This window comes from Setaria viridis, chromosome 3 (assembly GCF_005286985.2).
Source record: "Setaria viridis chromosome 3, Setaria_viridis_v4.0, whole genome shotgun sequence".
NCBI lineage: Eukaryota > Viridiplantae > Streptophyta > Magnoliopsida > Poales > Poaceae > Setaria > Setaria viridis.
In genome coordinates, this window is record NC_048265.2 from 3,946,267 (window position 1) to 4,060,342 (window position 114,076).

At 46.8% G+C, this 114,076-nt stretch overlaps 14 protein-coding genes, 2 long non-coding RNA genes and 1 pseudogene across 19 annotated transcripts; 7 read left to right on the top strand and 10 right to left on the bottom strand.

The window, feature by feature from the left end:
- The first annotated feature begins 3,522 nt into the window (after positions 1-3,522).
- LOC117847483 (uncharacterized) lies at positions 3,523-5,060 on the top strand. The gene is made up of 2 exons (XR_011897719.1): positions 3,523-4,241; positions 4,337-5,060. It is a non-coding gene; the product is annotated as an uncharacterized lncRNA (long non-coding RNA).
- Positions 5,061-11,995: 6,935 nt separating this feature from the next.
- On the bottom strand, positions 11,996-16,126 carry LOC117851017 (G-type lectin S-receptor-like serine/threonine-protein kinase At2g19130). 2 transcript variants are annotated; one of them, XM_034732919.2, is made up of 2 exons: positions 15,722-16,126; positions 11,996-14,443 (listed from the first exon to the last, which is right to left on the bottom strand). In XM_034732919.2, exons 1-2 carry the CDS (start codon positions 15,915-15,917, stop codon positions 13,398-13,400), a joined length of 1,242 nt encoding a protein of 413 aa, XP_034588810.1. In that variant the 5' UTR covers positions 15,918-16,126; the 3' UTR covers positions 11,996-13,397. The 2 variants fall into 2 exon arrangements, with proteins under 2 accessions (XP_034588810.1, XP_072148657.1); XM_072292556.1 differs by having other exon boundaries at positions 11,996-15,615; positions 15,722-15,860.
- Positions 16,127-17,170: 1,044 nt separating this feature from the next.
- Positions 17,171-21,558, bottom strand: LOC117850060 (uncharacterized). The gene is made up of 6 exons (XM_034731839.2): positions 21,038-21,558; positions 20,846-20,934; positions 20,450-20,542; positions 18,554-20,338; positions 17,974-18,160; positions 17,171-17,885 (listed from the first exon to the last, which is right to left on the bottom strand). Exons 1-6 carry the CDS (start codon positions 21,129-21,131, stop codon positions 17,272-17,274), a joined length of 2,862 nt encoding a protein of 953 aa, XP_034587730.1. The 5' UTR covers positions 21,132-21,558; the 3' UTR covers positions 17,171-17,271.
- Positions 21,559-26,896: 5,338 nt separating this feature from the next.
- Positions 26,897-30,379, top strand: LOC117850548 (probable glutathione S-transferase DHAR1, cytosolic). Its single transcript, XM_034732402.2, has 6 exons — positions 26,897-27,081; positions 27,214-27,304; positions 28,252-28,398; positions 29,376-29,493; positions 29,753-29,893; positions 29,986-30,379. The coding sequence occupies exons 1-6, from the start codon at positions 27,024-27,026 to the stop codon at positions 30,070-30,072; spliced, it is 642 nt and encodes a 213-aa protein (XP_034588293.1). The 5' UTR covers positions 26,897-27,023; the 3' UTR covers positions 30,073-30,379.
- A 934-nt stretch (positions 30,380-31,313) lies between these two features.
- Positions 31,314-34,040, top strand: LOC117850777 (glutelin type-D 1). Its single transcript, XM_034732643.2, has 3 exons — positions 31,314-31,736; positions 32,782-33,511; positions 33,630-34,040. Exons 1-3 carry the CDS (start codon positions 31,541-31,543, stop codon positions 33,778-33,780), a joined length of 1,077 nt encoding a protein of 358 aa, XP_034588534.1. The 5' UTR covers positions 31,314-31,540; the 3' UTR covers positions 33,781-34,040.
- A 1,044-nt stretch (positions 34,041-35,084) lies between these two features.
- LOC117850468 (beta-hexosaminidase 1) lies at positions 35,085-40,398 on the top strand. Its single transcript, XM_034732291.2, has 15 exons — positions 35,085-35,487; positions 35,579-35,665; positions 36,346-36,381; positions 36,502-36,613; positions 36,709-36,779; positions 36,860-36,990; positions 37,131-37,147; positions 37,339-37,387; positions 37,792-37,892; positions 38,633-38,692; positions 39,156-39,189; positions 39,321-39,419; positions 39,517-39,576; positions 39,699-39,949; positions 40,031-40,398. The coding sequence occupies exons 1-15, from the start codon at positions 35,146-35,148 to the stop codon at positions 40,204-40,206; spliced, it is 1,626 nt and encodes a 541-aa protein (XP_034588182.1). The 5' UTR covers positions 35,085-35,145; the 3' UTR covers positions 40,207-40,398.
- Positions 40,399-42,425: 2,027 nt separating this feature from the next.
- On the top strand, positions 42,426-47,098 carry LOC117850467 (protein-tyrosine-phosphatase MKP1). Of its 2 annotated transcripts, XM_034732290.2 has the most exons (4): positions 42,426-42,611; positions 42,696-44,267; positions 44,376-44,955; positions 46,568-47,098. In XM_034732290.2, the coding sequence occupies exons 2-4, from the start codon at positions 42,727-42,729 to the stop codon at positions 46,619-46,621; spliced, it is 2,175 nt and encodes a 724-aa protein (XP_034588181.1). In that variant the 5' UTR covers positions 42,426-42,611; positions 42,696-42,726; the 3' UTR covers positions 46,622-47,098. The 2 variants fall into 2 exon arrangements, with proteins under 2 accessions (XP_034588181.1, XP_034588180.1); XM_034732289.2 differs by having other exon boundaries at positions 42,696-44,955.
- Positions 47,099-51,129: 4,031 nt separating this feature from the next.
- LOC140222092 (uncharacterized) lies at positions 51,130-51,986 on the top strand. The gene is made up of 2 exons (XR_011897661.1): positions 51,130-51,552; positions 51,726-51,986. It is a non-coding gene; the product is annotated as an uncharacterized lncRNA (long non-coding RNA).
- A 3,421-nt stretch (positions 51,987-55,407) lies between these two features.
- On the bottom strand, positions 55,408-60,182 carry LOC117850995 (UDP-galactose/UDP-glucose transporter 5). Of its 2 annotated transcripts, none has more exons than XM_034732889.2 (11): positions 59,596-60,182; positions 58,512-58,625; positions 58,343-58,435; positions 58,190-58,255; positions 57,895-57,993; positions 57,410-57,489; positions 56,805-56,917; positions 56,574-56,662; positions 56,151-56,237; positions 55,987-56,055; positions 55,408-55,895 (listed from the first exon to the last, which is right to left on the bottom strand). In XM_034732889.2, exons 1-11 carry the CDS (start codon positions 59,749-59,751, stop codon positions 55,782-55,784), a joined length of 1,080 nt encoding a protein of 359 aa, XP_034588780.1. In that variant the 5' UTR covers positions 59,752-60,182; the 3' UTR covers positions 55,408-55,781. The 2 variants fall into 2 exon arrangements, with proteins under 2 accessions (XP_034588780.1, XP_034588781.1); XM_034732890.2 differs by lacking the exon at positions 59,596-60,182 and adding an exon at positions 58,856-58,874.
- A 2,140-nt stretch (positions 60,183-62,322) lies between these two features.
- Positions 62,323-67,168, bottom strand: LOC117848000 (uncharacterized). The gene is made up of 2 exons (XM_034729306.2): positions 62,825-67,168; positions 62,323-62,706 (listed from the first exon to the last, which is right to left on the bottom strand). The coding sequence occupies exons 1-2, from the start codon at positions 63,485-63,487 to the stop codon at positions 62,632-62,634; spliced, it is 738 nt and encodes a 245-aa protein (XP_034585197.1). The 5' UTR covers positions 63,488-67,168; the 3' UTR covers positions 62,323-62,631.
- Positions 67,169-67,321: 153 nt separating this feature from the next.
- On the bottom strand, positions 67,322-72,139 carry LOC117847999 (uncharacterized). Its single transcript, XM_034729305.2, has one exon. It carries the CDS (start codon positions 68,345-68,347, stop codon positions 67,595-67,597), a length of 753 nt encoding a protein of 250 aa, XP_034585196.1. The 5' UTR covers positions 68,348-72,139; the 3' UTR covers positions 67,322-67,594.
- A 1,795-nt stretch (positions 72,140-73,934) lies between these two features.
- Positions 73,935-74,874, top strand: LOC117848258 (uncharacterized). The gene is made up of 2 exons (XM_034729595.2): positions 73,935-74,696; positions 74,800-74,874. Exons 1-2 carry the CDS (start codon positions 74,040-74,042, stop codon positions 74,872-74,874), a joined length of 732 nt encoding a protein of 243 aa, XP_034585486.1. The 5' UTR covers positions 73,935-74,039.
- Positions 74,875-76,647: 1,773 nt separating this feature from the next.
- On the bottom strand, positions 76,648-78,386 carry LOC117848184 (uncharacterized). The gene is made up of 3 exons (XM_034729514.2): positions 77,392-78,386; positions 76,997-77,297; positions 76,648-76,697 (listed from the first exon to the last, which is right to left on the bottom strand). Exons 1-3 carry the CDS (start codon positions 78,208-78,210, stop codon positions 76,648-76,650), a joined length of 1,170 nt encoding a protein of 389 aa, XP_034585405.2. The 5' UTR covers positions 78,211-78,386.
- Positions 78,387-81,848: 3,462 nt separating this feature from the next.
- Positions 81,849-84,545, bottom strand: LOC117847174 (uncharacterized). The gene is made up of 2 exons (XM_034728337.2): positions 84,049-84,545; positions 81,849-83,090 (listed from the first exon to the last, which is right to left on the bottom strand). Exons 1-2 carry the CDS (start codon positions 84,154-84,156, stop codon positions 82,326-82,328), a joined length of 873 nt encoding a protein of 290 aa, XP_034584228.1. The 5' UTR covers positions 84,157-84,545; the 3' UTR covers positions 81,849-82,325.
- Positions 84,546-99,495: 14,950 nt separating this feature from the next.
- LOC117849629 (uncharacterized) lies at positions 99,496-101,061 on the bottom strand (annotated as a pseudogene).
- Positions 101,062-102,275: 1,214 nt separating this feature from the next.
- Positions 102,276-106,402, bottom strand: LOC117849628 (mitogen-activated protein kinase kinase 1). The gene is made up of 8 exons (XM_034731246.2): positions 106,082-106,402; positions 105,751-105,838; positions 105,111-105,248; positions 104,132-104,356; positions 103,856-104,038; positions 103,529-103,749; positions 102,705-102,750; positions 102,276-102,594 (listed from the first exon to the last, which is right to left on the bottom strand). The coding sequence occupies exons 1-8, from the start codon at positions 106,153-106,155 to the stop codon at positions 102,502-102,504; spliced, it is 1,068 nt and encodes a 355-aa protein (XP_034587137.1). The 5' UTR covers positions 106,156-106,402; the 3' UTR covers positions 102,276-102,501.
- Positions 106,403-108,860: 2,458 nt separating this feature from the next.
- LOC117849698 (uncharacterized) lies at positions 108,861-110,675 on the bottom strand. The gene is made up of 2 exons (XM_034731341.2): positions 110,160-110,675; positions 108,861-109,975 (listed from the first exon to the last, which is right to left on the bottom strand). Exons 1-2 carry the CDS (start codon positions 110,368-110,370, stop codon positions 109,308-109,310), a joined length of 879 nt encoding a protein of 292 aa, XP_034587232.1. The 5' UTR covers positions 110,371-110,675; the 3' UTR covers positions 108,861-109,307.
- Between the last annotated feature and the right edge of the window lie 3,401 nt (positions 110,676-114,076).

Sequence of the window (114,076 nt, forward strand, 5' to 3'; positions counted from 1 at the left end):
ATAGCATGCTTCTTGACAAACCCGAAAGCTACCTTTATAACTACCCTGTTACGGCGTAGCGTTTGATAGCCCCTAAGTAGGTCGATCCACATCTAGAATACATGCGACAATCTCAGGTCTAAGGACAAAGCATATATGTTGTTTAAAGAAAGAACTACTTCTCGTGTTGGGTCAGTCCTAGCACATGTCTCCACATGTGTCCACATTATTAGTTCAACATCTCCATGTCCATGACTTGTGAAACATAGTCATCAACTAATACATGTGCTAGTCTAATATTCATGTGTGTCCTCACATGAACTCCGACTAGGGACAACTTTAGAATAACCATACAAGTAAAGAGTTTCACATACAATTCACATAATTGCAAATCAATTCAAGTAGCCTTTAATGGATATTCAATGAACACAATATACAAATCATGGATACAAATGGAATATCATCATCTCTATGATTGCCTTTAGGGCATACCTCCAACACCGCCACCCTCACCGGCGAAGGCGAGAGCCGCATTGCCGCCCTAGCACCAACCACAGAACTACCTTAACTTCCAGGTCCCTCGTCCTTCCATCTAACTACATTCCAAATCCTCAACCTTATCTTATGAAATCCCCAAATCGTGTTGGAGAGAGGGTGGATATTGAGGGAAAAAGTAACTTGAGTCTTTCTTGCTGTTTATTCTTGAAACCGGGTGGCAGGTGTGGTCCGTGTGCTGTTCAGCTGGCACGGATAGGCAGGTGAGAACACCAAACATGGCGTAACATGCTCATAGTAATAACACCGAAGTCAAAGCCCTCAGAGTTCCATAAACGAAACCCGAGGTTAGCTGACTTCGACCGAAGAAGGCGGAAAGCATACGGATGTTTGCTCGGCCCCGACGAAGCTTACGATTGGGGAAGGAAGTAACCAAGGCAGCTCTGGGACCACCTTACTGTGGAACAATTTTGTAATAAGAGTCTTCAGGAGGGTTAGAAATGTAATCCCATTATGAAAGCGACATTTTGAGTAGGGATCAAGTTACTGTCCAGTACGGAATATACTCGGGATGTAGTTGTTGAGTGTGGGTATAATAGGAATGCGGAAATATAACTTTATGGTCCTATAAAGGGAGGTGAACCGTCCCCCTTGAAACGGTCACTATTCATTAATAGGATAGCTACTGTTGCACTTGCTTGAGCTGTAATTGCCTTCGTATATATACTGTTACACCCTAACTGTCATTTGGTCGAGCCCCAACACATGGCCGGAGAGAGAGTGAGGGAGGGAGAGTTTGGGCTAACTGTTGATGGCAGAGAGCTAGGAGTATATTTGCATAGCCGTGCGTGCTGATGCTGTGCTGTTGGGAGGAGGAAGAGGGGCCTATGTGGCTTTGTGTTTACTGTTTAGAGAAAAAAGTCTCAGCTGAACAGTACGCTTGACAGTTTGACACGGCAAGGAAGGATGTGACTGAAAGCTCCATGGACGCAACGCAACGAATAGCGCGTGCATGAACGTCCAGCTGATCATCAACCTGTCAAATTAACCATGACCGTTGATCACGGCAGCGTCCGTCGCTTGCGGGTCAAATAGTTCATTAAGACCGTGTTGATGATGACAGCAACGGTGACTGGTGTGCCGTCGTAATCGACAGTGCTCGGTTTTGGCAGCTCGTTGCTTCGGGTCCAGGGAGTCGCGCATGGCGTGAAGAACCCGGTGACCGGGTCGTCGATCAAGTAGGATGGTGATGTCGCGTCGGGGCGTAGGCCGGAAAGGACGACAGAGGCCGCCTGTCGGCACTCGGCAGCAGCCAGCTCGTTCGGCACCGCGTTAAGCCGCTGCGGCTTCTTTTTCCGGCTGCGGCTTATCAGCGGAAGCCGTTCGGATGGCTTCCGCTGCTAGTCACGAGCGGAATCCGTTCGTATGTAGGTAACGCCGCACCGACGCCCCGACGCGCCAATGCCTCCCTCATCTCGCCCCCTCCGTCACTTGCTCCCCACCGAGCCTCGCTCAGATCCGCCGCCGCGGCTCCCTCCGCTCCCCGCTCCGTCCACGCCCGGTCTGCGCCACCGGTGGGCCCTCGGCGCCCGCGCTCCGTCGCGGTCGCCCGCCGCTCCCTCGCTGCCGCGCGCTCCCTCAGTGCCTCGCGCTCGCTCCGCCGCTCCCTCGCTGCCTCGCGCCCCCTCCATCCCTCCGTCCGGATCCGCCGCCGGCCGTCCCTCCGGATCCGCCGCCGCGGCTCCGAGCCGGCGCACGCGCTGCCACCGCCGGTGGGCCGTCCGGATCCGCCGCCGCCCGTCCCTCCGGATCCGCCGCCGCGGCTCCGAGCCGGCCCACGCGCTGCCGCCGCCGGTGGGCCGTCGGGTGGACGGACCCTCTCCCGCGCCGTCGCCCCCTGCATCACCTCCGCTCACAGGTATGGATGCTACCGCATCCCCTGAGCCCCTAGTGAATGAATGAAATCTGTTACACATTTCACTACATACATGATCTGGTCAAGTACATACCTTATTGCGTATTGTTGCCCATTGTGATAAAAGGAAGGCCTCAACTAGGATTGAGGTTATTTCATGGGTTGTTCCTTACATCTAGCGTATCTGCAAGTGAAACATCAGTTTATAGCTTGAATGGTTTGATTTAATTTATCCCCTGGTTTGTGAGGCATATACTTTGTGTGACATACTAGATTACTTCATAGTTTGCTGACATAAGTATATATGCAGTATGAATTGACAATGTCTTCGACACTTAGTTCAAGTAGACATTAGTTACTTGTTAGCTCCAGGAATGTCAGGTAAACAAAAAAGGTCCTCATAAGTTACACTTCCTGATTTTTACAAGTATGTGAGAGGCAGACTGAAGCTGTAGGTCATTATGGAGATTGGAGTGGACATTTTTTTTGTGACAATTGTATGAAATCAAAGGGGCAGCCATCTAAATGATGGATGAAATGTGGATAAATTTGATAGCTAACCTGAATTACCTTCAACCAAGAAGTGTCAATATGTGTTTATTTCAGTTCAGGGCTAAAGTCCGTTGTTCTGATGCCTTCCTCCATGAAGTGTTAGGTTCTGTCCTTTATCCAGAATTACTGATTCTAGTTTTCACTAGATTTACCTCTGCTAGATTTCTCTTTGTCTCCTGAATTTATTGCTATGCCATATCTTTATGCATCCTAGATGTGCAAGGCACATTTAATCAGTACAAATACGTCTTCCACATGCATTTTTCATAGGTGCACATTCAAATGCTAATTGTAGACCCAGCATTTGGTCCAATCCCATTGCTTCTTTTGACTCAGTCTACACAGCTGGTTCGTTTTAGACTTTTGGTGTCTCCATTTTTTTTCTTCAACTGCAGGTCGGTAGCCACCTTATTGTGATGATTTTGTGCCTTATTTTTTAAATTTTCTAGATCTGCTTCATCAAAGAATCTTTGCTTACCTTTTGATTTAATCAAATCATCATCATTGAACCTTGAAGACGGCTACACTTACCCTATAACAAATACAGCCTAGACTTATAACTGCTTGTGTTCTGAAATATATTATCATGACTTGAGCATATTCCAATATTCCATACTTTAAGATTGCTAATCTGTAACAATTATTTCAAGTTTCCCTTTGGCAGTAGAGCATATTCTGTCCTACATGTTTAGCTTGTACTTAGACCCATATATGTGTAATCTGCCCTTCTGATTTTTTTTAACCTTTCAGGCTTGAGGAGGAAGGGTGCAAGGACCACAAATCTGAGGCACATTCAAAGGTGCCCACACTGGCATCGTCATCGACTGGGTCCTGCTCTCCTCCTCCCGTGTGCCCGTACAATTTTCGTCACAAACGCCACAAAGCACCTGCTAAGGCAAGTAACAAATTCTTCATTTTCCATTGCTTAGTTGTGTACGTAGGTCGTAGTTGTCCATAGATCGGTGCCATATAATTGCAGCTACTGTGTGGTCAGATGAGTAACCGTGCCAGCTGGGATGAGCCCACGACAAAAATTTTGCTGGAGATGTGCATTGAACAAAAGAACCAGCTAAACTGGAGCGACAGATGCCTCACTAAGTTGGGATGGAGGAATGTCCACTCCAGGTTCAGGGCAGCAACTGGATTGCAACTGGGAGTGAAGCAGCTGCAGAACAAGCTCAACAACTTGAGGAGGCAATTCTTCGGCTGGCGGGCATTGGAAACCTCGACTGGTTTAGGGCGCGACACACAAACTGGTGGGGTGTCGGCTGATGCCACGTATTGGGAGCAGGACCAACAGGTAGGGACTTTCCGTCGTCCCTAACTTACTGATCGTCATACTTGTAATTTATTACATTTCCAATGCTGATATTTTACTTTTATGGGACTTTGCAGGACACCCAGGCGAGGTCACAGCCGCATTCTGTGAAGCCTCCACCTTTGCTGGACCTGCTGTTCGAGTTGTTTGGCCACGAACCACAAGACAGGGGCACATTGCTTTCGGCCGGAGGGAATCGGGAGGGCACACCTAGCATGGGGGGCACACCTAGCATGGGGACTGAGGGCAATTTCGTGGACTTGGAGGACGAGCAGGCCCCTGCTACTAGTGCTCGTTTCAGTGCTCGTGCCAAGTCAAAAAGGCCAGTCCGAGAATACTCAGTGGACAGTCCCACCAAAAAAAGAAGTGACAACTTGGAGCAGTACATTAGGGACCTATCTGATAGTGTGGCCAAACGGAGCCTGCTACGTGCGCCGAGTGCCCATGAACAAACAAATCGTTGTCTTCAGATCCTAAAAGAAGATGGTATAGAGCAGGGGTCGGAGCTTCACAACCAGGTCATGTATTGTTGTGGGCAGAGTTCGGATTGTCGGTCCACGTTCTTAGGGTTAGACACAAAAGATGCCCGATTGAGTTGGATCAATTTCTACTGGAACATGATGCAGAAGAAGTGATGGTGGCCTGGTTCTTTCTTAGCTTAGTTGCACTTGTGTTGTGTTGAACATTGAATGTAGCTCCTGTAATTTGTAGATGAGGTTGAACCTTTCTATGTGCGCTGACTTGAACATTTTTTAAGTTAATAATCGTTGAACCTTTCTCTGGTATGTTAGTGGTTGTTTATGTTCTGGTGTATCTGAATGTCCACCAATTCTATTAGTTAGTTGCATCTGTTCAGTTGCACGTATAAGTTATGTTGCTAAGTTACTTTGAAGTTAAGTTACGTTCAATTTTTTGTGCAAACTAGTTCTACCTGCTCTCGGTATACATAACGTTGTTCACCTTGTCTTATAAGCTGTGTTTTCATTTTGGACAGGTATTTCAAGTATGAGTGCTCCAGAGGAACACAACAGTGACACCGGCAGCGACAGCAGCTCCGTGTTTGATATGAGATGTTTAGGAGGAGCTGCAGCCGCATATGAGGAGCTTCGCAGCATAAATCGTGCTAGACGGAACCGACCTGTCGACTTGCCAGTTGAGCTGCCACGCCTGACGGGTCGGCAGTGGGTGGAGCTGAACCTCCGGGACAGGAGGCGGTGCTACGACAATTTTCGTATGTATCCCGACACGTTCCTTCACTTGCACGACGTGTTGGTTAGCAACCATGGGTTGACAACGTCGCAAGGGGTAGAATCCGTTGAGGCGTTAGCTATGTTTGTGTGGGCATGTGCGACACAGCAAGCGTGCCGGCAGATTAGAGAAAGGTTTGACCGGAGTCTGGACACGGTGAGTAGGAAGATGGCGCATGTGGCGAATGTAATGTATTCGTTTGCCCAGCAAGTCATCGCTCCAAAGGATAGAGCGTACTCGACGGTCAATCACAAGCTGACCCAATATGCACCGTTCTTTGATGGGTGCATAGGTGCGCTTGACGGTACGCACATTCCAGTAATTGTCGGCCGTGAGTCCCGTTTGGATTTCCTAAACAGAAAAGGATTCACAAGCTTCAACGTGCTAGCCATATGCGATATGGACATGCGTTTCACGTACGTAGGAGCTGGCATGGCAGGCTCATGTCACGACATGGCGGTATTGCGTGACTGTATGTCGGCACGGACGTACCCACATCCACCTGCAGGTATGTGACTTATAAGAGTGGCACATGTAGATTAATCAAGAAAATGTGGTGCACTAATGTTGATTTGTTGTGATTACCTGCAGGCCGCTATTATTTGGTCGACTCGGGGTACGCCGTTCGCGAAGGGTATCTGGGCCCGTATAGAAATACCAGGTATCACCTCGAGAAGTTTAGCAGAAGGGAGGCCGACACATTGGAGGAGAAATTTAATTTTCACCATTCCAGTCTTCGGAATGTGGTGGAACGCGCCTTCGGTGTCCTGAAATCGAGGTGGCACATTCTGCGGGAAGTGCCACTATATTCGAGAGAACGACAAACCAAGATTGTTATTGCTTGCTTTGCACTGCATAATTATTTGTTGGACGTTGGAAATGACAGTTCTGCAGGATCGTCCAGGGCGCGAGAACCGGACTATGCGGTGTCCGAATGGGTGGCAGCTAATGCTACACCTGATATGGGCAGTGTCCGAGATTGGATTGCTGCGGGCATCTCGTTGATGTAGACGCGGGATGTATGTGTGTAAATCATGTTGTAATTTGTATGTACGAATTTGTAATATGTTGTGTGTACGTTCGTAAGCTCGAGTGTGTTTGTTATGTTTGGCGCGCACCATTTAGATACTGTAGTTGCATTAACCGCTACAAAATTTATTTTCGAACGTAGTAGCGTATCAGTACGGAAACCACTTTGGAAATTGGTAAGGATAAGTCGTTACCGCTCTCTCGCTCGTTTCGGTACAGGAACAATTTAATTTCTGTTTTTTAACAACCTTATATTTTACAAGTATGCACAATTCTATTATTATTTGTAGTCCCACACATTTTAATTGTTTCATTTTGTAAAATAGAGTACGCAAATTCGGTTTGCTTCATTGGTTTCCTGCATAAATTTGAGTTGCAACCGGACTAAATTTAACCTTGCAACTAATGTGGCCCAAACGGCCTATTAGCACGCACACCCGGCGGGCCAAACGGCCGTTACTACCAGGCTTAGCGGCGGCGGCAGCAGCAGCTGCAGCGCTACAGCAGCAGCTGCAGCGCTACAGCACCGGCTGCGGCAGCCAGCAGCCGCAGCAGCGGCTTAACGCGCTGCCGAACGCGCTGAGCATCTCCGAAGGCTACAAAGTTTCCAACACTGCTGATCGATGCAGACACGCACGCACACTCGCTCTGTTTTCGGGATAGCTGCTCCTTTGCGCAGTGCGATCGGCACTACAGAGACAGACTTCTCAACGCGGCCACTCCCGTCACATCTCTGTAAAACTCTCTATGGTCGGATACAACACTAGAGCTTCCTTTATCAGACAAAAAATATATGGTCGGATACAATTCAATACAAATACAATCCGATGGTCTGAAATTTTCTGGGCAAGCGGCGGTCGCTGTGCCGTTCTTTTTCAGCGGCTGGCGCACACCGGCCGGCGAGAGGTCTCGGCGGATATGTGCGGCGGCGAGGTGACTCGCCAAGAACATGTGCCGGGCAATTCTAGTCTCCGTCGAGTCAGCTTTGAGCAAGCTGGATGACCTCGACTACTCAGGCAGCGCCTGCACCAGTTTTTCCAATGAAGATTCCAACTGCCTTCATAGCTCGGTCCATCCACGCACGGAAGTCAAGCACGGGACGAGGCCTCCATCCCAATCCCAAGCAATGAAATACGCTGCTGATGTGCAGCCTCCCTCAATATAACCATCGCATTAATTTGGTCCAGCCACTGCCAAACAAAGGTGGGCATGGAAGTTTGGAACACAGTTGTAAAGTACAGTAATAATCAGTTCACCACGCCTACGTACGAGTGTAGTTCAGAGTTTACCATGCTCACCTTTAGATGAATGGTGACCATCACCTCACGCCTGAATCCTCGTCTCCAGCAATCAACTCACAACTGGTCCTTGTCATCGTACTTGAGCCGCTGAAAGATCATTCCATCATGCATGGTCGTCCGGAAGAGTGGTGAGAATGAAGATCGTTAGTCAAAGCTCAGAACTGACCATAGGAAATCACAGTAAAAATAATAATGTCCTCCTGAGGCGACCGAGAACGTAAAAGGACAATGGCAATGCAGCAAAAAGCCACAAAAATTGCTCAACAACTCCCGTAGAACAAAAAAGCTGAGGCATGTCATCTGGACAAAGGAAGATAGGGCGTGATTGGCTGCTCCGGGCATGGGGAGCCGGGATGGAGGACCGGCCCAGGCTAACGGGAGGCAGGCTGAAACCGTGCACCCAGCTGTGTTCGGTTGTCTTTGTTGTTGGTCCATTATGAGATGGGATCGTGTTTGGTTACATGTATGGATGAGAGTTTTGGGTGTATGTCACATGAGCCCTGCACGCTCACCTGCACCGTGCCATCCTGGCTCGCGAGGGAAGGTCTTTTTTGGGCGGACAGAGGGATGCGGGATGGAAGGGGTGGAGTGAACGAGGGGGTGCGGGCATATGGTGCGGGGAGGGGAACCAATCACGCCCAAGTGTACGAGATGGTGCCGGATGGTCCTCCGGACGCTCCTGTCCCACCTACCAATCACGCCATAGCAAATGGCACCAGCATATTTCTAGTTGAGAGTACTTTCATAATTCCTGATGCACGGCAAACCAACATACTTGAAAAAATATAAAGCATTAGTGATGTGTCCGTGCGAATGTGGTGGGAGAGCTCCACCGTACCGCCTCCAGAGCAGTTTAACTTCTGAACAAGTATGCTTTAGGATCACGCACATATTTCTAGTCCTGACATAATTGAGACCATTCAAAAAGAGAGAGAGACCCATCATATATATAATTTAACAATTGAAAGTCTGCCTTGCTTTATTCCTTCCGATCCACGTTAGAAATTTGAACATTGCTGAAAACTATGAAGCATATGTGACAGTTCCTGTACCCTCAGGAAATGGGCTTAAGGCGATCAGGCATCAAAAGGCATGGCTTAAGGTGATCAGGCACCAAAAGATCAAATGCCCAACAGTTGGAAGCATCCTGGAAACGGCCCACACGACGTTGCGGCCCACCACCCAACCTCCCTTGGTTGACAGTCAAGAGTCATGACTCGCCGGCTCAGCCAACTCGAGGCCAGGGTCCGCAAGGGGCCCACAGCGCCTCACCCACTCCTTGACTCAGCAAGACCTGTGCTGTACGAGAGGCATTAAATGTGGGGCGTGCCCCTCACAACCCCCCCCCCCCCCCGACCACCCCACGCCGGAGACATGACCGGGCGAGGGGAGCTGACCTTTAACCAGGAGGTCTGAGGGTAAGGCTACACCCTTCGAACCGCCTAGGACGGCCTGCAAGACGAGGCCACGCGCGGCCGTACGTGCCCATGCGTCCCGGTATCATCATCACCTTCGCCGGCAAGAAGACCTATTAAGATCAAGGCCATGCCACCGCGCCAAACCCAGTACGGTCCCGTGGGCGAGATGGGACCTAGCGACAGACATCATGGTGAGGAGCGGCCGTAAGCGCATTAAAGACACTAAAGAGGTCGGGGAAAGTCGGGACGAGTGGCACGCCCCGTCCAGGCCACTAATCTAAGGGACATGTATGTTGAACTTGTTCTGTTTTCCTTAATATTGCAATCTAAGGGAGTATTTCTGACACACCCTCCTGTGTGGTCATCAAGCTCCCAATCCTGAGGTGATTTCAGAGAGAAGCTCTTCATACAGTCACAGAATGGGTTTGAATTGCTGTTGCAGACTGTGAAAGGTCCACAGGTAGCATACGCAGTGCAGGGAACAGCAGGTTAGGCATATAATGTTTGCCAAGACTGTCTGGCTTGTGACCAAACATTCATCTTGATCTGACCAGAGATGTCTAGTAAGGCGAATATCAAAGATGGTTCATCCAATAAGGTGTATGTGTAGTACTCCTCTTCATTGTTATCAATATATGCGGGGCTAATCAACCCTTTGGTCTGTGGATTCATGTCTAGTATTGCCTTGAATAGTGGTACAAGTTTAGAGGATAATGAACTTCCTGATGACCAAGACCAATACACTATAGAGGGGTTACGGCTCCTTAGGATCATTGCCCCATTGGTGTCAAGTTCAATACAGTATGAGCCAAGACCCGGATCAATCAGGTTCTTCTTTGAGATGTACTGACGATTCAAACCGGTGACCTTATTCCGGCCAAACTTGGCGTCAGGAAGAAAAACATGTGTTGGGTAGTCAAAGCTCTGCCACAACGGTTTGTGTCTTATTGATAATGTGAGTGGACCAGATTATGGATCCAGTGGCATGGTTTAAGATGACTAGATTGCCATCTCCTGAGATTTTCAGCTGTATTAGCTAGGTTGAGCTTGGGATTGCTGATTGGCTTGTTCCTATTAGCAACCCATACAACGGTATACTGATGATGCCTTTTTTTTTAACTTTCAGTGACAGGAGCGCTGACTTTTCATTTAAGAAGAAGAGAGTTCAAGTTACATCTAGTTTGCAATTACATAAACTGATGATGCCTGAGCTTGGCTGGAAGAAGCCGAGCGCAAACTTCGTTTCTCGAGACAAGCTTGTCACCGACAGCGAGGGCTTGGCCTACCATGAGCAGCGGAGCATGGAGCAGGAGTGTGCAAGGAAGAGAAGATTACAATAAGCCAATATAGTAATATGTTCAGGGTAGGTATGGCCGCATGGTGAAGAGAATTGGAAAAGAGAGGTACTATGACTGACTGACAATGGATGGATGACTGCACGATTATGCGTGGCGTGGTGCCCTGCTCCGATTTTTTGACTTCGGGGAAGAACGAGGAGGAGACATATATTTATGGGGTGTTTAAAATTCTAGTCATATCGAATATTTAGATACTTAGGAGTATTAAACATAGACTAATTACAAAACCAATTGTACAGATGGAGACTAATTTGCGAGACGAATCTATTAAGCCTAATTAGTCCATGATTTGACAATGTGATGCTACAGTAAACATATGCTAATGATGGATTAACTAGGCTTAATAGATTCGTCTCGTGAATGAGCCTCCATCTGTGTAATTAGTTTTATAATTAGCTCATATTTAATCCTCCTAACACTAGTAGAGAATTGGCTTTCGATGCGCCGTCTTTTGTCCCGGTTTAAAGTTGGCCCGGGACAAAAGGTTCACCAACCGGGACTAAAGCTCGGTCACTGGTGGGGGCTCACCAACCGGGACCTTTTATCCCGGTTGCAAAGGCTAGTGGGAAAAAAAGACACTGAGAGGTCTTTTATCCCGGTTTGAAACACCAACCGGGATAAAAGACCCCCCTTTTTATCCCGGTTTATAAAGGGGATCATTTATCCCGGTTGGTGTTTCAAACTGGGATAAAAGAGCCCCCAACGAGGTGACTGAAAGAGGACTAAATCCCTCGAACCCTTTTATCCCGGTTGGTGTTTCCAACCGGGATAAAAGGGTCCCCACGAGTTAATACAAAAGGATAGCATCTCCTATATAGTTAGATGTGGTGTGTAGGTGGGATGGTTTTTTTTTGCAGCGCCTGGGATGGTGACCTATTTTATCCCGGTTGGTAACACCAACCGGGACAAAAGGGGAGGTCTTTTCACCCTACCAACCGGGACTAAAGGCCAATTCTCTACTAGTGTAATTAGCCTCCGAACATTCGATCCAAACACCCCCATAGAAAGAACGTGGTTGATTCAGCTGGCTGATCAGGACAGCACTACCGAAAACCACGTGTTCTACTCGGTAGTGGAAGTGCAACCATGGGCACCCACGCGCTCTCTTTATTCTATACAATGGCTATATTTTCCGGAGAAACCACGGGCTAGTCTCCGGGTTGCAGCCTCTGGTCAGCTTTGGTCGTAGTAGTACTCTAGTGCAGGATACGATCGAGAGAAGAGCATCAATGCATCATAACCAAGACTTTCAATAACGAGCTAGCGGTTGCTGCCGTCCGGATCGCTCGATGCACGGTGCACAGTAGCGGGGGCAGGAATGCAGGATTCGACTGAGCCCGGGGTCCACGGCTCAAACCACACATGACACACCAGGAGCACAATGAGCACAAACACACAATTCATCGAGAAATTCTACAGGATGCAGTTCAGATGGTTTCAGATTGCAGTCAATGCAAATGATTCATGATCCGCTAATTCCAGCGATTTCAGGCCTGTTCGCTTCAGCTTATTCAACCGGCTTATCAGCCACAAAACAGTGTTTTTCTCTCACAACAAATCAGCCGTTGCAGCTTTTCAGCCAGCTTATAAGCTGAAGCGAACAGACCCTTCATCTTTGGATCGGCCTACTTAATTCTCAAGTTAAACAGTGGATGGTTACCTGAGTCTTTGGCCAAAGAACACTGCATGGCTGCAATGCCATGGGAGTGGCCGCAGGCCCGCTGTCTGAACGCTAGCCCCGATGCTCCCTTCTCACTGCACACCGGACCGGACCGCGGGCAACGGAGAGCGCGGAGTGCTCGGCGGACGGCGGCGCGGCCGCACGGGCACTGGTCCTCCGCGCGCGGAGTCAGGAAGGGCAGCACCTAGCGGAGGCAGGAGGGCTAATGCAGAACGCCGGCAGCAGGCAGGAACTGTCGAGCTGAGCGGCGGAGCCGAGGTCCGACTGTCCGAGCAGAGCAGGCCGGACCGCCGGAGAGCGGCGCACTGAGCAGCGCGGCGGCGCCACCGTGGAAAGGGTTCGCGTGGTGTCGTGGCCCGTGGACCTGAAGTGGTCACATGGTAGGCTACTGGGCTTGGGCTGCCTTCTTCTGGGCCGAAAAATGGGGAGGTGCGTGGGTAGTTTGAGCCAGAAGAGCCGGGGCCATGGCCCATTTTTCCTAGGCCCATCTCTGCTCTGCCTCTCTGTGTGTACTCCGGGGATGGGTGTCCTTTGTTTTAGCCCTAATAAAAAAACATTTCCCAAAAAAATACAGGGGTCAATTGACCTTTTTTATTTTGGAAAGATCAGAATGCCTGAAAATGAACTGCAGGTGGGAGAGAGGAGTGTCTATGAGTAGTTGTTGATGGATCTGCAGGTGTGTAGTGTTGTGTGCTTCTCTGCTGTTGGGGGAAGGAATAAGGGATTAAGGGGATTGCAAGTTTATAGAAAAAGGTTGAGCAGAGTTCGCACAAACTGGTTCTTGTCGTCTAACTCGAGCTGCTGATTTTTTTCAAGCAGAAGTCGCCATTGGCTACAGTGTAGCCGAGCCCTGGTAATCAGAGGATCGTCAATAAGAACAGACCAAATAAACAATAGTCCGCTGAGGCGCTGTACAAAGTGCAAACAATAATGCAGAGACAAACAAAGCCACGAAATTTGCTTGGAGGTCTCCAACTCCCATCCCAGACCCATGACTGACAGCTGAAGGAAGGCTGAACGAACTGAACATCTGAAAATAAAGAATGATGTTGTCTACTTTGACACCTGAAAATAAAAATCAACTAGAAAGAATTTATGAACTATTACATTGAAGTCACATCAGAGCGTTCTGTAATAGCTGCAAGTAGTCTTGGCATTGGGGGCATATCAACCTCCTGGAGACCCTCAAGAACCCGGACAACTTCAACCATTGTTGGACGATGAACCTCGTTATCTTGAATGCACCAACATGCAACCTTGCATACCCTTTCAGCCTCTGCTAAATCAAAGTCACCTCGTAACTGTGGGTCCACCAAACTCTGCACATCTCCCTCATGGAGCTTGCTGCTGGCTTGCACTGGGAAATAAACAGCCTGATAACTGTTGCTGGTGTATGCTTCGGATGAGTTCCTTCTTCCTGATATGATTTCCAACAGTACCATACCAAAGCTGTAGACATCAACTTTTGGTGTAATAGCAACTCCGCTGAGCCACTCTGGGGCAAGATACCCTGCGGTGCCTCTAAATGTAGTCAGAACTCGGCTAAAATCCCTTCCTACAATTGCTGCCATCCCAAAGTCTGTAATCTTAGGAAGAAATGATGCATCTAAAAGTATATTTTCTGGCTTAATATCACAATGTATGATGCATTCTCGGCAACTATGATGCAAGTAGGACAGTCCCCTAGCAACTCCTATGGCTATTTGATACCTGGTGCTCCAGCTAAGGATAGTAGAAGCATTGCTCTGAAATAGATGGGCATTAAGAGAACCATTTGACATGTGCTCATACACGAGTAGCCTCTTATCACCTTCACAGCAGAATCCAATAAGTTTGACTAGGTTGATGTGTTGGATCAATCCAATTGAGCTTACCTCGGCCCTGAATTGCTTTTCTCCTTGACGGGCACCATCAAGCCTTTTCACAGCTATAGAAGTCCGGTCACTTAACACTCCCTTAAATACAGAACCAAAACCACCTCCTCCCAGCCTTTGTGAGAAGTGTTTAGTAGCATGGCCTAAATCAGTATATCTGAAGGCTGTAATTCCACCACCACTACCTTGACTTCCAAGTAATGGCACACCACACCACTTGATTTTTTTGCTCCAAAACATTAGCATGAAAATTAGTAATCCGCAACTAGCAATGCCTGCAGCAATAACAATTCTTGATCTTACTTTGTTGTTTTCCCCCAAACTTTGCATACCTCTGGTAGCAAGGCGAAGGTAAAGATCATTATCAGAAAAATTTTCAATGCCATCAGTTTGACTTAGACTGAACAATTCATCATACCAGATAGAGCATCTGCCACTGCTATAGGAATAAGCAGTGCAAGAGCAATTATTAAGACAAGCTTCTTCACATTCACTCTGAGTTGTAACATCTTCTATGTTATGGGGGTAAGAGGGTAATGTAACATGAGCTATGGAGTGGAACATGTCTGTTGAACTTGTCGTGTTTTTGTAACCTGTTGTGCAGTCTAAGTGAGTATTTCTGACGCATCCTGCAGTTGGATCATCGACTTCCCAATCCTGAGGTGACTTTGGAGAGAAGCCCTCCATACAGCCACAAAATGGATGCGAATTGGCGTTGCAGACTGTGAAAGGTCCACAAGCAGCCAATAGATTGCACTGATCAGCAGGTTGGGCATATATGGTTTGCCAAGATTGTTCGGCTTGCGACCAAATATTCAGTTTAATCTGACCAAAGATGTCTATTGAGACGAATGTGGAAGATGATTCATCTGATGAGGTGTACGTGAAGCACTCCTCTTCATTGTTGTTGACATATGCGGGTTTAAGCGAACCTTTATTGGTACGTGGATCTGAGCCTAGCAGCCCGTTGAGTACTAATAAAAGTGTGTATGCAAATTTGCTGGATGACCAAGACCAATACACTACAAAAGGGGGCTTACGACGCTTATGGGACAACATCCCATTGGAGTCTAGTTCAAGGATGTAAGAGCCAAGACCTGGATCAATGAGACTCTTCTTTGATATGAAACGCCGGTTCAAACCGGTGACCTTGTTCCGGCCTAACTTGGCACCAGGAAGCGCGACATCTGTTGGGTAGTCAAAGCTCTGCCACAATGAGGTTCCATTCGATGAGCTTTCTGCTATGAGGACAAGGTTTCCATTGTTCATGAGAACAGCGGCAGTAGTAGTGTTTATGCTAGTTCTTGTTGGCTTATTGACGAAGTGAGTTGTGGACCAAATTATGGACTCTGTGCTGGCATTCTGTAAGGTGGCAATGATAAGATTGCCATCTCTTGAGATTTTGAGCTTTGTTAACTTGATGTCAGCGTCATTGATGGGCTTCTCCCTATTAGCAACCCACACGGTGGTGAAAACTGGGATCTCATTGAACCATATGCCAAGGTACCAGCCAAGGGAGGGTAAGGTGGTGGTGTTGCTGTTGGTGGACTTACTGATGACGGCTGTTGGTGGTGGCTGGAACTGAAAGAAGCCGAGCGCGAACTTGCCATTTCTTGAGATGAGCTTGTCGCCGGAGGCAAGCACCTGGCCTGCCATGAGAGTGTCATCATTTGCCGGTGCGGCAGAACACGGAGGAGTGTGCATGGAAGACAAGAGGAAGCCAAAGAGTAGTATGTAGAGGAGAGCCATCAGGCATGGAGACGGGAATCAACTGGAGATGGAGCAGAGGAGTATCTATGATTGGCTGATGGTGCACATATGTGTGCTGCTGGGAGAAGGAAGAGGAGGCTCTCGTCTATATATAATACGGAGTATATAGGAAAAGGTCGCAGAACACCCATGGTATGAACTCCATCGACGCAACCAGGATTGCATGCATGTCCAGCAGACGGACGGGGAAGACTTCAGAACTTGCCATGCCATTACCACCCCAGCTAACTGTCCTTGCAGGGCCCAAGCAATGCCTGGCACCAGCTGGCACCAGGACTTGCGACGAAGACAAAGACTAACGACGTTTACCTTGCTCCAGTCATGGTCAAGTCAACCACAAGGCGAGGCTGAACGATTGCCCTCATCATCATCTATCAGAGCAATGACAAGTTGTATACGGCCCGGTTTGGAAGACTGGACTAAAGTTTGGTTCATGTCACATCAAATATTTAGGTACTAATTATGCGTATTAAATATAGGTTAATTGCAAAACCAATTGCATGAATGAAAGCTAATTCGCGAGACGAATCTATTAAGCCTAAGCCTAATTAGTTCATGATTTGACCATGTGATACTACAGTAAATATGTGCTAATCATGGATTAATTAGGCTTAATAGATTCGTCTCGTGAATTAACCACGGTTTATGCAATTAGTTTTATAATTAGTTTACATTTAGTCCTACTACTTGGTATCCAAACATTTGATGTGACCCGTACTAAAAATTACTCCATAGATCCAAATACCCTAGGACAGAATTGGCCAAAGGAACAATTGAAACAACATCCTCCTAAAGTGACGAAGAACGCACAAAGGGAACGACAATGCAGCAACAAGCAAATCTGCAAAGATTGATGAAAGGATCCTCCTCGCAGAGAACAAAATCCTGAAGCCACCTGACATCTGCACAAGAGAAGGAAAGTGGGAATCAGATGCTCCCTGAAGCTCTCAGAGTCTCAGCTAGATAGTAAAACTGAAAACCTGGAACCACACACAACCTGTACAGATATCCAGCAAGCAATTGGATATTACAGTAGTCCAGCCAGGTCTCCTGAACCTGGCTTAAAAACCATGGTTTATTCACAAAACTGGCATAAGCTGCACCAGATGCAAAGGAAACAATGCAACTACATGAGATACATTTTAGCCCAGCCCAGAGATGCATTGCTCCCACAGTTCCAAATATTTTTACAAGGCTCCATATTCAAGGCAATCAAATGGTGCGCCCCCCCCCCCCCCCCCCATTACATAGTAAACCATCTCGCAAACTAGTGGTTTGCAGCAGGTTACGCTATTCATTAGGTCAGCAACTCTAACCACTACTACCCTAAACTTCAGTAGCTAACAAGGTAGTTCTCCTGTGACAAGAATTCGACGATAGAACCTTTTATAAGATCATCATGGATCATCCTGGCAATCTTCATTCCAATCACTTCTAGCTCAGAACGATGGTCCAGTGGCAAAGGCTGAACATCCTCCAGTGCAAACTGCTCATAGTTACTTTGCTTCTGCACCAATTGCCAGACACTTTCAGCTAACTGTTCGCGATTAATTTCAGGCCAGCATTTCATCATAATCTTTGAATGCAAACTGTTGTCAGGAGTAGTCATGTCAGCCAAGATAGAGTTCACAAGATCAAACAGAAGTTTCCTGTCTGATTGTGACCACAGGAGCAGCTTGCAATACTTGTTTTCAAGCAATAGAAACACATCTGAGTCCACCTGCCAACCTTCCAGGTAATCTGGTAAGTCACACACACTTGCAAGCATGTCCTGGACATAACATAAATCCCTGTCCTCCTCATTCTTGAATATAGGTAGCTCTTCAGTTGCTTGGTACGTTGCGATGTTTATATTGTTGCACTCACCAGTTGACAGCGTATCAGAATAGTCTCCACAGATGTCATCTTGGCCTTCCATCTTCAGCATCTTCAGTTGTGCTCTGAGTTCTGCATTTTTCAGAAGAGGCAGGGATAATATTCAGTATATTAAACCATATGAAGTGAAGAAAAATTGAATTGGTTTTGATGTACTAACCTTGAATACCAACGTTGATGCTTTTAAATATTCCAGAATAAGAAGTCTCTTCACCAGAACTACGTGGCGATGAAGCACTTGGACTTGAGCATTCACAACTCCCTCCACTTGCAATACTCGCTGATGATTGTGTTGCTCGAGTGTCAACTTGAGCAATGTCAATCTCCACTGATGGGCTTCTTCCCTCCTAGAACCAGATGTTAAATCAGAATGCAATTATTCAGTTTGGAGCTAAATTTTCATATCAGGACAAAAATTACTTGAGATGGTTGCGGAATCATAAATTGTGCAGACAAAATAAATAACCAGTAGAATTTTATCTGGACCAGAAAGTTAAGTTGACTGTCCACCCCTTAACCCACCCAACTCAAGTCTTGCACATTTCTTCCTCCAGAAATGAGACAATGACTCTTAATGTCAACACCAAAAGGCAACTCTAGTTCCTTAAAATATTTTTTGTGTTGTTGATAGGATTACAGTCTACCATATAGCCAACCAATTGTTTATGCATATTGACCAACTAACATTGACAAGTGAAAATGTTAAACTGCTTAACAATAATAATACTGTTGCAACATACCTCCAATGCTATGATATCCTGATTCTGAATCGATAGAACTTCTTTTGTCTCTGAAAACGATGTTGCTAGTGTCTGATATGCCCACCCCATATGACCTTCCAAATTTTTCTTATCATGTTGAACAACAGAATCAGATTTTTGCTGATCCTCAGTTCTGATATCATCATCAGGGTATTTTTCAGTATATATATTGCTTGCCTGAGACAGATCAGAAATGCAGATGCTATGCCTTGCTTTTTCTAAAGTTACATGAATCTCTTTCTCAGGTAGCATATTTTCCTTCCCTTGATGAACAATTGCCCTTCCATTTCTCTGTTTTGCATTTCTGATTGGTGATCTCTTCCTGACAGGTGCATTTTCAGATTCATCAGTGGGTGTATTCAATATATCTTTCAGAATAGGCAACCTACAGGTTGGTGCGGACTGCCTCCTGCTTGATAATTTTGTAGAGGTGGTCAATGAGGCTGGAAGAGACTTGGACCTGGGAAAATTCCTTGACATACCACCCCTTGAATCATCTTCACAGTAAATCCATGTCTTCCATCCATCTTTACTGCTAATACCAAGAGGGCTGGCTGGTACCTCTCTCAAATTAGAGCGACTAAAGTTTGGATCTGATGATCCTTTGTGGGAGGTTTCTTTTGGTGCATCTCCATCAGATAGTCCGAGCATTTCACCTAGTGTTGTTATTCCTTTAGAAATTGAACTTTCTGAACCAGATTGGCAGGCCATTTGCCATCGTTCAGAGAGGTGCTTTCTGGCCTTCCTACTCACTGATGGTCCAGCAGAATGCAGGCTTGAATAAATGGGCATGACCTCATCATGAGAGGTAGAAGCAACTTTTGTCTTCTCAGTGTACGCAGCAAGGCTATATTCCTCCTTGGACTGTCTCCTCATGCTGCCACTTTTAGTTGTTTGTTTCCTAACCTTCTGTGTTGCTATACCCTCTTCTTCCAGAACTTCATTCTTTTGTGGGACAGAATATTGTTTACTATGGCGCGGGGGATTTGAATGCTGTCTACCCCTCCTCTGCTTATATTTTGATGTTTCTTGGCTTGACACAACAGGTGTGAAACTTTTCCTTTGAAGGTTTGGCTTCAGAACTACGATTTGAGAGCGATGGCTTGAACCTTTAATCTTGCCCCCATTTGGTGCCAACGACTCCACTGACGCAACTGAAGTTTCCACAGACAATTCTGTAGCAGCAGTATTACTTGTACTAGGAGAACACTGCAACCCACTGTGACTAAGGATATGTCCTGAGAATCCTGACACTGCAGTTCTATTCTCCTCAAGGATTTCAAGAAAGACATCCTTTTTTGAGTGGAGTATATCAAGTGCTTCACTGAACTCCTTAGAATTCCTATGCCCTTCATCAGTGGCAAGGCGCTTGGCATCCAAGAACTTTTGCCTCACAAATTCCAGATCAGCCTCCAAGTTTCTCAGATACTGCTCCTCATTTCGAGGCTCCAACACCTTATGCATCGCCATGTTCTCCATCTCTGTCACCTCAAAAACATCCTTCACTGCTGGCAGCTCATCAGAACTGACGTTGCATGGCTGATCTCCAGATGAAGCATGGGCCACTTCTTGAACAACTCCAAACAAGTGTCGTTGCAGATTAGCCTGGTTGTCACTCTGACACCGGTCAAGAACTTTTTTGGGGCGAGGCACGGTGTCAAGGCCCATCAGCCTAGCAACGATGCCAGGCGAGCAATGGGTGAACTCCACCTGCTTCGGTGCCTCTTTCTTCGCAGGAACAGTATTTGACTTGTTAGAGAAGCCCTGGAAAAAAAAACAGAGAAGAGATCAGGTGGTAGTTCACTAAGCACTTAAGCAGACATCTTTTAATGTATGTAGAAATACATTTGTGGACAACAGTACTGCATTGTGTACCTCTCTTATGTTGTCTTCGTCTCTTGGCGCATCCATAGGCGGCAACATTGCCTTCTTTGCCCTTTTAAATCCTCGCTTGAATTCAAAAGTGAACTGGTGCAATCATGCAAAAGTTGAAATTACTAGGAATCAGGTACACAATCGTGCCAAAATAATGACTGGCAAGAGAATTGAATCTTGGGTTAAAATATAAAAATCTAATCCAAGCATAATTAATTAATTAATTTTTTGAAACCACGAAGCATGATTAAATAGGTGCATGCGTTTGGAACTTGGAAGGGGCACAATTAAACGTGCAGTAGTACAACAAGAACAGTAGTACGACAAGAGCAGCAGCTGTAATAATCAAAAACCTTGGTGAAAAGTAAAAAAGAAGAGACGGGGAATGCTACTTACCGATGTTTCTTCCATGGAAGACACCACCGGAGCCTCCAACACCAACGGTTCCTTCGATTCGGGGGCGGCGGCGGCAGCAGCCCCGCTTGCTGCGCAACCACAGCGCGGAAAAAAAAAACAAAACCTTTGGTTAGAAATGGAAAATGCGGAAACGGAGGAAGCTCGCTCTGTGCTTGGAACGAAATCACTCACCTCGACGCGACGGGGCGGGCGGGGACGGCGGCCGCTGGCGGGAGTGGGGGCGTCGGGGCTTCGCCGAGGTTCGCGACCCGCCGCCGCGCAGCATCGCTTCCGCCTCCGCCTCGGCCTCCGCTTCCACTCCTCTCTCCTCCTCCAGGCTTTGGAGACCTTTCCTCTCTCCTGACGAATTCAGATTTTGAACTGTGGGGCACTGGGCCCCACAGGGAAGTGCGGTGCCTGCAGGGGGCTATGGGCCTGCGAGGACCACGTCCACCTGCCTGCATCTGGGCCATAGCGTGATACGGGGCATGGTGTCAGTGACGGTGGGAGGGCGGCGAGCGCGCGTGAGGGTGCGTGGGGCACGGGCGCGTGGGTGCTCGAGTTCGAAAAGGTGTGGTGGGGCACGAGGCGCGAAAGCCCAGGAAGGAGAGGGCTCTCCCCTTCTCTCTCCCCCTCACGAACTCGCCGTGAGGAGAAGAGCATCCGAGGAAGGAGAAGGCCACCCCCACTCTGAGGCCATGGATTTTCTGCGGTGCTGTTCGTGGAAAGAGGTTGCCGTGTATCGGTGTATTTATAGGCGTATGGGAGGCACACTCGTGTACAAAATACAATGAGCGAATCTGATATGATCTTGTCATTGATTAGGGAGATATATACATTTCACTCTTTGAACAACATCTTTTATCTCCCTATTTTAGAAATGCATCATTCTATCTCCTACAACTAATAATGTTTATCTACTAGCACACCATGGACTTACATGGGTTATGAATTGAAACTTGGATACTATTTTAGAATTCAAAATCAACAACTCCAAGCCCCAACAAAAGATTTGCTAGATACAAATATTAGTAATGAAAGAGATAGAAAGTTAGATATAGAATACCATTAATTCAAAGAGATAGAAAGTTAGATATGCATGCAATGCATTGATTGACAGAGGTATAGAAAGTTAGATATCCATACCGCACCATTGACTGAAAAGATATAAACTTAGATATGCATTGTGGTAGAAAGATATCTATCCTGTTGATTGAAAAGATATGCATGTCATTGAAAGAGATAGAATATGCAATTTTCCTAAAAGAAAATAATTGAAAGATATTGCAAACTAATGAAGTCAATTAATTGATAGGACCCAATTTGAATTTTCAAACCGGTAACACATCTCGGACTAACTAGCACTCACCAATGCATGAATCTTAAATTTAAACTCAAAATCAACAGTTTTAACGCACATGAATTTGATCTTGAATCATGAACTTTGAACTTGCAACTCCAAGCTTTAGATTTTTTTAACCATGAACTTAAAACCTCATCAACGCTGAATTTCAAGTGTTAAACCTTGGGATATAAAACTTTTTGAACTCGAATCAACTTCAGATCTAATGATTTACCAAAATAGGTGATAGCCCCAAGAAGCATCAACAGACCCTTCACCTCTTTTGCATCCTTGTATCCAGAATCCTGATACGAGACTTTAGACCACCGAAAAACTTTTGACTTAGGGATACAAGAATTGAGATCTCAACTCAAAATAAAAAGATGTAAAAATATGATCGCAAACAAAAGATGATAGATGATCTAAGTATTCACGTGTTGCCTTGAGGTTTTGGGAGAAGGAACTAGCAGAAATTAAGTTGTAAAGCATAGCCTCAACAAATTAAAAGGCCCTCGCCGGAGGTAGACCAAAAAAAAGATATGGGTGGGAAGGCAACAGAGCGTACTTGGTTTGCCGAGGTGGGGAAAATGGACTGAAAGAATGTTGGAGAGGTAAGGGAAAAGAACGAGTGGTGCGCTTTAAAGGAAAAAGAACAAGTATTTTCCCACATACTTGTCACCAAGGCGAAAAAAATTCACTTTTGCAAAATTAGAGCAACTCCAAGAGTATCCTAAAAAATTCTTCCCCAAAACTATGTATTGGGGATTCTTCTAAATTTTTTTTTCCCAAAAACATATTAGTCCACAGCAGATCGCTAATAAATAGCCCCCAATATTTCAAACACAGGCCACGTCATCGTATTGGGCCCATCGGAAGGGACACACGGGCGTGCGGGAATCAGGATTGGGGGAGGAACGCCAACGCTAAAATATACGCGGTGGCAGACTGTTTTTTAGCGTCGCTAAAAAATTGGGGAAGGCTGCTAATCTTACCCCCAATACCTTTTTTAGGAAAAAAGAGAGAAAAAATGAACTCCAACAATCCACCTAAACCTTCCCCAATTTTTTAGCGACGCTAAAAAACAGCCTGCCACCGCGTATATTTTAGCGTTGGCGTTCTAAAAATAATGCTAAGATATAATCGACGGAAACAAGGTAAAAAAGGATATTCTCATGTATTATCTAGCCAAAATCCATTAGCCTAATCTCCCATTCTCCTTTGGGTGTCTCATATGCAACCTCGATTCCTTGGTAGCCTAAAGGCAATCTAAGACCGCCCGTTAACCTAAAATTATCCAATAAAAATATGGCAGTACCAGTGGCCTCCATGCCTAAATTCATATGTATCCCTAATAATATGTTCTCTTGTCATCATCAACAGATATTTGGTAAAGAAAAAATTATGCCGTTTGTCACTCCATAAAATGCATGACTGTTTTTTCATGCACGACTCCTACACATTTCACTAGATTATAAATTGTTGTGCGACTTCCGTATAGGCTCTATTAGTGCTAGACATATGTGTACTATTCTACTAGTTAGTTCTATAGCATGTTGTGTGTTGCCTAATCTGTCCAAATGGTAGAAAAAATAGGTTGCCCTTGGATAATAATTGAAGGGGTTCATCGTTGTAAGCATTGACCCAAAATAAGCATGAAACATTCGCTAGTTAAATTTAATAAATGGAAAATAGGAAAATTCTTCAATTTGACTTGAGAGATCGATATTTATAGGAATAGGTCAGATTTACCTCCAAACTAAAAACAATCAGGAACCTTATACCCCTCATCTAATGTCCAATTTACCTTCTTCACTCATTTATGGAAGCATCACATTTTACCTTCATTGCTCCATTCTTACAACCTTTTGTTTCAATGAGTCACTATACGGTAAATGGAGACGCAAACACCAGAGCCAAGGCCAAGGAAGGTACAGGCCGCTTGTATTGCGGGAGCCAGGCGCGGACAGAACGGCCTGCTTAGCCAAGCCTGGCTCCGCTAGTACGCGGGCTTCGCTCATTTTCGTGGAGCCTAGTTACAAAGAAGAGGTTGCATATCTTGGGCGAGGCTAAGGGCCTGTACTGGCAACCAAAAATATAGGATGGGTGGCTTCGAGAGATGCTATGTGGCTTCCGGAAGTTCATTTACTATGGGTCTGTTTAGGAGCACTTCACTCCAGAAAAACCAGTTCCACTCCACCAGCTCCACACTTTTCTAGCTCCACTTCAACGACTCCAGAAAAATATGGAGCTGCTGCACATGTTTGGTTGGTGGCAGTGCTCCAGCTCAAAAAATATGAGCACTTGTTGTGAATAGCCTATTTTACCCTTTGTGAACGGACCCACATGTCTGTCTCTTCTCTCTCCTCCCCTTCTCTTCCTCCTGTACACGTCAGCATTTGCTTAAGTGGGTTAAGTCCTAGTATGTAGTATTCAGAGATGTTCAGAGAGAAGTAGCAGCAGCAAACGGCCTTGATCATGTTGAGCCACTTCACTTTGGTCTTGAGGATCCCCTCACCCGCTGCCGGAGCCCACAGCGTGAGCTGTTCCGACGATATGCTGCTACGGCTGCGCCAGCGCGTCGAGCGCGGCGCCGACGGACTGCGGCCGCTTGGCCCCATTGCAGAAGAGTTCGCTGCTCAATCTCGAAGTGAGCATGTACGTCGTTTCCTAATCTTTCTCTTTTTTTTTCCAGTTTCTTCGTTTCATTGCTCGTCATTATCGACAAGAATAAACTTGAGAAGTTTCATTGCTCGTTATTATCGATAAGAATAAACTTGAGAAATTCTAAAGTGCCGTCGCAAACTGAAGAAAATCCAGTTCAGAGAAGGATTCTTGACGTTCTTGGAGTTGGGCCACGCGGCACAACGCGGATGCCAATCCTGCCATGCCATAGTAGTACTGTACAATGAGGATGAACATTGGTGACAAGATCTAGCTTCGGCAGGAGGCTATGCAACATGTACCTCCTTGCCAATTAGTACTTGAATCTTTCTCATGTCCCAATAATTGGTGGCTCCTGTAGCCTCACAGTTACAAAGATCACACAACAAATCAGATCGATTAGGAGCAACTTGCTAGGCGATAGATCCTGACTCATCATCATTGCAGGGGGTAGGGGCGGCGCGAACCGGCGCCGACGCAGGGGGGCCAGGGCTGCGCGGACCTGCAGGAGGCGGCGCAATGGCACGCAGGAGGTCGGGGTGGCGCGAGGAGGATGAGTCTGTGAGTCTCAGCAAAATAGAATCGAAGGGGTAAGTTGTGTAACCAGCGGTAATGGTGGGTAAATAATCATCAACTCCATAAGGAGGTCTAAAAAGTGGGTTTATGGAGCATCTTTTGAGGTACTCCACAAAAAACATGGATCTACCCCCGCTCCACGTTTTTCATGGAGCCGAAGTTGCTAGAGCTGGACGCGTTTGGCTGCAATTTTTTTGAAGTAGGTGGAGCGAAGTGATTTTTGCTGGAGTGAAGTGCTCCCAAACAGACTCTATGTGGCACCCGGTGTTGAAGATTTGTTCATAAAATCTTATCTGTTGGATGCAACTAATTTTCCTCCAACCCTAACTCACCCACCCACTTGAGTTCCGCCACCGTTTGCACGTCCCACACCCGCCGCCGCAGCCCACACACGCCGTAGCCGCCGTTGCTGCTCACCCACGCTGCTCCCATCGCGCCCGTCATCGCTTCCCTTGCTCGCCGCAACCGCGGCGGCCACTGCCATCGTGTCTGCCGCTGCCACCATTGCTCTCCCCGTTCGCCGCCCTTGCCGTGTCTGCTGCTACGGCCCATTGGTGCAGGTATGCCACCAACTTCGGAAAAGAAAAGGGAAAGTAATTTTAAAATATTATTCTTTGTGTTGCAAAATGTTAAACATGTTCTCTACATATGTTAAAATAAATTATGAAAAATATTGAAGGTAGTAATTTTGTACAAAATGTTGATGCATGTTTAGAAATGTTGAACCTGTTATTTTTATATATTGATATAATTTTTATAAAATGTTGAATCTGTAATGTCGAAATATTGATTTAAAGTTTTAATTTAAATATAATAAATTTTGAAATCATAAGACTTAACTAGCTTCCACAGCCCGATGACACTGCTTGATATTAGGACAAAAGCACCGGCAGCACAGCACTGAATCATTTGTCTCCTTCACATCGGATACGAGATGCTAAACTTTAACAGAGTCACATCGGATGTTTGGATGCTAATTAGAAGAACTAAACATGATCTAATTATAAAACTAATTGCACAGATGGAGTCTACTTCGCGAGACAAATCTACTAAGACTAATTAATTCATCATTAGCAAATGATTACTGTAGCACCACATTGTCAAATCATGAACTAATTAGGTTTAATAGATTCGTCTCGCGAATTAGACTCCATCTATGCAATTAGTTTTGTAATTAACTATATTTAATACTTTTAATTAGTATCTAAATATTTCATGTGACATGCACAGGTAGAGCGACAAGAAGATCATGTCGCAGTCTCACAGGGAATGTCACACGCGGCCGTAAGCACAGCCATATTAGAAAACATGCCAGCGCCCCGCTCACGCCACCGTCGCCACCTACCTCACCGCACGGCCCGATTCCCGAAGGCTCCAGAACCGGGTCCACGGCGGGGGACCGCTGGTGGCCCCACACGTCAGGGACCCGCTGTGCACATCCCGTCCTTGTTTGTCCCGCGTGATCTCTGCCCTCCTATCCTATAACTGCGCACTGAAACCTCTGCCGGTCTCATCATCATCAGTCATCAGTAGCAAAATCCTCGCCTCGATTCGACTAGACAGAGAGAAATCCGAAGCCGCTCGCCGTCCCCAATCGCCATGGCCGTGGAGGTGTGCGTGAAGGCCGCCGTCGGGGCCCCCGACTCCCTCGGCGACTGTGAGTGCTCCTGCTGTTCTATGTTTCTCATCTGATTCGCACCCTTGCGCTCCCCATTTCCGCGCCCGATTCGACCCAAAACCCTAGCGGTTTCTCTGATCCGTGTTTCGTTTGGTTGGGACTTGCTGGCAGGCCCGTTCTCCCAGAGGGTGCTGCTCACGCTGGAGGAGAAGAAGGTCACCTACGAGATGAAGCTCATCGACCTCAGCAACAAGCCCGAATGGTCAGTCTCATTTCCCTTTCCCGTTTATTTCCAAAATAAATTGTCCTACAGTGTCTGACGATTGATGGTACAGTGCTATGGGACTCAGGCAGTGTCTTGTTTCCTGCTCCAGTTGTTTTGGAGCAGAAATTTCTCTAGTGTCTTGACTCTTGACTACGTTTTCAAAAGTTCAGTGGGTAGACTGGTACTGGATTAAGAACAGTGCGCGACAGGGACAGCCTGTTTGCTGTAGAAATGCTCTTTGATTTAGTGGATTGTTAGTTGGATATGTTAGATTCTTCTTGGCCTTACTAAACTGTTGCCTGGATTGGAAGTGAAATCCTCACTTCTTTGTCTTGGATCGATTTAATCAATTGGATTGGCCAAGGACACGAGGAATATTTTTCTCCTCCTATGTTGGGATTACTTGCGCTTCTTATCTGGGAAAGCTTCTCTAGCTTTCAGGAACTAACTGTAGCCTACTAGAGTTGTCTTGAAATACTTGTGCATATTTCTTTTGGAACTTAAAAGCTTTCAAAGACATAAACCCGATGCCTCTGTTTGACAGTGCACATTCTTGTACTTTGTCTAGTTTTTTTTTGGCATCCATGTACTTTGTCTAGTTGAGTAGCCTTTCCCAGTTAATTGAGTTCTACAATACTTGGATCACATGCAGTTTATGGGGCATTAGAGAAGGCATGAGATTTGGTTTTTCACTGTAAAGCCATCAATTATCAAAATATTGAAATTACCAAAACGAGCTTCTCAATTTGTGCCGACACTTTTGGAATTATCAACTTTTTCATGTGAATTTATAATGACTTTCTAAATTTGAAGATTGAAGAGGATTTAATATTTTGCAGCTTCTAAATTTTTCAGTGGCCCAAGGGTATAATTTAGCCCCTCGTACTCTGGGATCTTGTCTGTCTGTTGTCTTCATATCTAACCTACTGTAATGGCTCTTCCAGGTTTCTGAAGATCAGCCCAGAGGGTAAGGTGCCTGTGTTTAATGGTGGTGATGGCAAATGGATTGCTGACTCTGATGTGATCACTCAAGTCATTGAGGAGAAGTTCCCAACTCCATCTCTGGTCACCCCTCCAGAATATGCATCAGTGTAAGTTGTCTTGCTAATATCCCGTCTTTAAGGCAAATTCTGCATTAAGCTTTTCACATCTCCATCTTCCTATGGAAGTATTTATGACATGTTTTAACACGGGAGATTTTAACTGTTGCTTATGACATTTTAATGTAAAATTCCCTTGTTCCAAATGGGGCCTAAGTTTTACTGTTGCTAAGCTCTGAAGACCCTTATTCTGTGTTTAGTCCTGTAAGGGGTTTTTATTAAAAAGGTTGAGGATTTGATAAAATCTGCATTCATTTCAGAGGGGTCTTTTGTTTAAATAGTTGGCAGTTCACAATGCATGCGCCTGATCACGATTCTAGTAGCATGTTGATTTAGGAACTTCTTGTAATTTTCATGGTCATTGGAGCCTAACATCCTACTAAAGAAAAGAAAGTAATGTATTTGTCAAGGATATTGAGACCCTGTTTGGATCCACCAGCTAAACTTTAGCTGGCTAAATTTAGCTGCTATGGATCCAAATAGGACCCGGCTAAATTTTAGCTGGCTAAAGATTCCCGTAGCTAGTTGAACCCAGCTAAAGTGATAAAAGACCAAACTGCCCCTCCACCTTCCTCGGGAAAAGTATTTAAAGTGGGAGTGAGGGATAGGATAGATAAATACCTTTTCAACTACCATTTAGCTAGAGGATCCAAACACCCCCTAGCTAAAGTTTAGCTAGATAAACTTTAGCTAGCTAAAAGAAAGCTCCTAAACTTTAGCTAGCTAAACGTTAGTTGGGTGGATCCAAACAGGGCCTGAATACTGTCCTGAGCTTATGTGAGAGTAGCTGTGGTAGGATCTATCATGCTCTGATTTGATAGCTTTTGAAATACTAACAACTTGCAAGGTTACTATCTCCTTATCCTAGTTTCTTCTGAAGCATTGTTTTGGGTTCTTGTGTTGCTATACATTTTCAGTTGAGCTTTGGCAGTTGTCTTAATATTGTGTATTTATGGTTCTGGTGACAGAGGATCAAAGATTTTCCCATCTTTTGTCAAGTTCCTGAAGAGCAAGGATGCCAGTGATGGTTCAGAGAAGGCACTTCTTGATGAGCTACAGGCACTAGATGAGCATCTGAAAGCTCATGTAAGTTGCAGAGTTGAACTCTTTAAGTGATTGATATGGCTGTACATCAAGGGAGTAGACATAACACATGCCTTCCATGGTCATTTCAGTCGTACCCACATCCCACTTTTCTCCGCACTTAACCTGTTGGGATATGACACATTGCAATCATTTTGGTTTGATCAAATGCCTTGTTGTGTCGGCCTTGATTAGTCTGACCATCTAATTTGATTGAACCGTACCTTTCCTGACGCCACTATCAACATTCTGATGTTTGCAGGGTCCCTACATCAACGGGGAGAATGTATCAGCTGCTGATCTTAGTCTGGGGCCAAAGCTCTTCCACCTCCAGGTCGCACTGGAGCATTTCAAGGGCTGGAAGATCCCGGAGAACCTGACCAGCGTTCATGCCTACACCCAGGTACGCAAGTGCTCAATTGATTGCACTTCACTATCAGTTCGATAAAACCTGTCCAGAATCCAATAATCGAGATCGCGTTTGTCTTTGTGCAGGCTCTTTTCAGCCGCGAATCTTTTGTGAAGACTAAGCCAACCAAGGAGCACCTGATTGCAGGATGGGCACCCAAGGTGAACGCGTAAGCGCCCATCCCCCCTTGTGCTTTGGTGCTACCTGGTGGACACCATCTGTTTATCTGATCAGTCTCTGTCAGTGGTGTGGCTGGGCGTCTGTAGCTTGAACGCATGATTGAGTTGGAATAATGCAGCACCATCCTTCCGGTACTCTGTCTTGGTCGTTACAGGTGTTTGCCTTTTATATGGACCATCCCTTGCTGGTTTCGTTTGAGACCATGGGCATCTCTTGGTCTTATGCTATGAAAGGGGTTGCATCTACTGTAATGTGAACCTTGTTATCAAATAATGGAGCTGCTTCTATGCTTGTCTGTGATCTGTTGTATAGCTTGCATTGACTCTTATATATTCGTATGCTCTGCTATGCTTAAAGCCTGGAAGCAGCAGGTTATGTTCTCCAATGGCTAAGGGGCATATTTCTAATCTGGAAGCTTTTCTTTTAAGCGCATGTGCTGTTTTCAAATTGGTTGGTGCAAAGTAAGCCGCAATAATGTTAGTCGTGCGCACGATGAGTTGCCTCGTGCATCTTGCGGTATTGTGATGCCGATGTTTACAGATATTCTTCCCCTTTTTTTGGAAATAAAAAAAACTTATCATGGAGCTTGAGAACATATTCCAAACTGTCTAGTCAGCCGGGTTCCTCTTCCTCCAAATCATTCCTCATCAGAAACTCAGAATGGAGGAAAGCTTCCGAAGTAAGAGGATTCAGCTCATCTCTACTTGAAATCGAGCATAATTTTGAGATTTTGGATGGAATGGCTGTCTTGTGACGCAAGGCAGATTGTCTCCGGCGCCAGGATTCGGCACGACACGGCACAAAGCACGCCGAGTTCGTGTGACGCTGCCGTCCCTCGCACCTCAGGATTCTGCACGCACAAAACGCCTGATCCGCGGATACGTACGTGCGCGTCCGAATTCTAACCCTCAAATCTTATCTGAAAAAATCTGATCCAAAATTTAAACACCCTAGTAGTATACCAATACTTATCCACCTACTTTCCAAAATCAAGCCCGTGGGTCTTATCCATCTTATCGGCGATATACGGCAGTTCATCATCTCCCGTCTCGCAAGAAAGAAAAGACTCGGGTCGCTTAAACACTTGCCTCGCCCTATGGCAGCTGGGCCCCGAGCCAGATCACCGCGAGAGGAGCCCAACAAACCCACGCACAGATACGGTGGGCCACCCGGGTCAGCGACCCACGGGACGCCTCGTCGCGTCGCGCCCTCTTCCATCGCCGTAGGGGAAGGGGAAACTAAGGGACGCTCCCGTCTGTTTACCCCCATCCTAATCCTGATCCACCCCGTTAACCTCGGATTAGCGACAGTTAATCGCCATTATCCCTTCCTGCCCCGTCTGGCCGCTATAAATAACCACGCCTCCCCGTCGCCCTCCTCACACCAAAACCCCGATCACAACCTCTTCCCCTCGATCGCCCTTTTTTCCCGAACCTTCTCGAAGCGAAGCTCGTCGGCGCGATGGCGGTGGATCTGACCCCGAGGCAGCCCAGGAAGGCGTACGGCGGCGAGGGCGGCGCCTACTACGAGTGGAGCCCCGCTGACCTGCCCATGCTCGGCGTCGCCTCCATCGGCGCGGCAAAGCTCTCGCTCGCCGCTGGCGGCCTCTCGCTCCCCAGCTACTCCGACTCCGCCAAGGTCGCCTACGTCCTCCAAGGTACGCGCACCACAAGCCCCTCCTCCGCTTTGATCGGTCGCTCGTACTAGAGCAGAGCAGAGCGAATATGGTGGTTGCTGACGTTCGTGGTTGACTTATTCGAATTGGAATTTCGGGTAATCGGGCGTGTTGGGTTAGTAGTCGGTGTTGCCAAAATTTCATTACCAGATCGGGAGTGTGTGATGGAAAAGCAATACTGTTGCATTACTGCAAGAAAGTTTGCAATTATACGATGCGATCCCTTCCTAGTTTTTTTTTTCAGTTCTATAATTTGTCAGTTAGATTCGTGCGTCAGATCTCGATCTCTCCTAATAGATTTTAAAAAAAATTGTATGTCATCTCGTTTGTTACTTGTTAGCACGGGGTTGGAGGTTCTAATTTTATTGCATGGATGTGGGATCCAGAGTAGTAACGTACTACGTTAGAGCTGAACAGAACTGATGCGATCCTGTTTATAACTTCTATTTGATGCGATCAGTTTGTTGCTGTTTTTACTTATCTACCAGATTAGATTCTTGCATCAGATCTCTACTTTGTTTATCAAAATCAATTTGTTCTCTGCACTCTTCTGGCTAGTGGTTACTGGTTTGATTGTGAAGTCTTAGTTTAAGGGGTCGTGATCACGATGTTGCCATCACGAATCTGAGAACTAAAACTTGCACTCATGTGGAATTTCCCAATGACATCACTGGTTCGTCATGGTAATTTGTTGGACACTCATGTGGTTAAATTTCCCAATGTGACATCAGTAGTTCGTTATGGTAATTTGTTGTCTGCTGTCTGCTAGTACAAGCAATTAATGTTCCCTAGCTGTTCTCTGCTTTGAAAATTCTTCGTTGCAGTGGATGAAGTACTCAGGTTGTTCGACGCTCAAGAATTCTTATTTAGGCAGTTCATATCATCCCATACATAGTGTTTTGATCAAGGACTTAAATACTCTTTAATAGACGAAAATAAAAGGATTACCGAGTTCTGCATCATTTCCTAAAATAATGATCTCATTATTAACGTTCATGCTGTGGTTTTTGATTGATACTTCGTGCAGGCAAGGGTACCTGCGGCATTGTGCTGCCTGAGGCGACCAAGGAGAAGGTCGTCGGCGTGAAGGAGGGTGACGCCCTGGCGCTCCCCTTCGGCGTGGTCACCTGGTGGCACAACGCCCCCGACGCCACCACTGAGCTCATCGTCCTCTTCCTCGGTGACACCTCCAAGGGCCACAAGGCCGGGCAATTCACTAACTTCCAGCTGACTGGCGCCAACGGCATCTTCACCGGCTTCTCCACCGAGTTCGTGGGCCGCGCCTGGGACCTCGCCCAGGAGGACGCCGCGAAGCTCGTCTCCAGCCAGCCCGCCTCGGGTATCGTCAAGCTCGGCGCCGGCCAGAAGCTCCCCGCCCCCTCGGCGCAGGACCGCGAGGGCATGGCCCTCAACTGCTTGGAGGCGCCGCTGGACGTGGACATCAAGAACGGCGGCCGCGTGGTGGTGCTCAACACGCAGAACCTGCCGCTTGTGAAGGAGGTCGGGCTAGGCGCCGACCTTGTCCGCATCGACGCCCACTCCATGTGCTCGCCGGGGTTCTCGTGCGACTCGGCGTACCAGGTGACGTACATCGTCCGCGGCAGCGGGCGCGTGCAGGTCGTTGGCACCGACGGCAAGCGCGTCCTGGAGACCCAAGTCGAGGGCGGCTACCTCTTCATCGTGCCCCGCTTCTTCGTCGTCTCCAAGATCGCTGACGCCTCTGGCTTGGAGTGGTTCTCCATCATCACCACCCCCAAGTAAATTCTCTGCACCTGCATTTCGGTTTTGTGTACCTTCCTCTGCTCTGCGCATCACATTGCTTTAATGTCGTGTGAACTCATCAGTCAGCTAATGCAAAGAATCTTTGTGAAACAGCCCGATCTTCAGCCACCTGGCGGGGAAGACATCGGTGTGGAAGGCGATCTCGCCAGAGGTGCTGGAGGCTTCGTTCAACACGACGCCGGGGATGGAGAAGCTGTTCCGGTCCAAGAGGCTGGACTCGGAGATCTTCTTCGCCCCCAACTGAGGAGGACGCCAGCAAGCAGTGCCGCCCCGATCCACCAGCGGTCTCGGTGTCATCTCGTCGACGGTCGTCGTTTAGCTTAGCTCGATTAATAATAAGAGATAGTAGTGGTGGCTAAAGGAGAGTCTGTCGGTGTCGGCTTGCTTCGTCGGTCAGTGTCAGTCAGCAGTCTTTGGCGTCGTCAGGAGGAGAGAGCTTTGAGCGCTCTGCGTCCGGTTGGTGAAACTTGCGAGATGAATACAGTCTCAGGCTTATTTTCTTGAGATGATGGTCGCATTGTCGTTGCTCTCTGTTTTGTCTCTGCTTGAAGTAATCTCGTCACAGGATGTTGTTCGCTTGTTCAGGATGGAAGCATAAAGCTATGGGCTTACTCTTCTGGCCTTTAGCTTGATGCTTTCTTAACGGCATGACCATTTTGGTGGCCCAACGCAGCAAAAATTGATGAAGCCTGTTTGCCTCATTGGCGATTGCTTGTTGGCGGAAGTTTTTGATGGGCCAGCTGCAGTTCCCCTGCCCTGAACCACCGGCAAATGATAAGCTCCTGTCCATATTGTTTTATTGCTTGACTCGGCAGCGGATGAGCTAAATAAAGATTCTCATGTTCCGCATGACGCCACCCTTCACTGTTTTTAAACGAGGAATAATGCCGCTTCATGACGTTGCATTGGAGTAACAAAATCATTAGAGTACCACTAGATAGGTGCAGGCCAACTAACGTGCTAGACTTCAGCCTTCACTCCAAAGTAGAATGCACGAACTCTTGGTTTGTACTGCACGGCCGCCCAGCCAAAATGTAGCTATCGCAGCAGGTTCGTCACGAACTTGCCAGCTTTTCGGCACGCACACCGATCCGATCCCAGAAGAAGTGCAGGCAGCGAAGCGAACCTACGGGTGCAGGCCGGCGGTCACGGGCTCTCGGGCTCTCTCCATCGCTGTGCAGCGACCGCACACACACCAACCAGACGCCAAAAACAGCTTGGCCTGCCATCCCAGATCCGTCTCTGGCGCCGGGCCCCGCCTGGGCTGCTCATCATTGCTGCCGCCACGTGGGAGCCACGCTGCTGTCTGGATGTCGCGAGTGAATTTTCAGTAAGACCCCCCCCCCCCCCCCCCCCCCCCCCCCCCGCGCACGATCTGTGTTCGCATAATGTTCAGGATCTGCACTTTTCCAGTTTTCCTTGAGACAGAACACAGAAGTGTATCGAACGGGACTTCAAAATAACAAACGGATCTTCAGGGGGTCTGTGCGATAAACGCGCAGCTTCTCCCGCCATGTATATCAAGCCCCCGCAATTCTCTCCCCCCCCCCCCCCCAAAAAACCTTCCACCAAATCAGCGATTAAAATCCTAAACCCGCGGTTTCCCGAAATGCCCCCCAACCTCCCCGCTTATCTCCTCCTCGCCCTCCTCCTCGGCGGCACCGCCGCAGCGCGGCGCCACCCGCCGCCGTCGAACGCCACCTCGGCCGGCGAGCCCGTCTACCTCTGGCCGCTGCCCAAGAGCGTTGCGTCCGGGTCCCGGACCCTGACGGTCGACCCGGACCTCGCGCTCGACCCGCAGGGCCCCGGCGGCGCCTCGCCCGCCGTGGCTGAGGCGTTCCAGCGGTACAGGGGCCTCGTCTTCGCGCCGTGGGCGCACGCGGCCCGCTCGGGCGACGGCGGGTACGACGTCACCAAGCTCACCGTCGTCGTCGCCTCCGCCAACGAGACGGTACTTGGTGCTGCCTGCTGCTGAGTGTCACTGGTTTCGTCTGGATCGGTGCACGGGGTGTGAAAATTCTGCACGTTTTTGGTTCATGTAGTTGGCGCTGGGGGTGGACGAGAGCTACACGATCTACGTGGCGGCGGCGGGCAGCGTCAATTCCATCGTGGGAGGAGCAACCATAGAGGTCTGGGCTCTTCCCCCATGATTCTGATGCCTAGCTTCTGGTGAATTCAGTGCAAGTTGTGCTCCCTCGCTCCTTGATCGCCGGTGAATTGCGGAGCTTTTAGAGTGAGCTGTCGAGTAGTTATTAACAGGGAGTTGGAAATTTTTCTGCACACATTAGTGAAGATGTAGTTGTCTGCTACAGCCTACAGGCGTACAGCGAAGTTCTGCAATCTTTACTGGTTTCATACTGTGAAAGTGTGAATGTATAGTTAGTATTGCATCTAAAATATGTGAAACTAATTCACCGTTGCTTGCTGTTTTTACTCCTTCCGGTAGCTGGCAATTTTCTCTGGAATTGTTCTAGCTGTTGAGCTTCTATCAGAATGAACTAAATAATGGTTATTGATTGAAGTTCATAAGCAGTTGAGATAAACACAAACTATTAAGCATCACTGGCTCACTGCTAAATATTTTTAGCAAGTAGTCTTGGATTGTAGTCAAAGCTGTCTTTCTTATCCATATGCACTAGGGCTATGATTAAGTGAACATATGCTGTCATGCTGACATACTTGCATTTGTATTGATCTTTTGTTTTTTTTACCAAGCGTATGCTTGGTTTGCAAAGTTCATTGGCTTTCACTTTTATGCGCTAGGATGTTGTAACTTGTAACCGAAGCAACAATTTATCTGTCCTTGTAGGCAAACACAATATATGGAGCTATCCGTGGACTGGAGGTATGAACTGAGTGTACAAATAACACCTTTTTTGTATGATATTTGAAGAGCTAGTAAAATTTTGGTCTTCCAAGATTTTGGAGCATGTGCATTAACATTTCTTGTTTAATTGATTGGCAGACATTCAGTCAACTTTGTGTTTTCAACTATGATACAAAAAATGTTGAAGTGCGCCATACCCCATGGCATATTCAGGATGAGCCCCGCTTTGCCTTCCGTGGGCTGCTCCTAGGTAAAATTGTAACTTAATGCTTATACTAAAACCAGAAATCACTATTAGTTATCACAAGAGACAAATCTTAAAATGTTCTATCACATGTAGTGCAGACACCTCACGGCATTACCTTCCAGTTGATGTGATTAAGCAAGTGATCGACTCTATGTCATTTGCTAAGCTGGTAATACTTTTGTCTTTTGGATTGTGCTAGTTATCCTTCCAGAATTCTCCATTTACTGAAACCTGAGTTGTGTCCAGTAGAACGTTCTTCATTGGCATATCATCGATGAACAATCTTTTCCGTTGGAGGTGCCATCATATCCAAACCTTTGGAAAGGTTCATACTCCAAATGGGAGCGCTACACCGTGGAAGATGCACATGATATTGTCAAGTATGTTATTTTATCATTTGGCTTTAGCATTTTCTTCACCCTATATCTTTAGTTGTATGTTTTTTCATCTTACTTCTTTTGCTGACTGATGTTAATTGCTTCTTCTGCAATATCTCGTCTCATACTTCACCACGGTAAAGTTATGCTAAGAAAAGAGGTACTTTCAGTCACTTGCCCCTTCAGATTGCACATATAGAACATTAGAATGCATGCATATGCATCTTTCATCCTATTGATTGTATGATCTAACCATTTTAGTTGGGAAACTACATCATAGATTGCTTACGTATATCATGATGGAGTGCTCTAAAAAGATTTGGCGTTTTTACTATTCTTTACTTTTCACAGGCATCAATGTAATGGCAGAAATTGACGTGCCTGGTCATGCAGAATCATGGTGAGTTTGCCTGTAGCATTTCTTATGGTGTTCGGAGAGACAGAGAACCTTCTCCATCTGTTTCAGTGGAGCTTTTTTGTCAGTTGCTTTGTTAAGTACAAGTGCAACCTAGTTACTCCTGTGCGAATGAACAAAATAGGTTTTTTAATGCCACTTGGTGTTACAAGTATTGATTGATCATTGAGTTGGTTGCTCTTGGCCTCTTGGGTGCAGCATATGTCCTATGACACTCTCAACAAGAAATCATCATTACTACCTATTTATTTACATTTCAACTGAAAATAATGCATACCTGTCCACATAATTCTAACTATCTGATTATACATCCAGACGTTTCCATTGGTTATGATATTTTGTCTGTTTTCTGCTCTTAAAAAATTGTACGCAAATTTTCATTTCTGCAGGGGAAATGGATACCCAAAGCTCTGGCCTTCTGCCAATTGTACAGAGCCATTAGATGTCTCTAGCAATTTCACATTTGAAGTAATTTCTGGAATTCTTTCTGGTTAGTTCCTTTCACACTTTTTCTTCAGTCTGGTTAACTATGAGGATGAGGACTTAAATAATAATCAGGAAACACTCATCCCTTTCATATTATTTTCACATCATATGTCATTTTTCTAAGAAAGTGAAAAAGGAAGACATTGAAGTTTGCAATGTGGCATTTGGCTTGCACTTATGTCACTCGGCATATGAGTCTCTTTTCAAAGCTGTACTTCTTCTTTATCTAGAAGTAGTCTTCCACAAATCAATAACCAATATGGACTGACCAACTCAATATTGGTTTTTGTTTTACTGCAATATCCTCTTCCACAACTCATCAAATGGACTTAAATGATTAACCATTTGCATCACATCAAAGAACTATTAATTCAGAAATTCATGGCCTGCCTTCCATACGACCTACTAAAAGACGATACAATGTTATTTCTTAGAATGGACTGAACTCTTGGATTGCTTTAGGAATTAGGAGAATGTGCGGGCAATCATAAGAGCAGATAAATGTGTACAAATATCATCCAGCAACAGTTGGACCATCCTCCTGTACAAAATTTATCCACCAAATATTGACAACTACCATTATAATTTTGCTGCAAACTTTTGTAGATATCTACTTGTTCATTGCTGCATTATAACAAATAGTTGACATCATAATTTTGTTGCAAACTTTTGTAGATATCTACTTGTTCATTACTGCATTATAACAAATAGTTGACATCATTATGGACCTTTTTATCTTCTCAGATATGAGGAAAATCTTTCCATTCGGGCTGTTTCACTTGGGTGGTGATGAAGTATATACAGGTTAGCTGATATTTGCATTTTAACTTCAAATTAAGAGTGTAAGACTCTGTTTTAAAGAAGGTAGTTTTATGTGGTTCTAGTAATGTTTTTTTTTTGCCAAAGTAAGATGCCACACTGTCACTTCTATTTGCTCCGCTTTATCAATTTCAACTACAACTTTATTCTATATTCCAGAAACAACGTTGCACAACTGCTGAACAGATTGATTCATACCACTTTCATAGATTTCTTTTTTCTATTGATAGACAAAATGATGGTCAGTGTGTCCAGTGGCATATTACTTCTAATGTTCAAATGGATCTTGTGTAATTTTTCTCCACGTGTTGTTGAGCAGAATGTTCACTGGTACAGTAACACTATCATGCCCAAATAGTGGTGATATATAAAATACTTTAGTGTTACTGGAGTGCTGTTTTGTTTCTCCTAAAATTTTTCCCAGACTCAATACTAATACCCATGACAGGGTGCTGGAATGCAACACCTCATGTAAGGCAGTGGTATGGATTCTTAACCACAAATTAGATTTTTCATCTATGATTTATCAATCTCTGTTGCTGGTTTGTTCGAGGAAAAAAATCTGTTGCTAGATGTTCCTTTTATTTAATTGTTGAAAACCCCCCAATTCCAGGCTTAATGAGCGCAACATGACCACAAAGGATGCTTACAAATATTTTGTTCTGAAGGCCCAAGAGTTGGCAATTAAGCTAAACTGGATTCCTGTGAATTGGTCTGTTTCTTACATCCTTGCTTTTGGAGGGAGGAGAGAAATAGAGAGATAGAATAGATGAGCTTTGATTTTGACACGTGGCATACTTCCCCTGCAGGGAAGAAACCTTCAATTCATTCAAAGAAAACCTCAATCCTCTAACGGTGGTGCACAACTGGTAAACTAAAAATCAACTTTATGCTACTGAATCTGTTTCTTTCATTTCTTGACAATCATATCTTCCACATCTAAGCTAGTGATCAATCACAGTGCATAAGTTTAACTATTGAAACACTGCAGGCTGGGTCCTGGAGTCTGCCCTAAGGTTGTCGCAAAGGGTTTCAGATGTATAATGAGTAATCAAGGTGTCTGGTACCTTGATCATCTTGATGTTCCCTGGGAAAATGTCTACAGTGGCGAGCCACTCGCAGGGATTAGTGATAAAGACCAGCAAAAGCTAGTACTTGGTGGGGAGGTTTGCATGTGGGGTGAGACAGCAGACACATCGGATGTTCTACAAACAATATGGCCCCGAGCAGCTGCTGCAGCAGGTAAGAAAGACACGAATCAGAATCATTCTTTCCACCTGTTATTTCCACAAGGACTCACTTGTGGGTATTGAACTACTGTAGAGCGCCTGTGGAGTCAATTAGAGGCCATATCCGCCCAAGACGTAGAAACAACCGTCTTGTCACGGCTGCACTATTTCAGATGCCTGCTGAATCACCGTGGAATTGCTGCGGCTCCAGTCACGAACTACTATGCCCGAAGGCCTCCAATCGGTCCAGGTTCATGCTTTGTTCAGTAAACAGGACCTTCAGAGGGAAGATATCCACAAGGTGCTCTGCCTTCATACACCTGCCATACTTTAAACAGAGAACTATATTGTCACGTGCGCTGTATCACATCTGTTCATCATCCACGATAATAATCTAATAATCCACCTTTGTGTATTCCACTTCCAAACTCAAATAAAACTGCATCATTCAAATTTGACCAAGGAGAAGACGGTCATCAGTGTCACAGTAAAATTCAGCTGGCCTTTTAACAGCCTTGTCCCTGAATTCCTCCCACGTGTATGGGAACGGAGATCAGCAACAGGACAATCGGGCAACCTCCTTTGAACTGGTAAGAGAGTAGTGATCTCATTGTGGATATTTCAACTCCTGCCTTGCTTACCCGACTGCATTTGGATTTTTGGGAAGCCATCGCTGTCAGACGCCTTCCTTTCCTGAGTTTGGCCTTGACCTGAAACTTGATGGTCCAAGAGCGCATTGATGGCGCGTGTAATTTACGACCACCTGTTGTGCTTGGTGATCTAGACTGATGAGAATGGGGTTTGGCCCGTTGTTATAGGTCACTTTCCCTCCCATGTCACCTTCGTTGGCCACATATATCAGTTGGCCTTTTGCTCTATCCATTGCCCTGTTTTTCCTGTGGTGAGCAGCTGTGCAGTGCAGGTGAAGGATGGAATACCATACAGCGCTATGCCCTATCCCAAATTCTGCTGAATTCATTAAAAAGATGTGTGAAACTTTGTATCGGAAAGATCGATTGGAACTGAAGACTTGTGGCTGGACAGTGACCGTGAGGCAGACTGGAGAGTGGCCCTTCCAAGTTGCATGTTTACCTGTCTGAATGTGATGTAACGTGTCAGTGAGGTATTTGATACGTATAAATCCGTACATGTTTTTCACTTTTGCCTATGTGAATGCGATGTTGCTCCTCTGGTTTTACGTGCCGACGTGCCGCTGCAGAATTTACCGGTCAATGAAGTAACTTGGGCCAGCGGTTTCTTGGACCCGATGCCACTGTTTTGACGCTGACGCGTACCTGCTATCTACTAAGATGTGAGCCGAAAGAGTATCAATTCTTCGAGTATCTGATTCGTTGCTAAAATTACACGATTGAAGAGAGTTTTTAAGAACTTGAATCCTACTCTCCCCGTTTCAAATTGTAGGTCGTTTTAGTTTTTTAAATTCATATATATTATTATGTATCTAGATATATATTATATCTAATTGCATAGTAAAAATTATACATATAGAAAAGTCAAAACGATATACAATTTGGAATAGAACGTAGAGAGCGGTACTTAAATGGAACGGTTTGATCTTAAATTACTGTACTTTGAGTAGGGCGGTCTGTGTAGCGGCGATAGTAGTAAGACCGGACCCTTATAACCTTTTATGCAAGGCGACAAGAACATCGATGTGAAGTTTAGACCTTGATCGCAAGTATTATAGATAATTAGGCAAGGAGTACCCAACAGCATAACCACATCAACAAAAAATTGCTTCGCACCTAATATTCCCTTGGAATTTTGTAGCAAATGGAATCCCTTTTTAGCAGTAGTAACTTGCGTCATATAGTATCACTATCTTCTTTTTGTTAAACTTTGTCTTCACTTTATTTAAACCTCCATCATTTTACGGTGTAGCGAAACCTACCAACCAAGTGAATGACCAATGCCATTCTTTCTCCAACAACACAAGCTGACATCACAACACACCAATCAATCACAACAAACCAATCAGTTCTCAATGTGTGACCGAGTTTTGTCGTCTTTCTAGTTTATTTTTGGAACACATAATTTTATGAATCCTTAATGGAATTGAACATTTTCACGTGAGAACTCTAGTGGATACATACAAGCTCATAATTCTGCAACCGAATGTGTTTATACCGTAGACAATAACATAGAGCAATCAAATTGCTGCAAATAACCATTACCGGCCGAATAATCCAACAAAAAACCTACAATTTTCTTGCAATGTGTCCGAAGAGCAGGTGCACCTAACATTTTGGGGCGACATGCAGTTTTCCTTCCTGCCTTCCCTCCCTGTGCGCCCCTCAGCCGCTGCTGCGCCTGCCTTCCATGTAAGACCAGTCAACACCACCCCCGTCAAACCCGGGCCCCATCGCGCAGCCACCCGTCCGATCCCTCCCGCACGCATCACGGCGCGCATCCGACGGCCCGGATCGCGCCGGCGCCTCCTGAAAACCCTCACCCACTTGTTGTGCCACTTCCTCCCCTTCCGTTCCCCTTCGCTTCGCTTCCCCTTTCTCTCGAGAGGACGACGGGCCTGGTGGTGCTCCCCGCCTCGCCGCGCCCTTGATCTCCCGATCTGGTCGCCCGCGAGCGCCCCGATTCGCCGCGGACGGCTGCGCCCGACCTAGATTTGAGCACGGGGCTCGTCTTGGGCAGATCAGGTTCGAATTCCCCCCATTTTTTTCGGATTTTTCGGAGCCCGGAGTGGCTTAACCGTCCCGCCCTTTTGGTGCGTTTCCGCGCAGCGTCGCCGGCTGGGGCCTCCGATTCGTGGCCATGGCCACCCCCGACGACGGCCCGGCGGCGGCCGGGGGAGGCCGCAAGTTCTGGCGCTCCGCGTCGTGGTCCGCATCGAGGGCGGCCGCCGAGCCGCCGCAGGATGGGGCTGCGCCGGGGGCCGGCGGACAGGCCCGCCGCGTCCCGCCGCCGCCGCCGCTGACCCCGCGGTCGATGAGCGCCAAGGCCCGGTCCTGCCTCCCGCCGCTGCAGCCGCTCGCCATCACCCGCCGCAGCCTGGACGAGTGGCCCAAGGCTGGCTCCGACGACGTCGGGGAGTGGCCCAACCCCACCACGCCCGGTGCCTCCAAGGTGGACGGGGGCCCGTCCTCCGCCAAGCCCGGGGAGGGCCTCCGGCTGGACCTTTCCTCGCTCCGGATGCAGGGCCGCAAGGACCAGATCGCTTTCTTCGACAAGGAGTGCTCCAAGGTCGCCGAGCATGTCTACCTTGGAGGGGATGCCGTCGCCAAGAATCGCGACATCCTTCGGAAGAACGGGATCACCCACGTACTCAACTGCGTGGGATTCGTCTGCCCGGAGTACTTCAAGTCGGACCTCGTCTACCGCACGCTTTGGCTGCAGGACAGCCCCACGGAGGACATCACCAGCATCTTGTATGACGTGTTTGATTACTTTGAGGATGTGAGGGAGCAGGGCGGGCGCGTGTTCGTGCATTGCTGCCAGGGGGTGTCACGGTCAACATCGCTGGTCATCGCCTACTTGATGTGGAGGGAAGGGCAGAGCTTCGATGATGCCTTCCAGTTTGTGAAGGCTGCTCGTGGGATTGCAAATCCAAATATGGGGTTCGCCTGCCAGCTGCTCCAGTGCCAGAAGCGGGTGCACGCGATTCCGTTGTCCCCAAATTCAGTCCTCAGGATGTACCGTATGGCGCCTCACTCGCAGTATGCCCCTCTGCACCTAGTGCCCAAAATGCTCAATGAACCATCCCCTGCCGCCCTGGACTCTAGAGGTGCGTTCATTGTACATGTTGTGTCTTCGATCTATGTCTGGGTTGGAATGAAGTGTGATCCGGTAATGGAGAAAGATGCAAGAGCTGCAGCCTTTCAGGTTGTGAGGTATGAGAAGGTGCAGGGGCACATCAAGGTTGTGAGAGAAGGTCTGGAGCAGCAGGAATTTTGGGATGCCTTTTCAAGTACGCCGATTAATTCAGATAGTAACTCAAAGGTTAGCAAGGACCAGATTGATTCAGCATCCAAGAGTAACCCAGGAAGCCGGAAGGTGGAGTCTTATGATGCTGATTTTGAGCTCGTTTACAAAGCAATCACTGGGGGTGTAGTTCCAGCATTCTCAACTTCTGGGGCTGGGGATGAGACGCATCTTCCAGCTAGAGAAAGTAGCTGGAGTTTACTGAGGCACAAGTTTATCTCCAGGTCGCTGGCTCGTGTTTATTCAGATTCTGCTCTAATCAGGGATTTTGATCCACGGGTGGACCGTGTACAGCACTTGGCTGCTGAAGCTTCAACCTCACCTCCTTTCCTTTCTCCAAGTTCTTTATCATCGGATTCAAGCGTCAGCTCGAAGTATAGTTCAGACTCACCCTCCCTGTCACCTTCAACTAGCTCACCGCCATCATTTGGTCTCTCGCCTGCTTCGTCTAATCTGCCTCATACTTTGGTGCCATCATCCAGGTCCCCCCTTTCTCAATCATCTAATCAGGAAGCTTCAAAGCCTGGCCTGGAATCAAAACGCTCTCCTTCCAAGACCTCTTCTATAGCAGAAAGAAGAGGAGGCTTCACACTTCTAAAGCTACCATCTTTCCAAAAGGATCTAGTACTGCCACCAAGGGTACCGTCTAGTATTCGCAGGACTGAGGAAGTCTCAGATAAGAGTAGTACAAATGGTGTTAAACAGCTGACTGGCGAGTGTTGCTCAGAAAAATGCACTGGTAATAGTTCGATCTCACATCCGGAGACTAGATTAACTGAGCGTACTGACTGTAACTCAGAAGATTGCAGTAATGCACAACTAGTAGTCTACCAGTGGCCCAGCATGGAAAAGCTAACTACATTTGCGCGCAAGGATCTTGACCCAAAGTCAGTTTTGTTTTTTGTTGCTTCAAATGCCAGCAGAAGAGAAGCAGTTAAGATGGTTTATGTATGGGTAGGAGATGAAAATGAGAGCAGTAAGAGTGATGATACTGTTGATTGGCAAAAGGTTACTGGTGATTTTCTTCATCTAAAAGGCCTCAGCGATGCTCTTCCTGTCAAGGTATTTGCATGCCACAGACCTCTTTTATTTTACACTTTGTTTTGAGCCTTAGTTTAGCTGCCATTTAAGCTGTATAAACATCTTGGAACTCAAAATTTGGAAGATTGCTAATTTCTAGCATAGGGTAATGATTTCTTTTGGTGCTAACAGCACCTAAATAGTTTTAACATTACAATAGAAACTGTAATAGCGAAGTTCAGTGAACTGCAGTGTTATTTGAGGCCCACATGTTATCACTCACCTATCTTGCAATCTTCTCTTAGTTGCCCTTTGCAATTATTGATATTAGTCAACAGCTCAAGGCAGATTGTTAGTTTGTAACATCAATATTCTGTCACCAAGAAAAAAAAGGATTATATATTGTGCTAGGACTGCTAGTGAAGTGTCAAAAGACTGCACATAGGTGTTCATGGCTTGCAGATATATGTTTCTAGGGTGGCTTCAGATTTTCTGAACTTACATATGAAAATCGATACTTGGTTGAATTTCTATGACTGAAGGATGATGATCTAATATCATCTGGATTTTTACCGATGCTGGGAAGCCAAACAGTCTGTATTTTATTTTTCATTTGCTTTCGCACCATGGTAATGGTTTCTCTGTAGGTATCATTTTGATACTATCTAAACACCTTCCAGCAGTTCTTAATGTTCGAATGTAGAATTGTGCGGTTCAATCAGTGAGATTGATAAAAGGTCAAAATCAATTTTGAGACAAAAACATAGTTTATTTTCATGTATGGGTGACAAGATGGGATAGAATGCTAGCCATCTTAGGTAGGAAAACCCATGACATTGACTTCTGTTCCTGATATGTGTAATTTATTGTGCAGACAAGTTTGACCAGATAGGATATATTGTTGAGTATATTGTTATCTTAGATTACTTATCTTTGTTTTTGTAATGTGGCATGCCTATATAGTGAAGGACCAATGACATGTGATGATGATTGATAGACTAGTAAACAGGAATAATTTAGCATCAGGTTGACTTGGTCATAGTTGAGATTACTGGAGTATTAATTAGGCTAGAAAAGTTATGTATCTAGAAAATCCAAAACAAATAGTAATTTGGGACGGAGGGAGTACTAGTTAAGTGAAAAGTAAAGGACCAGAATGAGTTTGGGCCAACCTATTGTGCGTTCCTAGTTGAGATTTATGGTGCTGTAAGAAAAAAAAATCTTTTGTGACATAAAAAAAATACTAGTTTCTATTTGCTTAAGATTCTCCATGAGGAAACATTTCTTTTCTTTACTTTAAATTCTATCTTCCTAATGGAAGTAAATGTTTCCCATGTAATTAATGCCAGTTCAGCAGTTTTGTTTTTGCAACAAGAGGAATTGGCGTGATACCATAAAACAAGGATAATGGACTAGAACAAATACTGCTATTACTTGTTTCTCATTCATGTTCGTCCTGTTTCTAGTGTAGACTGAATGTAAGGTTAGTGTTTGTCTGTTTGCTCACATCAGCGGAATTTCTTCAACTTAATGCTACTCGTGGACCTGTGTAGTGTGTCTGAATTTTCCCATTGGATTTATTATTACTTAGTGCCTTTTAACTTTATTCTGCTTGACAATTTAACCGACTCTTATTGGATTTTTGACAATACAGGTTTTCAAGGAGCATGAAACTGAGAATCTATTGGAAGTACTGAATGTTAGTTAACATTAGGCTGTAGCTATCAGGATATTCTAGTTCCTTAACAAACTCAGCCGCAAATTACAATTGAAAGAAGGCATGCCCTCCAGCATCAGTAGGTACCGATGATTGTCAGCGAGGTATAAGCCACAACCGTTCCCCTGAATGTAATAGGCCACAAACAGATTCCATTTTAGAACTGATGGATCGGCACCTGTGCCTGATGATCTATCCTTTTTCCAAATGGCAGGAGGCTGCCAAGAATGTTGTATCTGTTGTGAATTAACACTCATCGATCGGGTGTTGGCGCAATCTGCCAATTGGATGTATATTATCCGCTCCCCTGTAATGTAAGATCAGATACCGGGAGATGTTATGTCAACAGTTACTTTCACCCCAAACATTCTTGTACATCTTTGAAAGGAACAGATTTGTAATCCTCTTGGCTTATAAGTGGCTCCATTGGTCATAACTTTTGAATTAGGACAAGGTTGTTAGCTGGTAGTCTCGTGTTTCTTGCAAATTACAATGTATTTCTGGCTACTATTGGTAATTTTGCACATTAATCTGCTGTCAGCTAAACCTCATATAACCATTACTGTAAATGATACGCATTGGTGTCTTTGGGAGTCTATTCAAAGCTCTTGTATTTATTTAGCTGTGCTGTTCATGTGAGCAGCACCTGGAGCTGGATCACTAGACATACGTGTACTTACTAATTTTCTTGGATGAGAAGCAGATGTTTTCTTGCAATTTGTTAGCCGGTAATAACATTTGCGAAGTAATTGCCATGCATTGGATTCCAAAGGGTTGAAAAATCAAGATTTTGCCACTGCACGGTGATCATCAAAATAAGTCTCCGAAAAAAGGCTAAATTCTTGAACTCTGCTTTGTTGCGTAGGTGGTGATCTTTAGGAGTGGCTTCTGAGAATTCGCTGGAGAACAAACTAGAAACGAGAAATCAGTTTCGCATCATCTAAGAATTTTCTTAGGGTTACAGGATGTTTGGTAGCACTCCACTAAAAAAATCCACTCCGCTCCACCAACTCCACCATGGAGCAGCTCCACCTTGTGCTTCAGAAAAAATATGGAGCAGCTCTACATGTTTGGGAGGTATAAGAGTAGTAAAGTCTAGTCAGAAGTAGCGGTAGTCAACAGTACTGTCCATAACCAGTGGACACGGACTATAGCTATAGATTTATACACTTTGCAGAGATTGTACAATTGTACCTACACGGATGGAGCCTGAACGGTAGCAATCCATCCAAGCCTCACCTAACGGCTGGAATCCTAGTAAGTGGATAGTACTCTCCTGTTTCCTCGAGTCTGGAACCGTCCTCAACTGCAGGGCACGCCGTGATCTCAAAGCTGTGAAATCTACTCACGTCGGGGTGCAGTCTGATCAAAGTAGGTCAACGTCTCGAACTCCTTACACTGGTCCTCCAATCCGCCTACAGGATGAGCACTATCCACCACTAGTCTCGAATCGAACCCCGCCCATAATAAGGCGAACGATATGTATGTAAATAGATACTATGACTGGTGGTAAATTGACTCGGTCCTTAGGGGCCTAGAGCGAGCACTCAACTCCACAGGTATGTGCTGAAGCACCAGCAACGTACAAGTACGCCACCTGCTCCTCAGTATAAAACAAGATACCCGCCGTAGGCACAGGGGGTGGAGGGAGTCCAGAATGCTCTCCCATGGCAAGGCACTCCTCAGTACCAATTGCGACTCGCTCCCGCTAAACACGTCAAGGAATCACACCCACCCAAAACACACGTGAGAGTGTACAAGAAATCCCATCACCAAAACCATGGCATATGCCCATCCATAACTCAAAAGCATGTATATGGATATAAATAAGGTGGACTAACTAGGGGTCTGTAGCTAACCCACAAGTAGGTAACAAGGAGAACATGATAAACAATAATCAAGGCATGCCTAGAAACATAGGCTATGCAATCAATCATCATCCAAGCATCATAAATAAAGCGCTAGCAACTAAGCATTCATCGGATTTATATGATGGGGAGTGACATGACACCTTGTCCGTTGTCATTGAGGTCCTCTTCGGTGTAGTCGGGGTCTTGAGAGTCTTCCGGGTCGTAGCTTGCGTCTGAATAGAATGAGATACGACGTAATATAAATTTATCAGCAATACATCTAAGCAAAAACTCCAAGAAAGCTAAATAAAAGATCCAAATAACACCAAACTAGCTACAAACTGCATGGGCTCGATTTTACGAATTTAATGCAATTGGTTTCATATTAATCTGAGTTCAAGAGAATTAGTTATGAATTTTTAAAGGTTAAAGGATTTATTAAATTATTTAATTTATTTCAGAAATTCATTAATTAGGGTGATACGTGTCAGCTTCTAGTTGCGTCATGTGGCAGCACGGGAGGGTGCCACGTGTCGGCTGACGTCAGCGTTGACCCGATCAATGGTCAACGTTGTCCCGGTCAATGGTCAATTGGCCCCACTGGTCAGTGGACCCATTAGTCAATTAGTGGGCCCCCACAAGTGGGCCCGACCCTTTGACACGTCAGCGCCACGTGGCAGCCACATGGTCATCCTAGTCTACGTGGCGCACACGTGGCCGCACAGGGTTAGTCCGGCATCCGGTGCGCCGGCCAAGCGTGCGGCACGCGCCGGTTGGCTGCGTGCAAAGCGGTGGCACGCGCGACGTCACGGTGGGAGGCACGGTCACCGCGCCCATGACGTCGTGGCACGTCGCGACATGGCGAGAGCGGTGACGCAGCGAGCAAGGTTGCGGTGCGGGCTGGCGCGCGGCGTGGAGATGCTACGGCAGGGATAGCCTGGGCAAAGGTCGGGCCTTGGCTTGGCACTAGAGGGCGCGCGCAGCTCGGCGTGGCGCGGCTGCGCGTGCGTGGTCACGGGGAAGTCCCTGGCTGCGACACGGCCGGTGCAGCGCGCGGGCACCGGCGTCTCGGTCCATGGCGACAGGCGGCTGTGGCTAGCGGCAGCGGTGGCGGTGCTCCTGCAGAAGAGGTGCGGCTTGAAGGCCGGTCACACAACGGCAACGACAAGCGTCGGAGGCTCGACGGCCGGGCAACGTCTAACGGCGGCAGCACGACTGCCAGATCAGGTGCCAAAAGAGGGAGAGGGTAAACAGCGGTGCTCAGGGCGGGTTGACGGTGAAGGCGTGGCCGGCTCGACGAAGATGGTGGCACTCGCGGTTCTCCTTGGCATGGACGGCGGCGGCTGCAGCTACGACTCCTCCTCCGCGGTGCTCCGACTTTTGGCGGTTCCAGGCGACCTCCTCCTCCTCCCTTTCCCTTCTCCTTCCCTTCTCCTCCTCTTCTCTTCCTTTCTCCACTCCCCTTCTCCCCTCGAACTAGTGGTGGTGGCGGCCTAGGGTAACCACGGATGGATGGATGTGGGAGGTCAAGGGCTCAACCTCCTTTTATAGGCACGGCGAGGCGGCTAGGGCTAGGGTTTCCAGGGGCGCGGTGCCGGCGAGCGGGCGGCCAGGATGCGGCGGCGGCTCGGCGGGGTGGCTATCCGCGGTCTCTAGCGCAGAAGCGAGAGGGGTGCAGGGGCTGGGTCACGGGCGCGCGTGCCCACGGTAGTGCGCGCCAGCATGGATGAGGCCAGCGAGCCCGTCCTATCTGGCGTGCACACGCCGCGTGCGTGACGCGTACGGCCGAAGGAAGAAAATGGGGGCACAGGGCGGCTGACGCCCGGGTCCCGCCTGGTGGTGAGGGAAAGAGAGAGGAGAGGGCTGCGACGGTTTGGCAGCCGATGGTTCAGCTAGGCCGGTCCGGTGGGCTTGGTGCGGGAAGGTTAGGCGGGCCAGGCCGGTTGGTTAGCAGGCCTGCCGTGGCTCGGTTATATTAGTAGTTAGGTTAGTTTTTGGTTTTTTATTTATATATAGTTTAAATTTTGAATCGGATTCAAAATTCAAACACACTCAAATTTGAAAGCCAAATAAATCCAAAAAGAGCCAAAACAAACTAGCACACAAGTTTGAAATTGATTGAGATTTAATTTATTAGGGAAATTTCTAGATGAGAGTAGAATTTGTCTTCCATTTTCAAATGAGCACACAGTTCAAACAAAAAGTTTTGAATTTTTGCAAACTCACTCAATTTAATATTTCCATTTTTTAGAATACTAGCAAATATGCCCGTGCGTTGCAACGGGAGAAAGAAAATTATGGCACAGCGGTAACTCAATAAATATGTACAAAACTCAGATGATAAATTATATTTTATACTCCACATGAATTATTTATAATATATAATTTATGGTCCACATATACCATGTAGGTGTATGTCAGAGTCAACAATATGTAGAGGTATAAGTGGTGACACCAATAGTAGTACATTAGCGATATTGGTTGGTTTACTTTTCTTGCGCTTGTTTTCTTTTGAAATCTGGATTTATATTAAATAAATAAAAGTTTTGAATGACTCATGGACTGCTGGGTATTCCGAGCATTAACGAGACTGAACTTTTTTTTAGACCAAACTTCATACGCATGGGCCATAGGCCGTTCCAAGCAGAAGCGAGTCCCCTATGTCTGTCTATTGCTGCTGCCCCTTCGTCGCACAGCTCACATGCGCTCAGCTCAGCCTTGCTAGTTGCGACACACACCAGCTCAGAGCTCATGCTGGTAGGCCATTCTACCGCGCAGAAGGAACGCGCGGGGCCATGTTGCCAGTCTCAGGGTCCAGAACCAGGCAACCATCTCTCGCATCACTCAGCCTTATCCTCCCAGTCCCAGCGCTCATTCCCTCCGCTGCGTTCATCTCACCCGCCTGCATCTCTCTCTGTGTCCCCTCTGGCTTGTTGAGCTCGAGCGTGCCTCGTCCTTGCGAGGGAGGCCTCCGGCGAACGCACGAGCTTCTTGACCAAAAGCGTAGCAGCGCGCGAGCCTGCCCATGGCAGCGCACGATGGAGAGGATGCTGGCACCGGTTCCATGGGCAGGCATGTTCGCCTTAGCTTCAGATCCGGCTCGGTGTTGTGGTCCTTTTTTTTCTTGATTCCGAAGATTTATGGATTGCTCCGTGGATTCATCTTGTAGATTTGTTCTCTGATTTTTCTTGATTTCCCTTTGAATTCCCATGATTTATGGTTTTTCCCATGACTTTCCGTTGCAGATTGTTGATGTGTGGGTCCAGCATGCTCCGAGCGGCGGCACCCGCGACAAAGGGACGAGGTGGGGGTGACGCGGTAGATTCAGCAGGCGGCACTAGAGCAACTCCGATAGTACTTCAAAACATTCTTCCTTAAAATTATGTATTGAGCAACTCCGAGAGTACTTCAAAAAATTCTTCCCTAAAATTATGTATTGGGAGTTCTTTTAAAAAAAATTTCCCTAAAAACATATCAATCCACAGCAGATCGTTAATAGTCCTCAATATTTTAAAACATGCCATGTCATCGTATTGGACCCATCGGAAGGGACGTACGAGCATGCGGGAATCAGGATTGGGGGAGGAATGCCAACGCTAAAATATACGTGGTGGTAGGCTGTTTTTTTAGCGTTGCTAAAAAATTGGGGAAGGTTTGGGTGGACTGTTGGAGTTCGTTTTTTCTCTTTTTTCCCTTTAAAAAAAGTATTGGGGTAAGATTAGCAGCCTCTTGGAGTTGCTCTTAGCTGAGTTCGAGCAGTGGGTTGGACGGGGCGAGAGCTGACAATGCGCGAGATGGCGAGCTGCACGATATATCTAGCAGTCGATTTTGCATCCACGGATATTCTTCACCTTTAATCTGGATGTTCTCTCTTTTCTTCTTCACCTTCACCTTTGATCTGGATATTTTTCTCTTTTCTTTTTCATCTTCCTTTCGAAGCAGTCTCCTTTTTCTGTTCTGATTGAGTTCCAATCATCAAGGGCACGGCAACTCTTTTTGCAAATAGTCGAGAGCTACAACAACTCTCAGGACTGCGTGTTGATTAAGAAAAATGTGAGGAGAACATTAAGTAGAGATTACCATCCTTTTTATTTTTTTAATCCTTTTTATGAAAGGTTCTCCCAAATACGTCTCTAATACGTCTCTGACGGAACCATTTCAAAATCTGAACCCTTAGCTTGGCGTCATCCACGCTGGCGCTAAGCTTACACGTCTCGACGCTAGCCATCCTAGCACCAAGGTCCCTGCACAGCTGGTGACGTGGATGCCGACATAGCGGGGGCTCGGCGCCATGATGCATGACGCCAAGCCTTGGCGCCGTGGAGCAATTTACCTTACCTCTTCACTTTTCAAACGAAATAAGTATAATTATTCCGAGGAGTATGCAACAAATCACGTTGCGGTTCAACTGGTTAAGACGTGGGCTTCTTATCCCAAAGACCTGAGTTCAAACATCTGTGAATAAATTTCACATACATCATGTCAAGGATTTGAACTCAGGTCTCTAGGATAAGAAACCCATCTCCTAACCAGTTGAACCGCAGCATAGTTTGTTGCACATTCCTCGGAATAATTATACTTGTTTCGTTTAAAACGCGAGGAGGTATGGGGTAAATTGCTCGATGCCTATAGTGCCAAGTTTGGCGCCAAGATGCACGGCGCTAAGCCCCTGCCACGTCGGCATCCGCGTCAACAGCTGCACATGGACCTTGGCACCAGGATGGCTGGCGCCGAGACGTGTAAGCTTAGCACTAGCGTGAATAGCGTCAAGTTAAGGGTCCAGATTTTGAAATGGTTCCGTCGAAGGCGTATTTGTGAGAATCTTTTAAAAAAGGGCCAAAAAATAAAAAAGATGGTAGAGATTACAGCAGCCGCTCAAGCTCGCTTGCCCCCGCTCCCCGAGCTCCGCCGCCACCCCTCCAGCTCCGCCCGGACCTCGATTCGCCGGCCCTCGAGCTCCCCCCTGAAACTCCACCGCCCTCGAGCTCCACCTGGAGCTCTGCCACCACAGCCTGTCGTGCTCCCCCGCCGGTGCCGCGGCCGCCCAGAGCTCTGCCGCCACCGCCCGTCGGGTCCCCCGCCGGTGCTGCGGCCGCCCAGAACTCCAGCACCGGCAGATCCACGCCGCCGCTGCGAGCTGGGGGAGCTGCGCCCCTGCACTCCCTGCGCCATGCCGCCGCTCAAGCCCTGTCGCCCCACGCTCGGACCTTCCTCGCCGGATCTTGCGCAGCCCCCATGCCCGGCCGAATCCAGCCAAGATGAGCTGCGCCACCCCCAAATCGGCGGCTCGAGAGCCTCGCTGCGGTCCAGCACACCGGCCACCGGCTCGATTTCGACCTCCGCCGGTCGAATCGTCACGGGAGAGGCCACTGGCCCCTGCGGGACTCCCATGTACGGATCCAGCTCAACCGTCGATGCTCCTCCGCACGAGTACTGCCGCTTCAAATCGACGGATCCCAAGCTCCGATTCGGTGTCTAGCGAGAGGAGGGGCGGTGGAGGAAGCGGCTCGCGCGTGGACGGAGGCGACGGGCGGAGAGACTTGAGGGAGCGTGCGTGCCGTTGGGCGGAGAGAGATAAAGTAATAAAAGAAAGAAAAGGAAAAGAAAACAATGAGCCAATAACATGTGGGTCCCATCTGTCATACTTTACAAAGTAGGGGCTGAGCAGTTGCTGGAGTTGAGAGCAAAACGAAGGGATCCTGAAAGTTTGAGCAGTACCTACTCAATAAAAATAAAGTAGGACCCGAAGTAGGGATTATTGCTGGACAGATAATAACAATAATAATAACAACAATAATAATGATTATATTCAAAAAAATAATGACTATCGATAAAATTTGTCTAAAAAATATAAACGAATTTGATCAAGTTATCTAGTACAATCTGACAAAGTCATTACATGTACTTGGTAAAAAGATGCAATATAAACTTCAACTGGATATATTCTAAACTTCCCTACGTGCTAGAGAGCTCCTGCGACATGCGAGAGGTGCCCGCCGCGCGGCCGCCCCATCGTCGACGCCTTCTTGGTCCTCCCCCTCCTGCCGCTGCTGCGCTTCACATGCCGTGATCTCCCACGGTCGGCGCGGTCGTAGTGCGACATGTAGTCGTCCTCGTCCTCCTCGCCGTCGGTGACCTCGTCGTCCTCGTCCTCGTCCGCCCCGGCGTCTTCCCACCAACCGCGCACGCCTCCGTTGTTGCTTGGCGCTGCACGTGGAGGAGGAGGAGCGGCGACCGCGGCGCGAACGTGCGCCGGCGCTGCGTCGACCTCCGCCGCCGCGGTCGCCATCTCGGCCATGTCGTGCTCATCGCACGCCGGCGACGCGGCTGCGCTAGGAATTAGCGGCGCCGGCGGCATCTGTTCCTCTTCTTCCTCCCCGTCAACGTCCGGTGACGACGATGAGGAGGAGAAGCTCGTGGCGGCGGCGCCGGCACCGTGGGATGAAGTCGACGGCGCGCTCGTGAACACCATGACGTAGTCGTCCTCGTCCTCGAAGGCAGCAATGGCGTCGTGGTCCTCCCAGTACGAAGCCATGCTGCCGTCAGCTCCGGCGGCGCCTCTGCTATGATCCGTTTCTTTGGTAGACCTCTTGTTGGAAACAAATCGTAGATAGTCCGTTCCGATTTATACGTTAGCGAATCAGATTCTGTTGACAGGGCATTGCCCATCTCTAATCGTTTCCAAATTCAAAGTAGGTAAAGTTATACATAATTTTCTATAATGTTTTAGGAGTGTTTCTCTTCCTGTGGGCTATTTATTTTGCAATCATAATACTATATTTTTTTTGGGGAACGCTGCAAATTTGATAGAATTTTTTCCCCAAAAATCAGTCGACCACAAATTTTTAGAACATTTTATTTCTTTACCTAGGACATTGAATCTCTGGTAAAACTTTTGAACGCTGCAAATTGTAAAGATGACAAATCTGTATAAATAGCATTTTCTCACAAATAAAGATAGATCAATATACACAATGCTTATGCTGCGGGTATAAAATTTTCTACGGGCTAACAATACATTTTGTCATGGAAACTATTGCGATACATGTCAATGGAGAATGGCTGAGCTACAAAATTGGAAGCCCAGCTCACTTAATCCAGGCTGGGCTGCCTGAACAATTTTTCTCTGGATGATGCTAAACTAACACTATAGGACCACCTTCATCTCCTACAGGTCCGGGAGTAGTAACACAACTAGATCTGGAATTTATCTTCCCAGTTAACTTGTCATGACGCCGTTGATCTCGGACACAGACTTCGTTCCGGTACAGCAACAAGTCAATTTTTTCTATGTTATTTTGTCAACTGTTGTTAGGAGGATTCGGGCTAGAACCGCGTGGTGGGCTTGCAACCGCTGGCTTCTGCGGTTTGCTTCTCAAGAAGCTCCTTGTGTACAGAGCTCCAAATACAATCGCCTGGTAATAGAGAATGTTTGTTATTCATGGCTGAAACAGAAACATGTGATAATTTGTAAGATGATGGGTGAGACACAGGTAGGTGACTTACTGCGCCAACCCACTGCATCCAGCTGAGAGGATGCACAAACCAGACACATGACAGCAATATGCTCACCAGCTACAACATAATATGGACAACTATTGTTAGGAAAAAAAATGAATAATAGGAATGCACGAATATCACGCATATGAGACATTGAGACCAATACCTACCTGTCTAGTTGTCATTATAGTAGCAAATGTGAGAGCCCCAAATGTTCGAATGGTGTAGGATATGAAGAACTGACTAGCTGTTGCAACCTGGAACAGTACAGAATGTAAATCCCACAGCAAAAGGGCAAGCAGCCTTAGGTATTCAAACAAAAATAATGTAGCTTAGCTTTGTGGGCTTGGGAGAGGAATTTTTTTTAAAAAAAAAATGACAGTATATTACGTAGATATCCTTTTCCACTGCACTGAAAAATTCGTAATGTCCAGGTACCAAACATATTTATTTCATCTTCATTCATCATGCTAACTCTGCATCTACATTTATCCATCTAAACTCAAGTGGGTTGCTTTACATTCTACACTGGTCGACTTGGAAACAAGGAGCAAGCAACAGAGCAGAATCAAAGATGAAGAGGTAAGTCTTACACTGGATAGGATTACGACGTCAGAGAAGCAATCTGGATGACGAAACATAAAGTCCACAGCTGGAATCAGATGATTCTGGAGAATCAGCCCTGTAAAAAGAAAGTAACAGAGATGTATAACTGCAATCATTGCAACTGTTAACATTTATTTATTGATATAGTGTACCAAACATTGGTAGAATAAATGGATGTACTGCTAATCAAATTCCAGTACAGAACATCAAGGAATTACCACTTAAACTAAGAACACAGGAGCACATTGTCGTGTAGAATATTTGGTTGTGTATTTCCATGTCATACCCTTTGAAGAGTTTATCTTGGAACGTGCTTGTGAAACCATCAAAACTAGACATCCAGAAAACAAGACCATGGGGTCAAATTAGTTAGCAGCCTGAGTGTCAAAGATGACATAAATAAAGGAGCAAACCAGTGAGTTTTATTAGCCACTAATGCTCCGTACAATCTGCATCAGTAGTTCAGTACTCATACCAATAGTAGTACAAGTCATTGTTGGGAATTTTCAAGTATTTTACTAGATATATCAAATCATATGGTAGCAAACTTTTGAAATTAAATTAGGAACCTCTGCCTTCTCTCTGTATTCTTTCTTTTAATGATTTATATACATGTATTAGGTGTGTGTAAGATACAAGGTATTAGCTCTAGCTAAATAATCCATCTGGGAAATAAGAAACAGTTTTCCATGTCGAATGAATCAGAGAGATCGTAAAGATTTGCAAATCTGAGCTCTTAAAAGGATTTCATGAGCTGCATCATGACATTAAATGTTATCTTATTCTCTTCAGCATGGAAACAAGTAGAAGACAGCAATCGTACCCAAGATAACCAAGCATGAGTGAAACACCCCAAATAGTGCTTTCTCTGCCTTTGTTGAATGGACTGACATCCATCGAGGCCTGCATCCATGGAGGCCACAAGGAAAAGGAATCACTTCAAGAAAGAAAAAATACCAATAGCTCAGCTATCTGTGTAATTTGCAAGAACCTTTATGAATATATATGGGTACTGTTCATATATGTGTTGGCTAACAGCCCCGGAAGAAACAAGTTGGCTACCAGCACTATCCGTAAGCCCATGCCAAAATATGTCAACTAATTAATATATTTTGGTCCATCCTACAACTAGTTCAATCCTAGCATTGGTCCTCTGCCTGTTCTACTTGCAATGCAATGCAGCATTGGCAGTAATCAAAATTGCTCTATGATCTCCAATACTTTCTCTGTAGCAGTGGACAATTCATACCAGAATGCTATCATGTGATGCTCAGCAATGAAGAGGTGAGAGTTGGACATGTGAATTACCGGGTATAGAATGAACAATGAGCAACCCAGGGTTACGATGACAGCAAAGAAGTAATCTTTTCCACCATACTTCTTTCTCATTATTATTGTGCCCCAGATCTACCAAGCATTCAAAAAAAAGATAACATTAGAATATATATATACAGACAGGTAGACAGACAATATTATTGCTTCAGTCAACCAACATTACGTAACCGAAACCATTAGAATATGAAAGACATTGATGCTTCTCTAGCAGACTAGAAAATAGTGAGGATGTATGGAAAGATGGTTGGTTATGAGTTGCAGATATTACCATGACAGGTATCATCTTCGCACATTTGGCAAGCGTTTGGACAGGGAAACTGACATACTTGAGGGCCTGAAAAATTATTCTACGTATTTAGTAAATAAGTAACACGAAGCAACACATACGGCAAAAGAAATAAAGTAGAGAAACAGATGTAACCTCATACTGGCAGGTCGTGGTCAGTATATTTGATATGGAGACAACACCATATTTATGTAATGGAGCCACAGGATCCAAGGATTTCTTACTTGCCTGCATGATAACAGAGAATTTAACAGCCTGTAGATTCAGACAAGCTGGATAGATAATCTGTGAGAAGGATTCATACCAGTAACACCATTGCAGACACCATGGATGTGGTAATGCGGTTACAAAAAACAAGAAAAAGTGAGTATCTGAAGAACTCCTTCTCTACTCCATAGGGAATTCTCATGATCTTTTCCTACACAACATTGAGATAAAAACATATTCAGTAAGTCACCATGGCCATGCGCAGTGTAAAGAAGGAATCGCAGAGTGTTTCAAGTTGCTTAGCAACAGACTGATCAATAAGAAAGACGGATGCCTACTGCCTAGTACTTGTACCCCATTGGATCATGTTTGTTAACACACACCAATCACTAATGTAACTAGCGCCAAATTTGGCAGAGGACAACCCAAGGGAGAATTAACCATTAAGCAGCACCGGATTGTTCGTGTGCGCCAGTAGGTGTTGAGCAGCAAACCAGTGTAGAAACTAGAAACAAACCCTTGTTGACAAAAAGGATATGCATTCTTCTCGTTAGTTTGGGAGCAATACCTGGGAAAAGAGAAAGAAACAGTGCAGGAACATTCATTTGTTGATGTAATTCATCTTACACTGTACTACACCCTAGTAAAATTCACAAGGAAGCTGAGCACTAAAAGTCACACTGTACTGAAGAATTGATGGGTGGTCGAAAAACTATTTCGGTGATGAATCAGGGGCTGTGACGGAGGGCAACTAAAAAGCGCAGGGCACCAGCGGGCAGTAAAACCAACAAATCACACGATGCTATTGGCATGGAAGCCGCAGCACGGCGGCCGGGATCAGACAGGACGAGCGTACGGACCCCCTTGGAGTGCCGTGCTGGCGTTTGGTGCGGCAAGCTGCGGCCCAGCATCGACGGTACGCAAGGGGAAGTGGGGAACCGACGCACAAAATCCGACGGAGCGCAAAGCACGCGGAGAAATCCATTCCGGCGGCGGAGAGACGAATGGAGAGAGGGGATGCGACAGATCACAACCCCGACCGATCCCGCCGCGATCGACGACGCGCTTGGGAGGCTAACCTCTCGGTGGGGAAAATTTCTGGCCGGAGTACGCAACAGCCGGAGCGGAGAAATGGGGAGGGGGGGAGAGAGAGGGAGGGGTGCAGAGCACGGGCGCCTCACCTGGAGGACGCCGTAGACGAGGAGCGTGCTCATGATCCCGAGGACGGCGAAGCCGCAGCGGGACGCCCAGCGGCGGCGGTCATCCTTGTCCCTGTCCCTCCCCGCCGCCACGGGCAGCCCTGGCGCCGCCGCCGCCACCCCCGCCGCGTCCGCCATAGATGGCCCCCGCCTCTGCTCCGAACCGAACAAGTGAATCGAAACGGCAACGGCGGGCGATGGCGACGGCGCAGAGCTCGGGGCGGGCTCGGCTGGCGCACGCGCGGCGGAGTGGGCCCCGCGCGGCAGGGACGGGGGAAGATGGAAAAGGGGGGAGCGGCTGGGCTGGCTGGCTCGCCGCCTCCACGGCGGGCGTGGAAAGGCAGGGCGGAGCGCGACAGAGGCGTGCGCCGCGCGTACGGCCGCTTTGCGGGCTCGATCGTACGGCCTCCGGGCTCCCGTCCCTCCCCGTGCAACGGCAGCAACGCCGTGCAGGAGCAGAAGCAGAAAGGCAGGCCTGGGCTTAGATTAAGAGCTAAGCTGGTTGGATGAAATTATCTACTCCATCAGCAACCTAGAAAAAGATGGCATGACAGTAGAGAGATAGAGTGCTCCCTCCGCCATCAATACAAAACATAGCCTTCTGTTTCTGTCTGCCTGTGCACGAGGAATTGCACGGCTTCTAAGACGGGACCCGATGTTGTTCTTCGACAAGCGAAATATCTCGCTATTAAAATTGTAGCTTCTTCTCGAAGCCTCCAAGCTACCTAAAATTTCTAGATGGACACTCTTTCTAAGAAGAAATTCTACCATCAATCGATACATTTACTATTACTAATTGGAGGCTCCTTTTGATGCCTCCAAATAAAACCACCTACATGGACACTCTAGAAAAAAAAGAAATCCTAGAAATTCTTAAAAAAAAGCAAAACATCTGACCATATTATCGTCATAGCTAATGAATCTATTATGTTTTCTAAAAAATTACCCACCTATGCCATTATGAAAATAGACTAAAGTAACCCCTAAATCTATATATAAATTACCCACCTCTACCATTATATAAAATAAACTAAAGTAACCCCTAATCTTCATCAAAATTACCCACTTATGCCATTATAAACAATATTTAAAATAACCCCTAAATTTGCAACCGAATTGCCCGCCACTATTACTTAAAATACTTTAAAAACTTAAAATAACCCCTTAAATTTGTATTTATATTAAAATTAATATGAGGTAACCCTACGTTTGAATCACCTTAATTAAAAATATACATCAATATATGATTCTAAATCGTCTATATCTTGCACTATTGGCATACGATATAATAATTAAGGTCTATACGCATGATGTGTGTCATCATTTATAAAATACAGAGGATTTCTATATTAAAATTGTATATCAAACTTAGGGTTCATTAAACACAAAGTCTCATCCAAGGTTTATGAGAGGTAATTAGGAGAGCTCAAAGAGGGATAGGCCAATTCTATGGCACTAGAATCTTGTATAGGGCAAGAGTTAGGGTCAAGTAGGATCGTGAGCTAGGGAGCGACAATAACTTATACTTTTTTAGAGTTGTGCTTATAAAATATGCGGTCGGCTTCACTAAAATCCTATTCTCTTGTTGTGGTTACTTCAATACCGTCATCTAGGATTTTTTACAAGATTTCTCTATGTTATTCTTGGTACGGTGCAAGTTCATGTCCTACTTGAATTTTGTTGGTTACCTTATTAGCTTTAAAGTTTTGAGTGAGGACACATGCCTCTATTAGCTCATGTATATATCCATCATGTAATCTAGCAGAAAAGCATGTTTATGATGCAGAACAGGTAGAACAACCTATCCATATCCTCTACCCGTCTCTCTTAAAGTCTGTGATCCACAACCCTTCCACAGTAGATGTTGCGTCTGATAGATTAAGGAGGTGTTTGGCACACAAGGGCTAAAATTTAGCCTCTATCACATCGGATGTTTGATACTAATGAGAAGTATTAAATATTGGTTAATTACAAAACTAATTTGCACAACCCCTAGGCTAAATCGTGAGACGAATCTATTAAATCTAATTAGTTCATGATTTGACAATGTGGTGCTACAGTAACCATTCGTTAATGATGGATTAATTAGGCTTAATAGATTCGTCTCGCGATTTAGCCTATGGGTTCCGCTATTAGTTTTGTAATTAGCTCAAATTTAGTCATTCTAATTATCATTCGAACATCCGATGTGACAGGACTAAAGTTTAGTGCGAGTGTCCGAAGTTTCCAAGTGCGAAATGAAAAGATTTTAAATTCCTTTTTAGAGGAGCACGGTGCAGACGTATCGAGCTGGTTGAGCTTCTGTCCAACTACAGCAGCGCATCTAAACTTGCAAGGAATACCAAACGAACTTGAACGATGTCCACTGCAACTGCCCGAGCAAAATAAACACACAGACAGCAGCTTACTTCTTCCGAATGTAAAAGCTCTGAACATTCTTAACAAAGGTTTAAATGAAGTCTCGCAGCTTTTCTGCGTAAGGCTAATCCCAGTGGGAGTTTCATAGAGGTTTCATGCACATTAAATACGGTGACACATCAGCATATGATGATATGGCATGGTAGTTATGAAGTGAGAGAGGGAAGGAGTTTCATCAGGATGAAACTGTTTCCAAGACTATGAAACCTATTGAAACTTGCATTGGGGGCTATAGAGTTTCATTTCATCTAACCATATCCAATCACATGCCTCACAATTAAATGTCACGGGCATCCTATGAAATCGTGAAATGAAACTGTGCACGGACCCTATTTCATTCATAAGAATACACCTCATGGGATAATGTGGCATCCTTAAAAACAGTGCAATGAAACCTACACTGGGACTAGCCTAAAAGGTTTCAATGAAACTGGAGACGCCCACCACCATCCACCGACAGTGACAAGACGAGACAGACAGAGGGCATAGAATTGAAGTACGAATACTGAAACTAAAGAAGACACCACCGACAACAAAACGACCGATCGACACCTCCACCACCACCAAGACGAACGTCACCAATTCAGCATCTCGATCACTTCACTTCTTCCTCGCCAGAAAGACATCGGAGAGCACGGTGTCGGAGCGCAGCGCCGCCTTGAGAAGAGCCAGACCCTGACAAGGACGACGACAGATGGCAACGAGGACCCAACGAAAAAGAATGTCAGCATCAGCAGCACAAGTGATCAAGTAGTGATTAGTTACAGACAGGGAGGCAGTTTACTGCAAGAACCTCGTCCATGCCGACGGTGACGAACTTCTCGGCGAGGTCGACGTCCTTGCCGACGCTGAACCTGTTGATGAGCGTGATGCTGGAGATGGCCGACATGGGCGTCACCTCGAGCCCGTCGGTAACCATGTAGGTCACCACGCCATTCACGTACCCGCCAGAGTCCTCCGCGGCCGACGCTCCCGCCGCGCCGCCGCCGCCGGGCCTCGCCGTTGCAGACGGCAGCACGAACACCATCTCTGTGGCCATCGCCTGCCTGCACTGGGGGCACTGGGCCCCGGCCTCCATCGTCACCGTCACGCAGTGACCTGCGCAGGTGTACATCTTGAACCTGGACAGCGGCGACGCGTCGTCGGTGCCGTCGCCGGTGCCGGCTCCCTGAAGCAGCAGCAGCTCGCGGCCGTCCGGCTGCAGCACCTTGGGCTGGAGCAGGTCCTTCTTGTCGGCGCCGGGCAGCAGGTAGGAGGCGCCCATGTGGTCCACGCTCTGGTATAGGCGCCCGATGCTGCCCTGCATGGTGCCGGCTGAGATGAGCTTCACCACGGCGCCGATCGGGAGGGTGAGGAGGCTGAAGACGAAGTCGACGAACTCCTTGCCTGCCTCAGCGAACAAGACCTTCTTCGTCTTGTTGTCGACGAGAAGCTTCAGCGAGATCTTGGAAGCCATTGCTAGCTGCTCTCGATTTGGCTCTGGTGCTTCTTCTGTTTTGTGGGTGGGTGGTTCGGCGTTGGGATGAGCAGGAGGTGAAGGTCGCCTGTGCTTTTATAGCAGTGAGAAGGTGCTGCTAGTGAAGGAGACAGATGGTCTGGAGCGAATGGAGCGGCCGGAGGGGCTTTGAGTTCTTGGAAGATGAATCGTTTGGGTTGAAAATGTGCAGTCTCCTTGGCTTCTGAGCGAGAAATCAATGCATTATTTGTTGCCAACTGTGTGACAGGCGGCGATGCAACCTTCGATCTTCTCAACACTTCTTTTTTTACGAAGCGGCAGTGCTGAGAACGAAGGTCCAGACTGACAAAATATGTACAAGTTTACAGCAAACCTACAATTTAAAAAAAATGAAAAGCGAAAATCCCCCATCCCTCACCATGGAGGGGTTACCGAGGAATCAGCATTAGGAGCAGTAGCAGGTTTGCTAGGTGCTTCGCCCCGCCATCGTCCACATGGACGCTTCGTCTTTAATAAACTGCGTAACCTGTGGCGTTGTAGATTCTTTATGGTCAAAGATCCTAGCATTGTGCTCCTTCCATATTTCCCAGCACACTAGGATGACGAGGGATTTAAGTCAGCGTCGATCCGTGCACTCCGCAATAGCCAGCGCCGACCACCACTAATCGACTGAGTCCCTCTGTGGCCAATTATCCGGAAGCAAATCGCTTGTGGTTTCCCAATTGGCAATGTCACCCTAGATCCGCTTGGTGAATCGGCAGTCGGTAAAAAGGTGGGCAGCGGGCGGTTTCAGGTGCTCTTTTGCATAAAGGGCAGTTTTTCAGAATTAGCCCATCCACGAGCTTGCAGTCTATTGGATGTCCACACCCTGTTTTGGAGCAGCAGCCATGCAAAGAAATTGCATTTCGGAGGGGCTCATGACTTCCATATAATTGCTCTAAAGTTTGTTGGTGTATCTGATGAATTACACCTGGTAAGTCGAGGTGGTTGTGTATTCTCCACTGTTTGTAAATTTCCACCGGATTATGTCATGTACATCCTGTTGCAGGTTCACGTATCATGTTGCTCTTCATAGCAAAATAAATTTCCACGAAGTGTTGGGCAGATAAGCTTTGATGTCGTAAATTGGTATCTCTTATCCATATATTGTTTACTAATGCTTCTTTTAGTGTTCTTTTCTTCCGTCGGCTGGTCTGAAAAAGGTTTGGTGCCACATCGTATGGTCGTCATCCTTGCATCCAAGCACTAGTCCAAAACTTGGTTTTTCCCCCATGACCAACGTCAATGGATGTTGCTTCCGCAAACAGCAACTTATCCGTGTAGAGCACGGCAAGTCGACATATCCTCGTCTGACCACCCTCGCCATAGCTAACAGAGTCCAAGCGCTCTTGCAAAGCGTCCTAGGTGGAGTATGCCCAGGCCGCCCATATTGGTGGGGCGGGTCGATCTCAGCCAATTGACTTTGCATTTAGCGCCCATAAGCGCTTCCGCTCCGGCTCATAGGAATCTTTTTCCTTTTATCGTCGTTTTGTTTCAGAACGCTCTTCGGCGCCCATAGAGATGTAAGATAGTAGATCACTTGTGATGTAAGCACCGATTTTACTAGAGTAAGACGACCGGCATGATTTATGTTCTTCCCGTTTTATATGGTCATCTTTGCCACCACCTTATCTACTAGAGGTTGGAATTCAACACGTCGCAGCCTGCCGGTGGTTAAGGGAAGGCCCAAATATTTACTAGGGAAGAGGCCACGCTTGGCGGGGAGGGAGCATAGTATCTCATCTAAGTCAAGGCCCACGCATCTTATTGGAACAACTGTGGATTTGTGGAAATTTGTATTCAGACCCGATGTGTTGCCAAACCGTAAGAGCACTTCTATCAAATTGGAGACATCTTCATGTGTTGGGTTGATGAAAATGGCTGTGTCATCAGCATACATTGAAACTCTTAGGTCGTTCGTGCGCCCCAACAGTTTGGAAAGGTAGCCACGGTCAGTCGCTAATTTTAGTAGTTTTTGAAGTGGGTCAATATTGATGACAAAAAGAAGAGGAGATAAGGAATCCCCTTGTCTTAATCCTCTTCCATGTTTGATCGGCCTACTTGGAATGCCATTAAGAAGGACTCCCAAGGATGATGTGTGGAGGAGAGCTGCTATCCAATCACACCAACGTGCAGGGAATCCCAATCTCTGCATAAGTGGTAGCAGGTATTCCCATCTTATAGATTCGAAAGCCTTGGCAATGTCCAGCTTTAGGAACAAGGCCGGCGTCTTATTTCTTAGGAAGCGTCGGATCTTGGTTCTTACCGACATGAAGTTGTCATGATGCTACGCTTTTTGCTGAAGGCGCTCTGATTCTTGGAGATAATAGCATTCATGTGCGGTGCGAGCCGTGTGGCCATTGCTTTTGTCATAATTTTGACGAACGAGTGGATGAGGCTTATTGGGCGAAAGTCACATATGTCGTTAGCTCCTTCCTTCTTCGGGACAAGGATAATGTTAGCAAAGTTCAGCAGGCTTAAGCTCGATGTTTGGAGGAGGTGAAAAGCATTTGCTGCGTTCATGACATCTTGTTTGATAATGTCCCAGCATTCTTTGAAAAAAGCACCAGTGAATCCGTCCAGCCCCGGTACCTTGTCGCTTGGTATTTTTTGAATGGCCCGTTTGATCTCCTCTTCTGTGAAAGTCGAGTCCAGGCCCTCTAGGTTATGCCACTACAGGTTAAGATCCTCCCAGTTGATGTCATTTAGCCGCGGCGGCGGTTGTTTCACGGTATTCATGAGATGATTTTGCCACCGTTACCTTTTCCGTATGTGAAATTGCCCAACCTTGCCCTTTACGTAGCCTTTTTACGAAATTTTTTCTTTGTCATGCATTGACTTTGCGTTGAAAGAAACGTGAATTGGGGTCGCCTAGCTTGATGTTTGTGATACACGAGGCTTGTTTCTTCCTGGCTTTCTCAATCACCAACAGGCCTAGTACCCTCCTTTTCAGCTTTAGTCTGAGGCTTTTCTCTTCATCTGTCAACAACCTTTGCTCTTGGGCTATGTCTAACCGAAGGATGACCTCCAGTGCCATGTGGAGCTGCTATCTGGCGTTGGAGATGAGGTCGCTGCTCCACGTGTGTAGAGAGCGTGAGGTGTTGAGGAGCCTGTGGTAGAGGATGTGGAAGGGCTCGTGATGTTCCATGGGCTCATTTCAGGCGCGTGCAACGATTTGTTTGAATTTGGGAAGTTTTACCTAGAAATTCTCGAATTTGAAAGATCACAGTTTCCGCGATCCATTGCTATTTGAGAGAAGTGGACAGTGATTTGAGTGGGATCGACAGGGCGTGGAGAAGGTGGGACTGAAAAGCTATGTCCCATTCAAAGTCGCAGAAGAACCTGTCAATCTTGACTATTGTAGGTGTTCTTCTCTACACTTGCATCAGGAAGCGCAAAATTAAGGATCATCCAGAACGAAGTTAAATCTCAAATGGAACAAGAAAAAAATGGTTCTCATAGAGTATGATTCTGTCAGAACTCAGAATAAGTACTGAAACCACCATCTGTCCGTCCAACTTTCATTTCCACCTCTTTCAGAACTTGACAGAGTAGCACAACCTGTATCAGCACTCAGCAGCAAAACAATCACTGGAATGGTGATGAATTTTTCAGTTTTCAGCCAGCATTATCTGTCAAAGAGAACTGGTTTACTGTAATTCTGTGTGTCAAATTCAGGAGCTGTGCAAAGTCTGCTGACAACATTCTCTGGCGATGCAAACTTTGCCAGGCACGCGTGAATAAGGCACATTCAGAAGATCTGAACTGAATGCCTCCTCTAATTTTGTTGCTGAATTATTAAAGGTTTATTTATTTATATTATACACTCCAGTGGATGTGGAGTATGTGCAGCACAGCAGTGTCACCTGAACTGGCCTTGGCTTGAGACAGACACGGACAGAGCGTGTCAGCACAAAGCCACAAACTCGAGCTGAGACAGGACACCAGAGCGGCAGAGCAAGACAAAGGTGCAGCAAAACGGACGCATGGACGCAAATATTGGCAGCGAAACTGCAGAGCTAAACAACTCTGAACTGTATCACTGCATGGATCAGCACCTCGTTGCCTTCACTTCTTCCTCGCCAGGAACACGTCGGAGAGCACCGTGTCGGAGCTCAGCGCGGCCCGCAGCAGGCCGAGCCCCTCGTCCATGCCCACGCTGACGTACTTCTCGGCCAGCTCCACGTCGTTGCCGACGCTGAACTTGTTGATGAGCGTGATGCTGGAGATCGCCGACATGGGCGTCACCTCCAGCCCGTCGGTGACCATGTACGTCACCAGGCCCTTCACGTACCCGCCGCTCTCCTCCGACTCCCCCGCCGCGCCGCTGCCGCCCTTGGCGCCGCCGGCGGCAGCCGCCCGCGGCGCGGCGGAGGGGAGCACGAACGCCATCTCCGTCGCCATCGCCTGCTTGCACTGCGGACACGCGGCCTCCCGCTCCATGGTCACCGTCACGCACTGGGCCGCGCACGTGTACAGCTTGAACTTGGGCAGCCGCGGCTTCTCCTCAGCCTCGCCGTCGCCGGCGCCCGGCGGCAGCAGAAGCAGCTCGCGCGCGTCCGGGTGCAGAACCCCGGGCTGGAGCAGCTCCGACTTGTCGGCGCCGGGCTGCAGGTAGGACGCGCCCATGAGATCCACGCTCTGGTACAGCCGCCCGACGCTGCCTTGCATGGTGCCGGCGGAGACGAGCTTCGCGACGGCGCCGATGGGCAGCGTCAGCAGGCTGAACACGAAGTCAACGAATTCCTTGCCGGCCTCGGCGAAGAGAACCCGCTTCGACCTGGTCTCGACCAGCAGCTTCAGCGAGATCTTGGGAGCCATGGGTCGCTGGTTCGAGTGAGTGATCGATCGGATCAGGTGTTTGACGATGCTTGGTTTTTATAGAAGGAGCAGATCGTGGCGAAGATGGAGAGGTTACGTCAGTTTTTGCATGGAAAAACTGAATCGTTCGTGTTGTTAACTGCAGCCGTCTTGACTTCTGAATCCAATGCATTGTGGCGATCTGTGACAGCCAGGGCTGCAACTTTTCGTCCTCACGATGTCTTTTTGTTAGATTTTAGTACGGAGTATGTGCCTTTCAATATTATGGTTATTGTTCGACTTAATGTGAATCGATAAATGATTCATCAGCTTAAATGATCTGTCATCTCAGCAATTAATGTGATAAACCATCGATTAGAAAAGAGACGGTCCGGGCACCCGGTTATCCCATTACAACGCTTGCTGCAGCTGACCACGGAGAACAAATTACTGACCAAGATCGGCCGAAACCGCCACCGAATGCGGACATCCTTATATGCTGATGATGCTGTCCTCTTCGTCCGGCCGGTCAAAGAGGAGATGGCAAGCTCTCAAAGCTACTGGACCTATTTGGCAAAGTAACTGGCTTGAACTCCAATATCCAAAAATCAACGGTTGTGCCAATCAACTGTGACAACCTTGACCTGGATGATATCCTGCAAGACTTCAACGCGCCAAGAGGAAGTTTCCTGATAAAGTACCTGGGCATCCCACTGACAGTACGGCGCCTACGGAATGTCGACTATCGGCCTCTGATTGACAAGGCAGCTTCCAGACTATCAAGCTGGTGGGGTCGAAACTTGACACATGCAGGGCGGCTAACACTAACAAAATCTATGCTCTCCTCGCAGCCGATCTACCTCCTCACCGTACTCAATGCTCCCAAAGAGGTGATTGAAGAGCTCGACCAAATCCGTAAGCGCTTCTTCTGGGCTGGGGATCAGGCTCTGACTGGCGGAAAGTGTAAGGTGAATTGGCCAACGGTTGGCCGACCACTGGAACTAGGCGGATTAGGAATTCTTGATTTCCACCTCTTCGCAAGAGCACTTAGACTGCGTTGGCTATGGCAGGAGAAAGCGGACCCAAACAAAGCTTGGGTAGGCCTTCCCATCACATGATCAGACAAGGATAAGCTGTTGTTTGCTGCTTGCACGACCATTCAACTGGGTGACGGCGCCAGCACATCCTTCTGGCACTCTGCTTGGGCACAAGGAAGACGGCCTAAGGACATTGCACCTAAGATTTTTGCTGCTTCCAGGAAAAAGAATAGGATGCTAAAAGAAGCCATACGACACCACAATTGGGTGAAGGATCTGAATGTGCTTGAGTGCTTAACAGTGGGCCACCTCCAGGAATTTTTGGAGATATGGACTCTTGCTCAAGAAGTTCATTTGCAACAAGACACAGATGATCAGGTAGCATGGAAGCTGTCACCCTCGGGCCTTTATTCGACAGCATCGGCTTACCGTGTTCAATTTATGAGATCCGCATCCTGCAATCTCCGACAACTGATCTGGAAACCGTGGGCGCCGCCGAAGTGTAAATTGTTTGCATGGCTAATAATTCGCAACAGAGTATGGACGGCAGACCGACTGGCTACACGAAACTTGCCAAGAAATTAAGTCTGCCCTCTATGTAGGAGTCAGCCTGAGACAGCCCACCACATCCTCGTTGACTGTCGGTATTCTAGACGGATTTGGTCCATGGTGGCCTCCTTGATCTCCTACAATCAAGTCAACCCGAACCAGTGGGTACACACGTCAACTGTCAAGGAGTGGTGGACACACATGGGCGCCATGCCGGGAGTTCCTCGAAAAGGACTGCGGTCCCTCCTCCTGCTCGTCTGCTGGCAGTTGTGGCTCGAAAGAAACGCTAGAACGTTCCAAAGAACCGAGCGTCATGCCCATGCTCTGCTATCGCAGATTAGGGACGAAGCCTGTACCTGGAAGAGTGCCAGCACGAAACACATGGCAGCCTTACTTGAGGGGGTATAGCCTTATACGGTATACATAGTATAGGCGGGCGCTTTGCTGGCGTCGAGTTTTTCTTTATCCTTGTTTTTAAAATAAACATGTAAATCTCTTCTATATTAATAGAAATGGCACAGTCCGTGCCGTTCGTTCAAAAAAAAATATCACTTTTATCGTTATTGGAAGAGTTGCTTTTGCAGTCTACTAAGGCTAGTCTCAGTGGGGAGTTTCATGAGAGTTTCATGGTATTAAATTCACTTAGGAACTAACTGTCTGTTATAGTGTTCCTTTGATAGGATGACTTTGATAGGCAATGGTTTTTTGTCTGTTCTGTTACAGAACCTCATATTGCATTCAGGCAACTTTCCTTGTGTTTCTAGCTATTTGCAATGACTTGATCATATATTCAATAACTCTCGACTATTTACCTTTGTGAACTAGTAATCTCGGACAAGGACGATGCGGTTCTACCGGCGTTGTTGTTCTGAATCGTCCGTAACCTGAATCTTTGTTCATGTTTTGTTGTCAGAGACATCCAGTGTTGTTAGTTCTTAGCTAATGAGTGTTCAAGTCTCAGTCTCTAGGATAGGATGAAGTTGCATGTCTTTGTTAGTTCAGTATTGTGGATATAATTTATCTATCCCATGAAACTTGGTGGATGTAATCTTCCAATTTTTTTATTTACACGTTGTTATCAGCGCTCTGTGATCTGGCCGGCAGCCTGGCAAGCTATGCTTGCTTGCTTGTTGAACCACCGGCTGCTTGCTAGCTTGTGCTATTAGCAGCTCACGGAGCGTGTTCTGCTGCTAGCTTGTGCCAACGGAAAGCTTACGGATCGTGCTCTTTCATTACTGTTGGTTGGGGATGTTAGCTGCAGGATTGAATCGGATTGGATAAAGGCTGGATTAGGAGGATTGGATAAAGATCGGGCTGATAGTTATTTAGATAGGGCTGAAGCAGGGTTAGGGTCGCATCATGATCCATTATCAGGCTTAACTGAGACTGGTCTAATCCATGATAATGTTGTCTTTCTTCCATTACCATGATCATGATCCATTATCTTGCCTTTCTTCCGTTTCCAAACCTGAATTCCATATGCCATCATAATGTTTCTTTTTGACCAAAGTCAAAACTCTCTACCTATTTTTTAATATTTTTTTAATTTCAGATCCATTTAATTTGCTCCCACGGGGAGTTGAACCCGAGCCTACTAGGTGCTACTCTCACTTCTGGAGAATGGACCTTTCGTCCACTTCATTAGCACCTGGTACTAATGTGAGCATTAGTACCGAGCCTAACGGCTAGTCCCCTAGCCCCGACCCCCTTTAGTACCGGTTGGGGGCACCAACCGTTACTAAAGGGTACACATTAGTACCAGTTGGTTCCCCTACCTAGTACACATTAGTACCCCGTGAAGATCTGGCACAAGGAAGAAGTCCCAAGGTTAAAGGTATAAAGGTGTGAGATGCATGACTACATAGAGGCGTGAGAAGCGTGACTATGTAGGAGAGTTTGACTTGTACACGTTACCAACATGACCTTTATATAGCATATCTTTGAAATGTAGCAGGTGAGGAAGGATATTTTCGGGATGTAAAATGGTTTACGGGTCACTATAAAAAAGAGACCTACTCCATTGTAAAGGGGGATGGTTTTCAAGAGATCGCAAGTGTTTTTCCCATTTCACATGTTGTGCTCGAATCTCTTTGAGACCAACAATATATTTTGTCCAATCTTGGTTTACTATTTCGCCCTCTATTATTGTTGATTTATTACATATATTTTTTTGTTCATTAACCCTTTGATGTATGATATGAGCAATCGACAAGCAACCAGTTTTCGATTCCTTAAGTAATTTCTGTCAGTGTTTCCTTTCATTAAGTTTTATCTAAAAATTATAGTTGTGTATTTTCATCTACTGAGATAAAATCATAATTTTGTCATTTAAGAATTTGTTATATATTTTCAAATAAATTAGCTTCTAGCTGATACACCACCTTATGCTAAATTTGTTAATATCATTTATGTCATCGCTTTCACTTGCATCTTTGAGTTATATAATATCTGTTGGCATTTTCATCCGTATTTGCACTATTCTTCATTTTTTTAAGTTTGCTTTTTAAATTGTTAAATTCTTGTATGCTCTTTATTTTCAGGGTCACCTAGAAACATAATTTTGTATATGGAGCAATGTCGTGTGTGATGTAAATATTGCAAGTTACCAAAAATAAATAGTTCCTAGTGCTCTGTTACTCAGTTGGTGTTTACAATAGCAGAAAGGGAATGTTTAGCAGAAATAACCTGGAGAATACATGAACTAATATATTTCCAAGGGAAAATTCGATTGTTTCACATCATCAAGTTTTCTCATCATCAGACTATCGTTTCATGTTGTTTTCATTCAGAAATTTATTTTTTGTAGTACAATTTTTTGGTTTTTTTTGGTGGCATCCTAGATGAACGCTCATCAGCACGTGTGGTTTTGTTTTGAACAGGAAAAGGTGAGAGAATGGATCTCACAAAAGAAAGCACCTGGATCTCACAGAAGAAAGCACCTGGGTTTTGGGGAAGGGGAAGCAGGGACAAAACTGACCTGGGGAAGCACCTGGAAGCACCTGGATCTCATCGGTACCTTGCTGCTCTCTCCAGATCGCCTCCACCCTCTGCCTCCGCTTGGTTTTCTTGGCCTTCCTCCATCCAGATGTGTTTCTCTTTCTTGGTTGAGGGGTTGTGTGCTGTAACTGGGGTCTTGCATGCCTCTGTAAATTAGGCAGAGGTGCATCGTGTGGGGCAAAACCATCTGTATATTTTTCTTTTTTTTTTGGCGGGCTAAAACTTTCAGTTCCCGCTACCTCTCATCATTGGGCTTCATTTGTTCCTCAAAGGCCCGTTGAAGCTTTTTTCTTCAAAAAACTCCAGCCCAAACAAAAGGGCCCGGAGTTGGAAAAATGTAGCCCAAACAAACTACCGGGTCTAGCTGGAGCAGCGCGCCCGGTTTGTTTCTTAACGGGCGCACCACATAAATACCCGGTAGCCATGGATCTTTTAAAATCAAAGGAAAAAAAGTGATTGAGACGAAAACAAATCTCAAACAATTCTGATGAGTAGACAAAAAAGAACCGCCGCCCATCAACAGCCGCCGGATATAGCATCCACGGCCAAAAGAAGTGATTGAGAGATTGATAAATCTCAAAAGCTCGATGAGTAGACAGACCTGTTAGTGGCACTGAAGGGATCGTTATAATTTTGATGGCGTATAAGGGATAATTATAAGTTTCAGGAATTTACTTTACACTTAGCTGCTCGGACTTTCGAAGAAATTTTATTCTCTCCTTCGGCATTTCATGTTCTTCTAGTGTTTCGTACCAATTTTCAACTTTGGGGAATACTCGTTGGTCGTTGCCTCTGGAAGAAAATAGCGAAGAAGAACTATAACAGCGGCCATCAATGCCAAGCTTCCTAGGGAGGCAGAGCGTTGAGGAGACGGAAAGGTTTGTATACTCCGCTAGCACGGCTGGTTGAGTCGTTGCCCCTTGAGTCCTTGACGGCTTGACGCAGTTTTTTTTTTCCACATTGCGTTGATTTCTCCATCAGAAGCCAAGGAGCCTGCGATTAATCACCAACTCAAACGATTCATCTTCGCTCGACTATAAAACCACACGTACGCGACATCTCCTTCTCGCCATCCAAATCCCGATCCCCAGAACCACTTCCTGGAAACAGCTTTACCGCCAAACCGATCCATGGCTTCCACCAAGATCTCCCTCAAGCTTCTGGTCAACAACAAGACGAAGAAAGTGCTGTTCGCGGAAGCAGGGAAGGAGTTCGTCGACTTCGTCTTCAGCCTCCTGACGCTCCCGATCGGGGCCGTGGCGAAGCTCGTCTCCGCCGGCACCATGCACGGCAGCGTGGGCCGCCTGTACCAGAGCGTGGAGCACATCGGCGCGTCCTACCTGCAGCCCGGCACCGACAGGTCCGACCTCCTCCAGCCCAAGGTGCTGCACCCGGACGCCCGCGAGCTGCTGCTGCTCCAGGGCGGCGGCGGCGCCGACGGCGGCGGCGGCGGCGAACCGGCGCTGGCCAGGTTCAGGCTGTACACGTGCGCCGGGTACTGCGCCACGGCGACCATGGAGGCGAAGGCCACGTGCCCGCAGTGCAAGCTTGTCATGTCCACGGAGGTGGCTTTCGTGCTGCCGTCGTCCGCCGCTGCGGCGGCGGGGTTGTCGTCGTCCTCGGAAGACAGCGGCGGGTACGTCAAGGGGGTGGTCACCTACATGGTGACTGACGGACTGGAGGTGACGCCCATGTCCGCCATCTCCAGCATCACGATGATCAACAAGTTCACCGCCGGCAAGGACGTCGAGCTCGCCGAGAAGTTCGTCACCGTCGGCACGGACGAGGTTCTTGCGTTGGTTACATTGATTATTGATCATTCTTGGTTTTGATCTGCCAATTCTGACATTAAATCGTTTTTTTTCTGTTGTTCCGTGCAACGTCCATCAGGGGCTGGCTCTTCTGAAGGCGGCGCTGCGTTCGGACACGGTGCTCTCCGACGTCTTCCTGGCCAAGAAGAAGTGAGGCTCGGCTGGGCGACGGACCAAGTCGAAGCTGCTTCAGTTTCTCTATGGTGTCGTACATGGGTTACCAAGCTGCTGATCGTTTTGTTACTGCCACCGTATCGTGTTTCTGATTCTGTCTGTGTTACTGCTGCGTGCAGTTTAATATTGGTCACTGTCATGCTCGGATGCATGCAACCTTCACTACTACAGATTCACTACCCTATCACCGCCGGTTTCAGATAACCTGACAGTAAAACTCAAAAAAATTGTGACACAGCACATAACCAGCTTTGTGTTTCAAACTGACGGTGAAAACTATCACCGTCCGATCTTTCCACTATCCGTTGGTAAAAGAGGGGGCCGGATCCGAAATTTTTATCGATCAGCTCATTCTTTTCTCGCGTCCGCTCTCTCCCTCCCCCGACTCCATCATCTCCCTCTGCCGGCCCCCTCCCTCTATCACTCCGCCATCTCTTCCTCCGGCCCTCCCTTCCTCTCTTCCTCCCTCCGGTCCCCCCCCCCCTCTTTGCTCGCTGCCCCTTGGCCTGGCAGAGAGGAGCGGCGGCGGGGAGCCTCAGCAGCACGCGAATCCGCGTCGGGATCCGATGGCGTGTGGGGATCCGGTGGCGGTGGGGACGAGATTCGGCTCTGGAAAGCTTCTCTCGGGCGTCTGGGCGACACGGAGTGGGGGCGGTGGGGGCACCCGGCGGCGGGGAGGTCGGGCGTGGCCGTCCGTGATTTTTAAAAAAATTTTAATAGGCATCACCGCTAATTCTAGTGTACCCCACACCGCCGAATTGGATACGATGGATCTCAAACCGGCGGTGAAGGTCGGTTTGGAGCCGGCGGTGATTCCACTTTCTGTAGTAGTGCTTGTTCTATTATATATGCATGCCATGCTCAGATTTTAATTATGCAAAGCGTACGTGTTCTAATGATCAAGCGTTCTATTATATGGATGCCATGCTCAGAGTTTGTTTCTGCAAAGCGTACGTGTTCTAATGATCTGCTGCCGTAGCACGGCCATACTACTAGCATTTTGTTTTTTGTCAGAAAGATGCACGCTAGATTCACCAAAAAGAGAACTGAAGCAGAATCAATGTTAGGGCATGTTACCTCTGAAAGATAAACCAGCCCCAATGCATTACAAATGACAGAAGTAATCTTATTTTGCTATGAGAAATCGCCATAAAGTCACTGGAAGTATTTTGTAGGAACGATATCATCAATGTAAGGAGCCTAATCCTGTCAGCAGGAGATACATTATGGAAATTTGGTACTAAAAAACCTTTTGTTTTATGAAAACATCAGAACAGGCAAAAGTTATTTATCTAAAGCACAGAAAATATCAGTGCCGTTTCACATTTTTCACAAAGACATTCTCTGTCAGAACTCAGCAAATTTGTATTTTTACAGATCACTTGATAGAGTAACATATCTGCAGCAGAAGAATCAGATTGCAGGGCTGCAATGGAGATGGTACTTTTCGGCCAACATTTTCTGTCAAAATCATGTGGCATATGCTACCTGTGTTCTATGAGTATCTTCAGTAACTAGTTTCAGTAAAGACAAGGGAAACTAACACCACCCTGGTTCCAGGACTCTGAGCAGAACAAATGGACTCCCAAGAGTAGTACCGAGTTCAGGACACCTAGTTGGAGACATGTAAGAGAACTCATCTACTCCTCTACTCTTATTCAGGCACTCCAAGTGAACTGAAAAATCCTTGGGATCACTTCAGTGAGATGTCCAGATGATTTTCTACTGACCTTTTTGTTAGGAGGCCTTGCTGCTATTCTATGGACGGAGCACTCAAATCTGGGTACCGCAAATCATTGTCCGCTGAAAATAAAGGGATAAATCAGAATTTTGTAACGAGGACATTAGCACACATCTTCTGAAACATTTGCATGGTCCATCATGTACTTACAAGAACAATGACATGTAGGTTGTCAAACATTTGAACAGTCTCAGTCAAGTATTCAGACATATGAAAGCATTTGGTAATATGGGCGATGGCGCATGCAACATATGAGAGACATTTGGACTAACAATCTCAATGAAGTACTCGGTAGAAACCAGTGGGGAAAAAAAAGATGGAGAAACCCTGATCTGAGCTAAGCTGAACGATTGAACCTCACCTTGCGTGCCGTGGTTGAGGATGACAATGTCGATGCGGTTGTTTCCGATGGGCAGGTCGACGAGCAGAGGAGTGAGGTGCCCGAAGCGGCCGGCCCGGATGCAGAGGGTGGTGCGGGTGACGTCCCTGCTGGCGCCCAGGCGGCACGCCAGCGTGAGCCGCAGCTGCATCAGGTTGTGGGTGTTGAGCCGCATCGTCCTCCAGGCTCCCTCGTTGACGGCCCCGTTGGTCTCGCCGCGGACGAACCGGATCTGCCGAGCCACCTCGCTCTCCGTCAGCGGACGCCGGCGCGCGTGCGTCAGCTGCTCATCGCATATCCTTGTTAGCAAGGATGGATCACATAATCCTCACTACCGTTTCTTGATGTCCCACTGACAGGATGGATCGCGAAATTACCTGGTAGGTCGGATCAAGGATGCAGGGCCGCGTCATCCTGATGGGGACGTTCTCGATGTCCCACTGCATCATGGTGCTGCCATTGTCCCCGGCGGAGGTGACGGCCCTGCGCCACCGGAGGTATCGGCCGTTGGCGCGGAGGTAGCGGCCCGTGCCGCTCCGCATGACGAAGGTGCTCCGCCTGGGGATCGCCTGCCACAGCATCCCGGGCGGCGGCGGGGTGTGGGCGAGGTCGTCCTGCGTGGTGAGGACGCCGTGGGAGGGGCCCGTCCCGGCCTGCACGCTGGTGGCGAGGAGGTACCGGCCGTAGGCGCCGCGGAGGAGGACGCAGGGCCCGCCGTCGGGCCCCGCCGCGTGGTGGACCGCCCACACCACGTTGTGCACGCCGCGCTGGCCGGAGAGGCAGACGTTGAGACCGTCGACGTCGGCGGCGAGGTACTTGCCGCGCCGCGCGCAGCACCGCAGCCGCACGAAGCGCACCCCGTTGAACACGTCCATGGATCGCTGTCGATCGCGCCCCGATCCGGGAGGCGCGACCGGCACGCGCGCCTGCCCGGGGGCTCTCGCGCTACGCTTCCTCCCTCTCTTGTCTCCTCGCGGCCGCGATCGTGCGGGGGGAGAGGGAGAACCCGTCGGGCTCTTGGGTTCCTCCTCGCCGCGCAGAGTGGGGGACAGGGGGAGGTCGGGTCGGGAGGGTGAGTTCGTTGGGGTGGTTACCCGGGTTGGCGCCACGCGCCGAGGGCGCGAGTATTTGAAGGCCGGGTGGTCGGTCTCGCTGACAAGGTGGGATCGCATAGGAGAACGGGTGCGGGCCCACATCCTGACAGGAGCGAGGCGATAACCGCTCTTCCTCTCCGAAACTCTGACGCTGGTTGCCTGGTCGGTCGCCGTAACCCTACGAGATCGAGGAGGGGGCGGCGAGGGGTGCGACCCGCCGCCGATGCCGCTGGAGCATCTTCCTCGCCTCCACCCGCGCCGCGCGCTCGGCAGGCGGTGGCCGGTGGAGCCGAGGAGCGGGCCCGCACGCGCGGTAAGCTGATGCGAATACTGAATCCGTCTCAACTCTCCATTCCGTGCGCTAGTGCGAATTTGCTTCAGGGCTTGCGATTGCGAGTTGTGAATATTTGTGCTGTGTTACAGTAGGGTATGGGGAAATCAGGTGATTCCTCTGTGCTGTTGAACTGAAAGTCTGAAACTGAATGGACAAGCAAGCCGGGAAACCGGAACAGATCACTGCCTGTCCTTGCCTGCTGTGATGGCTGCTAACTGGTTCTGCCGGAACAGATGGCCAGTGTTTGTCGCACATTGGTATACCACCAGCAGAGTTAACAATCTGCTAGGCTCTAGGCCAAAACACTGAAACCTGTTGCTTGTGCATTGCCAATGATTTTAAATTCCAAGTCATCAGCCATTGGCGGCTTGGTGCCATTTAATTGTAACGGCCGCTGCATCCTTTTGACGTTTTATTACTAGTTTTTTAGTTTACTGTAGCCTACCAAAGGCCAGAGTTGCCTCTGCTTACTGTTGCCGAGACATAACTGAAGATCCTTTAGGTGCGGGTTATGTCTGAGAGAAGGTGTCTCAACGCACAGTTCCTGTTCCCTTTAGTACTTTTATTATAGTCCGTTTACATACAGTATACATGATTGCCAAAAATAAAATTGAGGCATCCCATTATACTCATCAGCTGGTGTTTGCATGCCTCGTTAGAATAGCACATGTGCATTTTACAGATACTCCTGATGGTAGTTTGATTTCTCCAAAACTTATGCTGTGTGATGATGCGAGGCCATGCATTGAATTTCGTGAACTGTTACTCTGTTAGTATTATGCAGACTCGACTAAAATAGGCATTTGAAAATAGCAAAGCCAACATAATTTCCTTTTTTCTGATAGGAATGAACATACTTAACTGTCGCTTACTACAGGCTCATATCCCTTCTGTCACCTCAATGGTTCCAGGTGAGCTTCTTAATCGACTGGAAAACTTAAAGGAGAGCAACTTGATGCCGTTTTCGATAAAAGAACAATCCGATGCATGAGTTAAGATTCACCATGCAATTGTTTTTAGCTGCTGTTTAATTTAGCTGAAACTGAATCTTTTTAAACCACCAGTACTTCGAAGTTACCACAGATAACCGTTTGAACCATTCTTGGCAGCTGAAATCATAACTGTGTTATTAAAGATGAATGCCCTTGGTGAAATTTGAATATTCCGTTTACTTGTTTACATCTTCCCACTTATAAATTGCTCACTCTGCATCGCTTGGCTAAGTAAACATGGAGCCTCAATGTTTATATTCTGACATGGATACTGTTGAACTGTCAGTATATGGGCATTGGCGCTGTATATACACAAACACACATTTTTGTCAGCAAATACCATGATATTCAGATTTAAGGATGCGGAAGTACTTATGATGCTGTATTACTATCTGTTGTAGCTTTGCTGTCACCACCACAACTGAAGCAAATGTTCTTAAGTCCGTGCATGTTTGGAAAGGGAAAAAAAGGCACCTTCAATACTGAACAGGAAGGAAACACTTTGCCTCTTTGTATGGACCAATTCTTCATCAATTTTCTACTTGCCCTCCAAAATTACCAACACCGCCAGCAAATATGTACCTTTTATGGAATGCACATAGAAATCGGATGTGACATTTTTGTCAGCAATAGTTCTTTTTGAACGGACGGCAAGAGGCTTTGCCGAATTTTTATTAGAAAGAAGCGAAAACAAAAAGATTAGAGTACAACTGGAAAACAACTGAAAAAACCGGCCCCCTGAACAAACATAACCACTACTAGGAAAACAGTGAAAGAAAGGTAAGAAACAACTAGCCCCCGGGGTAGTAAAACAACGAGAAAAACAAACAGAAACGCTAGGTGTCTTGTTGAGGGTCCAGGGTGTTGCCCTGAGTTGCCTATTGATATTGTCCAGCTTCCTCTTTAATTAGGTATGCCACATCCTCAGAGGATTTGCTCTATTGATTGAATGTTCTTCTATTTTGTTCTTTCCATATATTCCACCACTCCATCGAAGTAGGATCTGTTTTGCCTTTCAATATATCTTCTACTTTGCTTCCACCACTTGTAAATCGTTGAAATCCACTGCGCTGACGGCAAGTGGTGTAGACCGAACCGTGTAGCCAGGCGGCTCCAAACTGCGATAGTGTAAGCGCAATCTTTACATAGGTGTGTCGGTGTCTCTTACATACTACATTATTTTGATTGTGTGAATATGCGCTTGCACTTGTTAATGCTGCTGGTATGAAAAAAATCCTGAAAGGGTGAAAACCAACTGATTTTAATCAAAGTTTTCTGCCTAGCAACTATCATCCCAAAATTCGCAAGCTTGGCTGCTTAGCCGTTCACATACTTGCAAGCAACGGCTTTATCTTTACACACTACTCTGTCTCTACCCACAGGGAGCAGCATGCTCTTGCTGATGTTGCTTTGGCATGATTGTTCTTCAGTTGCTGCAGGCATGCAGATCATTACATAGGAGACTGTTTTAAAGGTTACTGCAGAAAGTATGATTTAGTGGTGACATGATAACTTGTAAGTAGATTCCTTTTATGTTCATATTGCTTTTCGTATGAAAAGGCTCATGATCTATGTACTCACACAAGCGAATTAAGTTCGCCTCAAATGAAATGGAATATGCTTTTCTCATTTCATGTTTCAGGGAAGAAGAAAAATTCCGGAACTTGCTGTATGCTACTTGTTTGCAGTGCACTTCCAGGTACTTTGTGAAGAGCTATTGCTTCTCTGCATGTTGTATTGTAAACTCTGAAGATATCAGCATTCTGTTATGGACTGCTGTCAATTTGGTTGAAACTGTCATTCTATACTCCCTAAAAGTTTACTTGCATCTGGTAATGATGAGTAGGAAGCAAGAACCCCCTTCTCTATCTGCTCATGTGAGACCTAGCAAGCTAATCAACCAAAATTAAGAACTAATAGGGCAGTTAGGAGAGGGAGTTCTGCAAAAAAGAATTGGCATAGTCAAGAAGTGTGGGTTCCTTGGAGGGTGTTCTTAGTGTTGAAAAGGTGGTGTTGGGATGTGCAATGCATTTAGCCGCTCAACGCGTCCTAAGTTCGGCGCCGGTTCGTCACCCATGTTCTGCCCAATTACATATAAATAAATCAAAGAGACGAGAACAAGTTTCGTGTCTCGAGGACAAACATTAGCAAAGGATAAACACTTGTTTCCTCTGCTTAGAATATTCTTTTGTTAGTGGACGGAATACCCCAACCAAACTTTGTCACCTACTGTGACATACTGACATTGCTAGTCTGAAACTCTGAATACATGCTGATGAACGAGGCATAAGTTTTTTCATCTAGTCTTTGCTGTGAAGATGCTATTGTTGTCCAGTTTTTCACCTAGACTATGCTTGTTTATCTCAAACATTGAACAGTTAAAAGTCGTATCTGAAAATTCTGACACCAAAAGATAATGTAGCATATATATTGATTTGCGGAGAACATATCAAGAACAAGCTCTCCACTGAAGGATAGATAAATTGTGACTCCAAGCCAAGCCATGGGCTGTGACATGGAATTAGTTGAACCAAGATCCTCACCACAAAGCAAGAAATGTTGGTTCTGATACTCCATGTCAAGCTATTAACATAACAGCCTCACTCTAAGACACTCGCATGCCCAAAAATTGAAGAGAAACCCAAAAAAAAAAGCAGCGGAAGGAAGAACTGTGAAGCCCTGCTATTCACACTATCATAAGCACCTGACTATACTTCTAGTAAGTTACTTCTATGACTCATAACACTACTATGCAGTTAGCATCTAAGGCACCATTGCTAGTTGAAACGTTTCACTCATCAATCAATGGAGAATGGTGAATCGCCTGTAGCTGACAAGTGGTCCCACCCGTCGGCGACCAGGCGTACAACCGCCGCGCAGCTGGGTTGCTGTCAATGCAGCCTCTGCCGCTTGGCAATGAACCCCGTCGAGCAGTTGGCGGCGGCCATGGGCGTCAGCGGCAGCATGGGCATCGCCGTCATCGGCCGCTTCATGCAGGTGTTGGAGCCGGCGTAGCCCAGCGTCGCGGCGGCCGCCACGGCGTTGGCGCCGCCAGCAGCCATGGGCGCGCCGACGTAGCCGGCGCGGGCGCCGAAGGGCAGCGTGTCCGGGGCGTGCACAGTGGGCGGGTTGCGCCACCGCGGGAGCTGCCCGGCGACGAGCAGGTTCTGCAGCAGCGGCCCGGCCTCCATGACGGCCGCCAGCAGCCGCCCCTTCTGAGGCAGCGGCCTCTTGCTGGCGAGCATATCGAGCACGGCGTCGGCCGCCGACCCGACGACGTTGGCGCCGGGCTGGCACTGCTGCTTGGCGGCGGCCGCCGACGGGGGCGGCGGCGTGGCGGGGCTGAGCTTGCAGCGCCTGTCGGCAGAGGTGACGGGGTCGAAGAAGGGGTCGACCGGGGACGAGACGAGGCTGCAGTCGGAGTCGGTGACACTGGAGGTGACGAGCGGCTGCGGCTGGGCGGCGGGGGCCGGCGCGGCGGCGGCGAGCAGGCGGAGTTGCTGCAGCTGGTCGCGCGCGTCGTCGCGCTCCTTGACCACCTGGCGGACAAGGTCGGCGAGCTTGGCGATGCTCTGCTCCTTCTTCTTGAGCTCCTCCTTGGCCGCCTCCAGCTCCAGCGTGGTGGCCAACAGGCTCTGCTTCAGCTCCGCCACGCTCTGCAGCAGCAGCAAGAAATTAAAGATGGTTAGTGCTTTCGTGCTTTCTTTCTTTCTTCCTGTTGATATATGCGCAAGATTCAAAGAATCACCAGTGCAAAAAGGTTGAGAAGCAAAAAAAAAAGATCAGTATCAGAATTAAAACTGATACTAGTGCAGTAGTGCTAACGATAATCTGATGAAATTTCACCGTGCTGCTTAATGCAAGAACGGACGCGAAACACAAGGTGATGGCTGGACAGGGACATGGCAGCACGATCTAGAGGGCAAATGATTTGGATTCCTGCAAATGATTGCATCATACAACCACTACTACTCATGTCAGTTGGAGACCTGGGAGCCCATGCTGGGCTCCTCCAGAAACAAAAGTTTTTTCTTCATTAAAAAACAAATCGACATGCATAAAAAGTAAAAGAAAAGGGCACCATCATTCAACAGCATCTCGCTACAGTGGCAAAGCTTTTTGGTTGAAAAGAAATGTGAATGAACCAAACGGGAAGAGAAGTCTGTAGACACGTCTGATAAAAGTTAAATTTTCCACGAGGCGATGCCGAACATGCAGGACCCCCTTGAGATTAGGGAGGGGGAGGACTGGAGGAGAAGAATTCCACCACGCTAAAGAAGTGTCAAGGCGTCTGGATGGAACCCTCTCCAATTCGCTGGCTGCCTAACCCCCCTTGACCACGGCAGTAAATGTCACGCGGGGCAGGGAGAGAGATCCCCTGCGGGCGCTCGCAACAGCGGACACACGGCGGAGGCCATTGCCGCCTCCCCTGCCGTGGCTGCCGTGGCGGCCAGCCAAGAACAAAATGCAGCGGCGTCGGCGGCGGCGGAACCAGAGGGTGTTGTGGTTTTGAGCAGGAGGGACGAGAGGAGGAAGAAGAGCGAATGGGGAAACAATAAATAAAATCAGTCGAATTGCGATTGGATTAGGAGAGAGATGAAGTGAATCTAGTACCTCCTGCGGGGGCTGCTGCAGATCGTCCGGGAAGGAGGTCCAGAGGGCGGAGAAGAGCGCGGCGTCCGTGCCGTCCCCCATGAAGAGAGGGAGTGGTTCCATTGCCATGGCTTGCCTTTTGCTTTTGCGCGATCGCTGCTGCTGCTGCTGCTGCTGCTGCTTCTGGCGTCTTGTGCGTATATAGAGGGGGAGGAGGTGGGGAGGGGAGGGGGAGAGAGAAATATATATAGCAAGGCTGCAAGCCGAGGATGGCAGATTGCTAAATGCTAAATAATTATATGGAAACTTGGGAGTGTTGTGGGGGAAGGGGAGGAAATTAGGGATTGATTATTTGGAATGTGCAGTGGCCTATGATCTCCTGCCATCTGGTGTGGCCACCCACCGGTTGGAAAAACATTTGAAAAACAAATGCAGGCCTTCTCTCTCTCCTCTCTCTCGCGTGGGTCCAACCACTTTTGTGTCTCTTGTGTACCTTGGCCTTTGCTCCCTTGGACAAAGTCTTCGTTTTTCTTTATTTTCTTTTCCGTCTCTTCAAGGGTGCAGTATCTTTCTTTGCCTGCAGGAGGGTTCATTCATCAGTCGATGTAGCACAGTAGCAGATAGTCAAGAGGAAATGTGACAAACAATACATGCACATATAACCTCTTTTTTTATGAATTGGTGAGGAGGGGCTTAGAGTTTAGACAGGGGGTGCAACGCTTTGATGAAAAGATAAAACTTGGATCATCTTATCATCAGGGCTAATGGCGCAAACAATCTGAGTATAGTAATTACTCCACTGATTAACTCATCACCCGGTCTCACTTTCCCTCCAAAATTAAGTTCAAAATGGGCTCGTTTCAAATCTTAATTTGACCCCCCACCATCATTACGCAGTGAGTTGGGTTCCCCCTGCTGGCTCCTGGAATGAAGCATCTGTTCCTTCCAATTCAGGTTCCATGCACAATGAATGTTTGTACATGATTTTCATACATTTCAATCCATTCTGTGGTATTTACGCTTGACGTGATTCATTTCTGTACATTTGTATATCTTGGGTGGCATATCTGAAGCTGCTGCTGCTACTACTATGCAAAGGAGGACGCTTGGTGTACACATGCACAATCGACGTCGTGTCACTGTCCATTCCCGGCCGGTTGCATAAAGAAACCAACCAAGAATCTCAAGTCTCTGAACATAAACTAGTCGTGCTAATACATGCATTTCGTGTTCTTGTCCAGGTACGCTTAACGTCGTCCATGCAGGGATCGGAAAGAAAAGAAATTAAGGTATTGTGTCGTCTGAACAGGTATAATACTACAGCAGTAATATAATAGAGCTGGAGATTGAGGTCGAGGACAATCATGGGTTTGCTATGGCTCGCCTCGTGTCCTCGCAGCCGCGAAGCTTTGTCAGGACGTGGCTGTTGCCGTGGGAAAAAGAAAAGGCGTGGATCAACCGATCCAACAGCCCAAGGCAGCTCGGCAGCAGCAATATACAAGGGAATCGATCGATGAATGGCCTGAAATAAGTGAAAAAAAGAGCAGAAAAGAAACAGCTCCGCTCGATCTGCGTGGTGCATGTATGTATGTATGTATGTACGGTTGACAATCGTACATGCGTGCGTGGTAAAAACAAGGAGTAACGCGTCGCAGAGGAATGGAATGGCAGTTGTTTTGTTTCCTTGTTCGGGTTTGACAGTCTGAGCTGGTTATCTTAAAAAAAAAACAGTCTGAGCTGGCTGTGCCCGGGGAGGAGAGAAGGAAAAGGAGAGGAGAGGAGAGGCGACAAAAGTTTGCATGGGAAAGGGCGCCATGTGGTGGCGGTGGGCCTGTACCGGCTTTCTTTCTTTTTCTTGCTTTACCGGCGGCCGCCGATGAGGAGGCTCGGCCGTGTTCAAGTCCAACCCAAACGTACAATATGCTATGCGCCGCGGCGGCCACGCCTAGTAGAAAAGGGGGGGAAAATAAAAATAAAAAAGCCTTTGTGTTGTGTTGCCTTGCGCCGCGCCGGCATGCAACGCAACGACCTCTCCTCGTTTGTTCGTAGCGCCGGGCTCGGTTACTACCTAGCACTAGCACTACGCGTCTCCAGCGCGGCGCTGCGGTGCCGCGATTTTTATTGCTCTGCTTCCGACCGCGCCGCTACGAGACGAGAGCTTGTTTGCTTCTCGGTCTTCCTCTCCCTCCTACCGGCAATCCCAGGTGGGTTTTATTTTTTTCTCTCTTTTCGGATGTAAATGTAACCTCTTTGTACGAAGTATTTGACACATTTTACATCAATCACTCGTTTGCGGTTAAGCTTTTTGCTCTGTGATCTAGGGGCCGGGCTCTCGTATTTGGCGACCTGAAAATTGCACACACAAAATGCACAACAATATAGGAGAGACTAGTCTCGCACTCTTTCTAGTTTTTCACGTGCAATAGACCCTCGCAGTCTGACAAACACAGGTACCAACCTCATGTGCTATGAGTCACAGCTTTACATTAGTTAATGAGCGAGCACGACGACGGGGAGCACCATTAAGCTGGGTTGAGATGGAAGATCAGCCAAATAACAATCCCCATAGCACCATTAAGCTGGGTTGAGTATAGCAGTACAACGCAGGCATAGGACGGCTGAGTAGCTCGAGAAGCTGTGTGAGTAGCTGCTACACAAATCGTCCGGTAGCAAGTTAATGCACACAAAACTAACGAGGGGGCGGGCCACCATGGCTATATTCAATTTCCCTGTGCTCACCTGTGGCCGCACCTGCACCTGCATGGGAGAGAGTCAGAGAGAGAGGCGGGGTAGGGAGGAGGAAGAAGACAATGGCCGTGGGGGACACAATCCGGAGGGGTCATGTACCTTGGATCTCCATCCATCCATCCGTCCGTCCGGCCATCTCTTTCTTGGGGTTTATTCTAGACTTTGAGCAACGCACAGTGGTAAAGCGATCGCCTTTCTTTCAACCTCTTGCCGCGTGCATGCGCTCTTTTTCAGTTTTTTCTCCATCCTCTCTCTGTCTCTCCGTGGGTTGCTTGCTAGCATGTCTAGGGTTCTTGCATTGGGACTTGCTTGCTGGGGGCTTTGGGACCCATCCCATAGCATGCAAGGTAAGGCAAGGCAATGCAATTATGGGGCATGGCCAGCAGGTAGTGGCCTCCCCTGGCCCTCATCGGCTCCTACATGCTCTGCCTTTTCTTGCTTGCATTAGGGGCACTGTGTGAGTGTGCATCAAAGCCATCAAGGGAAGAAAAAGGCACCACCACCACCCTCAAATAGTATATGTTTACTTGTGGGATCTTTTGCTAGTTCCTATCTTGCTCTTGTCTCATGTTATCCTCCATTTCTTTATTTTGAGCTCCCTTGCGATCTCGAGGTTCAACCACACGTACAAAAGCTAACCTACATGCTGTCACGTTGAGTAGCTGCAATGCCACGTACATACACTATGCATTGCCATGCTCAGACATGTCAAGAGCGCTGGACCAGAGGACGATTAAAGGCAGGGTGTCCAGTGATGCGTACATGTTACTGTCTCTGATGCGACGTGCTGGGTCATATACCACCCTGAGTCGTGTCGTGTGTGTCCTCCCGATCCGTAAGTAACCTAGGGCCACATCATGCATGAATACACCTTTTTCTCTTTTATTTTCGTGTATGTATGTAGACCCCTGACCACTGTAAAAGATGAAGAAAATTCTTGTGAAAATTAAAATGGTGTTGTCATTGTCGATAATGACGATATAAATTCAATTATTATTATACAGGGATCATCCCCGGCCACATAGGAGTGTCGTAGGACTAGTACTACTGCCCATATGTACGTGCCACAGTCACATGTGTATGTACGTGTATATGCAGACAAGATAGCGATCACGTACACCTAGGTCGTAGGCTAGCGAGATAGACAGAGAGACCGATCGACCAGATGGGATGTATGGAGGCGGAAAACAATTCATTTTCAAATATACCAGATATATGCAGATTCGATGAAAGAAATATATAATTATTTATTGGGGGAAAAAAAAGCAGCGGCCGGCGACGATCGTCGATGAAAACCCGGGGTTCGTCGGGGAACAAGGCGACCACGGGAATGTGGCCCTGCTAGGCTTTTAATTTCCCGCGATTTTACTCCAACGACGACGACGCGCCTCCGGCCTCCGGGCCGGCCAACGGCTTTACCCGTCAAAACGAATCATGTGCGGCGGCCATACTGCCCGACGCAAAACCCCACAGCCATTAATGCCCCTCCACTCACCTCCAAAATTTCAGTTTCAGCTACCTGCCTAGTAGTACTAGCTACCATTACCCACTAGGTTTATCTTAGCCAGCGGCGGAGCTTCACTGGAAATTTAGAGGGGCCAGCTCCATGTATACTAAAACTCTAATATAACCTCAATGTCTGAGTACTTTCTCTAGAGATTAGCAGAACTGAGGGAGCGGCCGTGGCCCACCCTGACCCTCACTAAGCTCTGCCCATACATACCGTATAACACGTATACTATGTGTCCAATTGCCTAACAGTTGCTAGGCGTGGCATGGGCCATGGCGCGATGCAGACCTCCTCTGCAACCAAGGAGTAGCTGTGGAATTATGTACAATTTGGTTATTGTCGAAATTTTTTATATGTATACCTTTTAAGAAAAGGATTCAATGTCCAAGAATTCGCGAAACTCCTATGAAATGCCTCGCTTCATAGGAATTTTGCAAAATAAGGTTCCATCATAAAAAATTTCAAGCTACATCCAAACGTACCACCGGAAAATCTCCGCATTCTGAATTCCTATAGAGTTGAGAATACTGCTTCCAACGGAGGCCATGGTGATATGCCCCCTTCGCCTTTCGAGTCTCGATGGATGATGGATCCTTGCTCTTGAACATACTAATATACTATTCGTTGATGATATTGGCAATAATTTCCCCGTTCCATTGACTTGGTAGACGCTGATAAAATATGGACCAATGTATAACACATTCTTATGTGTAGTGGATCACTTGGACTAGATATTAGAAAAAGGAAGAAGAAATTTAAGGCATGGAGCAACGCTCCACGAACTGCCACGTAAACCTTTCAAGAACATGGGCCGCACCCTACGGTTTAGGATTCTCTTAGAGGATAAGGGTATCCACGGGTCCCCACCGACCAGGATATTGGTCGGCCCTGATAAGTGAGCCTGCCCGACCATACCGTGCGGGCGAAGGCATTGAGACGCGTGGAGTACAAGCCAAGAGGCCAGGCGAATCAATTCAGCCCAGATATCATGGGATACTTGTTGTAAACCAACTTAGATTGCTTTCTATGTAACAACCGACTAGTATTAGATCTTATCCGATTGTAACTCTAGGTCGTCAACCTATATAAGGCGGCCAGGGATGCCTCCCGAGGGCATCAAAACACACCTAGATTCATCCCACCTCACGCTAACTCTTCGCACCTGCGATCATCAATACAATCCACCAGAACAAGGATGTAGGGTATTACTCTACGGAGGCCGAACCTATCTAAACCTTACGTCTCTATGTTACCATTCGAGCTCTTGGTCTTACGATCTCCCCTGCCTACAAATCTACCACCTGAGTAGCCCCCTGGTGGACTGCCGGTCACCAAATCCAACAGTTGATGCGCCAGGTAGGGGTGATCGTGAGATCCTCCCCAGCGAGCTCGATGGCATCCCGCCCCGGCATGATCTCCCCCGAGAGCATGAAGAACTTCCTCACCAACCCGATCCAGCTCCGCTTCGTGAGCATGCTGGTGGACTCCGACTCCACCACCTCCTTCACCAACTCGGCGTCCGCCGCCTGCGTGGCATCCGTCGGATCTGCTTCGACGAAGCAAGGTCTTCACCTGAGGATCATCACGCCGCTTGCCTAGCAGGTCAGCGATCTCTCTCTCTCTCTCTCTCTCTCTCTCTCTCTCTCTCTCTCTCTCTCAGAGAGGGTCCCACACATCCTCGCGGCAACCCGCCCACCCACGCCCTCCGATCTAATCGCAGGGCTCGATTGCATCAGTAACACCATTGCTGAGTGCATCAACCTCTCCGAGGTGGCACTACGCCCCAGAAGGTCAGCACAGGGCTCTCCCCGCGCCCCTTTTAGCATCAAGAACTCGGTTGTTGTGTTTTCCAAAAAAACTCGTGTAGTCTTTCCAAATCCAATCTGACGACCCACCCGAATCCACCCAGTTTCCAGACTGCGGCGAGTTTCACCTGAATCCACCCAATTTCCAGACTGCGGCGAGTTCCAGGTCTCTCGTTTCGCCCTAACCCCAAACACTTACGACGAGGGCAACGATTGTAACTCTAGGTCACCTAAGCCAACACTCTCTCATCTATAATACTGCTCACATACTATACACAAAAAAGGCACATGATATGTCTTAGCCGCCTTGTAATTTGTGTGGAAACATGATAAACATATCTAGATTAGAATATCATCATACGCTCGAACACCGCAGGTTGGTAATCATGTAGCAGGATCGTATTTCACGAACCACTGTCACGGTATCTTAATTAACACAACCAAAAACTAGTGACAAGGATGAACCCTTATCAATGGAAATATTTAGATTAGCATTTTTTCGCTTTTTTTTTTTTTGGTGCCGGGGACGTTTGCTTGTGAGGAAAGAAAGAAGAGAAAAAAAGAAGAAAAGGAGGGAGTGGGCCCACGCGCGGCGCCCGACGCGTTTGTCGTATTCGCGGCGCGCTCCCCGCATATGGCCCCCATGTGTGGCGGTGGGGGCCTCGCCCCGGCCTGGCGTGCCCGATTGGCCCACGTGTCACACGCTCGTACACGTGCGGCGCGCAACACGACAGGGGAGTCGGGAGGGCCCCGCCTGTGCCGTCGCCACCACGTGTCGCGGTCGCCGCCGTTGGAGACCGGCTGGATCGCCGGGAGACCTCACAACCGGTGCACAGCTTCCCTCCGTGTGAGCTGCGTTGTTGGCACGCACGACCATTAGAGGTAGAGCTAGTTAATTTGCTTGGAATCTCGAAAATTAGCAGTACACGCATGAGAATTACATAGGGAAATAGCTAAAGGATAGGCCATACTCGTATACTCAAATATGGTACAAGTTCCATATTTTGAGCCGGAGCAAGTAGTGCCACTTTGAGTTCCGAATGCTTCTCTACTGTTCCAAAATCCAAACAAGGGCATAGACAAACAGACATGAAAATAATTAAAATCCAGCCGAGCTGAATTTATGCTAGCTTGTCTACCTGGATATAGTACTTAAACCAATACAAAAAAAGAATAAACAGCACTTTCTTGACTACTACTGATCTTGAATTAATATATAGATGGAGTGATGGACTTGTTTTTATATAGTGCACTCGCTTTCATTCAGAGTACACGAACAAAATAAAGAGATACGACGTTGGGCGAGAGAGAGCGAGCGAGCGAGGGACTACATGCGAAGAACCAGCAACCACTGGCGTCGCTAAACAAAGGCGGTTTGACATGAGAGCCACGACCTTCTGCCACGCACGTACTGTACATCACAGCCCTAACATACTTACCATTAATCAATTGGGCTAAACATAGGAGACCGACATGTAGACACAGGCGATGATTGGCCAGCTAGCTGCTAATAATCATTGAGAGTCGGCTAGCTCATTATATCGCAAAAGATATCGTTTATTTAGTATACATATAGTATACACATACACGTCCTTGTACTGTGCAAAATATGCATGTCTGCATATCTATATAATATATATGCTATATTAAAAAACCGTGCCTACATATAGTCCAAGTCGTTGGTTTCTTTACAGTTTGTCAGAGGCTTTAGAGCATATAAATAATGGTCGTCGAAGAAAGGGGCAATATCTCTCTATATTTAAAAAGAAGATGAAAGTATCTATCGCTAACCAATAATAGCGCAGATGTTATCTTTAATCTCAGTTGATTTAATAAGTCCACGGAAAACAAATGCTTGTTTAGTGTAATGCACCCCACCTGAATTTTGAACCATTGGATCTACAACTAACACATGTAGCCGGCCCAGAAAGCACCCGGAAAACTTCTAGGATGGAAAAAAGGTCTATATATGAAAACATTACCATACTCTAGTACACACTTAAATAGCGTGCGGCATTAAATTCGTGTCAAATCGTGGCGTCCAAATCAACGACCAATGCAAAATTGAAAGGAAGTTAAGGGCTAGCCGCCGCTTAGGCTGCGACTTCCGGTCTCTCACAGTGTTTGTTCGGTTGGGTTGTGAATTTTGGAAAAGCTGCTGCGAGATGTGGACTGTTAAAAAGTAGCTGTGAGAAAAGCAGGAGGCCGTTTGGTTAGAGTAGCCGTGAAGCTGTAGCTGTGAACCGCGGTCATCTTGCATTTCAACCCTCAGATCTATTTAACTCTTGCATAAAGGTCCCTGAAACTTCCCCGTACCCCCCTCCTTCCCTTTCTTCTCTCACAGCACCCCCATGCACGCGCGCACAGGCACGGGCGGCACGGCGCACGGCACACGGCACATGGCCAGCCGTGGCCCTGGCCGGCGGCAGGGAAGGTGGGCACACAGTGCCCAAAGGCCGTGGAGCTCACCAGCAAAGGGACAACGACGAGGAAGAGGCGGCGCAATGCAGGTCCAGGGGTGGCGGCGGGCGGCGAACAAGGACGGACGGGGGCTAATGGGGAGCGACGTCGGGAGCACTGCACAGCAAGGGAGAGCGGCCGGTGAGCAAAAAAATGGATGTGGGATGTCTTGAGGAAGCTGTGGCTGCGAGGAATCGATCGGATGCCAACCCACGGCTGTGAATCGGACCGGCGACGGTGAGGTGGTTGCGGTGGACTTGAGCTTGGGCATCCTTTCATCCTCATCCTTTTTTCTTCTCCAACTCAACTTTCTCCACCACCACCGAGACATCTTCGCCCATAGCCCCCATGGCGTCGAGGTTTGCAGCTCGGCGGCGCTCCACCTCCTACCTCGCCGGAGCCCACGGCTTTCCCACGCCTTGCGCCCGTGCCGGACGGCATCCGCGTCCTGTGCCACCCCTCGGCCACAGCACCAGCCATGTCAGCGCTAGTTGGCGGCCCGCTTCACGAGCGGCGCCTGCTCACTCAAGCAGCCGCGCCGCCTAACCCAGTCGTGCATGCGCCCTCCAACCCCGCTCGACGGCCGCGAAGCGCCGCCCCCGCCCTTGCGGTTCGAGTCATCGGTTGCGGCCTACGCCATGGCCGTGCTTCGTGGCCGGGCCGTGCTGCCGCCGGGGGTGGCGGGAGGAGGCGGACGGATTGCGCGTGCGGGAGAAATAGAACGGGGGAGAAAAACGAACTGATACGTTCATAACCAGTGGCAGGTGGGTAATTTTTTCTCCAAAGCACTTGAAAGCAGAAGGGAAGGTGCTTTTGGTTTTGTACTTAAAGCAAAAGCAGTTTTTGACAAAAGCACATATGGTTTTTAGTCTCTTTGATTAATTTTTAATTTTTGTAAAAGCAAAAGCAGGTTGCACCCATATTCTCATTTGTGTTGCTCGTATATGTGGTGCTTATGATCTCTGGTTTTTTTTTTCTAGTAGCTCCGTTTTCGTTTCATTTCATGCATGCATGCATCTCAAATTCGTACGTGCCTTAGCGTTGCGTGCGCGCGCGCTTATGTGGTGCCGGCTGCAACTTGCATCGGGTGCTGTTCCTCCTGGCCGAGACCAGGGGCCATGCCCGTCGCCATTCAGCAGCCCCATTAATATTTATATACATGAGTATAATATGATATAGTAGTACAGAGAGAGGACATCAGGACAGGAAAAATCAAACATAGCTGTATAATATATTATTTTCTTCCTTTACCGGCCAGTTCTTCCTTTTCCCTTTGTTCCTTGAAAAGTGACCGTGTTTTTCTTTTGCATGTACTTGCCACTTGGCCTTGGCTCGCTCACACGGTTTGTTCTTTCTTTGTCTGTAAATTTCTATTTACCATAAATTTTTAACTGCTGTCCGTATTCTAAAATGTAGGTCGTTTTGACCTTTCTATATATATAGATTTTGCTATGCACATAAATATTTGGTTATATTTAAATATATAGCAAAATATATTTATCTACAAATGCTAAAACGACATATATTTTGAAACGGAGGAAGTAGATAACTAAAAAGCTCATTTTTCAAGCGCATTTAATTAATAGCAAGCTCTCGATTAGATCTTGCAATTCATGCAGCGAGGACTGCGGGAGTAGCATGAATATATCCGTGGTCCATCCATTATTCCTTTTGTGGCTGCCTGAAAACCAAATGATACTGTACCATACGGGCCAGAAGATAACCATGGACCAGGGATCGATGTGCGCCACATGGTTTAAATTCTGGATAAGGGTCACGCTGAAGATATATACGTACTCTCCCTCCCTATGATCATCGTGCATTAAATTCGCTTCTTCGTCTGCTCCATCTCCTGCACGTCGACTTGTCTGCTCGAAGAACTGGACCACCCCAGCAGCCCGCCGGTACAGTACAGGAGTTGCTATACGACAGTTATCCGTATAATCCAATTTGATCTCTGTCCTTGTTGCTTTTATTTTCATTTCCATTTTGCCGAAACCCTTTCCCCCCCCCCTTTTACAGGACAAGCTATAAGCAAAGATAATACCTGTATTTGCTTGGATAATATAAATACGAAAGATTTTTACAAGATGCGGCCCTGGTAGTGGGGGCCACACAGTACATAGTAAGATAATGGTCAATAAATCATTTTAAAAAAAACTAGGTCAAGAAATCATATAAAAAAGGATCACAGTACACTCTTACTGCTCTATTGACCGAGTTTGGATTAAATCATGTGCTAATAATTAGCAGTTTGGCTACGTAATTAGTAATACCAGCGGCACAAACCGACATGTATCTAGGTGCACGTTCTCACCTGAGAGCTGCTGCTATCTGGGTAGGTTAGCATGATACGCTTTCATGCAGGTATGAATCCGGACTTCAGCAGGAGAGGACCACTGCACTGCACACGGGTCACCAGGGGAGTGGGAATGGAGAGGCAAAAAAGAAGCATTGGTGTGGACTGCATCAAGAAATTCCAAAATGGATGCGTACACCGACAGATATATACATCCATCCACAAGATTTGTGGCGTATACATGGCCGATCGCTACGTACATCCCTGCTGCATGTACATTCAATGTACACTCGATTTGTATTGTACAGTATACGTCTCCTGTCGCCCTTTGTGGCGTGCCCACATTCTGAAGTCACATCTCAGGTAGCCCTCAGAAAAAAAAAAAGAAGGGCTAATTTTATTCCGGAATTCGTGTCTCTTCGTGTTATGTTAATTCGATTGTGCAGAAAAAATTCGTATGGTTTTGTCCAAGGACTGAGGAACTTTTTGTGATGTGCTACGTGTTACTGATGCAATTTGTTGAAGTTTCAGGTCAACAATGGTCAGCTGACGGTACAGCAGCAGGTAAATTACTAAGGGGCTGTTTGGCTCACAGCGATTAAACTTTAGCTCGTGTCACATGGATATCTGAATATTAATTATGAGTATAAATATAGTCTAATTATAAAACTAATTACACAAATGAAGGTTAATTCGTGAGACGAATCTATTAAACCTAATTAGCTCATAATTTGATAATGTGGTGCTACAGTAACCATTTACTAATGATAAGTTAATTAGGCTTAATAGATTCGTCTCGCGAATTAGTTTAGAGATTCTGCAATTAATTTTATAATTAAATATATTTAGCCGTATCCGCCATTATCCAAACAGCCCTATCTCAGAATCTGAAAAGAAAAGAAGCTGCTGTTCTGCTCAGCGCAGACCGTCTGTGGGGTAAAGTTGCGTCATGTCAGGTAGAGGTCGCCATCCATCCATCCATCCATCACTCCATCAGTCCAAGTCATTGTCGGGTGGTAAAAAATGGCAGGTCAAACCTTGCTGGTTTTTAACCGCTCATGCATCTTTTCTAATCTCAAATCATGGAATGACCTCGCTTTCAGCAGCACACATGCGGTGCAGCAGGTCTCGTTGTTTCCTGTCAAAGCTGCTGATTAGTGGTAGCATCTCGTTGCGAAATCTGACCGACTGTTCAATGGAGGCAGGCAGGGAAGGAGGTAGATGGGAGGTCCAGATCGACCAACCTGCATGCATGACTCAAGACTGATGACTTCGTCAGGTCTCTAGAGGGTAAGGGTGCTACTTTCCGCTCTGCACGCCGTAAGTGTTGTAGCTTACAAAGCCCAAAAGTCGTAGCTCAGCCCACGGGCATGTATTCCTTTTCTTTTTTCCTGTCCCTTCAACAGTCGTCTTCACTGATTCTTCTATGGCATCATCATCATAGGACTAACTTGAGCAAATTTTTTTTTCAGAATTTCACTGGCCAGACTTATGTTGGAAGTCATCAGTGTCCAACTTGGCTCATTGGGAACAACAAATCCAAAGTATTTTCGCTCTTGTAATGTGAGCCAGACTTGAAGGCTTGCAGTTCCAGGGTAGTTTCATCTGTGATGGGCTATGGCATCACTGGCAAGGATGGGCCGAAAAGTCTGTAGGCCCAAAAGCCGAGCGCACAAGCTGCCAGGCCCAGCAGTGATTATCAAGGCTTTCAAGGCTTTCGCACCCGAGGTCCATAGGAATCCCGGCGCATTTGGACCGGACCACCGACCGGGTCGATGCGGCGGCTGCACATCTCCTTTCTGGGTTTCTGGCCCAGGATAAGGTGAGGTCCACATAAGCAAAGCGCGAGGGCATTTAACCATTCATGAAATGATTTTTATTTAAGACAATGGATGATATTATCCTGCTCCAGACATTGTCTTCCGAGAATACATCATATCATACAATTTCTGAAAAATGACAGTTTTTATGAATTAACTAATTTAATTCTGGATTAATCAACAACATGCAGACATGTTCAATAACTAGTCATCGCCAACATTTTCTTTATGTCAAAGTACAACATAGAAAGTGGTGAGAATAAATTCGAAAATGAAAGGATCATCAGTGGGAAAGAAAGAACCTATTCATCTGTTGTGAAAATTGTATTTTTGAAAGCACATTACTGGCGTGAGCATAGTTGAATGCAACAGTCTATGGAAGATTAGACCGATAGATTTTAAGACTAACAAAGACTTTGCCAAAGATGATATATCATCCCTGATCGTTAGAGGACATAATCACACAGCCAGTCAGCCACGTCCTCTAATCATGCAATGCCATGCAGGCGATGCTTGGGTTTAGGTAAGCAGGCTATCTAGCTTTTCATGCATATGAAAGAAAAGAAAAAATTATAATCAGTTAGTTAGCTATATCGATTCTTCCTGGATCCCCTCATCTCTTCTCGATCGATCATTTTCCATGCTTATGAAAGAAAAGAAAAGAAAAGAAAGGTATTAAAATACCAATTGGTTTCCTCCGTGACAAAAGGAAAAGAGAGAGAAAAGGTGATCGAGAATTCGAGAAGAGCTGGCCACAGTGGCGAACAAAATTTTAGCGGATGTGAGGTCATCATGCATCTACCTGTGTGGCCCAGTTTATACAAGCAGCTAGCACACTACAAGAGGGCCGGCATGCCTGCACTCAAGCGCGCGCACTAAAAAAAGAAGCAGAGGTTGTGTGGTGAACATGCCACTACAAGAGCTGGGCTGCTAGTGGATGTAAAAATGATTTTACAATGATATGATAATGCTAGGTTAATCAGGTTAGGACCAAAGGGTAGCTAGGCATGCATGCAGGAAAAAAGAAAGAAAGAAAAAGGCAAGACTTGCATTGTGTGAGTAGTGTGCAACCTGCAGCTAGCTAGCCTCCTAATCACACCAGCTTTAATCTCCATTCCACCACAATTTTATTCTAATAATAGAGTAGTAGTGTTCATTCAACCTCCTTATCACAAAAGCCACTTGGCCTTTTCCCACACCGGCAAGGCCGAGGTTCAATGCCCTACAAAGAGAAGCGTGTGTCGGCACGTGTATACCAAATTAGGTCTTTTCGTTAGGTTATGTGTCACTGACACGTGGATTCCGCAAACTGAGGCAGGAGATCGACCAAAGGATCATTTCTCTGTTTCTGTTGGGTATACGTACGCGTAGCATTTTCCGCTGTGCAACAGTGCAAGATACGTACGGCCGGCCTCACACGCAGCTGAGATGTGGATCACCCACTAATCTCTTACGACCCCTCTCAAAATTGCTAGTTGCTAGATAATTAAAGAAAAAAAAACTTGGTGTTAGCTTGCGATGGGGTTGGAATCGGACGCGATTGGAGGGATGGAAAAGGTGGCGGTACACGCAGCTGATGGGAAAAAGTTGGATAGGGACCTGCACCAACAATGGAGGGTCTGGCTGTTCCTGCTCTGCCGGCGGCCTATCTGGCTGATGCCTGCTCTCCTGGCCTCTCTCTCTCTCATCCTGAGCATCTCTCTCTCATCACATATGCTGCGAGGGTTCTGTTATTGGATTCCCACTTTGTCCCCTGCAGGCTGGCAACCCTTGCCGCCATGCATGCGTGCGCTCTCTCAAAATTGCTTGCTGGTACACTATCTTATTGGAATATGGTAGACTGGTAGTAGTATAGTATGAATACATTCTTTTCGGCGCTGATTCTATACTATCTGCATGCATGCTCCATAATTTTCTTTCTTTGTATAGACACACTCCAATCAGCTCAAGAGAGACCAAAGATTACAACTCACTTGTGCGGTTGTTTACTTATTATGAATAAAAAAATCTTCACTAATGCGAGCGGAGCCGGGAATAGAGGGCACCGGGCGCCAATACATAATCATGGTGAAGAACTCGCAAGCCAAAACTCATCGGATACGGCAACCTCCCTTGAAGTGGATGGCACCACCTACCACAAATTTGGGCTCCATAGATCACCATCCAACGCTGTCGAAGGGGAGGAAACCTTAGAGGGCTGGGGAATGGCGGAAGTGGAGTAAATACCAGATTCAAGAAGAGTGTTGACGAAAGAGAGGCACCAAACAAAGACATTCGTTGAGTCACAACAGCAGCCAACAACCAGTGCTAACGTTCCCATGAAGAGTAGAGAGGAAGTAGACGGCACAAAGTATACACAAACGGCAAGTTCCATAGGGATGGTGCGGGAGTCACAAAGATAAACGCTTCAATAGTGATGAACAGCTCCTGCAAATGTTGTTATCCACTTGTTGGAAAACCAAGGTGGGTTTCGCCGGCGACTCTCAAAAATCAATTTAGGACGGCTTTTGCCACCATATATCGATAGGAACCTCGCCCATCACCATCACCATGTAATCGTGCCACCACCTCCACCAGCATTTATGAATCAAAAGGTGGAAATAAGCGAGAATCCCGCCAAGTGCTTTGCTTATTTCCACCGATTCTCGCTTATGTGGTAAGCCGCTTCAGAGATTTAAACTACGAGAAACGAAAAACGAGAAGCGAGAAAATCTTCGCTTAGATTATAATCCAAGCGTGACTAGGAGAAGCGTATCCAAATAGGACCACCATATCATCGATTTTTAAGCTGCACGAGCAAGTACAGGCTACAAGCATCAGGTGATGTGATTCAGACAATTGAAACTATATATTCAGACAGTCACTACTTCAGCTACCATCAATACACAGTTCTCTCACCATGATAATCTACCTCGCTCATCATCGCTCCTAATTTTTCTCTTACACGTACAAATGATGTGAAAACACTCGTCGCATGCAGAGCATTCAGATAATAATCTAGCTCTACCAGCATATGAAAGATGAATGGATGGATCGATATCATATGCATCGACGGATCAGGAGGCGTCGAGCATCGTCTCCCTGTAGTATTCCTCGTCGTCGATTCTCCAGAGCGAATAATCCGAGCTGTACTCCCACACCGGCGACGACGGCATCGGCGGCGGCTCAGCGGCCGCACCATAATAACAATGGCCAGCGGCTCCCCAGCCGTCGAGCACGTAGCTCGCCGCCGCATCGGCTGCCGCGATCTCGTTCCACAGCTGGTCCATGGTGCAGCAGTACTCCTGCGGCTGCTGGTGCTGGCTCGCCGCAGTGGCCGTCGACGCCTCCTCGAGCTCGGCGTCGTCGCCGCCGCTGCCGCTGCCGCTGCCTTCCCGCAGCGCTGAATCGTCGGATGATGCCGCTGCCGACGAGGACGGCGTGGTCGGAGAGCCAGGGCAGCAGGACGCCGTCGTCACAGAGGAGGACAGAGGCGACGCCGCCGTCGCCGTCTTGTCGCCGCCGTGCCGCCTCTCCTCGAGCGCCTTCTTCCTGGTGCGCGTCCTCCAGAAGTTCTTGATCTCGTTGTCCGTCCGGCCGGGGAGGCTCCTGGCGATGCGCGACCACCTGGTGCCCCACTGCGCGTGGAGCTGGACGATGAGGCGCTCCTCGTCGGCGGTGATGCGGCCGCGGCGGAGGCCCGGGTGGAGGTAGTTGACCCACCGGAGGCGGCAGCTCTTGCCGGTGCGCCTCAGACCTGCAGCACGGTGACGGAGAAGAGCCGAAGGAGAAGAAGAAGCAAACGGTTAACACCTCACGCCATTGCCCGTGGACCTTGGTCGATCGGCCCTCACGCATGCTCGCGAGGCATGCATGGGGACGGATCGATGCACCCGCCACCGCGCAAACCTGACACCTTTGCTAAGAAATCCCATCGGCGTTCGCCGAACAGGCGGACGAACCGTACCAGCTGCGCGTCCTCCTCCTCCGTCCACGGGCCCTTCCTCATCGTCGCCGGCGCCGCCGCCGCCGCCGCGCCGCCGGCCCTGATGATGATCTGCTCGCCGTCCTTGTTCCTGCTACACATGGACATGGTGGTCGCTCTCCCGCCGGCGTCGAGGCGACAGAAAAATAAAGTAAGATCGAGCCTGGATGCTTGATCGATCGATCGAGAGGAGGAAGAAGAACTAGGCAGCTAGCTAGCTAGTTTGATTCCTTCCCTTCACCTGGCCTCCCCTTTATATCAGGTTCACATGAGGTTAGAGGGAGAGAGATTAGAGAGAGAGAGAGAAAGCATGAGCAGAATATAATTAATGGTGGATATGGCTAACAGATTAGAGATGGATCGAGCAGGCAGGTGAGTGCCGAATGGTGCGTGGTGAGCTCAGCGGCTGGATCAGTGCCGCCCGCATGATAGAAGCTAGCTGCATATCTTGCCTAATACCTACATTTACAAACAAGTGTCGTTTAATTTTGATCAGTGATACAATACAAGCAACTGCTTTGACCAATTATGACTAGTGTAAAATGTGTACAAAATATGACTAAATGATATTTTTAAACTACTTTTGATTTTGAAAACAGGCTTAGCCATACCACCTTTAAAAGTTCGGTCAAAATTTAAATGTAAGCTGACAAAACTAATCTAGAACTTCACTTGTATCTTTTTTTTTTATACTGGAGTGGGTATAAACAGCTGGCGAGAGTCATATCCTTATTTGGTGCTCAGGAACAAGAAAAAGAGCTACTCCGTAATGAAGTCCACGGAATTTAGTGAGAAGATCAGACAAGAAAATATCAGACGGAAGCCAATCTTAATTGCTTAACTACTAAGGCTACTTCCAATGGGAAGTTTCATAGAGTTTTATTACCATTAATTAGCATGCCACATAGGATTTTTTGATGATATGGTATTTAATTTAAGAAGAGAGAGATGATACCAGTTTCATCTAGATGAAACCACCTATACACAGAAACCAGCTCTCTATGATTCATGAAACTAAATGTTATTAGGAGTCTATGAAACCACACCATGAAATTTTGTATTGGGAAAGGCAGTTTCAAATACTATTTCATTTTCTTGTTGCTTATGTGGCTATCTTGGAAACATCAAAATGAAATCCTCATTGGGAATTTCATTGGGATTAGCCTAATGAGTCACCTCATAATGGCTAGCTTCATCTTACCATTAGTCGTCGATGTGATTCTTGAAAGCTTTGCTTCTAGACGATTACACTGATGGACGATGGCTACCTTATCATTAAGCATATTCACTGATATGAGTGATGGCGGTTGAAACAGGCTATGCTTGTTAATCAGCATGTTGCAATTCGTAAGCATATCCTTGCATCCTTTTGAAATAAAATAATGAGGGAATCTGTTCTCTTCTAATTATTGGGGATCAACGCGAAATTAAAGATGCAAATCATGCATGCTCGCGTCATGCTTAGAATGCCCAGATATATCCTGCATTTTCTGTCTTGTTTCAACTCCCATCACATTTTCTCCCTCCATTTGATGCGTAGACTCATGCAACTTACAATGAAAAATCAAATTTGTCACAAGAAACATTCACAGTGAAACCAGTCTAATGCATCAGGAACTAGATGGAGAGCCTTTTCAAGAGATACTCTGCTACAAGAAACATTCTATTAAGGAACACAATAAAAGGAGCTTGGGTGTCAAAATGATCCATGGGACATTTTTCTGCGGCAATCAAGAACATACACACAGCATCCCACGATTAGGGACATGATGCACGCGGTTCAGGAGAAATATGTGCGGATATCAAGAGGCCACCACGGTGATCCTGAATACATTGCAAAAGGATCGTCGATCCATCTTAATGGCAGTCTACTCGGGTATGTTCATCGGAGGCTCCAGGCTCTCCACAAGAGTCCGCAGGTCCAAATCCTTACCCTCAAACTTCTTGATGAAAGGGTGATTCTGCAACAACAGAAAGGGTAACTCAGCACCACTAACAAAAATGAATGGTGGAAACAGTAATATCAAGTTATCAATCAGAAAACTACTAAGTCAAAACTTGAAGGACTGACCAAGAGTTCTGAAGCAGACATCCTCTCTGCTGGATCCTTCTGTATGCTGCCAAGCAATATAGCAAAATATAAAACTAATTAAGCACTAATCATAATTTCTTAACGAAACTCTTCATGAAATTATGATGGCAGTCGAGCAGAATTCGAAAACGGCTAGTGCGCATTATTGAAACGAAAGCTTTTTTCAGATAGGTGCAGTCACAAATCACAACAAAGGGATGCTTTATTAATCTAGAAAAAATCACCATATTGGGATATCTCATTCTCTTATCAATTATTATCTTTTGTCATAAAAAATTATGGCCAGTGTCATTAAAGGCATGCAGTTCAAATAGAATGTCGATGAGTCAAACATTACACTTTAGCTAAAGTAGTACACTTTGATGTTTCAAGGGTTGAAGAGGTACTTTGAACAGTTGAACAAAGTTTTCTTAAAGGTTAAGATAGTGTGCTTATGTAATATATAGTATGACATAATGGCGAGACAACCAACAAGTGACGCATTGCATCCGTAGCACTGAATCTATGTCCTTGATTAATAATCCCATGACTACAGCTCCAGAGTGAAGCCAAGTCAGCAAGCAAACAAATCTATTGTGGAAATTTTACCCACTGAGCTATTGATCAGAAAGTCAACCTTGCAGTGTCTTTGATCAGCACACAATAATGAGATAGTTGCAGTGTGTTCCCAGTAGTTAAATTGCAAGACCAATTTTAAGATAAATGAAATTTTGCTCGAATTAACTCAGTACAATAGCAAGCAGGAAGACAATAAATGGGACCTTTTTTCATGCAAAATTACAGAAAAAGGATGTTTAACATACCAAGAGGAGATAAATGAGCAGAATTCTGGAGAGAACTGATCTGCAGGTGCAGAAGGTGGTGGCTGATCAACAATTGCTTCAAGAAGTTCATAGAAGCTTATCCAACCTTCTCCTTCTGAAGGTATATAGGGGAACCGGCCAATGGCACACTCAAGTATCACCAGTCCCAAACTCCATATGTCGCACTTGTAGTCGTAAGAGCTTCCACTAATCCTCTCAGGCTGAAGAAGGAAGAATAGTTAAGAACTGTCAACAGACATTTTAAGCATTCCAGTCACTAATGAACCTAAACTAGCAATCACATAAAATTACTAAGTCAAAACATACTGCCATATAGTTGTAGGTTCCAACAAATGTATCCCGCTGACCCATTGAACTTGCTAGCACTGCACTGACCCCGAAATCAGTAATCTTTACTTCACCTTTACGGTTGACTAACAAGTTAGACGGCTTTATGTCCCTGTGAATCACATGCCTTTCATGATGAAGATACAACAAACCCTCCAATACCTGAATTAACAAAATACTTCTCGATATTAGCTGTGTGAAAATGTGGCCTCAAGTTCCAACAAATGTTTAAATTTAAGCAGATTTTGTTCGTACCTGCTTGCAAAGTACTGCAAGGTATGGCTCCAGAACAGTCTTCACTTGCTTAATGATGTCCGCAAGAGATCCGCGATCCATGTACTCAAGAACAAGATATATCACACCATTGTGGTAAAAAGATTGATGGCACATAACTATATGTGGACTCTGTGTTGCTTGATTAATCTTGAGCTCTTGTACGATTTGTTTGCGCACTGACTCCTGAATGTTCATTTGAATACCCTGCAGAAGTAATTGCGCTACTGGTTAATGTAACATGTGGCCTATAAATATCATATGGAGTTCAACGGAAATGTCATATTAGTGAAATGCCACAACACTGCTATCACCAGAGGCAATTCTCCAAAAAATTTCAGACAAAAATACATTACCTGATGTACTCAAATTCTTACCATCAGTATTCATTAAAAAAATAGTTTTTCCAGTTATTTCATATGGACACATAAGCTGGTGCTAGATGTAAGTGCTTTACCAATCATTTAGCATCCACCATCTTTGTGCATTCAAATTAGTGCTGCCATGACAATATGACATTACCAAGTTCAACAATCAAATCATTACATTCAGATGATTCTAATTGCCATAACAAGATATAACATGCAGGAAATCTGTTCGAAAAAGTTTGAATATATAGATTTCCATATTCCACCTAAAAAAAATATTTCCATGCCAAGAAAGAAGAAACATAAAGAATAGCAATATAGTAAAATGAGGGTATGAAACTAACAATGTTCTTGTATCTGAAGTAAAATAATATACACTGACCGTTCTATATTTAATAAGTGGATTGGATAGTTTATATAGTGAAGAAATGTTCCTATCGCTCTGGTTTGAGCAAAATGCATATTTCCAATATCAATATTGAGTCACCACTCAAAATGATGGTCTATATGGGAAGATGAAACTAATAGAGTAATAGTCTACTAGACTAATTGACTAGGAGTGCACAGGGAGAAATTAGTGTGCTGAAAATTACCTTCAAGGCATACAATGTCCCCACCCATTTGTGCCGCACTAGCTGGACAACACCACCACTCCCTTTACCAATGACTTGAATCATCTCAAGATCATCCATTGATAACTGTACATCTTCCACCTTCAGGTTTGTCGATTGCTGGGGAAAGATGCAACCCAAGTTCAGAAACTGCATGATCACTAAACAAATACTAACACAAATACAAACTAGAGAAAAAGATATCCTTATAGGAGTTCAAGCTGAGTATGATGATCAATCACAGAAACTGAAAACATGTTATGTTCCCACTAACTGGAAAAACTTCTGGTAGTGTACAAAATATTAACTACATACATGCCAAATCCACATTTGTTCATAAAGGTTAATATAAAATGAAAAATCAACATTTTGAAACACAAAAGGTTCCTCTGCAATCTGCACCATTGTGCTCCATAAAGCAGCACGGGCATCTGAGTTGCGCCAGCACCGTGCATTTAATCGAAATGGGGAATTCAGTACATATGCACAATGTCTGCCCGGTGAACTGGTACACGTGCTTCTATGCAAACCATCAATGTTACGATAAGAGGTACATTCCACAGGAGCACAGTCAGATGAATCAACAAACAGCAAAAGCAGTAGTTGCCGATCCAGGACTCACATTTTCATCTCCATTTTCCTCGGAGATAAGCCGCAAGCCTCTTTGATTAAGCCGTAGTTCACCATCCTTGAATGTACCACTCGCCGTCCTAAAATGGCACCAGCGATCAAAGACATCAATTCAGTTGTTGTACAATAACTACTGAAAACTAAACATTGAACTCAAGATCAAATCAAAGGGACTAAAAAATTATTCATGATCCGGAACCACATGTGATTTACAAATGTCATCCCCATCACATGAAACCATAAACCGGTAACTAAAATTGGAAAAATAAATGAGGGGGGATAAAAGGAGGCTATTTTTAGGATAAGAAAACAAGGATACTGACAGGAATTTGTCGACGGGGGTCTCCTGCGCCGGCACCGCGAGCTTCAGCTCCATTACCGGCTTCTTCCCCCTCATGGCCTCCTCGCCCCTTGGCAGGGAGAGTTAGGGTTTCTTAGTGGAAGATGGGGATAGGACTCGCGGCTCCGGGAGGATCAAGGAGACAGAAGCTAGTTCTTGTTGCTTCGGGAGTACCAGGAGCGGAGCCGACGCCTGCGGGGAGATGAGGCGGCAGGTGGGGCGGCGGGATCGGGTTGGAGCGGCGGCGGCGGTGACGGGCTCGAGACTCGGAGTCAGAGGAGAGGTTGGTGTCGAGATTTTTTTTTATTTTTTTAATGTCTAGGGCAACATCCGTCATCTGATTTCCATCCGACGGTCACTGTTACTGATGTGTACACTAGACTCTGTGTGTGTTTTTCTCTCTGGCAAATCCACTCACTTTAGGCTTTTCACCACCGAAACAATCCACTTTATTTCATCCAAATACCACCCAAAGCTCGTACCATTTTAGATTATACCATTTCGTTAGCTAGCTTTTCCTGGCATGGTAGACATTTATCTTTCTGCTTAATTAGTTTGTGATTCATTTGCGAAGTTCATCGATGAATCTGGTGGTATGGAGTTGCTGTCTCACCTTCATTTGTCATCTCAGATCTCCCTATCATCCACTTTAAATGCTAAGGCCCTCGCGAATAGCTTCAGCAGATTGATTATTAGAAAGAGAGAATATCAAAAAGTAAATGGCTGTCTTTCTTTAAGTTCTTGTTTCCTTTCTAAAGGAAGAAATATGCTAGGTTGACTAATACTAGAGAAATGAACTTATGCTTCACTCATTAGCTAGATTATAAAATAACTATAAGAAAATTGAGGAGATAGACTGTTTAATAAACAAACAAAAGACTCAAATTTCATTATCCTCAAAATCCAAGTATCCAATTAACAAGGAGCAGATCGGCGCATGGAAAATTACCAAACCACAATTCAACAACAAGCCCTACCACCATCGCCCTTGCACCACACACTGTTAGAAATTTAAAGTTTTGGTATATTTTAATTTCAAAATTAAGCAAGTTTTAGCAAGAGGAGCGAGCACGCGCGTGTGACTCCCCATTCTCCTTTTCCAACTTTAGAGACACGAAATCCATCTAATAAGTTGGTTAGTATCCTCCTCAATAACCAATGTGGGATTACCTACTTTAATTCCCTAGCATTAATATGGGTCTTGTAATATTAAATAGATTAATTGAATTAATTTGGATCAAGCCCATTTAAATCCAACATCCACGAGCATTGCTCGAGTTCCATTTTATTTACTCTAGGATACCTTCCCTTCTACAACATTCTAGAGTGGCTCCAGTTTAGAGAAATATACTAGACTTCTGCGAATGGAGTCACATGTCCTCAGCCCCTCACTAGAGAGTTGTGGTGTCAAGATTGTCGACAACACCAATATCATATCGAGTGGCTTAGATTGTAATAGACAAGAGCTATCTCTAGTTGAGTTACAAGTTAACAACATGAAAATGATAAAGATGATGTATATATAGAATAATTCGGAACTATAAACAATGTTTTCTTTGAGTGCTAATATCTACGCCAATGGCTTTGATCGCATAAACAAAATTTGACCCTTTTTATAATTTGTACGGGGTGATGTAAGACATCCTAATTATAGATCTTTGGTTTTGTGATCGTTACTAATTCATGAGTGGTAGATTCCAAAAAGATAATTGTGATGAACAATGGACTAGCTAGAGGGTGTGAAAGAAAGCGCAACGATAATGCTAGGTTAATGAGGATCAGGAGTTAGGACCGCAGCAATTTGGAAAGGAAGAAACAAGAAGTACATGTGGGCAACGACCTGCCATCCTATCACTAGCTTTCCGCCGCTGTTACGATCTCCATCTTGCAAAGATACAGTGCCTTCTTCATTAGCTCCAACTCTATATGTGTCACTGACATGTGGGCTCCATCGACGAAGGCCGCAATCCATGGGAATCAAGGCTCTATTCAATGGGACACTTTGCCTGTTGGTGTAGCATTTTGCGATAGATAATGCCTTTGTGATCCCACAGGTGGTCTAAATCACTCACTAATCGCTCTCGCTTGATGTCAAATGTCACTGTTTGGGATGGGGCTCAGCTGCTTCTACAATTGGAGGGGAGGAAAGGTGGATATGGCGCACAGAAAAGTCGGACAGGGACCTGCACTGCACGTACAAATGGCGCGCATGGCATTCCCCGATTGGATGCCGCTGTCCCTTGTCCCTCCCGTCATTCCATTTCCATGGCATGGGGGTTAGCGAGAGCTAGATTCCCATTCCCATGCATGTACTCCGTCCGTCAGTTAGTTGGACTGGTATCTTGGAATGGAATATGAATATATGATTGTGTAAAAATTTTCGAGATGCAGATTCTGCATTACTTGCGTGCCGCGCTTGAGTGCCTTTAGCTTCCTTATATTCATGGTGTACCAACTCCAAGATCTAGTGGTACTGAAGGAGAATTGCAGAACGGTGCCCTTCAACTGCCTCCTCCCGTTTAGGCTGATTCGTAGCATAAGATTTCAGGGAACAATTTAATTTAATTCTTTTAGCTAGGGTCTGTATCTGTCTATATTAGCTCTGCTTTGTCTATATTGTCACTTAATTTTGATCATTGCAACATCATGCTTGCTACTTTTTTTTTTGTCTCATTGAGTTCTCATTTACATACTATACAATACACAAGTAATGAAGGAAGTACTGTGGTTGCACGAAAAGAGCACCAAGATCATCATCAAGATTCAGGACAACACAGCTGTTCAGACAGCACTTACTGATTAATGTAACTGCTCTCATATAGGAGTACTCGTAAGTACAATCCCATCATCACACTCTTACATGCATGAACACAAAAGGCAGCAGATCCCTACAGGTGTGTTCTGATCTGAATTATCTGATTCAACATAAGATGGTGAACTACTGAACTACATGTCCTGACCTGATGACGACGTACATAGCATGCATGCGTCAAGCAAGGTGTTACAGGTATAATTACAGTATACACAGATGCAAATATATATGTACTGTAGTATACATAGAACGTACGAAACAGATGCAACGAAAAACGAACCTAGCCTTTTGAAATCGTAGCTAGTAGACAGAAAAATAAAGCTAACTGATTGATTAATATAAGGCAGAAGAAGATGCATGGTGGATGATCTGATATATAAGCATGGCTGATGGCTCATCAAGAGGCGTCGAGCATCTTCTTGTAGTACTCTTCGTCGTCGATCCTCCAGAGCGAGTAATCCGAGCAGTATTCCCACACCGGCGACGACGGCATCACCGGCGGCTCGGCGGCGGCGGGGTGACACGCTCCTACCCAGCCGTCGACCATGTAGCTCGCCGCCGCCTCGGCTGCCGCGATCTCGTTCCAGAACTGGTCCATGGTGTAGGACGACGCTTCCTGCTGCTGCTGCTGGTGGTGGTGGTGATGCTGGCTTGCCGCGGTGGTGGACGCCTCGTCGAGCTCGGCGTCGTCCTCTGCGCCGCCGCCGCCGCCGCTCTCTCGCAGCGCTGAACCGGTGACCGCCGACGACGACGCGGCCGTGCCGCAGCCGCTGCTCCGAGAGCCGGAGCAGGACGCGGTGGTGGTGGTCACGGTCGACGACGAGGACACCGACGCCGCCGTCTTCGCTGCCTTCTGCTTCCTGGTGCGCGTCCTCCAGTAGTTCTTGATCTCGTTGTCGGTGCGGCCGGGGAGGCTCCTGGCGATGCGCGACCACCTGCTGCCGTACTGCGCGTGGAGCTCGAGGATGAGGCGCTCCTCGTCGGCGGTGATGCGGCCGCGGCGGAGGCCCGGGTGGAGGTAGTTGACCCACCGGAGACGGCAGCTCTTGCCGGTGCGCCTCAGACCTGCAGTACGCCGACACGCATGCATAGAGAAGAAAGCAGGGAGAAGGAGAAGAGGAAGCAAATGGTTAACACCGGTCGCCACTGCCCATCCTAGATCAATCCCCAAGCATGGATGCATATATATAAATATATATATATTTATATACATACGCATGCTTGGGGATGCACCCGCCACCGCGCAAACCTGAAACCTTTGCTAAGAAATCCCACCGGCGTTCACCAAACAAGCGCACGAACCATACCAGCTGGGCGTCTTCCTCCTCCGTCCACGGCCCCTTCCTCATCCCCGCCTGCTTACTGCCACCACCACCACTACTACTACGCTCACCGTCCTTCTTCTGCTTGTTCCTGCAACACATGGACATGGTTGCTGCCGCCATCGATCGGTGATCCATCACCTCCTCTTCTTTACTTCTTCCTCCTGCTGCTGCAGCCCCGGCCAGGCGTGTGGTTTCCTCCTCCTCGTCGTCGGCTCCTCCCTTCGAATTGTCCCCGTCGATCGACGACTTGGGCTTAATAGGGAATAGGGCGCCGGACAGAGACAAAGGCCGTCCCAACAGAGCTTAGCTTGGATCAATCGAAAGGAAGAAGAAAGAGACTGCAGATAGATGCCTCCACTTGTGTACGATCTAGATTCTAGCTAGATGTGTATGATGAATACACACTACCAGATCCCCTGTATTGGCCACACGGATTGTGTATATATATATATAGAAAAGCTAGAGAGGAGCGTAGTATAAGATCTGGCGATCGAGCGAGCAGCTCGGTCGATGAGTGCAGCTAGTGCGTGGTGAGGTCAGTGATGGGCACCCGCACTCAGGAATGCTCCTGTCATGTGTGAGCACTTGGGGACTTTCTAGAGTCGTCACCTCACCCCTCTTGGTTTTTACACTCTTGTCGTTGTGCATTTGCACCACCAAATTAAGTTTTGCAAAACCAGTAAATGGCAAAAGAAGAGTTTTATCTTGCTGAGAGCAGCGTTTTTTGTTTTTGTTGCTGATGGCAATGTTTTCACATATATTCGCTGCAAACTGTAACAGAAGTGCTGCAACATAGTGCAAGTTTTTAACACCGAAAATACTTCGAAGGTTTCAAAACCCTGGGCTTGGAGGACACGTACAACAACAACATAGTCTTTCAGTTATGAATGGCAACGGTCACAAATTACCCGCGTGCCCGCGGGCAAAAACCCGGTAGAGGAGGATACGAATTCTATTTTGTGCCCACAGGCACGGGTGCAGGTTTAAGTTGGTGCCCGCGGGTAAAAAATTAGCGGGCTTACCCGTGCCCGCAAAACCACGAACCGGCTACATAGTGCGTGACATGTGGACCTATTGTACAACTATATATGAGATTTCTAGGATACCTCCGATGCTCCTAGCGACCCAGCCGCACGCCCGCACCCACAGTCCCGCACACAGGCGCCCAGGCGGCTGCCGCCATCTTCCCGCCGCCCACCCTCGCTCCCTGCCGCCCGCCCTTGCTCGCCGCCGCCCGCCCTCGCTCCCCACCAGCCGCCGCCCGAGTCCCTGCTGCCGCTCGAGTCCCGACGGGTGTGCCTGTGAGTAGACTGTGTCTGCGGGTGACGGGCACGGGCACAACTACTTGCCTGTCATGGGCGGTGGGCGCGGGCACGGGTACAGGATTTGTCTTGCAGGCGTGGGTCTGTAAACCCTCTGCCCATGGGCAATGTGCCCGTTGCCATCCATACTTTTAGTCCCAAGTAAGTTGGGATAGGCTAGAGTTGAAACCCAACAAGAGCTATAAATCAAGGTTCGGGCACATGAATAGCTGTTTTCCAAGCACTCCTATTCAGGGCTAAATCTTTGAGTATATTCTATCCCTTCAAATCTCCTTTTATGGTCTCTTTCCATATCAATTTTGGTCTTCCTCTGCCTCTCTTCACATTATTGTCACGCCTTAGGGTTCCACTATGCACCGGTGCCTCTGGAGACCTTCGTTGGACATGTCCAAACCATCTTAGCCGGTGTTGGATAAGATTTTCTTCAATTGGTGCTACCCCTAACCTATCACGTATGTCCTCATTCCGGACTCGATCCCTTCTCGTATGACCACAAATCCAACACAACATACGTATTTCCGCAACACTTATCTGTTGGACATGTCGTCTTTTTTTAGGCCAATATTCTGCACCATATAACATTGCAGGTCTAATCGCCATCCTATAAAACTTGCCTTTTAACTTCAATACCCTCTTATCATATAAAATTCATGATGCTTGGCGCCACTTCATCCACCCCGTTTTGATTCTATGACTAACATCCTCATCAATATCCCCATCTCGTTGTAGCATTGATCCCAAATATCGAAATGTATCCTTCCTAGGCACTACTTGGCCTTCCAAACTGACATCTCCCTCCTCATGTGTAGTAGTGCTAAAGTCACATCTCATATATTCTACTTTAGTTCTCTTGAGTCTAAAACCTTTTGACTCTAGGGTCTCCCGCCACAACTCCAGTTTCCAATTTACTCATGCTCGACTTTCATCAACTAGCACCACAACATCCGCAAAGAGCATACACCAAGGGATATCCCCTTGAATGTCCCTTGTTACCTCATCCATCACCAAGGCAAATAGATAAGAGCTCAAAGCAGACCTTTGATGCAATCCTATTCTAATCAGAAAGTCATCTGTGTCGCCATCACTTGTTCGGATTCTAGTTACAATATTATTGTACATGTCCTTAATATGTCCAACATACTTCGTTGGGACTTTATATTTGTCTAAAACCCACCACATAACATTCCTTGGTATTTTATCATACGCCTTCTTCAAGTCAATGAAAACCATGTGTAGGTCCTTCTTCTTCTCCCTATACCGCTCCATAACTTGTCTTATTAAGAAAATAGCTTCCATGGTTGACCTTCCAAGCATGAAACCAAATTGATTCATAGGGACCCGTGTTATCCTTCTCAAACGATGCTCGATAACTCTCTCCCATAACTTTATAGTATGTCTCATCAATTTAATTCCTCGGTAATTAGTACAATTTTGAATATCTCCCTTATTCTTTTATATTGGTACCTTATTCTTTTATATTGGTACTAGTATACTTCTCCTCCACTCTTCTTGTTCGACCGAAAAATATGGTTGAACAACTTTGGTTAGCCATACTATGGCTATATGCCCGAGGCATCCACACCTTAATTGGGATACCATCCGGGCCCATCGCCTTACCACTTTTCATCCTTTTCAATGCCTCTATGACCTCAGATTCTTGGATCTTCCGCACAAAGTGCCTGTTGGTGTCATCAAAAGAGTCATCCAACTGAAAGGTTGCGTTCTCATTCTCACATTAAACAATTTGTCAAAATACTCTTGCCATCTATGTTTGATCTCATCCTCCATGTTCTCCATTTCATCCTTAATGCACTTAACTTGGTCGAAATCCCTCATCTTTCTCTCACGAACCTTAGCTATCCTATAGATGTCCTTCTCTCCTTCCTTCGTACCTAATCGTTGGTAAAGATCCTCATACGGCCTACCCTTTGCCACACTTACAACTTGTTTTGCGATCTTCTTTGCCTCCTTGTACTTCTATGTTGTCCACACTCCTATCATGGAACAAGCGCCTATAGCATTCTTTCTTCTCCTTAATAGTCCTTTGGACTTCCTCATTCCACCACCAAGTATCTTTATCCACACCTCTACCCCCCTGGTCACTCCAAGCACCTCCAAGGTCACCTTCCAAATGCAGTTTGCCATCTTCTCCCACATGTTGTTTGTGCCCTCTCCTTCCTTCCAAGGGCCCTCTTTGATTACCCTTTCCTTGAAGACCTCTGACGTCTCCTCTTAGTTTCCACCACTATGTTCTTGCAATCTTGGCTTGTTTATCCCTGCGTATGCGTATCTAAAAATGAAGGTCCGCCACCACAAGCTTATGTTGAGAAACAAGACATTCCCCTGGTATCACCTTGCAATCCAAGCATGCCCGTTTATCCTCTCTTCTTGTGAGGATAAAGTCAATCTGGTTATAGTGTTGGCCACTACTAAAAGTCACTAAATGGGACCGTCTCTTCCTAAAGAAAGTATTCGCTATCATCAAGTCAAAAGCTACTGCAAAGTCCAAGACTTCCTCT

Coding starts and splice junctions, on each gene's coding strand:
- LOC117851017 (XM_072292556.1), bottom strand. CDS start 15,437: ATGAACAATGGAAACCTTGTCCTCATAGCAGAAAGCTCATCGAATGGA.
- LOC117850060 (XM_034731839.2), bottom strand. CDS start 21,131: ATGCTGCGCGGCGGCGGGTCGCGAACCTCGGCGAAGCCCCGACGCCCC. Junction 20,935..21,037: donor GCCCGCCCCGTCGCGTCGAG/GTGAGTGATTTC, acceptor GTGGTTGCGCAG/CAAGCGGGGCTGCTGCCGCC. Junction 17,886..17,973: donor CATCAACGTTGGTATTCAAG/GTTAGTACATCA, acceptor TGAAAAATGCAG/AACTCAGAGCACAACTGAAG.
- LOC117850548 (XM_034732402.2), top strand. CDS start 27,024: ATGGCCGTGGAGGTGTGCGTGAAGGCCGCCGTCGGGGCCCCCGACTCC. Junction 27,082..27,213: donor CCCCGACTCCCTCGGCGACT/GTGAGTGCTCCT, acceptor ACTTGCTGGCAG/GCCCGTTCTCCCAGAGGGTG. Junction 27,305..28,251: donor CTCAGCAACAAGCCCGAATG/GTCAGTCTCATT, acceptor TGGCTCTTCCAG/GTTTCTGAAGATCAGCCCAG.
- LOC117850777 (XM_034732643.2), top strand. CDS start 31,541: ATGGCGGTGGATCTGACCCCGAGGCAGCCCAGGAAGGCGTACGGCGGC. Junction 31,737..32,781: donor GGTCGCCTACGTCCTCCAAG/GTACGCGCACCA, acceptor TACTTCGTGCAG/GCAAGGGTACCTGCGGCATT. Junction 33,512..33,629: donor TCCATCATCACCACCCCCAA/GTAAATTCTCTG, acceptor TTTGTGAAACAG/CCCGATCTTCAGCCACCTGG.
- LOC117850468 (XM_034732291.2), top strand. CDS start 35,146: ATGCCCCCCAACCTCCCCGCTTATCTCCTCCTCGCCCTCCTCCTCGGC. Junction 36,614..36,708: donor CTTCCGTGGGCTGCTCCTAG/GTAAAATTGTAA, acceptor CATGTAGTGCAG/ACACCTCACGGCATTACCTT. Junction 39,420..39,516: donor AACTGGATTCCTGTGAATTG/GTCTGTTTCTTA, acceptor CTTCCCCTGCAG/GGAAGAAACCTTCAATTCAT.
- LOC117850467 (XM_034732289.2), top strand. CDS start 42,727: ATGGCCACCCCCGACGACGGCCCGGCGGCGGCCGGGGGAGGCCGCAAG. Junction 44,956..46,567: donor GCGATGCTCTTCCTGTCAAG/GTATTTGCATGC, acceptor TTGACAATACAG/GTTTTCAAGGAGCATGAAAC.
- LOC117850995 (XM_034732889.2), bottom strand. CDS start 59,751: ATGGCGGACGCGGCGGGGGTGGCGGCGGCGGCGCCAGGGCTGCCCGTG. Junction 56,663..56,804: donor CTGTGTTCTTAGTTTAAGTG/GTAATTCCTTGA, acceptor TTCTTTTTACAG/GGCTGATTCTCCAGAATCAT. Junction 56,056..56,150: donor CTATAATGACAACTAGACAG/GTAGGTATTGGT, acceptor ATTATGTTGTAG/CTGGTGAGCATATTGCTGTC.
- LOC117848000 (XM_034729306.2), bottom strand. CDS start 63,487: ATGGCTTCCAAGATCTCGCTGAAGCTTCTCGTCGACAACAAGACGAAG. Junction 62,707..62,824: donor TCACCGTCGGCATGGACGAG/GTTCTTGCAGTA, acceptor CGTCCTTGTCAG/GGTCTGGCTCTTCTCAAGGC.
- LOC117847999 (XM_034729305.2), bottom strand. CDS start 68,347: ATGGCTCCCAAGATCTCGCTGAAGCTGCTGGTCGAGACCAGGTCGAAG.
- LOC117848258 (XM_034729595.2), top strand. CDS start 74,040: ATGGCTTCCACCAAGATCTCCCTCAAGCTTCTGGTCAACAACAAGACG. Junction 74,697..74,799: donor TCACCGTCGGCACGGACGAG/GTTCTTGCGTTG, acceptor AACGTCCATCAG/GGGCTGGCTCTTCTGAAGGC.
- LOC117848184 (XM_034729514.2), bottom strand. CDS start 78,210: ATGTGGGCCCGCACCCGTTCTCCTATGCGATCCCACCTTGTCAGCGAG. Junction 77,298..77,391: donor TCCTTGATCCGACCTACCAG/GTAATTTCGCGA, acceptor TGCGATGAGCAG/CTGACGCACGCGCGCCGGCG. Junction 76,698..76,996: donor CCTCAACCACGGCACGCAAG/GTGAGGTTCAAT, acceptor CTTTATTTTCAG/CGGACAATGATTTGCGGTAC.
- LOC117847174 (XM_034728337.2), bottom strand. CDS start 84,156: ATGGCAATGGAACCACTCCCTCTCTTCATGGGGGACGGCACGGACGCC. Junction 83,091..84,048: donor TGCAGCAGCCCCCGCAGGAG/GTACTAGATTCA, acceptor CTGCTGCTGCAG/AGCGTGGCGGAGCTGAAGCA.
- LOC117849628 (XM_034731246.2), bottom strand. CDS start 106,155: ATGAGGGGGAAGAAGCCGGTAATGGAGCTGAAGCTCGCGGTGCCGGCG. Junction 104,357..105,110: donor GGACATTGTATGCCTTGAAG/GTAATTTTCAGC, acceptor TTACTTCTGCAG/GGTATTCAAATGAACATTCA. Junction 103,750..103,855: donor GAACCTACAACTATATGGCA/GTATGTTTTGAC, acceptor TTCCTTCTTCAG/CCTGAGAGGATTAGTGGAAG.
- LOC117849698 (XM_034731341.2), bottom strand. CDS start 110,370: ATGGATCACCGATCGATGGCGGCAGCAACCATGTCCATGTGTTGCAGG. Junction 109,976..110,159: donor TTTCTTAGCAAAGGTTTCAG/GTTTGCGCGGTG, acceptor GGCGTACTGCAG/GTCTGAGGCGCACCGGCAAG.